The sequence below is a fragment of the Sciurus carolinensis genome, chromosome 1 (assembly GCF_902686445.1).
Source record: "Sciurus carolinensis chromosome 1, mSciCar1.2, whole genome shotgun sequence".
NCBI lineage: Eukaryota > Metazoa > Chordata > Mammalia > Rodentia > Sciuridae > Sciurus > Sciurus carolinensis.
In genome coordinates this window covers 186,777,895-186,900,980 of record NC_062213.1, presented here as the reverse complement: position 1 = coordinate 186,900,980, position 123,086 = coordinate 186,777,895, and the positions used below count along the sequence as shown (strand labels likewise).

The following is a 123,086-nucleotide window of genomic DNA, read 5'->3' as shown; positions in this document are numbered from 1 at the left end:
CTCCCAAGGAGCTTCACAGCCCAGGGACCCGACAGACAGGCTTCCAAGAGGAGGCCATTGAGTGGGTGGTGGCAGAGGTCTGTCCAGGACCCTCTGGTGAGCCCCTCATCCAGGTTGTACCCAGGAGGCAGTCAACAGGTTTGCCAGCAAAGTGACCTTCTTCAAGCCTCTTCCAAAGGCACCCTAAGTGAACATCCCAAGTCCACTTCATCACTCTTGCCGGTACCCGACTTCATGTGTTCAACTTGGTGGTCAGCATCACCAGGGGTTCCCGAGGGCACCCTCCAGGCTTCCCTATCCCATCTGACCTGTCACTGAGTTCTGTGGACTGTACTTTGTAACCTGTATTTATGAAATGCTAGGAGCCAGGCTCTCCACTGGGGATGGGGCAATGAAGCAGACACGGCCTCTGTCCTCACAGAGCACCGTCTCGTGAGGGATTGTCATTAAAGCAAGTAAATACCTAGGTGCATAACTACAATTCTAATAATTGCCTTAACAGATAACAAAGTAAAAGAGAGAATAAGAGAGGCACAATTTAGGCTCAGAGGCCAGGATGAGAGAAGAGCAGGAGGGAAGGAGCGGAGTAGAGTTCTGGAAGGCCTGTCTGGGGAGGCTGAGGGAGGAGGGTCAGGAATTCAAAGTCAGCCTCAGCAATTTAGCAAATCTCTAAGCAACTCAGTGAGACCCTGTCCCTAAATAAAATATAAAAAAGGGCTGGGGATGTGGCTCAGTGGTTGAGTGCCGCTGGGTTCAATCCCCAGTACCAAAAAAAAAAAAAAAAAAGAGTTCTGGTAGGACCAGGCTGGTGGTGTCCCTATAGTCCCAGCTATTCAGGAGGCTGAGGCAGGAGGATCACTTAACCAATTAGCTCAAGACCAGCTGGGCTCTGTCTCAAAAGTGAAACAAACCAAAAAGAGTGTTCTGGTAGTGTCTCCCTCTCTCCTTGGTATAAAGGATTGACTCCAAGGGCTCTTTAGCAATGAGCCACATCCCCAGTCCTTTCTCATTTTGAGACAGGGTCTTCCTAAGTTTCCCAGGCTGACCTCGAACTTGGGATCCTTCTGCCTCAGCCTCCTGAGTTGCTGGGACTACAGGCGTGCACCACTGCGCCCTGCCGTTATACCCTCCTGATTCAGAAGGCAGGATGGTATTGACTAGGTTAAGACCCATGTTCTGGTTCTGGACCAGAACAGTCCACATACCTGTTCAGCAATTTTTGCTGCTTACATAGTCAGCACTCGAATGCATCACTGTCTTCTCCCAGGACAGGGCAAATAATTGCAGGTGAAACAAAAGTGCAAGGCTCCTTTTTAAACAATTGAGACTTTCAAGTTGGCAAGACAGCAGGGCGTGAAAGCAAGCTTGGTGAAGCCCCTGTGCTTGTACCCATGAAGCCAGCCCGCCTTCTCCCGGGACTATTGAAATGCTCTCTTCAAGTCTCCCTCTTCCACCAGTTCCTCAGCATGCCACTTTGTATTTTGAAACTCACAGGAGCCAGGTGTGGTGGCGCATACCTGTAATCCCAGTGGCTTAGGAGGCTGAGGCAGGAGGATTGTGAGTTCAAACCCAGCCTCAGCAAAAGTGAGGTGCTAAGCAACTCAGTGAGCTTTTCTAAATAAAATACAAAATAGGGCTGGGGATGCAGCTCAGCGGTCAAGTGCCCCTGAGTTCAATCCCTGATACCGCCCCATGAAAAAGAAAGACCCTGTCATAAATGAAAAATAAAAAGGGCTGGGGATATGGCTCTGTGGCAAAGCACCTCTGACTTCAATCCCCAGTACCCACCCCAGAACAAAAAGAAACAAAATACACAGGACACTTTTCTGAGTTGAACACCCTACATGTGCTGAGCTTCCCACTTGGAATAATAAGCTGAGATAACAGTGGGAACTTTTCTCAGCCATGCTTGGTGAGTAACAGCTGTGACCAACCAGGTTCTGTGGTTAGCCAGGTTTCCAGAAGTCTGTGAAGTCCCGAAATAATATGCAAAACGTATGTGAGCAGATGTGCTTTTTCCGGGGAGAGGGTCCACAGCTTTCATCAGATTCTCCAAGGAGTCGGTTTCCCAGGAAAGAAAAACCAGCCCGCAGAGGCTTAGCCCAGATGTAACCATTCTTTAAAAGATCCTTAGGGCCTCTTCCAGAGCAAGTCTCTGCCAGTTCCTTCTGTGAGGCTAACAGTGCGATTCCGTAAGAGTAATAAGAGTAATAATTTATGGAGTGCTTACTCTGAGCCAGGCACTTGACACATATTATCTCATTTAATCCTGACAACAGTGGATTCTGCTGGGGCTCTGCCCCGGTGCCAGGCTCTCCACTGTAAAACATCCTGCTTGTGAAACCCCGTTAAGACCTGGCTGCCTCACTTGGAAGCCTGACTGTGGGGCCATGGATGGCCTGTCTGACGGCTGCCCAACTGACCTCTGCCCCAGTCATTCCCGCTTAGTCCACGTCCTGCTGGGACGAGTCCCCGCTCCTGCCGCCGTCTACACTGCCCTGCTCTGAGCGTTTCTTCTCTCTACCTGAACATACCTCCCATCCTCCCTGCTTCAGGGTCCCACAGACCTTGGGTCATTGTCACCTGCAAGTGCAGGGCTCTAGGGGGAAGGGATCCGTTGTCGGAACGGATGGGACCATCTCTGGCAAGAGGTCGGGGGGTTAGGGACTAGGGATGACATTAGGGGACTCGTGCCGTCACCACAAAGGATGACTACCCAGGGACGGGGCAGGGGTGTGGGGAAGATGGAGCAGGTTTGGGGATAAAGGACAGAGATGATTCAGAACATGCTCACACTTCCTGGGTGAAGGAGGGATCACGGTCAGCCCTGAGGGAGGCCTATTGGGTGTGACGCAGGGACATTAAGAAGTCCCAAGTCCCCTCCCTCCCCTACACCAAGTCGAGGCAGAGTCTGCAGCACCCCACTCTGTAGGCTTCTGGGAAAGTTCACTGGTAAGATCGCCGAATGTTAAAACGATAATTTCCCCTTCTTTCAAGTGGGAGGAGTGAACAGGCTCGCTAATTACAGCTGCTGGGACGTTCTCTGTCACCCGCTCTGCACACCAGCTGGGTGTCTTGACAATTCAATTCAGTTCTGACACTAACTGCCAGGACTCAGCGTAGCTCCCACAGGTTGGGACCGTCTCTACTTCAGATGCCAGGCCCTGGTCGCGGGCCGCCCACCCACACCTCTGACTGTCCGTCAGATGCCAGGCTGTCCGTCACAGGTTCCCACGACCCACCGCAACATCCTTGACTTGTTAGAGCGGCTCACAGGACCCTGAGAGGTTCACTTACTGTTTTATTGTAAAGGATGTTAAGTGACCAGGTGAAGAGCTACACTGGGCGAGGTCTGGCAGGGTCCCAAGTGCAGGGTTTCCGTGCTGTAGAGATGGGGTGTCCCACCCTCCCTGACGGATGCATTCACCACCTGGAAGCTCTCTGAACCTCATTGCTCAAAGATCCAGCTTCCCAACAACCCCAATCCTCCCCGGAGGGCTGCGTTTTTCTGGCGACTAGGCCTGTTTTGAAGCTATCTAGGGGTTGCCTGAAGTCCCCTCCTTAGCGTAAGCCCAGGTGTGATGGTGGGGGACTAATAGATATCAAGACACCACTGGCCTGGACTGGGTAAGACCCGGTGGTAGAGTGTGGCCCTGGGTTCCGTTCCTAGCATCCCAAGGCAAAAAAAGACACTTCTACCACACAGGGCACTCCAAGGGTTTTAGGTCTTCTGTGCCAGGAACCAGGAACAAAGACCAAACGTGTGGTATAATAATACCACCGTAGCTGACGTTCGCCGAGCCCTGTTCGCCAGGCGCTGTCCGGAGCCGTTTCTGTGCGTTCGCTCATTCACACTCCCAGCAACCCTGTGAGACGGCCGCTCCCACTATCATCTCCATTTTCCAGATGAGGAAACTGAGGCTAGAGGAAGTTACATCAGACCAGGGGCGTACCCAGAAGTGGCTGAATTGGGGTTTGAACCCAGGCAGAATGACTTCACCTCTGCTGTTCCTTTTCTGTTTAAGCAGTAGATCCTTTTCTTCAGAAGGAAGCATGCATTTCTAAACAGAAGGAAGTACAACTGGCTGTGTGGGAAAGAGGACCAGCAACTGTTCTCTCAGCAGGTCCCTGTCTCCTGTGAAGACCTCATGTCAGTCCAAGGTCTCTGAGGAGTAACCACTGGCCTAGGTGGTCTTCAAGATGCCACTTATTTACTTATCAAAGAGGGGGAGAGATAGAGAACATGAAGGACAGAGAGGGTGAGTCAGTCCTCTAAAGTCACACAGCACCTCAGAGGTAGAGCTGGAACTCAAGAGTGCTGGGTTCCTTCAGTGCGTTACTGTGCTGGGCATTGAGCTAGCGCCTTTGGAACCAAGCACGAATAGGACACGTGCTCTCAGGGAGCCTTGCGGTGAAGGAGGGTCAGCACGCAGCCACCACTGCTTGTTTCTGTTTCTTTTTGTTGAGATGGGGTCTTGCTGTGCTGGACTCAAGCCATCGGCTCACCCCAGCCTCCTGAGTAGCTGGCCTTGCACCCTGCTGCTTATTTTCTTAAATAAATAAAGAAGGAGCAGCTTCCTCTATTGCCCTCTCCTTGATGGCACCCGAGTTTGTGACCCTCAGGTCCCTTGGAGAAGCAGAACTTGCACACTGGTGGTTGCAAGCCACATATAGAATGGCAACATGTCTGTGAGGTACAGAAACAGGATGTTGGGAAGAAGGATTAACTTTGCGTGGGTATAGGTAGGGATGGAAAATTCCAGAGGAAGGATGATGGTTGAAATGCTGGGTGCCAGACAGATGTGAGACGGGCAGTGTGTACTGTGAGGTGCACTTCAGGAGCGTGGCCCCTTTTGCTTTAACTTCTGCCCAGTCCATGCCTTCACTTCCTATGGCTTCTCAGTGCCACCACCCCTCTCCAAACAGCTTCCTGCAAAATCCCAAGCCTGGAGCAAATCTGAAAAGGGGTGAGAAAAAGACTGGGTGCCTGTAATCCCAGCTACTGAGGCTGAGGCAGGAGGATCGAAAGTTGGAGGTCAGCCTGGGCAACTCAGTGAAACTCTCTCTCAAAATAAAAAATAAAAAGGGCTGGGGGTGTAGCTCAGTGGTAAGGCACCCCTGGGGTTAACGCCCAGCACTGGGGGAAAGAAAAGAATGGTTGGGAACAAAGAAGAGGATAAGATGGGCTGTATATGACTAGCCGGGTCAAGGTCAAGGCATCCTGAATAGCTCTGATGGCAGAAAAGTTGGTGGAAAACCTGCTCTTTCCACCCAGGGCTGTGGGCTCCAGTCTCCAGCATCCGTGCTGACAGCCGAGACAAATCTTCCTTCCACCAGGCCTTGGAGGCCACATGGGTTTTCAGTTCAAGTCTGCCCTGAGGCCAGCTGAGCTGGGGACATTGAGAGATGAGAAGAGGCCCTCTCCAATCGGCCTCATACTGCCATTGGGCCTTCATTATGCTACACTGGGTTTGTCCAGGGGCCAACAGGGGATAGGAAGACAGATGGAGTCCGCTCAGGCCTGGCCCCTCAGCAGGTTCCAAGTGCCCCAACGATATTCTCAATTCCTGGCTGGCTCCCTTGTCATTTTCCATAAGCCCTTTCCCAGGTGTCCCTTCTCAGCAAACAGGCCAGAGAATCCTGAGATTACCATCTTAGAGTCTGAAGAAAACGCCATCTTAAAATCATAAAACAGTAGAGCTGAAAGGACCCTGGAGGGTCTCCCCTGGAGTGAGCAGCCCCCAAATGTCAGCACACTGAACACTTAGATCTGCATCAGGGCCCCACACCAGCTCAGCAGAGCATCTCTGGGGGTGGGACCAGGTCCCGGGTGTTTTAATACACTCCCCAGGGATTCTGATGAGTGGTTCTAATCCTTTGAATCAGTACACCTCAGGAATTCCTATCAAATTGTCCCCTGGTTTCTGCTTGCACAACTCCAGAGAAGAGGGACTCCCTCCCACTCGCCCCGTGGACAGCTCCGATTCAGTCTTTTCTTTGTTGAAGATAAATCTGCTCTCTTATAATTCATTTGTTTTGGCTCTGCACTTTGAGGCATCAGTAAAAGCATTCTTTTACAAGGTGGCTTTAAAATTTTTTCTTTTAAAAATTATTTTCGCACTGGGTGTTCTACCACCAAGCTGCATCCCCAGCCCTTTTAATTTTGAGACAAGTTTTTGTTGTTACCCAGGATGGCTGTGTGGTTCGGATTACAGACCTGTACCACCATGCTTGGCCCAAGGTAGCATTTTGATGTTTGGAGACAACAATCCTATGGGTCTTCCCTGGTTCCCACATCTGTTCTCCACAGTGACTTCCTGAGAGGGCACCCAGGACCAAAATCATCTTCAGGTGTGATTGACCTCCAGCACAGAGTGCCACAAAACTTTTGGTGGCCTTCTTCCATGGGATGAAGCCAAGCTGCCAATCTGGCTTTCAAGACTCTTTGCATTTTGTCTCCAACAATTTCAAGGATCCTGCTCATCTTTACTCCCTCAGCATACTATTTTTTTAAAATATTTTTTTAGATATTGATAGACCTTTATTTTATTCATTTTATTTGTATGTGGTGCTGAGAATCGAACCCAGTGCCTCACACATGCTAGGTGAGCGCTCTATCACTGAGGCACAACCCCAGCCCTCCCTCAGCATACTATTACCACCAGGTATTGCATGACATTTTTGGACAAACCAGAGATCTGATGATGTGCTGTTGTCCACGTTATTTCCACTACCTGGACCGTCCTTACTCCCACTCCTAGCTCTGTCTCTTCTCCAGGTTCCATTCCTCCTGGAAGATTCATCTCAGGCATCATTTCCTCAGTAAAGTTTTCCCTAACCCTCCCTGGGTACTGCATCCTAGTTTATAGGCACCCTGACACCATCTTCTAGGTTGTACTTAAACTGTTTGTTTATATCTGGTTCTAAAACAAGTATGAGAAGATAGAAAGCACAGAGTGTCAATTTTACTTGACGCTCAGTCATTTAAAGCATTATTAATACAAGCACAGCTCTACTATGAAGCAGCGACAAACTCATACATGATGTACAGTCAACTTCGCTGGGAAAAAAAGGCTGGGGGACTGTACGATAGAGACAGAATAGCCAATGCATAAACTTAGTTGATTACGAGTGAAAAATAGCTATAAAAGAAATTTTCAATGCTGGGGAAAATTCGATATGATCATTAGATGGCATTGAGAACTTGCTGTTTTCATTTCTTTCCTTTTTTTTTTTTTGGTACCAGGAATTGAACCCAGGGGCACTTAACCACTGAGCTAAGTCCCCAGCCCTTTTTAAGTTTTTTATTTTGAAACAGGGTCTCACTAAGTTGCTGAGGCTGGCTTTGAATGTGCAGTCCCCTGCTTCAGCCTCCTGAGCCACTGGGATTACAGGCATTTGCCCCCACCCCTGGCCACTGTTTAGTTTTCTTAGGTGTATAAGGGTACTTTGGTATGAAGGAGAATATTCTTAGAAGATGCTTAATGGAGTGTTTAAAAGTATTTGGGAACTTAAAAAAAAGTATTGGGGAATAAAGAAATATGATGACTGCATACTTTCAATGGTTATTGACAGTTGTATATGTACATATAGGAGAGAGACAAGATTGAATTCCACTGGGTTACATTCCCAGCCCTTCTTATTTTTTGAGACAGGGTCTCACTAAATTGCTTAGGACATCCCCAAGTTACTGAGGCTGTCTCAAACTGTGATCCTCCTGCCTCAGCCTCTGGAGTTGCTGTGATTATAGGTGTGCACTACTGTGCCCAGCTAAGATGATTGAATCCAGGTGGAATAGATGTATATTCTGTCTGTAGATACTCAATATACTAATCTTTCACTCTTAAATTTTCAAAATAAAAAAAAGGAAGAGGACTGAGGATGTGATTTAGTGGTAGTGCACATGCTGAGTGTAAGGAAGTATCTGGATTTAGTTCCCAGCATGAACAAAAGAAAGAAGAAAGAAAGGAAGGAAGAAAGGAAGAAAAGAAGGTAGACAGACTCTGGATGAGCCAAAGCACTAGCTATATATGCCTGTGGCTTTGGAAACACTCCATCTCCTCTCAGTTTCCCCTCTGTAAAGTGATGTTGGATGGATGACCTGAAGATCTATCTACAAGGTCATTTCCAACCTATGCTGTTCTTAGGACTTTGTTTCCTCCTGGTGCTGGCAATCATCTGGAGCCTCAAGAATGCTAGGCAAGTGCTCTATTACTGAGCTGCACCTCCAGTCCTGTACTTGGGACTTTGAAGGAAAGACAGGGGCTTTTATTTATTTATATTTTTACAAAGTTCCAGTCCTACCAGGCAGAGATAACCATGGTGGCTCTCTGACTGAGGTCCCAAATTTAAGCTCAGAAATACTCTGAAATTCACAGAGCTTGTATGAGAGCCGGTGGTTTTCTTGAGACCCAAGGGATCAAGGACAAAGTTGACTGGCAAGGCTTCAGGCTGCCCTCCTGGCTGCAGTTGTAGCCACAGTCAGCACAAGTGTTCCCAACTTCCACTATATCTTTTTTTTTTTAAAAAGGAAGACTTAAAAACTGCGACTGCCTCTGATATTTTGATTTAATTTAGTGTGGGATAAGGCCTAAACATCTGGAATTTTTTTTTTTTTTTTTTTTTTTTGCGGTGCTGGGGATCGAACCCAGGGCCTGCTGCATGCAAGGCAAGCACTCTACCGACTGAGCTACCTCCCCAGCCCTAAACATCTGGATTTTAAAAGGTGATTCTAATATGTTTTCAAGGTTAGAGGTCATAAGGCCCACACTGTGGTGATGGGTTAAGATTCAGCTAGGTTGACATCCTGGTTTTGCCACTTAGCAGTTGGATGATCTCTTTGAACCTGTTGCTCCGTGTGTGAGAATCAAGTCAGATACAGTGCATATACAGCACTGGGCCAAAGAGAATGGCTGACAGTTAAAACAGTTAAGGATAATTATTGATCAAAAAGTAGAAGTCTGTGGCTCCCTAGGAAAGATTGAAATGTTCCGAGTCTGTAGAACCATGATTCTCAACCATGCAACAGAATTACCTGGAGGTCTTCTTAAAACACAGATTACCAACAGCTTTCTCCCACAAAGCATTTTTCTTTCCTTCTTCATTTTTTTTCTTCTTTTTTTGGAGTGGTGCTAGGGATCAAATCCAGGGCCTTGGGCAGGCTAGGCAAGCCCTCTTCCATTGAGCTACATCCCCAGTCCCACTTTCTGATTCAGTAGGTCTCAGTGGGGCTCTAGAATTTGTACTTTTAGCAAGTTCTCAGGTGTTGTTGCTATTGCTGGTCCAGAGTCACTGTCTAACTCAAGGTTTCTCCACAGCATCACAATATTTTGGAGCAGCTAATTCCTTGCGGATCCCTGGTCTCTATCTGTTAAGCCATCTGCAGTACCCCATTGTGTATATCCAGACATTGTCAAATGTCCCTTGGGGATAAACTGCCCTAAGTTAAAGAATGCAAGAGTCTAGGTTGGCTGCAGAGTCAAGTGAGGAAAAGAACTTGAAATCTAGAAGTTTAGTAGGGGTCACAGTTTAATGCAGTGGGTGGGCATCCACCTTGGACTCTTCCAGAGATCATTATGGTGGTGGGATAAAGACAACTGGCCAGAGGGTAGTCTTGGAACTCAGTTTAGGCTTTGTTTGGTCCCCTAGAAACAGGGGCTGTTGATCCTTCCCCTTGTCCTGGGATATTAGCTGTCAAACTCCCAAGTCTCCTGATTCCTGTTTCTTTGGTGCCAGGGATTGCACCCAGGACCTCACGCATGCTAAGCACATGCTCTACTTGGTACACCTCAGGGTACCTACCCAAATCTCGAGAAAGTAGCAATCCTGTCCTAACCCAAAAAAAGATCCAGCGGCCTTTTTCTAAGCCTCATTGCCTGCAGCCCTAAATTGCTCAGAGCACTTTCACCAGTTCCTGATCCCCCACCTTGAGATACTAAGCAGCAGACTCTAGGTCTGTCAGTGAGAAAGAAGCAAATACTTTAGTTTTGCTGTGAAGAAGTAACTCTGACAAGAGCCCTTACCTTTCTAGCTACTAACCAGAGTAATAACCAGATGATTCTTGTCTTTGAAGCCAGCAGTTCTGCCTGTGATCTAGTTACCGGGAATAGCAGCCCCCTGGTGCTGCAGGGAGCTACCGGACTCACCCTGGCACATGGCGACGATGCAGGTCTCCAGCATCTCTCACCTGAAAAGGGGTCAACCACCCTGCATGACCATGGGAAATAGGGGAGGGAAAATAGCACCCACCTGTGTTCTGATTGGTTAGTCTGTAAATAAGTTGCTTACGGGGTTAGGATCAGATGGGGTTGGGGTTACAGGGTAGGAGAAAAAAATAAATTACATCAGGGTGGCCAAAGAAAGGAAAAGATAACATGAAAATACACCTCCCTGACAATTCAGCCCACCAAAACCACCTAGCAAAGAAGAGAAAAAAACACAATTTTTTTTTTTTTTTCTCTTTTAAGTGCCAACAGTATTAAGCGCTAGAGACTGTGGAAGTCATAAAGGGAAATTAACTGAAAACCAGAGATGCCATTACTCATTCGGGAGCAATCTATCTTTCCCAATGTGAGAACACAATTTGCACCCTCTGGGGATGTTTTATACTCAAATCTTTTTTTCCCCAGGCTGGGACCTCTATTCTCTTCAAATCCTAAGTGGCACTGCTATTTCCTGCTAATGGCCCCACCCAGCCACTTCAAGGACTGCTGAGGCTGAGGTCAGAGGAGAGCCCTGGCAGTCAGCAGGGCTGTGACACCTCATGGATAGATGGGTTTCTAAAGTGCAGTGTCACAGCTGGGCACGGTGATACACATCTATAATCTGAGGAGATTTGGGGGCTGAGGCAGGAGGATCAGAGTTGAAAGCCAGCCTCAGCAATAGCAAGATGCTCAGCAACTCAGAGACCCTGTCTCTAAATAAAATACAAAATAGGGCTGGGGATGTGGCTCAGTGGTTGACAGTCTCCCAAAATTGAGTGGTTGAGTACCCCAAAATAAATAGTGTCAAGGTGGAAGACTGGTTTTATCACAAGCCAAGAAAAGCGAGAGGGGTGGAAGGGAACTGAACCAACTGAGGTATGTGGGATGGGCCCTGTAGTCCCAGTGACTCAGGAGGCAGGAGGATTACAAGTTCAAGGCCATTTTTGGCAGCTTAGTGAGACCCTTCTCAAAAAATACAGTAAGGGCTGGAGTATATGTCGGTGGTACAGCACCTCTAGGTTCAATGCTCAGTATCCACAAAATGAAAAAAAAAAAGAAATTGAGGCATGGGGACCTGGTACTTACAAAGGCTTAAGGAGTCACATGTGATAGCGTTGGGGGCATGAAGAACAGCTCCTCTGCATGTTTGGCCACATCTCTCCTGGTTAAAGGTATAACCATATATATAACTTTCTCAGGCCTCTATCTCACAGTACTTTTTATATTAAAGGTTCCAAATAAATAAGTCAATTTCACTTTGTTTAACCCAGTTTTTCTCAAATTTATCTGAGCATGACATCTTTATGCCTCAAAATATGTAACAACCTACGTGGGAATCGGTGTTCTGTGGAGTACACTTTAGGAAGTGCAGGATCCAGTCCCTGTTCAAGTTCTCCAGGGTTTGGCTCTTACTCAGTTCTGCACCCTCCCCGGTTGCTACTCCCATCTCTAACCACACTCAAGTCCTTTGGTTCCTGAAACTTACCATGCATTCAAGCTCATGCCTGCTGTTTCTTGGAATGTGCAAGATTTTTGTCCACCTGGCAAGCCCAACTCATTTTCCACATCCCGATTCAAGCATAATCACATAATCTGTGAAATTTCCTCATCTCTCCCAGGCACAATAAATTGCTTCCTCCTGTGTTTCCAGTGCACTTTATTCAAACTTCATTCACTGTATTAAAAGTAATTGGTTTGAGAGCTTTACCATCCTGCTGGTTCCTTCATTAATGAGTTAAATAAATCTCTGGCATGTGTTCACTTAAAAAAAAAAAGCTGATTCGAGACAGTCTTTTCTAAGAGTTTATGCGTTTCTCAAGAAGGCAAGGATGGTATCCTATTTATCTCTGTCCTCAGCAATGACTATCATGCCTGTCAAAAACAGGGGTTGGTGTTTGTTGAATGATTATGTCACAAACCCAGGGTAACATTGTCTCTTTAACTTAAAGACAGGATTCAAGTTTGTGAGAAAAGTATAAAATTAAATATGCTCAGAACAGGTTGGAGATGTGAAGACCTCTTAAACGTTCTAGTACCCAGAGCCAGATGGGATTCGTCAGGGCCTGTCTGGATGTGGGCACAGTTACTTGGAGACCCAGGGGAATAATAACCTGTCATAGTGATAGAAGACCAATAATAACATTTCTTTTATTTTATTTTTTGGTACCGGGAATTGAATCCAGGGGTGTTTAACCACTGAGCCACATTCCCAGTTCCTTTTTTGTATTTTATTTAGAGACAGGGTCTTACTAAGTTGCTAGGGCTGGTTTTGAACTTGTGATCCTCCTGCCTTAGCCTCCTAGTTGCTGGGATTACAGGCGTGAGCCACTGTGTCCAGCAATAACATTTCTTAATGTCCCTGTTGGTGTAAGAAAAAGCAAACAAGTAAAGAGAATCATAAAGTCTCAGACATGGTCATGACCAAGTTCCAAGTTCCAAAGCAGCATCCCAGTCAATGTCATTTTTACCAGAAGAGACCTCTGCTGGTCTGTTCACGTCAGGAGCCCCAAGCACAGACTGCTGCTCAGAAAAGTGCTCTGGGTAAAAGGAAGAGAAGAGTTAAGTACACAAGAGTCAGGTTCTTCTGGACCTTATTTATCACTTCTTCTAGTAGGAGGAAGATGTTTGTTACTGATAACTTATTTGTCATTTTCAAGGGCGTGAGGAAACCTAAAAACACAGAAGAGGGGGGAAAAGTCCCAAGTAAACAGCTTCTCTGAAGTCTCTACTTCCACACCCAAAGTACTGGGAATTGAACACAGGGGCACTCTACCACTGAGTTACATCCCTATCCCTTTTTATTTTTTATTTTGAGACAGGATCTTGCCAAGTTACTTAGGGGTCTTGCTAAGTTGCTGAAGCTGGTCTTGAACTTGTGATATGGCTGCCTCAGCCCTCTGGCAGCCCTGTAATCTTGCTGGGATTACAGGTGTGCACCATCATGTCTGGCTCTTCTTTGAGGTTTAAATGGATTGTATCCCCTGGCCACAACATACTCTGCTCTGATTTGTAGCAATCAAGCCTCAAAGAAAAGAGAGCAATAAATTCAATCCCATGGGTCTTGTAAAAAAGGCGTCTATTTGGCTTTTAATATAAAATGACTCAGAAACATAGAAAGAAAATATACAAGCCAGTTACTGAATTAAAAACAAAACAAAATAACCAAGCCCATCCAACAAATTTCAGCTGATATTCCCTGCCTTCTGCCCAGATTAGAAAACAGGGAACTGCAAACCAATGAATGTTTCTTTGAAGAAACCTTATTTAAAAAAAAAAAAAAAAAGGGGGGCGGGGAGGAGAAACCAGTCCCTGAAATCTGGCAGGTGGTATCACAGGCTACTGGGAGCTTGCCTCAATCACCCTGGCGCATGGAGTACAAGTGGTGTTTGGAATATGGACACCACCTCCTCGGTGTCTTGCTAGTAATGGTCATCTGAAGGGAGGAGGTCAGCCTGGGCACCATTTGACGCCAATTATGCAGTCTGAGGTCTCAAGGTCAAGCAGCCCTGGAGTCTTCCATTCCATAGCTTCACTGAATCTCTCCCATATACAGTCGCTTGTCACTGGATGCTGAAAGAACTGAGGTAAAAAGAACAGAGAAGATAACTGGAAATAATGAAGGTTCAAGGAGACTTGGTGCTCAAGGGCTCTTGTGTCAAGAGCCAATTTTGGTATATAAGAGCAATTGGATTTAGCTTGCATTCCCTTTCTAAACAGCATCTACAGGAAATTGTAGCCTGCCTTTTCAATCCAAGTCCTCTCAAAACCATGAGGAAGACTGTACTGTGGGAAATACATTATCAGGCTCTAAATCCTGATGTCTCTGTCAGTCAAACCCCAAGGAAAAGATTTTCCTAGTTACTTTAGGAGACAGGAATCAATGTCTGTGCCCATCATTTTGTAAATGTGCTTCTGTTTGTTAAGCTTTGGAGAAAGTTACATTTTCTCCTTAAAGTTAAATTGCAATTTGTATCTAAATATTCAGAAACATCCTTTTGTCTGTGATCCCAGTTACTTGGGAGGTTGAGGCAGGTGTATTGCTTGTGCTCAAGTTCAAGGCCAGTCTGGGCAACATAGCAAGACCTTATCTCAAAAAACCAAAAACAATAAAACCCTCATGATTCTGTTATCTGAAGCACAGATCTGAAGTAAATGTAAAAAACCATAAAAATAGACTAATCCACCTTCCCTTTGAGATAGAGAAGAAAATGGAACATTACTCCTACTCTTGTCACTTAGGATGGCAACTGTGAGACTGTCACTGATACCCATAAGGGCTGTTTATATGGAAATTCACATAAGACAGACACCCATTTCTGTATCTGTATTCCCAGGTCCACCCTTGAGAGGTTACCACAGGTCCCCTTTCCCAATAGTGAGGACAGACTTACTGATGGGCTCATCGGGATGGAAAGCCACTTCATTGATGGAGCCAGCATGGCCAGGCAGCTTATATAGAATTCTCCTGCTTGTGGTATCCCACACATACACAAACCTGCAAGTATCAGGAATAGCAAGGGGAAGGGTGAGCCTTCTAAGAAGTGGGTTAGGGCAAAGGCATGGTTCCTTAATGGAAATGGAAATTTTTATTTACCCATATTTACTGAATTGTGTTCTGGTTTTTAGAAGCCAAGAACGGAAGCTGAAGGTATAGCTCAGTGGTAGAGGACTTGACTAGAAACTAGGAACGAGATTTGAGTGAAGAAATGGACCCTGCTCTTGACAAACTTAGTAAATAGGAATAGCTAAAAATATAAGCATTATTAATATTTTTGGACACAAGCTTCAAGATTGGAGAAGAAATGATTTTTCCTGTGAACTCCACATAAAAACCTTCCTCAAAGAGCATCCAACATAATTAGGCTACAGTTAACTTTAAAATCATCTAGGAATGTTTTAAGGGAACCTGACTCATTGTAGGTTAGGAGATCAAGCATAATTTCCTACTTTTATACTTAAACCACTGTCCTATAGCATTGTATTCAAACCTGAGCCCAGAGAAGGGATAAGGAATTTCAACTATATAAACAATTCAAATATTCACTTGAGCCAAATCTTACATTGAACTGATGGGCAGAATATACTTAATTCTAGAATGGGAAGGGATCAATAAAAATTAGCTAAATTATTTAACAGATCAGAAAACTAGGGTACAGTGACTTTTCCAAGGTGACACAGTTCATTAGTGATAGAACTAAAATTAGAACTCTTAATATATTCCAGGATTCACCTCCCTTACCACCTTCAAACATTCTGGTAAAAATAAAAAAAAAGGTTTCTTTGACCCTTAACCTTGCCTGAGTCATTTTAGCTAAAGGGCAAAATAGTTACCACCTTCATATGGTTGGTGGTTTGAAGCAGTTATTAGCAGGACTTAAAAACATTTATTCATATATTTGTTTCCATCAACAATGGACTAGTATATAACTTGATTATAAAATGCCTAGTTCTTGGGCCTGAGGTGCAGCTCAGTGGTAGTGTATGTTTATTAGCATGTGTGAAATCATAGATTTCATCCTCTACACAAGAACAAACAAAAAAAGCAAGCCTAGTTCTGATGCAACAATTTTTGGTTTAAATACAAATAAATGCTAGGCTTGATGGCACATGCCTGTAATACCATGTCTCACGTGGCTAAGGCAGAAAGATTGTTAAGTTCAAGTCAGCCTCAGTGTACAAAACACAACAAACAAACAAAAAACAAAAAGCACATAAATAAGAGCAGCTTCTTTTTTTTTTTTTTGCGGTGCTGGGGATCGAACCCAGGGCCTTGTGCTTGCAAGACAAGCGCTCTACCAGCTGAGCTATCTCCCCAGCCCAGAGCTGCTTCTTTTTTAAAAAATATATTTTTAGTTGTAGATAGGCACAATACCTTTATCTTATTTATTTATTTTTATGTGGTGCTAAGGATTGGAACCAGTGTTTCACTCGTGCTAGGCAATCACTCTGCCACTGAGTCACAATCCCAGACCAATAAGAGCTTCTTAATTATTGAGCGCTCACAGACTCGGCTCCATAGCCATAGTAAAAGTTCCCGGCAAGATGGAAGAAACGGCAACCCCATCTGTCTAGACCCTGGCACTCCTGTTCGTGCTCGCTGTGCTGTCTTTTTTCCTGCCATGTTCAAATAACTGGTCTTCATTCATCATGGGAAGGGCACTGTGGTGGGGTGAAACAGTATGAGTGCTATTTCACCAGAAGACAGAAAGACCTGGGTTCAAGTCTCAGTGCAGCTACTTAGTAGCTAAGTACATTTAATAATTTAACTTCTCTGAGCTTCTTTCCTTTGTTATAATGAGGGAGGAAAAAATGTTTCAGTTTGTTGAGAAAAATGAGATAATATAATGCCAAGTGCTTGGCACACAGAATTAATGATGGCTACTGCTATTATGAGTACATTTACTATCAAAGTAGAGTCACATGAAGTCCATGGGCTGAATCAATCATTCCTGGACCAGTCTGGCCAGTCTTCCTGTGTCCTTACTAGGGATGTTAAGGGTTTCCGGTCTGAAGATGGGGACATGATTTCTAAGTAGAAAAGGGAAGTTTGGCAAACCCAGGCTCAGCTGAAAAGCAGTTTTCTGAGAAGGAAAGATAGATTCCTAGGCACATAAAAGACAGCAGAACCCCAGATCTCCAAGGGTTTACTTCAAGGCCTCATTCTTGATGGCTGCCAATTAGATGCTAAATTTAGAGGGATTCCTTGCCTTTCCTCACTGTAGCATGGCAACATTCGGTAGGAACCAGGTCCTTATGTAACAGAGCTGCTTGCTGACTTGGGGCTAATTGGCGAGGTGGCCTGTGAAATCTGGACAATCCCAGCAGGGAGAGAGGGGCAGGCTTTCCTCAGGCCAGAGTCAAGCTTCCACATGTAAAATTTAAAGGAACAGTGGGGAGGAAAAGAGAGAAGGAAGGACACTACAGATCAGAAAGGGTCAATGTCAGAAACAGGACCTTCTTGTCAGGGAAAAGGGTATATGCAAATATAATTTAAAAAGACCATGCCAAGTGCAGTGCTGTACTCCTGTAACCCCAGTGACGTGGGAGGCTGAGGCAGGAGGATCACAGGTTCAAGGCCAGCTTGGGCAACTTAGTGAGACCCTGTCTGTCCCCTTTAGATATTTTCCTCCTACCCTAAAAAATAAGACTAACCAATCTTTCCTCTGAATCTTAGTGGTACTGGGGATTGAACCCAGGGATTTATGTATCCTAGGCTATTGGTCTACCACTGAGCTACATCCCCACCACCCTATTCCAAAATTCAAAAAGACTAACATAGGAAAGACACTGGTGAAAATTATATAAAAATACTTTGAATGGTCTTTATTCTATCTATACTTAAGTCTGTTTACTCTATCTATACTTTAATCTGTTTCTTAAGGTCTTCTTTTGACCACTAAAAATCTTTTAGATTCCTTTTCTTTTTCTTTCTTTTTTTTGGGGGGGAGGGGATGGGGGTGCTGGGGATTGAACCCAGGGCATGGTGCTTACAAGGCAAGCACTCTACCAACTGAGCTATCTCTCCAGTCCCTTTTCAGGGCAGTTCTCTGTATCACCTGGACTAAAATCATCAATGTGTCACTATTTCATCTAAGCCTATTCCCCTCAAAAAAACTGATTACTTCTCCATTTTTTCTGGCATTCAACTTGTTAGGAAAACAAAAAAGTGGACTTTGGAATTTTTCAAGTATGTAAGTTAGTCACAAGTAGGTGTGGGGTGGATCATGGTAAAGCTTCACAGCAGTGCTAGAGTTTCAAGAAAAAAAAAAAAAACCTAAAGCATGCCAAAGGCTTTGGCAAGCTTCGGAAAGGGTTCCCATTTATAAATGATGCTAATTTCAGCAGGGTACAAAGGTGATGTTAAGTGAAAAAGAGTAAAGACATCTCCCAGTAAAAGTTAAAGCCTGAATCTGCCACCAGGAGGTCTCATTCTTTACCATCCCACATTGTAGCCTGCCAGGCTGGGCACCTTGGACATCCCTATTCAGCCTCTGATTCCCTCCCAAGTATAGGCCACTACAGACATACCAAATACAATAGCATCTCATGGAAGAATTTCCTCAGATGAGCCACATGATGAAACAGTTTAAATTCCCACTTAAGAAAGGCTCACTTGCTGGACATGGTGGTGAATGCCTGTAATCCTACCCACTTGAGAGCCTGAGGCAGGAGGATCCTAAGTTTGAGGCCAATCTCAGCAACTTGTCTCAAAAGTTGCCCCTGGCAGCTGTTACCTATAGTTGTTATGTAGGGTAGAATTTGACCACCATCTTTGAGTTGGGAATTCATTCATATAATATTCACAAGTTCTTAGAATAAAATAACTCAAGTGCTGACCAGCCCTTCCCTGGGTTCAGAGATGACTATGATTCATTCCCTGAGCTCTGGTGCAAATAATCTAGTAGGGTTGCCCCATGATGTTTGCTGATTGTGAGGTGTAAGAAATACTAATAAGGATTAGATGGATGAATTGTTAACTACAGCAAAGAATAATTAGTTCTGCCCAAAAGGTAAGAGAGAGAGAAGGCCAGGGAACATTTAAAGATATAACACAGTGGTGGTTACTAGAAGGATATGGGAACTTGGATAATGGAGAAGGGGGAATGAGAGAGAACCTGGAGTTGATGCAGGAGAATGAGAATACAGAGTTCCATGTGAGTGCAGCATTATGGGATGGTCAGGGAGAGGAGTACTCAATATGTATTAAAATAAACTTAAGCAGCAGAAGAATCTGATGAGAGACTGGGAAAATTATGAGTCTGAATTTTATTTTAATGGCAATGGGAATCCAACAGGATATCAAAGAAACACTTGATCTTCTAGGTCTAAAATGTATCCAGGGAAGAGAGAAATAATGTGTTCACTTAACATGTTTTTTAAATCCTTCATACTGCAAATGGCTTCATCTCTGAGTACGGCTATAACTCTGGCTGTTCTAGTCCATAACTGTATGTCATAACTTCTCATAAACATGGGAAGTCCTGCACAGCTACATCATCCTCTACCTCACACCCAGTAATCCTTACCTGTCGGCTGAGCCAGCTGCTATTTTGCTTCCATCAGGTGACCAAGAACATCTCAGGAGATTCTATAATGATGAATAAGCATGAATCTATTGAATGGCAACATACCAAACTTCTCTTTGCCATACCACAGAATCACTGGGAGATTTTAAGCCTCCTAACTAGATTTTAATTATTCTCCCCAGAAAGATGATCAGCAATTATCTTATGTTCTATGGACCAAAATACTTCACTATTTTAGACCACATAAACACAAACTAGAAAATGCTTAATAAGTTACAGTTAGATTAGACCTGGCAACAAAAATTTGTTCTGCTGACAAATGGAGGCCTTCTTTGCTCCATTCATCTTGATTCTCATTAAATTTTTTCCTCCTTGTTATCTATTTTTTATTTTTTTTGTTTAATCTTGAAGAAAAAGGAAAATAAAAACGAACCCAACAACTAAAAAGATCTGATATATAAAGCAAAACAATTGCAATGAGCTCTCAGAAGTAAAACATTAATCTCTATTAATCAATTGTTTGAGGGGAAATGCAGCTTCCAACAGAGCTGACCTGGGAACTTGAGGATTTAAGAAAAATTTCTGTCTCTCACAAATTGGGCCATGGTGCTCACTGAGAAGAGGGATGTATTTCCAGGGTTCTAACACCTGGTCACTGGGAAGGTGAAGGAAACAATTTGGATAACAATATGGGAGCCTGGGTTCCATATAGGGCATTGATCTGAAAGAGCTGAAATTCCTAAGGAATAAAAGAGAGACCAGGAGTGTCCTGTTGAGGATGGACTGATACTAGAAGCTCTCAGTTTGAGGGCTCGCTTCACTGCTATCAGGCAACATGCCTTCTCTGATATGCCTCTAAGTTTTCTTTCTGCTAAGAACAACTTTGATAAAGAACAGCCACTAGAATGCAGTCCGTTCTTAACAAAGCTACTCCTACTCTTCAGCCTTAGCATCACCTTAAATGTTTTTGGAATCAAAAGGACAGTAAAACCCCTTTGCTACGTAGCACTCACCTTTTCAAAGTTGTGCACATTTCCCTGAAATATCTTCACACACCTCTCTTTGGGGGCAAATGGCCGGACATCCCAGACCCGCACTGCAAAACAAATTCAATCCAATTAACCAACCAAACCAACCATAAGCCAGAGGCTTCCTGAGAACCCAGCTGAAATTGTATCTTGTCAATGACAAAAACTGTTTCCTGGATAGAGGCGGACTAACAGACACACTGCTACCTGGTAAGGCTCTTTTCTTTTTCTAGTGGGAATATAATGCATCAAAGTTCTATTAACTGGGGCTTAGGGCACAGAAAGCGAGGCGGGGTAGGAAGAAGAAATGGCGAATACACTGTTGAGTTGCAACAGAATGAAGGTGGTTGTAATAATGACTTCGGATGACTCCTCCGTCAACTGAGTCACATCTACCAAAACTTCTATGTAACAATCTAAATACCAATGACTACTGTAAAAACAAGTCTATAAAAACCAAAGTTAATATTCATCTTTTATAATTTTCCTCATATGGGCACATGAGAGTCTAAACTTGAACAAGGCCTAATGTAGCAAAAGAATACTGTTTAAAAAAAAATCAGAAAAGGTGAACTTTGTTCTCCAGCAACCGAGGTGCTAGGGATCTAATCTAGTGTCTCACACATGCTAGGCAAGCACTCTCCTATTGAGCCATATCCTCAGCTTCAGAAAATGTGAACTCTGAATTTAATTTTAGTTTTGTTGTATATATATATTTTTTGTATATATATATATATATTTTTGATGGTACTAGGGATTGAATCCAGAGATATTCCCCCATGAAACTACATCCCCAAACCTTTTCATTTTGCCCAGGCTGGTCTCAAGCTTTTGATTCTCAACCTCCTGAATAGCTAAGATTACAGGGTGTGTGCCACCATGCCTGTTTAAGTTTGTTTGTTGTTTCTTTCTTTTTTTTTTTTTTAAATAAATAAATTTACTTTAAGGATTGAGTAAAATGATATATGTGGAAAGATTCTAAAAAATTGGATGTGAATAAACAAATATAGAGAATTTATAATTTTATTATATAGTCAAACAAGAACTTCTTCTTACTGCTCTTTAACCATTTAGGGAACTTCATTGTTTCTCACTATAAAGAATGCTAGAATTAGTTAATGGTAAATTCACTGAAGTTGATACATGCATATAAATATACACTGTAAGTAGAAGCTACTGCTGGTTTAACAGAAGCTAATCTTAAAAAGGAATTTGAATGATGTCATTTTATTTGAGTGTGAAAAGGTAATACCATCACTTGGGAGTCAGACAAGTATAAAAAGGCAAAGCTATGCATTAAAATTTGCTATTGAAATGATAATGCAGTCAGGAAGGAAGGACATCCATTCATTCAACAAATATTTGAGTACCCATTAAATGCCAGGTACTATTTTTGTTATAAAATGCCAGTGAGTGCATTTTAGTTCCCGACAAGCCTGTGAATATGATATGAGTACCAGGAGCATTTCCAATATTAAGCATATAATCCTACAATTTGCCTTCCTTTTTGCTATGGTAAACCCATTCTCCCACCCTACAACTAAAAAATCCAAATCAAACAAACAAATAACAAAATAAGCAAAGAGATAGGGCAAGAGTTTGTGTAAGTCCAGAATGTTGAGGCTATTATTATTATTATTATTTGCAGTACTAGCGATGATTGAAAATGCTAGAAAAACGATCTACTAATGAGTTACATCTCCAGTACTTTTAATTTTGAGACAAGGTCTCACTAAATTGCTGAGGCTGGCCTCTACCTTGCTATTTTCCTGTCTGAGCCTTCAGAATAGGTGGGATTCCAGGTGCGCCACCATTCCCTGCTCACACTAGGGCTCTTGGAGTGGGGAGGAAAGATAAATGGCAGAATGAGCATACTGGCTTACTGATTGCCCAAACTTGTACTCTCTGCAAACATCTGAGAATTGTCCTAAATATCTGGATCACGACACTCTGATCTTTCTCATTAAATGAATCAGTTAAGAGTTCTCTTGTATTCTGCTTGGACACAGCATACCAGAGCAGAAATGGGCCTTAAAGATACAGACCCATTTCCTCTAATTTTATCCATGTAGAAGCTGATGTCCAGAAAGGAGAAATGTGTGTAAGTTATTTAAGAGCTACAAAGGCAGATCTGGAACTAGTGTCCTGGATTCTGGATCATCTAAAGCTTTTCCCACTACAGTGTTCTCACTGATTGGTAGACTCTTCAAGCCATCCTTGACTCTTTCCTTGAATTTTCATGTATCCCAGTACACATATTTTTTCTCTTTGCAGTGTTGGGCACTGATCTTAGAGCCTTGTACATACTAGGTGAGCATTCTACCACTGAGCTACCCTCCTCTCCACCCCTACACATTTTTAATATCCAATGCCTACTTCTTTAGGGTCTACAGAGATGGCACTAGGACAGCTTTCCAAAGTTACCTGTATTGTCCATTGCATTGGACAAGAGGTAAGAGCCTTCAGAACTTAAACTTAGGCCAGTCACAGAATCTGCATGGCCTCTCATGGTGTAGGTTAGCTTGTTTTGGCGCAGATCCCAGACCTGCAAAAACAAAAAAAGTACTCCCAGAAATCAAACTGAGAAACAGCAGAGAAAGAATTATTCAAGAGTCAATTGCTTGGAGAAATTGGTATCCCTTCTTAAATTGAGCTCTGAACCAAATATTACTTTAAGTACAAAATACAGGATTTTTGTCAAAGAGGGAAAAAACACTTGTCTTTTAAAAAAGACAGCCAGTTACTATATTTGACTTGATATAAATTAATGTCAAAGATTAAGATAAAGTTCAATGTAAGAAAATTTGCACAGAGGTCTTTTCAAAGCATAATAAAATGTATTAGGCATTAAAATAAAATAAATAGCATTTAAAATGCTTACACTGATTCTTAGTCACTAAAAAGATATTAGAACTACATAAAAATGAGTAAACATGTAATTTAAAAAGACACAATGAGTATATGTAAATTGTGTACAAGACAATATGCAAGAATATCGATTCTTAAATAGTTAATTTAAAAAAATATATATATGTAAACAATATGTATTCATACACACACATGCACTATATATAACCTAAATGTCAAAAAGGTAAGAGATGACATTAAATTATGATTCATGAGCACACTGAAGCATTATGAATTCTCACAAAGGAGATAGCATGATACAGTGTAAACAGATTTATGGTAAGAAAAAACTGGAGTTATATGTCACTGGGCCACTATCCCTTTCTGAAGCTGTTCTGGAAGACAGGGAAAACATCTACTTCTTATGGCTCTTATATAAGAATTATAAATAAGAATGCTTAGCATATGCCTGGCACTTGGCAGGCTCTCAATAATTGGCAGCTATTACTAACTGTTCCTAAGAATAACTCTGAAACTCAAATGTAAAAATATTTACATAATAAACTATTAAGCAAAGCAGGGAAAATACAAAACAGTATTTATAAAACAGTATTTATATTTACATAAACCGCAACTATGTAAAATAATTATTAACACTGATAGCAACAGTCTGGATGTCACATGGAAAAATAGTAATTTTGTGAAGGTCATTGGTATTTCCAAATTTTATTTAACGCTGCCATGTAATTTTTCTAAGTGAATAACATTTTTGCTGCCCTCTAAAGCAGGGTGCTTTTTCTCATCCAGAAGTGAGCCAGGCATGGTATGCCGGAGCAACACCCAGGCAGCCAACTCCACTGTCTACATCCACACCTCCTGCGTGTCTGGGGCCCAACACTTCATCTACCATCACTTTTTGTGTCAGGATGTTTGCTGCCTCAGTAATCAGGAGAGCTTGGAATAGCTGACACTATTAAAGCTTTGTCCTTCCTCTTCAGAAATCTTTACTTTAGTAACAAGTAGGAGAGAATGCGCTTTGCCACCAATCTCAGCAGTTTTGTGCTATTTCCAGATTTTCTTCTTTGAGGCCTATACCTTGTTTGTGTAGGGACAAAAAATATCTGGGATCTGCCACAAAAAGAATAGGGCACTAAATTAAGCAAAACATTTTGCAAATGTCCTAATCAGCTATTCAATGAACATCTGATCAGTGGCAATCACTATTGGAGGTTTAAAGGGACAGGGTTCCTGCTCTCAAGAAGCATTTAGTTTAGCAAGGAAAACAGATATGCAAACAAGTATTGAGAGACCTATACGAGGTACAGTAGCAGAAGGGGAAGAAGGTTTAACTCTCTTGTGGAACAGGGAAAGGGAAGCTTTCACAGAGAATGAAGCACCTGAGCAAGGTGTAGAAGAAGGAAGAGATTTTTTATTTTTTATTTTTTTGGTGTGGTATTAGGGATTAAACCCACACATGTTAGACAGACACTCTACCACTGAGCTACATCCCCAGCCCTTTTTGAATTTTGAAACAGGATCTCATTAAGTTTTCCAGGCCGTTCTCAAATTTGGGATCATCCTGTCTCAGCCTCCGGAGTAGCTGCGATGACAGGTATATGCCATTGTACCCCACTAGAAGAGACTTTTTTTCCCCCTTTGACAAAGTGGAAGTGTATTTTCAGGTAAAGGTGATGTGTGAAAGCAAAGAGCATGGCAAAATTGCTAGATTGTAGGGAATTAAGCACAGAGAAGAAACAGATGATGCTTGACAGGTACATAAGCAGAGGTGAACTCACAATAGGTTTTGGATGTCTGGCTTGGACTTCATCCCCTTCACTGGGGAGTCACAGAAGGGTTCAAAGTAGGGTAATGAGTTGGTCAGATTTGTACTCTGAAAAGATCTTTCTGGCCCAGATAATCAAAGAGATGAGACCAGAGGGTAAGAAATCAAAAAGCATTTATTTTATTCCTTTAAAAAAACAAAACTACCAACTAAACTCCCATGTGGTTCAGGTTTACATGAAACACTAAAGGACTGCCAGACAGACCTTCAAGTCCTCAAGCAGGGATATGTTTTGTTCTTTTCATTTTCCTCTGACTTTCAGATCCTATCACCAGGAACAAAGTCCCAAGAGAGAGCATGTTTGCTCACAAAAGGGACTCCTATTCCCCATGAGTTCTTTCTTTTTAAAAATAGGCAGTGCTGAGAAGTGTCCTGTTACACCTGGTGCCCCACAACCAGGATGGGGATCAAACCCAGGGCCTTGTGTATGCTAAGTACTGGTTCTACCACTGAGTTACAGCTTCAGCCCAAGAACCAAGTTCTTTAAGGAGTACCTCCTAATATGCTGAGGCAGTATAGGGACTTGTCAAGGAATTAAGTGCTAAAGACTGCCGAGTCCCTAAGTGCTTTAGGAACCTGTTAATTGACTAGAGGCAACAAGACAGATTGGAAAGATTATCAGCCCTCTGTGGATATAGCTGTGATCCTGGCTCTATCATTGACTGAGTGATTGACTATGCAATCTTGGCTAAATCATTTAACATCTTACGGCCTCACTTTAGTCATCTATAAAATTAGAGAGATGAACCAGATGTTTAAGGTCTCTTGCAGGTTTGACATTCCGCGTCTATTTCTGATTGGAAAGGAGCCTCTCTTTTGCATATTTAAAGAAATTTATGAGGCCTGAGGACAACTTAAGAGTGCTTCTGAGTCCAGGGGCAATTCTTCTCCCCTAAACGTGTAACAACAGAGTATTTAAGTAGGAAGAAAGCTATCTTCTAACTAAATTCTAATAAGGTCTTACAATTCTCCAGTATACCTTAATTAATTATACAGGAGAAAAAAATGAAGACAAATAATTATAGCAACCTAACTTTAAACACTATTAATTGCTGCTGCCATAAAACAAAATAGGGCTAGGGTTGTAGCTCAGTGGTGCAGCATATTCCTAGCATCTGTGAGGCACTTGGTTTGATCCTTAGCATTGCACAAAAGTAAACAAGTAAAGTCATACTGTCCATCTACAACTGGTTTTATAAAAAACCGAACCAAAACAAAAACAATAAGAACAAAAAACAATATATATTCAAAATTGGAAACATTCATATATTTGTTAACACAGTATTATGATCATCATCATCATCATCATTTTTTCTTGTGGTGCTTATGATCAAATCCAGGGCCTTATTAGGCAAGCAATGTACCACTGAGCTACACCTCAAGCTTCTGGCACCTTACTGTTCTTCAGGAACTCTATCCTAAGGAAACAAATACAGAAAAAGTTTCACAGAAATATGACCATAACAGTATAACTTGTGACAGTGATATGTATAAAACAGTCTAAAGGAATGTCCAGGACATTCTTACTAAATTGTAACTTACTAAAATTATAGAGTATACTAATAATAAAAATGATGATGGGCTGAGGATATGGTTTAGTAGTAGAACACAATCCCCAGCATGGTAAAACAACAAAAAAGATGGTAACGGCATGTGACATACATTAAATCCTTACTATGAGCTTGCCATATCTTTATTTAATTTATGTAACGCTTGTATGTGGTAATCTAATTACTCCCATTTAGAGGTGAGATATGGAGATTCAGAGAGGTTAAAGTCACTTCCTTAGCTGGCGTGTTTGCACACACCTCTAGTCCCAGTTATTCTGGAGGCCAAGAAGGCCTCCACTTCAAGAAGGCCAATCATTTCAGTCCAGGAAATCAAGACCAGTCTGGGTAACATGGAAAGACCCTGTCTGCAAAAACAACAACAACAATTTTTTTTTTTTTGGTGCTGGGGACTGAAACCAGGAGAGCTCAACCACTGAGCCACATCCCCAATCCCTTTATATATTTTTAAATTTAGAGACAGGGTCTTGCTGAGTTGCTTAGGGTCTTGCTAAGTTGCTGAGGCTGGTTTTGAACTCATGATCTTCCTGCCTCAGCCTCAGTTGCTGGGATTACAGGTGTCCCCACACCCAGCTACAAAATAACTTTAAGATCAGAGAGCTAGCGGTTAAGTGGCAGAATCAGAAAAATGATCCTACCATATTGCTCAGAAGAATATAAGAGAAAAATGATAGAGAGTAACTAGAGGAGGACAGATCTGAGTCAAGAGATGAAAACAAGAACAAGTCAGTCACAGTAGGATCTGAGGAGGGGAGGTTCCTGACAAAAGGATTAGTTATAGGATAATACATCTGAAAAGTAGCATATAAGATTTCATCTAAAGGAAATGACTGGGAGAAGTATAATGAAATGTAATAGAATATCAAGAGTGAACGAATTTGGATGATTATTTGACTTTATTTTTTCCTATTTTCCTTTTTGGTATCGGGATTGAAGCCAGGAGCACTGTACCACTGAGCTACATCCCCAGTCCTTTTTCATTTTGAGGCAGGGTCTCATTAAGTTGCCCAGGTTGACCTCAAACTTGCAATCCTTTCTTGGCCTCCAGGTGGCTGGGATTATAGGTATGTAACTGTGCCAGGCTATTTTTATTTTTACGTTTTGTAAGCTTTCTCCAATGAACAAATTATCATTTTTGTTGCTAAAAATATCTCAGTTATAATTAACCATTTTTCTTAATCTTTAGTTTTACTGCCAAAACTTTTAATATGTTAAATGTACATTTTAGGGCAAATTTTACATCTCTTTATTTGGAGGTGCATAACTGGGACCAGAGGTGTGTGCCATTGCACCTAGCTTTGGATAGCTAAATATCTTACAAAGTATACAAACTAGCCAAGTATGGTGGTACATGCCTGTAATTTCAGCAATTTGGGAACCTGAGGCAGGAGGATCACAAGTTCATGGCCAATCTTGGCAACTTAGCAAGATAGTCTCAATTTAAAAAAAAAATAAAATAAAAAGAACTGGGGATGAAGCTTAGTAGTAGAGTGCCCCTGGGTTCAATCCCCAGTACAAACAAGAAAAAGAAAAAGAATGCAGAGGTGGGGAGTGTAGCTCAGTGGCAGAGTGCCTGTCCTGTGCTTGATATGTAGTACCGCAAAACAAAAACACAAAAACCAAGCCTAGAGAAAGCAGCTTGTGAGGGCATTTGAGACAGAGGGATAAGAAAGACTGTAAAGAATCTACTGGATTTGGCAACAGAGAGATCACTGATGGTCTTAAAGAGAGTCATGCCCACAAAACAATGAAAGCAGAGGTCAGACTATTAGAGGTGATATGGAATTGAGAAATAAAAGGAAAGTAAGGAACTAAAGACAGTGAGTACATGAAAATCTTCAGGGGTCTTCTCTTAAGCGTTAAGTGTATGATTCTAGAACCAAATTCTGAGTTTGAACTAAGTTTCCATTACTTATTAGCAGTGGAACCTTAGGTTATATTATTGTGCCTCTTTTTTTGGTACTGGGGATTGAACTCAGGGCACTCCTCCAACACTAAGCCACATCCCCAGACCTATTTTGTATTTTATTTAGAGAAAGGGTCTCACTGAGTTTCTTAGTGCCTTGCTGTTGCTGAGTCTGGCTTTGAACTTGTGATCCTCCTGCCTCAGTTGCTGGTATTATAGGTATGCATCACCATGCCAAGCTTATCATGCCACTTTTAGTTCAGTTTTTTCACCTATAAAATGGTATTAATATGTTTGTTTCAAGAGACAGTTGTGAACCTTAAATGAATGAATGATGCAGAGTTTAAGAACATCAAGTAAGCTCTTTTTGAGTGCTAGATGATTATCCTGTTCCAAAATGTTTGGCTGTGAAGGGGAAGACACATAGGGTAACAGCAAGAAAGGGTGTGTGACTGAAGGATGATCCCATCTATCTTCCCTAGAAGAGACCTAAGCATGATGAAATGTTGATGAGAAGAAAGGAAAAACACAGAAGTTAAAAACAGGATCTGGGCAAATGTATGGCATGGGTTTCTTGAGGAGGAAAGAAGGGTTGAAACCCTTCCACTTTAAAGGACTACCTCTGGTAGGCAAGGACATTTCATCCACAGTAACTACAAAGGAGGTAAGGAGGGATGGGAATACAGTACAATCTCCAGGGAGGGACAACAGAGGAAGTTGGGTATTAACTAACATTGTTGTTAAATTCTTATGATAAAGCAGAATGTAAGGCCAAAGTCTCTGAGAGTCTCAAGAAAGCCAACACATAAAGGCAGACATGAACTGCGTAGCTCCGAAACAACATTGCACAACTGTTAGCACTAGTTACACTTCGGAATTCTTCCAGGTGCTCTAATAGATGAGGCTTGGTTAATAACTACCACAACCCTATGAGGCAGGTGCTGTTGTTTGTTATTATTACCACCTTTGCTGTTCTCAGACAACAGAGGCTTAAAGAAATAAAGTAAAGGAACTTGCTTGAAGTCACAAAACTAGAAAATGATGGAACCTGGATTAGAAACCAAGTCAATTACTTAAAGGCTTGGGTTCATGGTCTACTGTCTCCTTCTCCAAAATCATTACTTTCTCTTATTCTTAGAGAAGCTTAGGAAATTTCCTTTTCATAGTGTCAAAAAGAAACACACCAAGATGCAAGGGAATCACAAACTGATTCACAGCTATCTCATTAGAACAAGACAGTTAAAAAAAAAGATTTTAAATGTCTTCGGAAGGAATGAAATGCATTCTGTATTTTCCACATAGACCCTCAGCCAGGGACTTCACAGTCAAATTAAATGCCTTGTTCTTATACCAGAAACAATGTAACCTTTGATTTAGAAACTCAAAAAGGACAGGAGAGAAAGTTTCAAGTTACTACCTTCCTATTAGTTGGCATTGAGTGCCAAGGTACCACAGTCTCAGTTTGCAAAGACTTACTTCTGGGAGTGTGCGCAAGTGAAAGGGAATTATAAGATAAATATCATACATACCTTAATATCATTGTCTATTCCACCGGAGATAATCTGATCACTTGTGTCATTGAAGGTCACAGCTAACACCTGGTAAGTGTTCTGAAATGTCTGGATGGCTGCTTTCTTCCGGATGTCCCAAAGCTGAAGCATAAGAAAAGACGAATCTATCAGTAATGTCACTCTTATAAGTAATCACACAGCTGGGAGTGGTGGCGCAGACCTGTAATCCCAGCGGCTCCGGAGGCTGAGGCAGGAGGATTGTGAGTTCAAAGCCAGCCTCAGCAACTTAGTTAGATGTCTCTAAATAAAATACAAAAAAGGACTAGGGATGTGGTTCAGCAACTTAATGTCCCTGGGTTCAATCCCTGGTACCAAAAAAAAAAAAAAAAGTAATCACACAGGATACCCCTAAATTCGAGGACCTTGTGGACACTGGCACTTCTCTAACAGGGACACAGAGGTCATTTTCAAATCATAACAAAATGTATTAGGCATTAAGGAAAAAAAAAAAACAAAAAACCAAATGGAATCTAAAATGCTTACACTCATTCTTAATCACTAAAAAGAAATTATTAGAAAACTACATAAAAGTAAGTAATAAATCATTTCACTTATATTTTTGGAAACTTAGGATCCTCCTGTCTTAACATCCTTGAATGACTGTATGTACCCTGTTCAGACTCTTTTCTTTCTTTCTTTTTCTAGGTATTGGGGATTGAACCCAGGGATGCTTTAACACTGAGCCACAATCCCAGCCCTTTTTATTTTTTGAAACATGTTCTCACTAAGTTACTTAGGGCCTCACTAAGTTGCTGAAGTTGGCCTCAAACCTGCGATCCTCCTGCCTCAGCCTCAAGTTGCTGGGATTACAGGTTTGTGCCTGGTGGCTCTTTGAAGGGTGAGTTCAAAGGGTTTGCAGTTATTTTGCCTAACTTGAAATTCTTCTTGAAAACATTCAAAGGCAAATGCATTTGCCTTTGCTGCCTGGGCCAGGGAATAGGGCAAATGACAGACAAACCAAAAAGCTTGAGAGGAAAGGCTAGGGAAGGAGAATGTGGGAAATAAGAGCTTTGAAAAGCCCTCATATATTCCTGGGGATCTGAGAAGGCCCTAAGTTTTCTCCTCCAGCTGACCCTCAGGCTCTGTATAAGCAAACTGCCTGGCTGAGTTGAAGGCAGGCTCTGACACAGACATAGCCAATCTAGAAAGACTGGCAGAGTTTTTGTTGTTCTAAGTGATTAAGGAAACCCCTGTCAATCACTAGCGCATTGGAATGCTTATGGAGAAAGACTACAGTAGATACACAGGAGAAAGAGTACAGACCTTACAAAATTAGTTTTTTAAAAAATCACTAAACAAACAATAACTACAATAAGCAACAACAACAAACTGAGTAGAATCTAATTTCCATTACTGTCACTTTATATCTAGTTTTCATCCAAAAATTATGAGTACGCAATGCAATAGAATACATATAGAAGAAAATAAAAAGAAACAGTCTTTTCAACAAATGGTTCTAGGACAATTGGATAACTACATGGAAAAGAATAAACTAGGGGGGAGTGTGGCTCTGTGACAGAGGGCTTGCCTAGCAAGTTTGAGGAAGGGCTCATTCCCTAGCACCAAAGGAAAAAAGAAAAGAAAAAGGCAGCTAGACCCCTATTTCACATGATTTGCAAAATTTAACTCAACACAGATCTGAGTTTAAATGTAAGAGATCAAACTATAAAAATTCTTAAAAAATAACAGAATGAATCAAACAACATTACCCTATGTAAATTTATGATTACACAAATGGTATGCCTTTACGCCATGTACAAATAGAGAAACAACATGTATCCCATTTGTTTACAATTAAAAAAAAAAATTCTTGGAAGAAAACACAGCGGCCTTCATGACTTTGGATTTGGCAATGGATTCTTAGATGCAACATCAAAAGCACAGATGACAAATGCAAAAATAAACTGGACTTAAAAATAAACACATTCTAGGTAAGCACTCCACCTCTGAGCTACAACTCAGTCCCCCCAAAATGAACTCTAATTAACACAAAAATACAAACAGCCCAATCAGTAAATGAGCAGAGAACTTGAATAAACATTTCTTGAGCTAAAAAACTGTTTAATTACAATATCACTTTATACCCTCTAGGATATCTTAAAAACAACAACAAAAAAGCCCAGTAGGGCAAGGGGCATAGCTTAGTAGTGCAGTGCATGCTTAGATGTATAAGACCCTGGGTTACATACATCTCCAGGAACCACCCCTGCCAAAAAACATCAACAACAACAACAACAAAACAATAACCAGAATGTGGAGAAACTGGAACCCTCATATACTGCTGGTAGGAATAAAAATGGTGCTGCTGTTTTGGAAAAATCTATGTTTCTCAAAAAGTTAAACAAGAATTGTCACATGAGCCAGCAATCCCACTCCAAGGTATATATCCAATAGAAATGAAAACAGGTACTCAAACTAAAACTTATTCATTAATGTTCTTAGTGGCATTATTCATAATAATCAATAATTTTCCATAATACTGAATTAATCATAATAGTTAAAAAGTGGAAACAACCCAAATATTCACCAACTGACCAATGGATAAACAAAATGTGTGGAATATTCATATGATGTAATATTTAGTCATAAAAAAGAATCTAGCATCAACACATCTTACAACACACAGATCTGGAAAACAAGCTAAATGAAAAAAGCTGGACATGACAGGCCACGTATGACTTTATTTATGTGAAATGTCCACATTAGGCAAATCAAAGAGACAAAAAGCAGAGCAGCAATAGCCAGAAGGTAGCAGAAAAGAGGGGGTAACTGCTAGATGGGTTTGGGGATCCTTTTAGGAGTGATGAAATGTTCTGGTATTGGATTATATCAATGGTTGCATGACAATGAACTAAAAGTCACCAAACTGCACATTTTTTGTTTGTTTTTCGGTAGTATGGATCAAATCCAGGGTCCCACACCTGCTAGATAAATGTTCTACCACTGAGCCACATCCCCAGTCCTGTATACTTTTTAAGATGATTAAAATGATAAATTTTATGTTAGTTAAATTTTATCTCAAGTAAAAATATTACAGATGATTATCAGAAAATGTCACATGCAGAAAGGGCTGGTTCATAATACAGATACACAGGTGGAGGGGGGTGAATATTGGCTCACAATACAAAATGTATTCCTTAATGTGAGTTGGGATAAAAAGTGTTTCAAAGTTACTGTGTTTTGACTATCTAGTTAAACCCCAACTTTTATAGATAAGGAAACTAAAGCTTAAAGAAAACTGATTTGATAAAGAATACTAGGAACTCAACAGTAAAATGAAGACCAGAATAGTCAGATTTTACTATATGAATGTTGTATTAACCTCAAAGTATTGAAATGTATGGTTAATTTTTCACAATTATTAATAAATGCTTGTTCTTAAAAAATGAACACATATATTATTATTATTATTTGTGTGGTGCTAGGGATCAACTCTAGGGCCTTGTACATTCTATACAGGTGCTTTACTACCAAGCTATATCTTCAGCTCTTATATTCACTAAAAAAACTTTTTTGGGGGGGATTGAACTCGGGTGTGCTTTATCACTAAGCCACATCTTCAGCCCTTATTATTTTTTTATTTTGAGAAAAGCTCTCACTAAATTACTGAGGCTGGCCTTCAACTCGCAATCTGACTGCCTCAGCCACCTGAGACACTGGGATTACAGGTGTGCACTACCATGTTTGGCTACACTTTTTAATTGGTACTGGGGATTGACCCAAGGGGTGCTTTAACACTGAGCTACATCCCCTGTCCTTTTTATTGTTTATTTTGAGATGGGGTGTTGCTAAGCTACTGAGGCTGGCCATGAATTTATCTTTTTGCCTTAGCCTCCAAAGTTGTTGGGATTGCAGGTATGTGAAACCTTTCCTAGCTCCTACATTACTGTTATTATTTGGGGGAGTACTATGGATTGAACTCAGGGGCATTCAACCACTAAGTCACATTCCCAGTCCTATTTTGTATTTTATTTAGAGACAGGGTCTCACTGAGTTACTAAGTGCCTCGCTGTTGCTGAGGCTGGCTTTGACCTCATGATCCTCCTGCCTCAGCCTCCCGAGCTGCTGGGATTATAGGCATGTGTCACTGCGCGCAGCCTGGCCTACGAGAAAAGAAAAAGTCATTGAAAAGAAAGGAATCAACCATGGTATCTTAGAAAAGATCTAATGGTCTTAAATTCAATTTTGTGGTCAAAAAGTAGAGTTTGAGTAGGAGTGTGCCAATGCCAAGTTGTCTCTCCTTCTAATTCTCATGATTTAGGATGAAAAGCAGTTCCTATTTCATGGAAGCATGTTACTCAGATAAATGGTCCAAAAAGAGTGCTTCACTTCTTTCCAAAAAACATATTCCCACCCCAACTCCTCTAGCTCAAGAATCAAGTCCAAACTTCTTATTTGGAATTCAAGGCCTTGATAATTTGATTCCCACATATCTTCTGAGCCTTACTACCATCTTTGTTTCAATATATATTCTCTATGCAGATGAAAACAATCTGTCTGTGTCCTAAAAGTTATGGTAGTCACTTAAAGTGTGGTTAAAATAATTTAGTTTCAGATAATTATCACTTTTAATAGACTTTAAATCTTTTTGTTATTGGGGATTAAACTCTGGAGCACTTAATCACTGAGGCATATCCTTACCCCTTTTTAAAAATTTTTAAATTTTAAGACAGGGTCTGGCTAAGTTGCTGAAGATGGCTTTGAACGTGTAATTCTCCTGTTTAGGTCTCCTGAGTTGCTGGGACAACAGGTGTACATCATTGCACTTGGCTAGATTTTTAAGTTTTGAAATAATCAATGTTCAGAAAAGTAAAAAGAACACTGCGGGGGGGGGGGCTGAAATCATTTGAGAGTAAATTGAAGACTTAATTCCTAATTACTCCCTACCTAATCTCAATATAATAAAAAAATTAAACACTGATACATTATTACTATCTGATCCTCAATGCCATTCAAGTTTTACTACTTATCCCAATTATTTATTTTTGCATGCGAATTCAGTTTGGAATCGGGCTGAATTACTTGTCATGTTTTTTTTTTTTGTGTCCTTCAGATTTTCCTTGAGTTTTATGACCTATACACTTCTGAAAACCACAGAGCTGTCACATCCCTCAATTTGGGATTGCCTGATGTTTCCTCATGATTAGATTTAAGTTATGCACTTTTGGTAGGAATATCACAGAAACAAGGCAGCATCTTCATTGCATCCTATCAAATGGGTCACAATTTGGTCTCATTACTAATAATGATAAATTTGATCATTTGGTTGGATGTTCTTTTAATTTTTTTTTTTAGTTGTAGATGGACACAATACCTTTATTCTATTTATTTATTTTTATGTGATGCCAAGGATTGAACCCAGTACCTCACATGTGCTAGGCAAGCGTTCTACCCCTAGGCCACAAATCCAGCCCCTAGGATGTTCTTTTGGACAAACTTCTTTGTATGAGGTGGTCTAGGTTCCTCTTAAAGCACTTTTCTTGTCCCAGACCCGAAACAAGAGCCTTGGTTCCATTTGTTGGAAATGGTATTTAAAGACCAAGACCTAAACAGTAGGTATACTCATTGTTAATGGGCATACCTGCTGCTTCTAAGCTTTCTCAGTGGAGAGTTAGGCAATATATGTATACTTAGGTACACACATGCCTATACACTCAAACATTCACATGTATTTTTTCCTACAACTATCTGTTTATGTATTGAATGTTAAAAGTTCACACTCACACTTGCAATTCAAATCCAACACCGCATGATTCATTTTAGTTTTCTGCCTTTTTTTATCAGAAACTCCATTCTCTTGACGGTGAGAAATCTGCCTATTATGTTGAATGTATTTATTTATTTGATCAACTTCCCATATGTAATCAATCTTCCATATCCTCTTTGATGCTTTGCCTGCATGAGTATATTCCTTTCTTTGCTTGAACTGTGAATCCCATCCTAGGCGACCCTGTAATAGTCCCCTCCTCACCCAACCTGGGTCAGCCTCATCATTGCTCTGACTCTCTTCTCCAGGGATGTCATCCTCATTCTTTCAGTCTGACCTCCTACACTGAACTGCTTTCATGTGTGGACATCCTCAGCTCAGGCTCTGACAGCCAGACTCCACCTCTACCACCACCACCATGAATAGATGACACTTTCACCACATTAGGGCACTGAGCTAACTATCCTGTGTTATAGGGATGCCCTCCTTCCTGACTCCCTACAATGAACTGACCCTCATAGTATGGATATTCTCCTCACCTCACTTGGGTTACTTCTGCCCATTCCCACTTCCAATCAGAACACCTTCCTTGCTTTAGCCTACATAATGGCATTAGAACTGAACTGTTCAGGAAAGGAAACAATTTATATATGTATATTATATTTTACTTAACTTTCCCCCCCTTGCCACTATGGATTGAACTCAGGGTCTCAAATATGCTGAGCACATGCACAATCACTGAGCTATATTCCCAGCCCTCATGTAACAATTTTTTTTTTTCTTTTAAACCAGGGGAAAGAATGAACTTGCAAAAAATAAGTGCTGGGTATGCAGCTCAGTCATAGTGCTATCTGAAACCTTTGCTTTCTGTGAACTGTGACAAGTACAAAGCAACATGACTTTTCCCCCCTTAGATAAAATGATGTTATTTTATTCTTCTTTCTTTCTTTTTCTTTTTTTTGTGGTGCTGGGGATTAAACCCAAGGCCTTGTATATATGAGGCAAACACTCTACCAACTGAGCTATATATATCCCCAGCCCTGATGTTATTTTATTCTTATACTTACAAACCTAGTAAAAGAAAACAACAAAGACTTCCAACTTGATAAGCAGCTAAAAAGTAAATATAAAAAGTTGTTTGAGCTGCCAGAAATTTGAAGTTTTCTGAATCTGCAAAAGCAGAACTTATCAACCTCAAATGGAAGAGAATGGCAGCATTTAGAAAGAACCTAACTGAGATGTCTAAACTGGAAATAAAGCATGCCGGAAACAATGTCTCCCTCTTTCACAGCTACACTGAATTGGTCAAGAACTGATGTGCCTTTTCTCTGAAAGAAACAAAAGTGAAAACCATATTATCTGCAGTTAAATCATTACCATAGAATATGATTAGCTTTGACTTTAGTTTTAAAATTATGTGAATAAATATTTTGATTTCTTTAAAAATCCTCACACTTAAAACCATGTTGCTTTAAAAATTATTTTATTGCATGCTACCTGGACATAACCCATCTTCTCCTTATGCATTTAATACCTCAGAGTACGAAGAATCTAAATACCGGATTCTCCTCTGGTTTGTCTTCAGCTGTTTAAGAAAGGGTATGGAAGATATGTGCCTCCTGGAAACAAGTAAAAGCAATCACCTGGCCCATATCCCTGCCTACTATGTCAAGGAGGTGCCAGATCAACAAATTAACAACAGATACTTGTTACAGCTAACAGACATTCCACACTTTCATGAGGTGTTTTTTTTCCTTGGTTCTTGAGTCACTTCAAGAGTCTGTATAATAACAAGGGCATGACAATTTCATTTATATAAACCCTTTGCAGTTCCATTTTTGTAGGGGTATATATAGAAACAAACAACATGGCCTGCTTTAGAAGATGATTGCACAAGAAAGATGTAAGCTTTTCCCCCTGATGTTGGGGGAATGAGTGTTCAGGTTTTTATTTTTATAGAGTATACCATAAAATAATAAACCATTAAAAAAAAAGTTGTTTGATGATTCCTTAAATACAAATAATATATTAAAAATCAAAATAAGCAACTGTACTAAAAAAAGCAGTCATCTTTAGGTGATATGACATATTGTCCATTAAAAAACAATACCTTGATAAGTGGATGCTGATCCATAGTGGGGGATGGGTAGGGAAGAATGAAGGAACTTTGGATTGTACAAAGGGAAGTGAGGGGAGGGTTGGGGCAGGTGGGGATGGGAAGGACAGTAGATTGAGACAGACATTATCCTATAAACAAGTATAAGAAAAAATTAAAAAAAAAAATCATTGTCAAAAAAAAGAGGGTTGGGGATGTAGCTCAGGTGGTAGAGTGCTTGCCTCACAAACACTAAGGCCCTGGGTTCAATCCCCAGCACTGAAAAAAAAAAAAAAAAAAAAAAAGATAATTAAAAAAAAATAAAAATAGAAGTTGTTAAAAAAATTACCTTGAGTAATAGTTATAATGATTCCAATTCATGTTCAATTAAAAAAAAGGAAACTGAAACAAAGGAAGACAGGACAGACAGAAAATTTTTTCTAGTACTAGAAAAAAAAAAGCTAAAAAGGGACAGAAAGATAAATATGAGAATGAAGAGGGAAAAAAAAAATGAAAGAAACCGAGAGGAAAGGGAAAGCACAAAAACAAGTTCCTAGATATTTATCATAGAAGGTCCTCAATAATGTTTGTTAACAAAACTCATTAGGGCATTTCTATTTCTTCCTGTGTTTTACAATGCCAATTAGCAAATAGCCACTGTTAAGACTCTCCAACAGTCACTCTGTAATCTCAGTGTCTCAGGAGAGTGAGGCAGAAAGATCCCAAGTTCAAAGTGAGCCTGGACAATGTAGTGAGAATATCTCCAAATGAAAAGTAAAAAGCGTTGGGGATATAGTTCAGTGGTAAACAAACAAACAAACACATATTTATCCAACTCCAGTATGCCTAATTTAGGACTCTGAACTTAGAAACCAATCCTAAGCCACAGAGTTTCCTTTTAGCCAAACATCAAGGGTACACCAACTGTTTGCTCAGCATTTGAGGCCCTGGGTTCAAAAAAAAAAAAAGTAAAAATGCAACAATCAAAATCAAAAGGTTATTGTTGTTTTTAGGTGCACTCCTTCAAAGCTCCCTTGTTTAATCATTAAAATCCAACAGAGAGCCAAACAGTGCAGAGAAGAAGGGCACCCCCTGATGCTATGAAGCAGTGTGTCCTTGTGTACCTCTGACACAAGTTGATGTCTCTAGGTCTCATTTTCTTCACTTGTAAAATGATGATGCTGGATGAGTCAGTGGCTCCTAAAATGTCAGACCTACTGTAACAAATCACTTGAAGAACACCTTAAAAATTCTGATTCCCAATCCAGAGCCACTGAAACAGAATCTCTGGGTAGTTTAACAGGTTCTAATACACAGACAGGTTGGAAACTATTAAGATTAAATGACATTTAAATTCCTACCCTGGGCTACTAAAACCATTTACTGGGCTTTTTGTATATCTGTAATTTCACAATAATCTTGTAAGACATTTATATGACTGTCAGTGTTCTACAAATTAAGAAACTGAGGCTCAGAAAATTGAGCTGCTCAAAGCCACACAATTAACAGCTGAGCCAAGAATCAAATTCACGTGGTCCACTTTGTTCCAAGTAGTAATTTATTCTATGGTTCTAATATAATTCTGTAGAGTAATTAGGGTAATTAAAACAGTGCCTATTATTTTAAATGGGGAAAAATGTCAAGGATCTGTTTTGGAAACTGCTAAAACTGTTTTGCAGAGGAGGGTGAAGCCTAGGTGGGAAGGTGGGATAAGGTTCACACAGACCAAGAACACCTACCTTTACTGTACCATCATCACTGCCAGTGCAGACAAGCTGGGGGCCTCTCCTGGCTGGATAACAGGAATTCACAAAGGAAGTATGTCCCTTCAGCCTTTTAACCCTCTCTCCTGTTTCACTGTCCCACACGGCCACAGTTTTATCTGTGGATGCTGAGAAGAGCATACTAGGAGGTAAGAGGAAGAACACAAAAAAAGTAAGTGGAGACCAATAATAACAATCATTCTTTCCCACTTGCAAAAATGAGACAGATTCTTCCAGATCACTGACTATCGTTTTTGGTATGCCTTACACTACTTATGGAAATCATACTCATGTTCTATACTCAATGAAGTTTAAAAATATTTCTTTCTGAGTGCCCATGATACATTACATGCCCATTACAGCAGATCCCTCCTTTGGGATAGCTAACATGTTACAGATAAGACATCCTTTCACTTGGAAATGTTCGATTACTCCCTGCTGCAGTAGAGGTTAAGACAGAATGTAGCAATTCTTCATCTGAGTAATGCTAATCCTTTCTCTAAAAACTAAAGTTTTAATTTTGTCTATAAGGATAAATTCTAAGTTAAGCCTGATTTAAAAATCTGCTTTTACTTAAAATGCATACAATGCTATATACCAGTAGATGGAGCATCACAAGATACTAAGAAGTCAGAAATGTAAAATAAATCAACATTCACCTACCAAATTTTAATAACCAAATCCCTTTATTATCTACAGATATTCTAAAAGCATGAAGTTATAATGCTTATGATAATAGAGATTAAGTGAACACTGTTAGGGAAAAAAATCAGTATATAGGATCATACAAGATAGGCATGGTGGCACAGGCCTGTAATCCCAGCACCTCAGGAGGCTGAGGCAAGAGGATCACAAGTTCAAAGCCAGCCTCAGCAACTTAATAAGGCCCTGAGTGATACCTGTCTCAAAATAAAAACAATAAAAACAGGCTGGGGATGTGGCTCAGTGGTTTAAGTGCCTCTGGGTTCGATCTCTGGTACAGGGGGTGAGAGGGTGCTGTACATATCACTAACAATATACCAAAACTAAAAGTGTGTGTGTGTGACTGATCTTTTAACTCTGGGGTGCTTTACTGCTGAGCTACATTCCCAGCTCTTTTATGGAGTCAGGGTCTTTCTAGGGTGTCTAAGCTGGCCTCAAAATTGGGATCCTCCTCCTCAGCTTCCCAAGTAGCTGGGATTATACACCAACAAACCAAGCAAAAATAAAGTTTGGATAGGAAAATCTTTAGAAAAACATTAATAGTGACTATCTTTGAGCTGAGTGCAGTGGTGCATGCCTGTAATCCCAGCAGCTCAGGAGGCTGAGGCAGGAGGATCAAGAGTTCAAAGCCAACCTCAGCAAAAGTGAGGCACTAGGGAACTCAGCAAGACCATGTCTCTAAATAAAACACAAAATGGGGCTGGGAATGTGATTTGGTGGTTGAGTGCCCCTGAATTCAATCCCTGGTACCAAAAAAAAAAAAAAAAAAAAAAAAAAAAAGAAAAAAAAAAGAAAAAAGAAAAAAAAAAAAAGTGACTATCTTGGTATGGCAGGAACATGCACTTTAAAAAAAAAAATCTATCTGCTTTATTTGGTTTCTCAAAATTGTGTTTTATTACTTTCATAATGAAAGTAGCTAATTTCTACAGATAAAATTTTATTTTGTTTTACATCTGATAAAACAAATCGGTCTGAACTATTAATATGCTAGATGACAGTGTATTTATAATTGCATACATAGACAATAAACACCTCACTTGGAAATAAGGACAATCAAGTAGCTATCCAAAATGTAGCAGTTTTTGACAGAAAGGTTTCCTGAGAGAGGCTAACTCAAGGTCAGAAGGCAAAAAGATCTCATACTGAGGTATCAGTATGAGAAGCAGCTGTTACTCCATGATGCAGTATACCCACCTGCCATCTGTGTTATAATGCAGTTCCATCACTGCTCCACTGTGTCCTTTCAAAGTAGCATAGTTATCACAGTCACCATAGACATTCCACAACACTGTTAAGGAGAGAGGGCTTCTGTGAGTATTAATATGCAAAAGAAAGCACCTATGAAAGGTTACTCGTAGCTTGGCATGGTAGTACATACTTGCAATCCCAGCTTAGGAGGCTAAGGTCGGCTTCAGCAATTTAGTGAGATCTTGTCTCAAAATGAAAAAGGGCTGGGGATGTAGCTCAGGGGTAGAGTGCCCCTGGGTTCAATCCCCCAGTAACACACACAAAGAAAGAAAAAAGAAAAGAAAAAAATAAGTTGTGAAATAACCAGAAGTACAGATCTGAAATTATTCTCCCTTGAAACACTACTGATTCAAGAAAGTGGACCAACTTTCTTGACACTACAATAAAAATAATGGCGCTATTTTTATAATTGATAAGGTAAAAAGAAAAAAGATATAGTTCTTAAAAATTTTAAATTTTTTCCCTGTAATTTTAAAAACGTTGACACCTACTTATCTGTTCTGAGCCTGCAAAATGACAGACTTATAGAAAACCTAGGAATCTACAACTTGAAGGTCATGTGGCAATGACATTGTATTACATTTACTCATTCCACACTTAGTAGTAACTACTACATGTCAGGTGCTGGAATAAATGAAAGGACACAGTTCTTATCTTCAGGGAGAATGGTCAAGCAAAGGCGTGAAGAGATATTTATGGATTATCTACCTAGATAAAATATATATGTATATATGGATAGATACCTATAGATTTGAAAGTCATTTTTCTGTTAACAACAGTTTCTAGCTTGTCTAATGAAATTAAGCATATAAATACTGATAACTCAGAAGTTCTACAGAGATCTGTAAGTCTTCCAGATGCTTGGCTACTGGTAAGAATAAGGATCACAGGACTAAAACATCCAAATCAAAATTGGCAATAAAGACAAACAATCTACTCTGAGGCAATGTTGAAAGAAAAAACCCAAAGGACTCATTTTATCTCATAATCATTTAATTATGAGATAATGAAGAATGAAGCCACAAGAAAAAGTGAGATAATTCTGTTATGTTCTCTCTTGCTTTTTCTCAAGACTCCCCTCTTCATCTTTTTTTTTTTTTTTTAATTTGTTTAATTAGTTACCCATGACTCATCTTTTTTTTCCTTCTTCTTTTTTTGGTATTGGGGATTAAACCCAAGGGTGCTTTAATACTGAGCTACATCCCTAGTCCTTTAAATGTTTTATTTTGAGAAAGTCTTGCTAAGATGCTTAGGGTTTAAATTGTTGAGACAGGTCTTGAACTTTCAATCTCTTGCCTCAGCCTCCCTAGTTGCTGGGATTACATGCATGTGCCACTGTGCCTAGATGACTCCCTGCTTCAAAGTGATTTTTCCTCCCCTTCCTCACCATTTTTTTTGGCAGTGCTAGCGATTCAATCCCTAGCCTGTGTATGCTAGGCAAGTGCTCTATCACTGGGCTATTGTACCAGCCTGATTTTTCTACTTATTTTTCAAAAGTGGGTATTCCTCATTAATAGCTAAGAATCTGACAGCAGAACCCAATGATATACAGGTAGATTATCTGAGTAGGCAACTATTTTAGGATCCCCTCTTCCTTTGTATATGCTAAGATTCAGGGTATGGTTCAAGAAGAAGGTCTCATTCCTTTGAGAAAGGAAAGTTCTCTTTCCTCATAAACCTGTTAAACCCAGATTGCTGCCTTGCTAAATAAAACATCTGCCTTCATGAGGAATATCTTAAACCACAGTCAATTCACTTTTCTAACTAGAAGAATAGTTCCTTCTTTCTGTATTTACCACATGGACTCCAAATTCTACACCCAAGTGATCATTCAACATTTTTATGCCCTGATTTTGGCATGTTAGCCATGTAATTTAAGTTGCTAATTTAGACTGATAACTTCTGTGCCATCCAAAGTTTAAAAAAAAAAAAAAAAAACCACTATTTGGCAGAGAGCAATTATTCCAGATTCAAAAACTATGTCTTACATATCAGTCGGTCAAATCCTGCAGATGCTAAGGTGGATCCATTTGGGTGAAACTTGCAGCAGTACACTTCTCCTTCATGTCCTGAGAGCAGCATGATTGGGGCTTGAAGGGAGGAACATCTTGGAGGTCCCTAAACAAAAGAGAGGTATGAGGTAGTTAGCCACTGCATACAAGCAAAGGAAGCTGCAAAATTGCAGAGTAGGGAGTGAAGGGAAAAGATCAGGCAAATGATTAAGAGGATTTCATATAATTTAGAGAAACACAGCTCTGCTCACATAATTCATGCCCCTACTTTGATACCCACTTGAACATTCCAGTAGGAATAAGGATTTTGATTACTCTGAATGAAATGCAAAGTCACCTGAAAGTTTTCAGCAAAAAGTAATGTAATGTGATGTTCAGAAGGATGCCCCTGGCTGGTAGATTGATAATGGATTGTCCACACAAGGATAAAAACAGAAATGTAAGGCCCCTTTTGCAACAACGCCAGATGAGACAATAATGACTTAAGAGCTCAGTGGTTGACTCAGGCCTGTAATCCCATCTCAAGAGACTGAAGCAAGAGGATCTCAAGTTCAAGAACAGCCCAAAACTTAGTGAGGGTCCAACCAACAATTTGAAAAAATGAGGCTGGGAATGTGGCTCAGTGGTAAAGTGCCCCTGGATTCAATACTTTAGTGACAACAACAACAACAACAAAATGTGAGACCAGGAGGTAGTGATAGTGATGGAGTTGGATAAAGTGGCAGTAATTCTGTATATATCTAGATTTTTTTTTTTTTTTTTTTTCTTTTCTGAAACAGGGCCTTACTCTGTTGTTTAGACTGGCCCCAAACTCCTGGGTTCAAGCAGTTCCTCCTGCCTAAGCATCCCAAGTAGCTGGGATTACAAAGTACACAGGCCACCACCAGGCTTATGCTTATGGAGATCTTTGGACGACCATGCCAGTAGGATTTGCTGATAGGCTGATTGAGAAGTTGAGAGAAGAGGGGACATATACTTCCTCATCTGAGCCTATTAGTAAGAGAAGTGTGATCATCTCTGTTTTACAAGAAAGGAAGTTAGGAGTATGGAATCCAATTCAAAATCTATCCCTTATTTGATAAGGGTTTGTTTTCCCACCTCCAAATTGGTAAAGTAACAGTTTCTAACTCTTATGCCGTTACCAAGACTATATTAATATAGACTTCATATACGAAACATAGCACAAGCATCAATGAATGTTACTGTTCATTCAGATGCTGTTAATAACACTAGTGCAGCGAAGTAAACGGAAAAGCAACTTGCCCGAAATTCCAAAGCGAGCCAACATCATTTATATCCCTTTATATCCCTTCCTCTTTCCCTCACTGTTCAGCCGTCCATTCTACAAACTTCTCTGAATTTTTTTTTTTTTTTTTTTTTTTTTTTTTTTTATGTTGGATCCCCGCAATATTTAGGATGCAGAAGCCCGGACCCTGATTGTGAGCCTAAGGTTTTTAGATTAATTTCAATGCTACCTCACAGGGCGATCGAAAGGTTGAGAAAGTGCCTCAAACAGGGAAACATGTACGGAGCATCCACGTGATATTGGTTGCTTTTATTGCCTTTATCTGTGCCTTTATCTGTTTTAACTTCAGGTACATTCTCGCCCCGCAGTGCGGGATCATCAGGTACCAGCGTTAGGAGGTGAGGGAGATGAGCTGAGGGCCGAAGGCCGCCTGCCTCTTCACTTACCGCTTGCAGCAAAGCTCCCGGCGTCCCCTGCTGCTGCCCCGCTCCGGGTCCCGACCCCGCGGCTCCCAACAGTAACTCATGCCGCTGCCGCTTGACTGGGACCAGCGGCAACTCAGGGCCCTTACGCTTCTGCTGTTCTATCATGGCGGTACCCGCTGTCCTCAGCGCCGCCACTGACCGCGCCGACAACTTCGGGCGGCCTGCGATTGGCTCGGATTTAGTCCTTCCTCCAGAACTTCCGATTTGGGAAAGCCAATTGGCTTTCAATATTCCCCTCTTGCACCGCCCTCTGAATGCTCTCTTGTTATTGGTCCTATTTTTCTGACGTCACGAGAGCGCCATTCCAGGATTGGTGAGCGGAGCTGGCGTCCCTCCTAGGCGCGCTGTGTCTTGTGGGTGGGAAAGCTCTGACTGGGTTTGGCGTTTCGGGCAATACGGCGGCGGGGAGAGCAGGAGCTGACACTAAGTGAGTTTGAGGGAGAGTCGGGGTGGGTGGCTCCTCGAATCTGGAGGCAACGCCAGGCTTGTGCGGCCTGAGCCTGCCATTCTCAGCTGAAGGCCCTGAGAGCAAGGGGCGGGAAGCGGGCCCTGGAGTAGTCCCCTTGCAGGCAGGAGCATTCCATACAGAGCTTTGGGGTCTCTAGCGGCAGGACTGAGACCCTGCTGCTGCTGCCCGTTGATGTCTGCTGCCTTCGACGGGCGCCTACTATGTCCAGCCCTTTGCCTGGCGTTCCCAGCAAGAAAGGCCAGTCTCCCAGCCTACTGGGGGCCCCCCTCTGGCTGCGGAGGCCGACCCGCTTCTGCCACTGATTTTACAGGCATTTATTAGAGCCTAATGTACACCCCCGAGAGAGAAGCGACGAAGGAAACGTCCAAGTCCTTCTCCAGGGCACAGCCTTATTGAGCGAGATTCGTTCCCCAGAACCAGGTCTTTTCCTCAGTCAGCCTACTGCCATTTATTGTGCAGAGCGTTCGGGGATACATCGTGAGCCAAGCATGGTCCCGATCCTCAGGTGGTTAGAGTGTGTTGGAAAAACATGTTAAATAGTGAGCTCACTAATAAAGTCAAGTGCTACTCAAGAAAGATCCCTGATGCTCTTGGGATCTAAGTAAGCAGGAAGGCTTTTCTGAGGAAATGATGCCTGAGCTGATATCGATGGAAGAATTCTGATTACACGGAAGGAGGGGAGGGCAGAGCATTCCATACAGAGCGGCTTGGGCAGAGGTCCCATATCAGTTGCGAGGAGTATTAAAACAAAGAGCCAGTGTGGCTGGTATAAAGAGATTGAAGGGGAGTATGGTACATGATGAAGCTGGAGGTGGTAGAGATTAGGCCTTGCAAGAATTTGTAGCTTTTACTTTTAAAAGGAGAGAGTTTTCCCTCCTCTGGGCAGTGGAGCTTAATGGTGTGAACACGTTGGGGTGAAGGGAGCCCTAGTGGATACGGATAGATCACTTAGAATATGCAGTGATCCTGGTCAGAAATGTCAATAGAGACTGAGATGGTGATGGAAATGCAGAAAATTAGACAGATTGTAGAGTATATGGGGGATAAGTGGATAAAAGGATTTGGTGATGGATTGGATTCAGAGAATAAAGAGAAAAATAGCTTCTAGGTTTCTGACTTAGGCAGTTGAGTATATAATGGTAGTAATCACTGAGATAGGGAACACTAGAAGGTGACTAGTGATCTGTTTTGTTTTGCTTTAGGTACTGGGGATTGAACCCAGGGATGCTTTTCCTCCACCTGCTGAGCTTCCTCCCTCTAAGTTACTGAGACTGGCCTCGAACTTGGTATCCTCCTGCCTCAGCCTCCCAGGTTGCTGTGATTATGTGCCTCTGTGCCTGACTGACACCAGTTTTTTGTCCTTCATGGTTTTCTGGGGGAGGTCGTTGATGACATCGAGGAGGCAGTTTGAAATAAACCTTTGGTTCTCAGCATAGAGATTTGTGTTGGAAATATAAACTTGAGAATAATTTGCATATATGTGATAATTGAGCCATGGGTGTGGATAAAGTCAACTAAGAACTTTGAATTTTTTCAACATGGCAAAGAACAGATGAGTGAACCAACAGGAGAAATGGAAAAGGAAGAGATAGGAGGACTCAAAGAATGTCTCAGGAGCAAATGAATGGTCTGTGATAGAAATTCCTAGACAGTTTTTTTTATACATAAAATTATAAGGAGGAGGAGAGAATCTTGTAGCTGAAAGGGATGAGGTTATCAAGGATCGAATTAAGAGAGCAGTGGAGAAGTGGAATATATGAGAGAAATTGGATCACTGATAGTATAAGATTTCTGAGAACATGGTAGTGGGTGAGACCCAATATATAGTAGAGGGATCAGTTTGTGGAAGATGGACAGTTTCTTCATTTAACAGGTGGGAAGAAGGGAATGAAGGCTATAGATATAGGTTGTATGTTTGCTATTCATAAAGTGAGTTCCCTGTCTCATAGCTTTTATTTTCTCTGTAAAGGAGGAAGTGGAAACATATACTTAGAGAAGATCAGAGATTTGTGAATATTACAGATTTGAAAGTCGTTGTAGAGTGTGGGATAATGAACTTACTAAAGAAGTGAATTGCTGGGCAGAGTTAAGGGCCCATTTGAGGTTGGAAATCAAAATTTTCCAGCACATAAGGCTGTTTAGTGCATGCATGGAGAAACCTATGTACTATGGCAAGGACTGTGGATTTTCAATTCCAGCCTTTAGTGCCATTGTTTATTGAAAGAGCTGGAAAGCTAAAAACTATTTTCTAGACTCCCTTGCACTTAAGGTGGGAATTTAATTTGGAACTGAGTTAAATGCAGAGAGAAAAAGCGTTTGAGGCACCCAGTTTTGCTGACAGAGATGGCAGTGGCAGTGAGTTTCTCCAGTCAGCAGCTTCCTGGTTTGGTAACTTTCTGCAGTGATAGCCATAATCATCTTCTTTTTTTATTTGCTTTTTTTTTTAATGTATACATGACAATAGAGTGTATGTTTACATATTATACATACGCGGAGTGTAACTTCCCATTTCTATAGAGCATAATCTTAATCATGACAAAAGCATTGTTATTTTGTGGGTTAGGAATTGTTTTGGGAAATTTTGCCAAAGCCTATTTCTATAGTGCTTCCAATAATTTTGGTAATAAAACCTGTGGTAAATTGTTTTCTGCTTAACCTAGTGCTACAGTGGATACTGCTGTCTGCAACTATACCCCACTGGGGTAGGGATGTTGCCAGATAGGCAAGCTATAAAAACAGAGTTAGAGAGTTCAGGGTATTTATTGTCAAAGTGATGGGGCTATGGATTCTAAGATGGATTTGGAGAAAAGAAAAGAAAAAAGAAAGGGCTGATAGATTGGAAGAAAATAAAGGTGAATAGAACAGGGTTCTAATGTGATTGAAGAACAGTATTCTCTGTTTGAAGGCTTCCATTTATCCTAAAAGGCCTGCCTACTCAGTTGCCATATCTGAAATTTCCCTCCTTTTCCCAGGTTCTTTCTTCCTTGCTACTACTTCAGTACTTTATTGAATTACAATTCGTTATCATCCCTGTCAGACTAGGAACTGTTTGAGGACTGAAACTGTTTAAAAGGTGACTTAGGGCTGAGGATATAGCTCAGTTGGTAGAGTGCTTGCCTAGCATGAAAAAGGCCCTGGGTTCAATCCCCAGCACCACCAAAAAAGAAAAAGAAAAAAAAAAATGTGTCTCTTCATATAAAAGGTGACTTAGGGGACTGGGGTTTTGGCTTAGTGGTAGAGCACTTGTCTAGTATGTATGAGGCACTGGGTTTGATTCTCAGCACTACATATAAATAAATGAATAAAATAAAGGTCCATCCACATCTAAAAATATATATATTAAAAAAAAAACCAAAAGATTACTTAGTATATGTGACTCTTGGAATGGCCTAAAATGTCTCTTTCTAGCCATGTGATTTGGACTAGTTACTTCATTCCTATAAAACATGTAGATATTTTGTAGAGTTGTTTCAGGTGTTTAAATAGTTTTATAAAGCATGGAATGTTACATATAAACACTTAAATGTACTGAATTGATTAATTAATTAACAATAGGGTAAAATTAAATACTTGTATTTGTTTATTTTTGCTGGGAATCAAACCAAGGGCCTCACACATGCCAGGCAAGCTGTCTAGCACTAAGCTATACCCCCAGCCCCAGTAGTTTTAGTATTTTAGTAGACAGTTATATAGTTCAGTGTGTCTTACATGGTGCTGGGCCCTGGAGATTTGGAGAAGGAGGATATGATGATGTGCAAGACAAGAGTGTGCTTGCAAGAATTGGAAAATCTAGAAGGGAGGAAAGATGTTCATTAGTTCTGATGTGCCTCCCATATCTATCATTCATAGTATTTTTTTTAAATCATGAGCAAGTTACTTAACTTCTCTTTATGTGGTCCTGAGGATCAAACCCAGTGCCTCACATGTGCTAGGCAAGTGCTCTGCCTCTCAGCTACAACCCCCAGTCCTATGTCTTCACTTTTCAAAGTGGTAATGATAATTGCTTAGGAGGTGGTCAAAAAGAGAAATTAGGGCTGGGGATATAGCTCAGTTGGTAGAGTGCTTACCTCGCAAGCACAAGGCCCTGGTTTCAAATCCCCAGCACCGCAAAAAAAAAAAAAAAAAAAAAAAAAAAAAAGAGAGAAATTAACTGAGACAATTAAAGCTCTTAGATTAATATAGATTAATACATGGCAAATATGAAGCACTCATATATTAGCTATTATTATTAGAGAACTTTGAAGGTAACTTAGGAATAATTGACTGAAAGAGTAGTGTGTGTTAGTAGAGTAAGTACTAGTCCTGGATTCTAATGTCAGTGTTGTTAATTATGAGCAGTCTTTGTCAAGTCACTTCACTTGTCTTAGCCTGTTTCATTTATATAAAGCAATCAATTCAATGATCTTCATAATTCCTTTCAGCTTTTACATTTTATGAGCTTGCTTTTTATGTTTTATCCTAGCTTTTTACTCTTCTTCCTGTTTCCTACATCTGAACATTTTCTCAACAGTTGCACAAATGGAGTTGGCATAGTCACTCAAGAAATTTGGTGGGACAGAGGAAGGTTTAGCCACCAGTTCAGTGTTTGAAGGTCTCCCATTTGCTGACCCATCTAACATTCTATGGTACCTAGTTCCTTCTTCTATATCTTTCCCTACTTATAGGTGGCATAAAGTAAGGCCTGAATCTCTTATTCAAAAACACTTTGAGTACCTATACTATACCAGGACATGAAATTAAATAAGAAATAGTCCTTGATTTTTTGCTTGAATGAATGGATTCAGACCTTACTCATTCTAGACTCTCATGAATAATTTTCTTCTGATCACTCCTCATTGATTAATCTCATGATGGGACCTTGATAGTGTTAGAGCTGAACTCTATAAAATTTGGATGTGGACTGTAAATGCTGGAGGCAGTGTAGTATGGTGGATAAGAATGCAAGCTCTGAAGTCATTATTCTTCATAGCCAGTGTTTTTAATAAGTGAACTGTCCTCTCAATTCGAACAATGTATGCCAGTTTCCTTCTTAGGCTTCCATTCTATAGGAGTAACAAAGAGGAGGTCTTTAAATACTAGCTCTTTATACTTTTCTCACAGCAGAAATCTGTAAAGAACAACTTAAGTTCATTTCTATTGTACTTTCTATGACTTTGTGTGGAGAACAAATAATAAACTTAATATATTTGAGTTCATTTTAGATGTCCCAATTACTGGTGCTTCTGTTACCAGTAAGTTTAGGGTTCTTCTACTCAGTCTGAATAGAAATTACAAAAAGGCAGAATGCAGCTCTCTTAGCATTAGCAGCTCTAAGCTCTGGATGCCACTGGCTCTCAGCTCATGGTGTTAGCAGCTCTCCCAGCTGTTTTCAGTAACTCCTAGCAGCTCTCAGCAACTGGAGCTCATAGTGCCCAGCACCTCTTAAGCAGCTCTCAGCAGCTCTCTGCTACCAGCCATTCTTAGTGCTAGCTGTCCTTTCCAACTCTTAATGTAAACAGCTCAGTCTGCTCAATCAGAGATAGAAACCATGAATGGGCAAAATAAAACCATCTGAAAGAGTCATTATTTGGGTTGTGCTGCATTGTAAGGGAGAGCAGTGCATGGGATGGAGGTTCCCAGATGGACCCCATGCTGCTTATCTATCACATGGGTAGGCCCACATGTGCACAGACTTCTGTCTGTTGATTGCAGATTTCTGCACTCTCATGCCAGTCTGGGGAAGTATATTGGACTGGCCTGCTCTGGCTGTCATGAGTCATCAGCTCAAGGACTGGAATGGGTACATCTGAAATGGCTGCAGGGTGGGCAGAGACATCTGGAGTGGCTATGGCCAAAGTGAAGTCTCCTGGGGCAGTTACTGGGTATCCTGCACAGCTGCTCCTGAAGGTAGTGTCTCCTTGACAAATATGATTGATGTGATTGCTGCAGCAGCTGCAGAAGTTTCAGGTGACTGAGTGGCTACTGTGGATCAACTACCACTGCAGAAGCAGTGGAATTGATTCAGTCTAATTGATGCTCACATAGAAGCAGTGGCATGGACTCAGCTTGCCACAATAATTGCAGAAGTGGCAAGATGCTGATGTAGGTCCCTATCTTCCCTGACCCAATTGTAGTAACTGGGGTTAGTGTCTGTCATTCCAGGTGGCAAGGTTCAACCTTGATCCCCCTCTGTGCCTCCTCCTCATCTCACCAGCCTTGCACGACTGCCTAGCTGCATCCCAAGCAGTCCTGGTAGTGGATGCAATTGATCTGTGGACTTATGGTCAAGGCACAGCAACCAGCTGCCCATTTCTACTGGCCCTGTTTCAAAATAAAAATAAAAAAGGACTGGAAATGTAACTCATTGGTAGAGGGTTCAATCCTCAGTACCATCCAAAATATAATAAAAATCTATTTTTAGGTACTATCTCTGATCTACCAAATTGTAATATTTATTATAATTTGTTGTGATCTGTTTTCAGCACAATTCATAAATAGTTAAATTTGGTGTATCCAACAATGAATTATTATTTAGGCATTAGAAAAGTATGTGTGTGTGTATGAATTGCTGTAATATATTAGGCAAAGAGCCGGGGATGTAACTCAACAGAACACTTCCCTAGCAGTCATGAGGTCCTGGGTTCAGTCCTTAGCACCACAAAATAAAAGTTATAAATATATTATGTAAGAAAATGGCTGTTAATGATTAATGAGTCACTTAAAAACCCACTTCTTAGCCAGGCATGGTGGTGTAAATCTGTAATCCCAGCAACTTGGGAGGCCAAGGCAGGAGGATTACAAGTTTAAAGCCAGTCTCAGCAACTTAGCAAGATCTTGTCTCAAAATAAAAAATATATAAAAAGGGCTGGAGATGTGGCTCTGTAGTTAAGCATTCCTCGATTCAATCCCTGGTACCAAAAACAACAAGAACAAAACACTATGTAAGTGTAAAGCTAGCTTCAGCAACTTAGTGAGACCCTGTCTCAAAATAAAAATGACTGGGGTTGTAGCTCAATGGCAGAGTGCCTCTGTTTTCAATCTCCAGTACCACAAAAGTAAATAAATAAAATTAAATTACTGCTTCTGCATTAAAGAATATAAACCTTAAAGAGTATAAACCACATTGAATTATGGATGGTATTTTCTTCATTATTAATGTATTATCTTTACCTGAACTTTTAAAATGAGTAAATGTATTTTAATTTAATAATAATAATAAAAAAAAACTTTTTTTTTAAGAGACATATTTATTTAGAAAGCAGATATACATTCATGGAAGAATATGGGCCATCTTCAGAGGGAGAGACAGCAGTTTTTCTCTTTTTGATTTCACTTCATACTTAACTCCTAGCATAGTGGCTGGGAGTATAGTTCTGGGGTTTCCCAGAGTTTGACTGTACCATTTACTGGGTTTTATTGTTGGGAATTGAACCCAGGAGCTTTCTAACAGTTTGCTATATCCCCAGCGCTTTACAAAACTTAAAAACTTTTGTTTTTAGGGTCTTGCTTGACCAGGCTGGCCTTAAATGCAATCATTCTGCCTCACCCTCCCAGGTCACTGAGATTACAGACATTTGCCACCATACCTTCCTCTCCTTGCTGGCTTTTGGACATAGGCTTAGTAATGATTTCTGAAAGCCTTGCTTTTCTCATTGATATAATATAATATAATATAATATAATATAATATAATATAATATGATATAATATGATATAATATAATATAATAATAACAATAATAAAAGTAGAACCTTCCTATATCTTGAGAGTTTTGAGGATTAAATGGCATTACATGTTCACTGTTTAACACAGTGTCTTGTACATAGTAAGTGCTTGGTAAGTGTTGGCTCCTATTACTATTCTATTTTTCTGAGGTTCAGGAAAATGTACTCCCTTTCCTCCAAAAGCCTTCCCCTGGCAAAAGAGTAGCAACAATAGCAATAAATGAACAAACAACAAAACTAGTAGTCTAAAGGCCTTGGGAACTAGCATAATAAGATAAAGGGGCAAGCGTGGTGGTGTCCACCTGAAATCTCAGTGACTCAGGAGGCTGAGGTAGGAGGATCGAAAGTTTGAGGCCAGCCTCAGCAACTTAGCAAGACTCTGTCTCAAAATTTAAAAAAATAAAAAGGATTGGGTATATCGCTCAATGGTAGAGGACCCCTGAGTTCAATCCCCAGTACCAAAAACAAACAACAAAAAAACCCAGCCAACAACAAACAAAATAAGATTAAGTTTTCCAAAACTCCCCAAATTAGAATAGACAAAAGAGATTTGGACTAAAGTCCATGGTGTTAAATCTCATTTTATAGAGATAAACTGTGGACTGCATATTCATTTCTTTAATGTAGATGTCTTCCTAATTTTTGCTTATTCCTTTTTAACAGGACACTTGAGTTAGCTTTAGCAGAAGAGAAATGGAGGAGCCGTAGAACATTAAGGATGAATTCAGGAAGACCTGAGACCATGGAAAACTTGCCTGCTCTCTACACTATTTTCCAAGGAGAGGTATAGTCTTTTATTCTTTGTAAATCTCTTTTACAGGTTGCTAAGAATAGATTGAGTGAAAGCAGGGCTCGGATGTAGCTTAGTGGCAAAGCATTTGCCTTGCATTAGCGAAGCCCTAGGTTTGACTCCCCGGTTCCAAAAAAGACCAAAAAAAAGAACCCCACCAAAAAAAAATAAGATTAAAAAAAAAAGAGTGAAAGCAGCTGGCTTTGATGTTCCTATCTCTTTGAGACTTTCTCATGATCATTGTGGTTAAATGAGAAAGGCCAGTGGAGCATCTGACCACATATACTTCCTCTGAGCTGCAGACATCTAACTGCATATTTGACATCCTTATTTGGATTCATTATAACATCTCTAATTTATGTTTTAAATTGAATTTTTTCTTTCTTTAAATATTTTTTTGGTGTTGATAGACCTTTTTATTTTATTCATTTTATTTATATGTGGTTCTGAGAACCAAACCCAGTGCCGCACACATGCTAGGCAAGCGCTCTAGCTCAAACCCCTTGAATTTTTTTTTTTTTTAATATTTTAGTTGTAGGTGGACCCAATACCTTTACTTTATTTATTTTTATGTGGTGCTGAGAATCGAACCCAGTGCCTCACATGTGCTAGGCATGTGCTGTACCACTGAACTACACCCCAGCCCAAACCCCTTGCATTTTTAATTTTTAACACCAAATCTGTTTCTTTTCTAGTCTTTTTCATTTCAGCCAAAGAAACCACTCAAGTACTTAAGCTGGAAATCTGGATATTATCCTTGATTTCACTTCTCAATTTGATCTTGATTTCCCCTCCCTCTCCAGTCCATCCACAAGTCTTAATAATACTTCTTTAACCTCATTAGTTCAAGCTCTTTATATTGTCTGGCCCTTACAAGGATCCCTACTTTTATTGTAACCCCTCTTCAGTCTGTTCTTCACATTGCAGCCAGAATATCCTCTTAACCACTGAGCCACATCCCTAGCCCTTTTTTATTTTTTTTTTATTTTGAGATGGCATCTTGCTGAGTTGTATAGGGCCTCACTAAGTTGCTGAACTTGTAGTCCTCCTGCCTCAGCCTCCCCAGCTGCTGGGATTATAGGTGTGCATCACCACACCTGGCAATCACACTGTTTTGACAGTTTGTTTATTGGATATGACTTACTTTCTTTGAAATTCTTTTGAAATATTGCAGTCCAAGCTACAAGTACCATGAGGGAAAACAGACTCAGTAAGTGTCCTCCAAACTGACAACAGTGATGAACAAAACAGGCGAGAGAGTCAGTCTGTGATTACAGATTCAATAGAAATAATGAAATTATCATTATAAAAATGGTTAGATAATAAAAGTGTCATTGTTAGAGTGAACTATGATGTGGTTGAACCTCTTGGCAAAATTCAATGATGGAAAAAATAAATTAAAAAACATATAGCTAATGTGTTGGTTTCTAAATTTTCCACTTCTTTTAGAGGTAAAAAATGGTATTGGCTTTTGTTCCCTTGAATACTTAGTATGTGTATCATAAAAGCATGAATTATTTACTAGTTTGTGAACAAAGAAAGATCTCATAAATTTGTTGGATTTCAATAGAGATTTCTGCATAACATACCTAAAATGATGCAATGAGAAATTAGTAGGAGAAAGAAAATGTAATATTTCCAGACCTATTATGTCCAAGATAACAATCAGACTTGACATGAGAAATCATATTATTCTCAAATGCCAAGAACTTTATCAAAACAGGGCATGTCATGTGAAATCGACAAAGTATTACAAAAATGTAACATAACCCTTTGTTTGAAGTCTTGCTTCTTTTTACCAAAGTTAGTTACTGAACAGTTCATGAAAGTCACTTCTTTGTATATTGTTTAATGTATAAAAGGATATTTTTGTCAATGTCTTGTTTTATAGGTTGACATATTTATGTAAATGATAATTGTATTATCCCAGTGTCCTATTCATAGGATAATCTCTATTTTCATTCTTAATGATAATAAAGGATATGTAAGTTTTAGAGTATGACTTCCAACCTATTTTAATGCACGTTTCAGTTTTGTTGAAATATTCACAGAATTGAAAACTTGGAACTTAATTGGCAAGTTACATACTTATTTAATGTCATTCTCACAAGACACTTAAGCTCCACAGGAGCAGAGTTCTGTTTTGTTGTGTATCTCAATTTCAGGTAGCTGGGTAGACAACAGTAGGTGCTTCATGACTGAGTGAATGATCAACTTTTGAGGCATTGAATTTCTTTAGAAAACAGAGGCTTTGGAACTAGACAGACCTGGATTCTAATGCCAGCTCTTTTTTTTAATTTACTAATAATGTGGAATCCTTGAGGCTGTCACTTAATGTCTTTGAGCCTCAGTTTTCTCATTTGTTAACTGGAGATAACTACTTCCAAAGGATTACTGTGATGGTTAAATAAGATGTTATCTATAAAATTGACAGACATAGGCATTCATTAATGTTGTCTCCCTCTTCTTGAAAAAGATAAAGCCCCCAAATGGTTCTCAGTGTCTTAAAAATGTCTGAAGTATTTTAACTGTATTATTCTTCTGGCTTTCATTCTTTCTTTACAGTTGATAAAGTTTCACCTCCTAATAATGTGAGGTCTTTGAGGACAGACTTTGTGATTGTTAGTCAGTTATTGATAATTATTGCTCTTGACACCTGTTAAGTTGATCCCAAATGGCAATGTATCCGTCAAGCTGCAAAGATAATAAAATTCTAACAAATAGCAAACTACTCTGCTGTTCAGAGTCTCTGCTTTTATCTTTATGACTCATGGTATCCCCAAAGATGAGTGAGGCACCAGAACTCAGAAAAACAAAATGGTAGCACTGCAAGTGAAATTGACTTTTCTGATCCTGAAGCCCTCATTTATCATATGCTTCACAAAATAAAGGGTAGCATTCTCTGCCCTTCATAGACTAAGATTTCTTCTTTTTTTTTTTTTTAAATATTTTTTTAGATGTTGATAGATCTTTATTTTATTCTTTTATTTATATGTGGTGCTGAGAATCGAACCCAGTGCCTCACACATGCTAGGCAAGTGCTCTACCACTGAGCCACAACTCCAGCCCCAAGATTTCTTCTAAAGTGGCTCATGGCCTGCAGCTTTTTCTTCTATGAGATGGGGCTTGAATTATATAGACTGTCTATATTACCATCAAGGAAGATATATATTAGCATCTGGGGGAATGTTCAGTGAGGACTTGAGTTCTAACTTGGTATTTCAGAAGCGTGTTTTGAAAAAGAATGCTATAGAAATGACTTGGAATTAGGAAAAGAAAAATTTCCTGGTAAAGTGGAAGGAATTAACTTTTTTTCAGAATATTCATCCAGTGAAAATAAATGAGTACCTAATAGTTACATTAGGTTGGAAAAAAATTTTGAAAGCCTAACATGTAAGCACTCCAACACATTCTGTGTCATTGAATCTTTCCAAAATTAACTCCTTTTAATGGATAAGAAAACTTGTCAGAAGTCAATTGCCCAATGATGAATAAATGCCAAAGCTTGGATTCTAAATCTTTCCAGGTCTACATTTTGCTAAACTAAACAGAGGTTGTCCAATTATACATAAATATATGAAGAAACCAAAAAATTCTATCAGAATACTTTCACTGGATGTGGTGGTATGCACCTGTAATTCCATCCTCTTGGGAGTCTGGAGCAAGCGGATCCAAGATTGAGGCCAGCCTGGACAACTTAATGAGAGCCTGTTTCAATATAAATAAAAAGGACTGGGGATGTAGCCCAGTGGTTAATTAAGTGCCATTAACTTCAATCTCCAGGACAAAAAAATAAATTCTTTTGACTGAATTGAGGAATAGGAAGAAGGTAGATGGTAAATTTGTTTTGTTTTGTTTTGTTTTCGGTCGTTTGTTCATACAGTTCTATTATAACATTTATGATAGTCAGTATTGCAAGTTTTACTTGTTTATGTGTCCCTAGTAGATTGTGAGTCACTTGAGGGTAGAGGCCAGGATTCTTTGATTTTCTCACATATCTTGGTAAATATTTCATATTCTTTTCTTTAAATGGATTGGGCAACTATTTTTGTAGGGGGCAGCATTGGTACTAGGGACTGAGCCCAGGGGTACTTTACCACTGTGCCACATTCCCAGCCCTTTTTAATTTTAATTTAATTATTATTATTATTTTTTTTTTTTTTGGCGGTGCTGGGGATTGAACCCAGGGCCTTGTGCTTGCGAGGCAGGCACTCTACCAACTGAGCTATATCCCCAGCCCCTTAATTTTTATTTTGAGACTGTATTTTGCTAAGTTGTTTAGGGCCTCACTAAGTTGCTGAGGTTGACCTCGAACTTGTGATTCTCCTGCTTCAGCCTCCTGAGCCACTGGGATTATAGGTGTACGTCACTACGCCCAGCAACCAGGTATCTTTTTGTAAATTGTATTTATTTCACAGTACCTGGTATTGTATCTCGCATGTAGTAGATGGTCTATAAATACTGGAATAAAATTGTACCCAAACCTCATAAGACCAGTTGTCCTTGAAGAAATTGATGGTATAGCTCATATTCTAGCAGTTCTCTTCATGGGCTCCGCAGAGCTGCCAGGCCCAGTGATTGAATAGCTATGAAGTCAATATTCACCCTTTTCTCATCCTCTGAAACGTCATGTGCGAGTGTCTATTAAGCATGGTAGGGGGTGTAAGCATAGCAGTGGGAGTTGAAATTTGGCTCAGCCTAGCTTTAGTGGAAAAAATGGTGTGGGGAGATTGGTGTGGTAAGGTGGAAATAGCACTGGACCAAAAGTAAAAAAAAAATTCTGTTCTACCTGGTTGTGCTACTTCCTAACTTTGTGACTTTGAACAAGTAACTTTAGTCTCCCAAGTCTCAAACTCATCATTTACATTATGTGGAGAATGAGTTTCAAAGCCATTGCTACTCTAATCTGAAGATAGAAAATTCATTTTACCCAAGACTTGAATTCATTTGAGATAATTACTGAATTTTTTCCCCTGAGCCATTTGAGAAATTATTCTTGGGACACCGGAAGACTGTGTGATCATCAATGGCAGGTGCCATCCTGTTAATTTCAACTTTGACTGTACCCTAGGAGACACAGTGATGGAAACACCTGGTGCTGGAAATAGGCAAGAATACCTTTTCCTAACTGAACAGTTGAGTGCATTTATTCTGGAGCACATTAACCTTTCCTTTTGGGAGATGCCAAATTAAGGTCTGTTATTACCTCTAAAGACCATAATGTGACACTGGAGCTTCAGGATGGAAAAGTTAGATTGTTTTAATTTACAGCAGCAAGGTGATTTGGGCTTTGACTTCCAGATGCTGCTGTTAAGTTTGTTAGATAATTACGCTCTTTAATAATGTTGTTACACAATATGAGATAAGAAGCCTTTTTTCTGGAATCGTGGAGCAAAAGCCAGAGTACCTTTGTTTGATCCATAAAGAAGGGATCTGCTCTTATTTTAATTAAAAATTGAAAGACTTATTTTCTTTATCCAGGGAACTCTTTTCATACAAACAAATTGCTGTGTAAACTTGGGTAAGCACTTAATGTCTCACACTCATTTGAAAAATGACAGGATTGGACCAGGCAATCTCTAAAGTCCTTCTTAAAGACCTTCTTCTGGCACTACCTTACCTTGATTTAAGTATCTGCATAATTATACTGTTTTTTTGGGACTGCCTGGTCCTTGCTTTAGCATAACTTCCTCATTGGTGTAAAACAGAAGTTTAGAACTATTGGTTTATAAACCCATTCTTCATGTTGTGTCTTTTGGAGAGTTAGTTTGGGTGATCTGTCCCAATATCCCAATTAAAAAATGAGGGGAAGGAAAGTTTTTGCCTTTTTCTGTCTAACATGGAATGAGTAATAATGATGTTTGGTGAAGCAAGAGGCACTGAACGAGGAGTCGGGACTGAGATTTTGTCCCTAGCTTCTATCTAAGTTGTATACCTTTCTAGTAGTCAGTACTCTTTTTGTGCTTCAGTTTCTTGGACTATAAATTGTTAAAAAGCTATACTTTGAGTGTGTATTATGTGCCAGATAACAGTGCCAGGCATTTTATGTATATCATTTGTTATCTTTAGCTGCAAAGTGAGAGCAGATGGGAACTTAGACCCTGAAAGGCAATTATGTTCAATATCCCACAGGTAGGAAATGGCAGAGCTGAGATTAGAAGCCACATCTTTCACTCCAAAACCTGCGTTCTTTCTACACCTAGACTGTTCTGCCTCATCTGCAACATAGGAACCTACCATACTTATCTTCCTAGGAACAGATAGGATATCAAATGTCACATTGCTTTTGGTCATTAGAATAAAGGGAATGCAGGGGCTGGGGATAAAGCTCAGTTGGTAGAGTGCTTGCCTTGCAAGCACAAGGCCCTGGGTTCAACCCCCAGTACCCACCCCCAAAAAAAGAATAAAGGGAATGCATGTTCAGCTCTCTGGATTAAAAATCTCAGCTCTGCTAACTTGTTAACTTTGGACCTTGGGTAAACTATCTAATCTTTTTCTACATCATTTTGTCATCTGTCAAATGAAAATAGTACCAACTTCATACAGTGTTACGAAGATTTTGAATAGTATTTTGCATGTAGTGAGAATTCAGTATATGTTAGTGAATATTAGTCAGCAGGAATTGTCTTATTCAGATCCCTAGTTTTAGTTATGGTGAAGCTGAAACAGTGATTGCCCAAGATGAAACAACTAAAGATACCGAAAGAATAAAATACTGAGTTTTTACAAATAATGAATTTAATGGTAAATATAGCATGTAGTGACAACATTAATCCCAGTTCACACAAGTGAGTGGGGGATGGATTAGAAGATTGAAAGAGTGAAGAGAGAGAGAACCTGGGATAATAATTTATTTGGCAGGGGCCTTTCATCACTAACATTTATTGGTTACTTTATAAGTACCTAACTTCCCCATGTTAGGTCAGTGCTGTAAAAGTCTTAACAAATCATTTTCTCTCTGATTATATCTTTTCGGGTTTTGTCAGATGTCTCAGTATTGATTTTTTTTTTTTTTCTCTCTAATTGTCTCAGTAAAACCCAGGACTCAGATTTGGATCAAAATACAACAGACTGTATGGTCTGGTTTGAAATTGTTAAATTTGTTTTTACATTTTTTATTTGTTTTAATTAGTTATATGTGACAGTAGAATGGACTTTGATACATCATATATAATAATTTCTCATTCTTCTGGTTATACATGATGTAGAATCCCACCAGTCATATAGTTATCTTTGTACACGGGGGTAATAATGACTGATTCATTCTACTATCCTTCCTATTCTCATACTCCCTCCCCACCCTTCAATCCTCTCCACCTAATCTAAAGTAACTCTGTTCTTCCCTAGCCCCTCCCCATTGTGAATTAGCATCTGCATATCAGAGAAAACATTTGACTTTTGGTTTTTTGGAATTCGTTTATTTGCTTAGCATGATATTCTCCAGCTTCAGTGGAATATTACTCAGCCTTAAAAAAAGTTTTTATTTGTTTTTTTTAGTTATACATGACAGTAGACTGTATTTTGACATATCATATATACATGGAATATAACTTCCCCTTTTTGTGGTTGTACATGATGTGGAATTATATTGGTTGTCTATTCATATAGGAACATAGGAAAATTATGTCCAATTCATTCTACTGTCTTGGTTTGGAGTTTAAGAAAAAGGGATCTTGGGGCTGGGGTTGTGGCTCAGTGGTAGAGCGCTCACCTAGCACATGTGAGGCCCTGGGTATTACAATTCTTTGTATTGAGATTAGAGGCCTAAATCCCAGCTAATATAAAGTGTAACTTTATTACTTGGTTCCTGCTATCCCTTTTATTCGTAAAACTCCTTTGGTGGTTTCAACAGGTGTGGGATTTGGGCATCCTTCTATTACTATCATACAATGTGACCACATTCCAATCTCATCATTGTTTTTAATGTGTATGTATATACCTGTCAGCCTAAATTTCAAAAGAACTTAAAGAATGCTTGACAAAACATCATTTAGGGAGTTTTGTAGCAGTCAGAGACAAGTCAGTACCAAGCAGAAATTCGGGGAGAGTAGGATACTCTGGAAAAAAATTCTCATTTGTGTGACATTGATTTTTTTTTTTCCTTTATAGGTTGCCATGGTGACAGACTATGGAGCCTTTATCAAAATCCCAGGCTGTCGGAAGCAAGGTGGGAGTCTACAATTTGAAATTTAGCTCTCCCATTTCACTTTCTGTGCTGTAGCCCCCACCATATCATAATTATAGGTTTATATTTTTCAGACAGTATTTTTTTTTTTGCATTTATGTTTTATTTTGTTTTTAGCATAGAGGTATGAATACAGACAAGTGGTAACATTAATTTTTAGCATGTCCTTCTGTGTGTGTGTGTGTTGAGGTTTGAACCTAGAACCTCATGCATGCTAAAGCACATGCTCTACCACTGATCTATATACCTAAAACCCATTTATCAGGTTATTTATTTATTTATTTTTTAACATTTGTGGTTCTGGGGATTGAACTCAGGGACACTTTATGTAAACACTGAGCCATATCCCCTCTCCTTATTTTTTATTTTGAGATAGGGTCTTTATAAGTTGCTTAGGGCTTTGCTAACTTTGCTCTAGCTGGCAATCCTCCTGCCTCAGTTTCCTGAATTGCTGGGATTATAGTCGTGCACCACTGCACTGGGCTCATTGCAGGTCTTGGCTCAGAAAAAGGTTACTCTCTCACTTGGGAAGAAGGTTAGGGTATAGCTAATTGGATTTATTTCTGAAATCAACTCCTCCCTAGACTTCACTTATGGCCCTAATCACTTGACTTCTTTGGACATAAAAAATTATGTATGGCAAGTTACTTCTGTGAAGTTGGCATTTGAATTTTCTGGTATGGTTCATGAGATGGAAACAGTATGTATATATGTATGTATGTATGTATGTATTTAGGGGATTGAACCTAGGGTCTCACACATGCCAGTGTTTATGTTTTTAAGAGTTGGGTTCTGGCTGTCTTGCCCAGGCTGGTCTCAAATTCCTGAGCTCAAGTGATCCTCCTGCTTCAGCTTCCTGAGTAGATGGAGAAACAGGTGCATGCCACCACACCCAGCTTCCGATACATATATTAGCCAGACGTGGTGGCACACACCTGTAGGCCCAGTGGCTCATGAGGCTGAGACAGGAGGATCTTAAATTTGAAGTCAACCTCAGCAATTTAGCAAGGCCTTGTCTCAAATAAAAAATAAAAAATAAATAAGCACCCCTAGGTTCAATGCCCTGTACCAAAAGAAAAGAAAATTATAAACATAATACTTTAAATTTTCTTCACAATAGATAAGCATCTGTTGAACATTTTTGGAGAGTCCCTCTTGCATCTATAATCTTGTTTTTGAGAATACTTGTGTTAAGTATAAAAGTGGGATTCCACAGACAGGTGACCTGCCCTAGATAATGTCACAACTAAGACTAGAATCTAAACCTTAAGATTCCTAGCCTCATGGGCTTTCTGCTTTATCACACAATGTGCTAGTGAATCCAGAGACTCAACTTGCCAGCTCCTTTTGCTGAAATAAGTCCAAAAAAATTTTTTTTTAAATTTTAGTTGTAAATGGACACAATACCTTTATTTTATTTATTTATTTTTACATGGTGCTGAGAATTGAACGTAGTGCCTCACACATGCTAGGCAAGCACTCTACCACTGAACTACAACCCCAGCCCCTAAGTTAAAAATTTTAACAGAAAGATATAGAATAATATTTTATTATGTAAAAGTTAAAAAAAAAATAACTTCAAAAATCATAAGCAAAGTTGGGAAAATGAATTTGCAATACATGTGATAAAGGGCTAATAAAAAAAGGGGGAGTAGTAGGAAAAGGAACCAACAATAGGAAAATATAACTCACAGGAGAAAACTAAGTGATTTGGTCAATGTATTAAAAGGTGTTCATTCTTAGTATTGACAAAAAGTTACATAAACTAAGGTCCATTTGCATAACGGAATACTGCTCAGCAATAAAAAGGAGTATCAATACATGCAGCAACTTTGATCAATCTTCAGATAATTAAGCTAAGTGAAGAAAACTAATCCCAAAAGAGTTATACCCTTTATCATTCCATTTATGTAACATCCCTTTAAAAAATTATACTGAGGTATAATTCACATACTATACATTTTACCTACTTAAAGTATACATTTCATTGGTTTTGGGTATATTCACAGTTTTACAAAATCACCACAATGTAATTTAAGAATATTTTTATCTCCCCAGAAAGAAATTCTGTACCTCTCAGCAATCATCACATATTCTGTCTATTCCCCTAGCTTTAGGCAACCACCAATCTACTTTGTCTTTGTCTTTGTTTGCCTACCTATTCTGCTCATTTGTTATAAATGGAATCATAACAATATGTGGTCTTTTGTGAATAACTTCTTTCACTTAGCATGTTTTCAAGATTCATCTGTTTTGCAGCATGTACTGCATTACTCCCCACTCCCCACTAGTCCAGAGATCAAACCCAGGACTTGCATGCTAGGCAAATGCTTTACCATTAAGCTATATCCCCTACCCTTATTTTATTTTAAGATGGGTTCTCACTAAGTTGCCAAGTCTGGTCTTGAACTTGCAATCCTCATGCCTCAGCCTCCCAAGCAACTGGGGTTGCAGATTTGCACTACTGCACTGGCTACTTCATTTCTTTTTATTGCCATTCCAAATCAATTTATTATAATTTCATTAGTGGTGGGTATTTGACTCGTTTCTGCTTTTTTGCCACTATGAATAGTGATGAACACTTGTATATAGAATATATTTTTTTGATGTGTGTTTCATTTCTCTTGGGCATATATCTAGAGTGGAATCATAGGGTCATATGGTGTTTAACGTCAGTTTTGAAGAACTGCCAAGCTGTTTTCCAAACTGCATCATTTTACATTTTCACACTTTTAAAGCAAGTGTGCATATGCCCTCTTTTTTGAGGCAGGTACTGGGAATTGGCCCCCAAACTCTGTCACTGAGCCACACCTCCAGACCCTTTTTTTTATGTTGAGTCTTGCTAAGTTGCCCAGACTAGTCTTGAATTTGTGATCTTCCTTCTTCAGCCTCCCTACTCACTGGGATTAGAGGCATACACCACCATACCCGACATGCCTATGTATTTTTTTTAAAGTTATTGCATATGTTTGGAAGAATATTCAACAAATTCTTTTTTTTTTTTTTTTTCCTCTTGAAATAGGTTCTCTTGCTATTTAAATATTCCAGGCTGGCCTGGAACTTGTGATCCTCTTGTCTCAACTTACTGAGTAACTGGGATTATAGGCATGCACAACCATAGCCAGCTAACAAATTCTTAATAATAGTTGCCTTTGGGGAGCTGGGTTTACTAAGGGAGGGATGTACATGGAAGAGGGACTTTCGCTTTTTGCCATTTTTTAAAAATCTTTTTCTTTTGAAAAGTCCAACAGCTGATCTTTGGATAATAAAGCCTTCCTCTAGCCTTGGAGACCACTGTGCTGCAGATTGCATCTTTGCATTAGAAATGGCTTACCAGTGGTTTTCAAGCTGGCAGTCAGCAGTCTGTAATTAAGTTTCTCATTTTATATTGGCTAGGATTTAATGAGGTGTAACTCATCCCCACCTCTGCAGGACCTGCATCTCTTCCTGTCTGAAGACAGATTTTCTTGTTAGTGTACTTGCCATCACTGCCAGTGCCTGAAAGTGCCGTTTTTATTTAGACATTCATGTGACACTTTGGGGACTATCTGGGGATTAAAGGCTGCTACCTTTCAACAGTCAGTTTTCAACTTCCTTGTGTCTATCCTCTGTCAGGTAATGCCTCTGATTGTGGGTGACAGCTTACAAGTGAACCTGTCAGTCTGAAGCTGTGCTGAAACAAGCCTTGGAGAGGGCTTGTTTCACACAAGGTTCTAGTGATAAATGGGTTGTGGGTGTGTAGATCAGTGGTAGAACATGTGCTTAGCATGCCTGAGGTTCTAGGTTCAAACCCAGTACACATGCGCACACACACACACACACACAGGACTTGCTAAAAATTTTGTTACCACTTGTCTATATTCATACCTCTACGGTAAAAACAAAATAAAACATAAATGCAAAAAAAATGCTGTCTGAAAAGTGTAGAACCTATAATTAGAAATTTAGGCGTGGGCCAGGTATGTAGCACTTGTCTAGTATGCACAGGTCCTGGATTCAATTCCCAGCACTACAAATGGGTGGCAGGAGAGGAACTGGGAAGAAATCTAGATAAAAACTGCTTCCCTGTCACACAGTACGGCAAGCAAAGCATTTTTGTTTGCTTCTGTTTCATCCTGGAGCATATATTAGATAGAATTGGTAATGTTTCCACTATTTATAGGCGAATTCATCTTTTTCTTTTTGTAATTGAAAGGAGAATCTAGATGGTAAAGCCCACTATGTGCCTAGGCTGTATATTATGACATAGCCTTGCTTCTAGGGCCATGAAGAGCAAAATATGAGATTAAATCAAGCGTAAGATAAAATCATGCAGTCAAGAGAGAGTAAACACTAGAGGTATGAGGCTGGTGTTGGCATGACAGTGCATATGGTTTTGCAGAGAACTTTAAAAAGAAAACAAGTAGGAAGAATACATTCTAAAATACTGGTAAAAGGTATGGTTTGATAAATACATCAATCGTTAACAGTTGTATGGTGTCATTATCAAGTGCTGTGTTATGTACAGTACATAATTGCATGTACTGTACTTTTATAGGACTAACAGCACAGTAGGTTTACACCACCATCACCAAACATGTGTGTAATACATTTTTCTATGACATCACTATGCTTTAGGAATTTTCTGCTCCATTATAATCTTATGGGACCATCACTATATATGCAGTCCATCATTGACTAAAATGTTTTTATGTGGCACTTGACTATTTACATAGCATTTACATTGTATTAGGTATTATAAATAATCTAGAGATGATTTAAAGTACTGGGGAGGGAGCTGGCTCTGCCAAACTCAGAGGCAGAGCTTGTGGTTAACATGCACGTGTGTGCGCGCGCACACAAAATGTATTTGGGAGGATATGTATAAGTTCTTTGCAGATACTGTGCCTTTAAGACATGGCAGAATTTGGTATCTGAGGGGTTCCTGGAACCAATATTCTCACAAATACTGAGTGACGAAAACCAAGGGACAACTCTGTCAGCTTTGTGACCTTTAACAATTTATGTAACTCTAGACTATTTTCTCCTGTGAATCTGTGTCATAGAGTTGATATGAGAATTCAATGAATGGATGGATATGGTTTATCTAGAAGGGCTCTTAGCACCAAATGAAGGGGCCCTAAATATATACATAAATATTGGTGTCCTCTATTGTATCTATACACTTAATTCAGCTCTTGATGGTGTTTTTGTAACAACAAAATACTTCCCAAAAATTTAGACTGCCTCTGAGAATGACTCTGTGGCAAATCCCTCATACAGAGCTTGAGATTAGATAAAAGTAAAACTGGTAATTGCCTATAAATCTGTGACTGAAGATATGGAGCACTCTGACGAGATAATCTGGGTGTATTTCATGGTGAAGGAATTGGAGGGCTATGAGTATAACTCATGTTAGAGTGCTTGCCTAGCATCCATGAGACCCTGGGTTCCATTCCTAGCACCATGGAAAAAAATAAGGAGAAAAAGAAGGAGAGGATTGGAAAGGAATTGTAGTTTAGGAGACTGAAATATTAATTGACTGTATCATATTCTAAGGAGAGATTATGTGAATAGGAAGTGAATTGTCAGCCTAGAACATAGTACAAGAGAGAGACAGAGTCTGAGGCGTGATGATAGGATCTAAAGAGATAGATTCTTTCCCCCCACCCCCACCCCCAGTACTGGGGATTGAAGCCAGGGGCACTCTACCACCAAGCTACATCCCCAGCCATTTTTATTTTTTATTTTGAAACTGGGTCTTGCAAAGTTACAAAGGCTGGCCTCAAACTTGCAGTCCTCCTGCCTCAGCCCCCTGAGTCACTGGGTTTACAGAGATGTGGCATCACGCACCATCGACATGGAATTTTATTTATGTATAAATATATAAATATAGTTGTAGATGGACACAATACCTTTATTTTGTTTGTTTAGGTTTTTTTTTTTTTTAATGCGGTGCAGGGGATCAAACTCAGTGCCTCATGTATGCTAGGCAAGTGCTCTACCACTGAGTCGCAACCCCAGCACCGAGATGGATTTTTTTAATGAGGAAGTAATAGTTCATTAACCCTTCATGGAATGGAGATGTCTTTCAAAACATTTGTGTCCTTTTTGTTCTGATTCAGTTGAAGCAGAACTGGGAATGTGGCTCAGCAGCAGAGTGCTTGCCTAGCATGCGCAAGGCCCTGGGTTTGGTCCTCAGCACCACGTAAAGAAAAAAGAAATAAAATAAAGGCATGCATCCATTTACAATTACAGAAAAAATTTAAAAAAAAAAGTTTTCAGCTGGGCACAGTAGCCCATGCCTGTAATCCCAGTGACTTGGGTTGCTGAGGCAGGAGGATTGTGAGTTCAAAGCCCACCTCAGCAAAATAGACCACAAAAAGGGCTGGGGATGTGGCTCAGTGGTTAAGTGCCCCTGGGTTCAATCCCCTGTACCAAAAAAAGAAAAAAAAAGTTTTCATCTGTACTGAATATGTATATTTTTCTTGTCATTATTCCCTTAGCAACACAGTATAACAACTATTGACATAGCATTTACATTGTATTAGGTATTATAAGTAATATGGAGATGGTTCATGTATATTGGGTAAAGGTTATATACACAAACTATGCAATTTTGTTTGAGGGATTTGTGTATCTGTAGATTTGGTTATCCTAGAGGAAGGGTCTTGAAGCCAATCCCACCCAGAATCTGAGGAACAGCTGCCCAAGCATCTGCACATTGAAGATTCCTCCACTTGAATCTCTGCTTCATACTCCTCCTCTGAGCTACAGACTTACATATGCAACCGTTTAGATTGAAGGGTAGACCATGTCCCTTGCTTAACTCACTGTGTAAGCTAAGGTCTTTGGTAATAAGCCATTAATGTCTTGCACCCTTGTGTAACTTATTACTATACATTCCCTTTTGGTCTGTGTTCAAATGAAACAGTTTTCCCATCTCTTCCTTTATTTGATGTAGGGAAGCAAGCTGAAGAAAGCAATGCATGGCAATATAGTCTGAATGTTATTTGGCTGATATTATCAATATGAATGTATATCTTATTTACTTTTGTGGTGCCTGGGATCAATCTCAGGTCTGGAACTCTACCAAACTCAGGTCTGCTATACTGCCAAATTCAAGATTTTTTTTTTCCCCCAGTGCTGGGGATCGAACCCAGGGCCTTGAACGTCCTAGGCAGGCACTCTACCACTGTGCCACATCCCTGGCCCTGAAACATAGTTTTAAATAATTTCAGTCATAGTGCCTAGATCACTTAAAATTGACTTTTAAAGTATTTTTATGATTAGAAATAATGCATCCTTATTTTAGAAAAATAAGGGGGTAGCATCACATAAAAATAAAGACATGCTGTCCATCTACAACTATAAAAAATTTAAAGAAAATCCAACAAATATAAAAAAAAGAAAAAGAAGGGGGAAATGAAAGGAATCATTATACAGATTTACTACGCCACAAAGATACTGTTAACATTTTGCTGGTTTTTTGGTTTGGTTTGGTTTGGGTACTAGAGGTTGAACCCAGTGCCTCGTGCATGACAGGCAAGTGCTCTACCACTCAGCTACACCCCTCAAACCCCCTCTTTTTAAAAATTTTATTTTGAGGCAGATCTCATTAAGTTATATTCACACTGCCCTTGAACTTGAGATCCTCCTGTGTAGCTGGGATTACAGGCATGTGCCATGTTGCCTGGTGGTTGTATTTCTTTTTAGTCAAATATCTATATAAAATTTAATATTGAGATTAATATTACACTATTTAAAATTTGTAGCTTTTTATTCTTGATGAACCTTTAACATTCCTTATCTTTTAAAATATCTTTTGTAACATTTAATGGCATTAATCTGCCATTCAGATGCACCACATAATCATTTTAAACTGTTTCCAGTTTTTCATGGTTGATGCTTCTAGAAATGCCATCTTTATCTGAGAGAGATACCTGAATCAAAAGAATATCATGGCCAAGCGCAGTGGCCCATACCTGTAATCCCAGAGACTCTGGAGGCTGAGGGAGGAGGATAGAGAGTTCAAAGCCAACCTCAGCGACAGCGAGGCACTAAGCAACTCAGTGAGACTGTGTTGCTAAATAAAATACAAAATAGAGCTGGGGATGTGACTCAGTGGTTGAGTACCCCTGAGGTCAATCTCTGGTACCTCAACCCCCTGGGACCCCCCCCAAAAAAGAATAGCATAGGTTGGATCATAGCTCAGTGGTAAAGTGCTTGCCTAGTGCATGTGAGGCACTGGATTTGATCCTTAGCACCACATAAAAAAGGTATTGTGTCCATCTACAACTAAAAAATTTTTTTTTGTTTAAATGTACTTTGGGTTTAGGTAGAAGGACAAGTTATTGATGTCATTATCTCTTTGTGGTACTTTTAAGTAGGACTTCTGGTTTAAGGAAGAAAAATAATGTTCTCTCAAATGTATTAGGTTTAATATTTCCTTCACAACTTAAGTTAACAATAGATGAAAGAGGTGAATTTTAACCATGAGAGAACAGTTGCAGCCAAGAATATGTCAAGGTGAGAAGTTTCCCTTTTCTTCAAGGAATCTGAATTTCCTCTTCAAATTTTCCAATTAGGCAAGTCTGCTCATTATATCATCACAAGGGAAAAATAAAATCTGAGCTACATGAATTTTACACAATTTGGAGATTATATATGGATCTAAAACTAAATACATAGCTTCCATAATGTATATAAAACATTTTGGAGACAGAATTGTTATTCAGATAGGCCTTCAGAATCAGCTGATGTAGTACAGAAGACCCCATGATTGTAGATAGAGAAAACAGTGGTTTCTAATAAGATTTCCAAACAAAGGGCAGATAAAAGTGTGGGATAGGGTGGGGAATATAGGAAAATAAGTCTCCCAGGCAACCTTAGGGAGGCAGTTGTTTTGGTTATGATTCCTGGCTTATGAACTTACGGTCATTCATCATAATTATTTATTTTTATTTTCTCTAGAAATAATTTCTCTATTGTGAAAACAAATGAAAAAGTTAAACTGCTAAACCATACTCATCATTAGAATTTTGGGTCATTTCTTTCCAATTTTTAAATGTATTTTGACCCTAGGTTTCTGGTGCTGGGGATCAAACCTGAGACCTCAAGCTAGGTGCAGTGGCACACGCCTATAATGCCAGGTGCATGGGAGACTGAGGCAGGATCAAAGCCAGCCTCAGCAGCTTAGTGAGGCCCTAAGTAATTCAGCAAGACCCTGTCTCTAAATAAAACATAAAAAGGGCTGGGGATCTGGCTCAGTGGTTAAGTATCCCTGGGTTCAATCCCCAGTATCAAAAACAGAAAAAAAACAAAGACAAAAACTAAAAAACCCTGGGATCTCATGTACTTGGCAAGTGCTTTACCACTGAGCTACATCCCCAGCTCTATTTTAAGTTTTGTAATCATTCTATATAAGTGTGCCTTATATCACTGTTTTTATCATAGGAAAATGCTAGATGCCTATAGAACTTAAAACATAGTATTTACTAAGGAATATTTTTGTGTCATCTTTTGAATGGTTTTCAAGTGACTATTCCCTAATTAATTTATCCCTTACCCTTGTTTTGGATATTAGGTTGTTTCTAAATTTTCCTGTCTTAATACATTGAGCCTTGTCCTAGCAGATGGGTCACTTGAGCCCAGGAATTTGAGGCCAGCCTGGGCAATGGAGACTCTCAAAGAAAAAAAAAAAGTTAGTTTAGATTTCTGGAAGTGATGATAGTGAGATTAGTTATTAGACAGTACTCTTGAGGAGGGCAGAAGCATAGTTAAGAAACATTTTAGCGGGGGCTGGGGAGATAGCTTAGTCGGTAGAGTGCTTGGCCCTGGGTTTGATCCCCAGCACCCCCCCCAAAAAAAGAAACATTTTAGCCCATCTTACTGGGGACTTGCAGGATAGATCTAACTTCAGCCTTGACTGTTACCGGATGCTGTTTCCACCCTCTTTGTTTCTTGTTTACCAGTACCCTTCTTCACTTCCTTCTGGCAACTCTTGCCATCTGCTGGTAAAGATGAGCACTGGCAGTTTTTTTGTAGTTTATAATCTTAAAAATTTGAAGATGATTGTCTTAGCTGATTTTGTGTATTGATCCCCAAACCAGTTAATTACTGTGTCAGGACAGGGGACAGTGAAATACCTTGATTGACTAAGCCTGTGTCTTGTGCCCACAGTTGGGGGTTCAGTCAGCTTCAACCCAGTCACATGGACTGACCAGATTATTTTAGAATGTAGGGAGGGTGGCTCTCCCAAGGAAAGGACCTTGGATAGACAGAAAAGGATGTTTCCTATAAATGTTTCACTAAATGGTACTGTATATTATTTGATTTTAAATTATTTTTACTATATAATTTTTGTTTTTGTGTGTGGTGTTGGGCAACAAATTCACCTTATGCATGCTAGATAAGTGCTCTACCACTAAGCTACACCCCTGGACCTATCTTTCTTTTTTTTTTTTTTTTTTTGGTGGTGCTGGGGATTGAACCCAGGGCCTTATGCCATTTGACAGATTTACCATAGTTTGCTAGGCTGCTTTTTTAAATTATTGGTCATGTATGATTCTTATTTTTTTAACTTTTGTAGAAAATAATACTGCAAATGTTTTATGCCCATGGGTTTTTGCCTCTTGTTGATTTTTTTCTTTGGAAAAATTTTCAGCAGTAAAGATATGAATATCTTTATGTGTTTGCTTTCAAAGAATTTTACCAACTTGTATTTCTGCCAATATTTTTGCTGTTATTTTATCACATATTTACTAATATTGAGTAGTTGTTGTTTTGTTTGTTAATTTGTTTTGGTGCTGGAGATTAAACCCAGGGCATAGCCCGTCCATGCTCACTAAGCACCTTTTCTACCATTAAGCTGTACCCCTGGGCAAGCAGTATTCTAAAGAATCTTTGCTTGTTAATTAGGTATTAAATATGATCTCAAATTGTTTAATTTGTAGTTTTAAATGAATTTACATTTTTCAGTAACAATTCTCACTTTTCACTTGCATTCCTCTACTCCTGTCCTCTTACCCAGTCATTTAGAGTATACATATCAGACATGCCTTCTGCTGTGTTTTAATTTTCCTTCTTGTGCCCAGGTCTGGTCCATCGAACTCACATGTCCTCCTGTCGGGTGGACAAGCCTTCTGAGATAGTAGATGTCGGAGACAAAGTGTGGGTGAAACTGATTGGCCGAGAGGTAAGGTTCCGTGCAGCTTCACGTGGTTAGAAAGGGTTCAGAAAAACATATGTGTTCTTGAAATTTTATGATGGTGCACGTGAAAATATTGTTAATTGTGGCTGATAATATTATTTTTAAATCCTATCACAATTATCTGCCTTTAATTTAAATCTGGTTTTCTGTCCTGCAAATTCAGAAGGAATGAAGTGAACTCTGAGCGTGTTAAAATAAATGGATGTTTATAAAACTGTCTTCCCAGGTGCTGGAAAAGAAGAAAAAAGAAAGGGAGGGGGAAAAAAAAAAAACAAGAAAAGAGAAGGAAACTTAATTTATGGGTTAGGTCTTTATCACAAATAACAAAGAATACCTGCCAGATATTCTTCAATTGGACCATAATAAAGAGCAGAGAGAGTTTACAGTCGTTTTTCCTAACATCTGGCACCATCCAATACAGGAAAAGTGAGAATTATCTCACGCACCCTGTGAATAACAACTCACTTAAGGGCATGAGGGCTGTGGGTATAGGCAGACCACAGGTAACAAGGGAACATCTACACCTCCTGCTCTAATACCTGGGAATGGCAGGGGGGATGGGCCTGAAAAAGCTATTATTCAACAGTAATGCTTAATGTGTGTTAGATTTGTGAAACAAAGAGTGAAGCAGATATAAATGGTTCCCGCTACAGTAGACCTTATACAGAATATAAGTGAAAGGCACAATTTTTAAGAAGTAAACAAACTGGGTATGGTGGTGCACACCTGAAATCTCAACACTCAGGAGGCTGAGGCGGGAGGATCACAAGTTCCAAGCCAGCCTTAGCAACTTAGGAAGACCCTGTCTCAAAATAAGAAATATTTTGAGGATGGACTCAATGATAAAGCACCCCTGGGTTCAATCCTGGATATTCCCCCCAGAAAAACAGAGAAAGTAAAAGTACTCCAAGTATTGTATTGTGTTCAAACAATATTGAAGGTAGATTTAGATAAAGTTGTCAAGAAAAGGCTCTCTGAGGAAATGGTACATGAGCTGAAACCCAAAGGTTTCACACGAAGAGTTGGGGAAAGAACATTCCAGGCAGAGAAAATAGCTTTTGCAAAGTTGCTGAAGTAAAAAAGGACATTATGTGTGTTGCAAGAAGCAAAAGAATACCAATGTGACTAACAAGTGTCCTGCTTGAATAAGCCCTAAACCAAGTCCAAAAGGAATGTTCTAAAATCTGTTCTGGGTTTATGGGTCTCTGAACCAATCCGTATGCTGAACTTCTTTCAGCTCTTATTTTCTGTCTGGTTACCTCCCCAGGCCTTGGATTTCTGAGCAACCATTTCTTTTTTTTTTTTTTTTTTTTTTTTTTTTTTTGCGGTGCTGGGGATCGAACTCAGGGCCTTGTGCTTGAGAGGCAAGCACTCTACCAACTGAGCTATCTCCCCAGCCCCTGAGCAACCATTTCTGTCTTTCCCCCAGTGGGACAGGAATGGGATGAAGACCATTTCCTACAACTATTCTGTCATGGGTTCTCCTCTTGTGCTTCTTCGTACTTCTAGCACTGTGCCTTGTCCATTAGGGGAGCTTGGTGTTCGTTATGGTGGTTAAAGCTGTGATTCTTAGCTAATTTTAGATTGGCAGTCTAAAGTGTGTACTTACAGTTTTTACTATTTTTTTGTCTTTTTCAGATGAAAAATGATAGAATAAAAGTATCCCTCTCCATGAAAGTTGTCAACCAAGGGACTGGGAAAGACCTCGATCCCAACAACGTTATCATTGAGTAGGTAAAAGCTTTGGGAAGACTAGAATCCTACCTCCCAAAGCACAGAATGCTGTGGTAAATCAGTCTGAACTGGGAACTCTACCATTTATAGACTTCATGATGTCGATAAGTTATGCAAACTTTATGATCTTTGGTTTTTAGTGGTATGAAGTGTAAATAGGGAGCTGGGGTTGTGGCTCAGTGGTAGAAGAGCACTTGCCTAGCACAGGTGAGGCACTGGGTTCAATCCTCAGCACCACATAAAAATAAAATAAAGGTATTGTGTTCACCCATAAGTGAAGAATATATATATTTTAATTGGTTTTTAAAAATTTTTTTTGTGGTGCTGGGGCTTGAATTTAGGGCCTTGTGCTTGTAAGGTGAGCACTCTACCAACTGAGCTATCTCCCCAGCCCAAGAATATATATATTTTAAAAAGTGAAAACAGCACTTTATTGCATAGAATTCTAGGATGAAAAACTAACACAAATCTCATAGTGCAGGAGTACTCCATTTGTAATTTAGTTTCCTTCCTCTTTTTTATTTTGGAGGATTGAACCCAGGGGCACTTTACCACTGAGCTATATCCCTGGCCCTTTTTATATTTTATTTAAAGACAGAGTCTTACTTAGTTGCTTAGGACCTCGCTAAGTTGCTGAGGCTGACTTTGAACTTGTACTCTCCTGCCCAAGTCTCCAGAGCCATTGTAATTATAGGCGTGTACCACTGTGCCCTGCTGCTTCCTTCCTCTTAATCTCTTTCTGCTTTTCCCTTGGCCAGTGAGCATTCACAAAGTACTGTTACTTGCCTCTCTCCTAGTAATTTCTTCACTGGGGCCAAAGAAGTGCATTGACCAGGTGTAGGGTAATCTAGGAGCATGTTCATTGGGATTTAGACTCCTGCATCTTGTGAACACAGCACCTTACTTTCATTTACTCTTCTGACTTATATTTAGAAATGGAAAATTTTTCTATTAATCTAGGATAATGTCTGGTAATACGGGAAATTTGGTGTCTTAAATTCTTTCTAGAATCTCTAACTAAGAGTTTTTGGCCCCCTATATCCCTTGAGGCATCTTAGGGGATTTATTAATTATTTTCAGTGTTTCAGAAAGTCAACCAAAATAAAAATTTATCTTCAGGTTAACCATGATTGCTTTTGATGATAAAATATCACATTATTTCTCACATAATAATTAGTCCATGGTAGTTATGTCACTGACTAATAAAACATTAGGACAATTAATAAATGATATTTGGGGGATTATGGTTGCAAAAAAATTGAAAACCCTCATGTTTTTAGTTCTGAGCAAAATCACTTTGGATATGAAGTGATGGTTATTGAATACATAGTATGTGCCAGGCATTATGGAAGGCAATTTATGCACATTAGGGTTGTAACTCTCTTGCCTCTTTTTGCCCTTTGGTACTAGAGATTGCTATACCACTGTGCTACAACTCCAGCTGTGTGCATGTAACTCTCATAACCTGCATTTTATTTTATATTTCTGTTTTCAAGCTTGGAGCTTGATGATAAGTAACTAGCCTCTAGTTATATGACAAATTATAGTGGGTCAAGGACTTAAATCTAGGTCCTGATGTTAGTGCTAATGCTTTCTGCACCACAGAATTCTAGCTGTTACATGAGAATTTTTCGTATTTTTGTAGTTTAGTCTCTAAATATTGACGTTTGTAGTACAAATTATTGACAAAACACTTTCTAGTTTCACTAGGAATTTTTATTAACTCAAATATTCTTTAAGTCTGGCTTTTACTGATTGCATTGTAATAAATTACTTTTGCTCTAAAGAATCCTATGCTAAACAGACTCATTAAAAAGCAGTGCAGTTTTCCAAAGCAACCCTTAAAATGGTAACATATAAAACAAGTACTGTAAAAGAACTAACTCTGTTTCTCAGAAAAAGGTAAGGTAGGGGAAAGGCTTTCTGGTTTGGGGCCATAGGTGTCTTGTATGTGGGCTATTTCTAGTACTAACCAAGTTTCTGACATATTAGCTTTTGTTGTAAACAAATGTAAGTGCATCCAGGAAAGAAGCACAGCATAATAGAAGGATTCTAGGTTTTAAAGTTAGACTTGAATTAGAAAGAATCCTAGTTCTGTTCCAACGTAGTATATGATCTTGAGCACATTATTGCATCTCTATACACTGCTTCTTCACTATAAAATGAGGGTATGTCACATATCTCAGAAATGATGAAATTATTTTAGTAAAATCTTATTGGTCAGGAGCTATTTTAGTGTCTATAGTAAACACTTACACTAGATAATTATTTGTAGTTATTATTTTAAATGCCTTATTTTTCTTCTAATATCTGATATTTTCATATCTTTTCTTTTGAAAGAATGTATACAAACCATGAAAACAGGACCACATTTTGTCCTTTTTACCTCCTATAGTGCTTGATGTGTAGTATTTGTTTAGTTTACACATTTATTCAACCATCATAGGCAGCATGAGTGGTTTGCATAAAAGGTTCTAGGAATTAGCCGGAAAAGGAAGAGTTGATTTCAGGCCACGATGGAAGGATTTGATTGCCATTCCCCTCTCCTCCCCAGAATCAGACTAATGGTGACTAGAAGTGAGCATGAGGTGCTGGTTAAATTGTTTTTTTACTGAGTACTAGTTTTATGGATATATTCATATTGTGAAAATGAAGTAAGCTGTGTTCTTAGTACAAGAACATGCATATTATACTTTGATCAGAAGTTTATAATTTTTAAAAAGTGCTGTGGGAAAGAATAAACAAAGATTAATTCTAGCCGAGAACCTCAGGGAAGAAGACTTGATAGATAGGAGTCTTGAAATATTTGGGTGTTGTAGTGAAGTGGTATGTTCAGGTGGAACCACCTGAACAAAAGCAGTGAAATAGTCACATCGGGCCAGAACTTATTGTATAAGTAAAAATGAGGCTGGAAAAGTAATTAGAGACAGACTGAAAGGCCTTGAACGTCAAGGTGAGAAATATGGACTTGATTTTCTAGAAAGCCTAGATGGTCTTTTAAATTCAATAGTGACCTGGTAAGTATTATAGGATGGTTAGCATAGTGAGTAATTATATTTTCATTCTCTACACATTAGTGAGATGACACCTAGACTCATTCATAATTGTTAATTCAAAGCCTTGTCCTGAATGGAAAAAAAATGGCTATTTCACATCATTGCTTTCACTGCCTGTCTTATTCTGCCCCAACATGGTTTCTTCTCTCTCCTTTCTTTTGTCAAAAACAAAACAAGCCTTACCTTTAAGTATCTGTGGTGCATCTCTTAAGGGGACCAACAGTCAGTATCTTTTTCTTTTTTTTTTTTTTTATATATTTTTAGTTGTCAATAGATCTTTTACTTTTATTTATTTTTATGTGGTGCTGTGTATTGAACCCAGGGTCTCACACATGCCAGGCAAGCGCTGTACCACTGAGCCACAACTTCAACCCCTATCTTTTTCATTATAGGCAAGAAGAGAGGCGGAGGCGGTCCTTCCAGGATTACACTGGACAGAAGATCACCCTTGAGGCTGTGCTGAACACGACCTGCAAAAAGTGCGGCTGTAAAGGTAAGGGGAAGTCTCTGCCACTTCTGTATTTCTCCTTGTGGGGGAAGACCGTAGCCCATGGTTGTTTAACTCACCCTGTTTTTAGCCAACCTGTGGATATACCCGCGCATGCTGTTATTCCTGCCACACTTACATCAGAGGGTGTGGCTTGATTTTTTTCTGTTTACTTTTCTGAATGCTGGCCCTGCGAGATAACCTCACCTTGTACCCACCACTCCACAGCTGATGTCCTGTCTGGCTGGGCAAGGTCCCCATGAACTAAGCCAGGAGGAGCCAGAATGTTTGATTATGGTTATACTTTAAATTTTAAAGGACAATTATTGTTCTGCAAAAATTAAGTAATATGGAAATACATTCCTTAAGGATCCAAGTTACTCTTTCTTCCTCATCTTTATTTCTTTAAAGAGTTCTAAATACAATACCTTTAATACACAGAAGATAGAATACTCACTTCTAGCTGTATTTCCTCAGGTTTCTTCTAGTCTTACTCAAATATTAAAAAGCTCCTTCGGCCTGACTTCCCTTGTTGGAGCTATAATGAGAAGGACTGCCAGCTTCTCATTTTCAGAGTGACCTCATTTCGTCACCTTTTCTCCCCAGCCTTCCATCTAGCCTGCTCTGTTCATCTTTCTACAGCTGGTAGCAGATTTGTGCCCTGGTTGAAGTTGTAGGGAGTAAGCCTCCATTTATTACTAGCATAGAGGGAAGAATGGAAAAGTAAAATTGAGAGAAACAATACCTCCTCAGGGAAATTGTGGGTACATTCCAAATATTTGGAGAACTCTGTACTGTGTTCCTTTTCCAGGCACCACCAAGTTTCTGAATCCAGCAGTGCAAAGTAGTGTACACATAGCTTTTTAATTATCTCATGCAGTTACTCTGTGCCCCCAAAACAGAATTACCAGAAATTTAACAAAACTATCTGTGTAGGGCACAGCATCTGTTAATAGCCCCTCCAATAGCACCGATGACTCAGGGAGGGTGGAATCTCCTACTTTCAACTTGTATACCCCAGGCAGCACATAAAGTAGAAAAGAATAAGTAGAGGTGGAATTTGTCCCAGTCAGCAAAGATCTGGCCAAAGGTTGGTGGTTTTGGTGCAGTAAAAAGAGCACAGGGCAGGGAGGCATGGGAGCTGTAAGAAGTTTTAGCTCTGCAGCTATCTGTATGACCTTGAGCTACTTTTTAACTCTAGGCCCTCACAGTCTGCAAATTCAGGATGTTGGATTTGATGATTTCTAAGGCCCTTGCCAGGCCTGACAATCTGTGAATGTTCATTGCCTCTCGGTGACTGTGCCTGTCTCTCTGTGTGTTAACTTGGATGTGAGTGCCCACTTCCTGCCAGCTATCTTTCTTTAAGGCTTGGCCTGCCACTCAGCTCCCTCTGATAAGCATCCTGCTCTCTAGAGCAGCCTTGAATTGTCAGGAATAAGTTCCCAAACTGATCTTTAAAAATTAATAACCCTAAGGGAGGGCAACCCAAGCCTGCATCCTCATATCCTCTGCCTTTTCCAAAGCAGCACCAGTGTTTCCTGTGACTCTTAATGTTGACTACTCATCTGGCTCTGGTTTATTGAACAAAGCCATCTTGAGGTGACAGAAAATCTGGTCTGAACTGACTCAATAATATCTCCTGAAGCAGTGAGCTCCTTTTAATAACCTCTGGGGAAGATCCACCTGCTGAGAGGAGAGAGTCTTTCTCCCTCTCTACCTTTTCTGCTTTTCTTCTTCAGGCCACTTTGCAAAAGATTGCTTCATGCAGCCAGGTGGGACCAGATATTCTCTGATACCTGATGAGGAAGAGGAGAAAGAAGAGACAAAGTCAGCAGAATTTGAGAAACCTGATCCTTTGAGGAATTCTTCCCGGAAAAGAAAGAAGGTGAGTGTTTTCTTGCTTGTGTTTCTCTTATTTTTTCAAGTTTTAAAATGAAAATGTACTTTTTGCAGAAATTGTAGAAATACTAAAAACAAAGAAAATCAAGATATCCAGTAATCTTTCCACTCAGAAAGTTGCTTTCTAGTATTTCTAGTATTTTCTAATCTTTTATAGGTCATAATAAATAAATATATATATATACATGTATATATGTGTGTGTGTACATATAAACACATATACATGTAAATATAAAATTATGATCACACTAGGTATATTTTATACTCTTAATTTTTTCATTTTAGTTTTTAGTTGTAATTGTTCTTCTACCTCATTCTACCTCATGACTATATGATTATTTATTTGTTTTCTGATTATTGAATATTTTATATTACTTCAAACCTAAATTTTTGGCTACATCATATACTGTTTTCTAAGGTTAGATTCTGAAGTAAGATTACTGGGTTAAGATTTTAAGGCTTGATAACATTTTACAAAACTGCTTTCAGAAAGTACTTATCTATCCCCAGCAGTGTAAATATTATCTGTCTTCACCAAGTTCTGACTCTTTTCTACTGCTTGGAGCAGAGAGCAGTTTATAAAACAGACTGTATTGTAGTACAGAAAGAAACCTTGCATCAGTAGAATGCTACACAAAAACGAAAGAACTCTGCTATAGTTTGTTCAGAAAATGACATTCTATTGGGTAGGATTTTTCTTTCAGTACTTTGAATTGAATCCAGGGGCACTTTACCAAATCTCTTTTTGGGTACCAGGGATTGAGCCCAGGGGTGCTTAACCACTGAGCCACATCCCTATCCCTTCTTATTTTTTATTGTGAGACAGGGTTTTGCTAAGTTGCTTAAGGCCTCAACCTCCTGAGCTCTGGGATTATAGGCATGTGCTACCATACTCAGCCATCCCCAATCTTTTTATGTTTTATTTTGAGACAGGGCTCACTAAGTTGCTGAGGCTGACCTAGAACTTGGGATCCTCCTGCCTCAATCTCCTGAGTCACTGGGATTACAAGCATGTGCCGCCACATGGTGGCCCACAGCGCTTGTGTAGGATTTTTTTATGACCAATTATTGAATTTTGTTTCTAGATCTTTGGCACTCTTATTGAATGGTAATTTTGCACTAGGTATTGCAAACTCTAGTAATACAACGACTGTGGTGAAATTGTTGCCCTCGGTGGGCATTATCTACAAATTAAGTATTATCTTCATTTTACAGATGAGGAAGAGACCAATATACCATAGTAAGAATTAGTCGGTATATGAATGATAATTTATTGATCTATATTTTCTCTCCCTGGGTGATTCTATGCCTTCTAAGATTTAACTGCCTTGAGGACTTCCACATCTCTAACCAGTATCCTATAAGTTCCTCAGACTTTGGTTCAAGTCATTTAAACCTAGGTTTGAAGCCCTTCTGTGCTATTTACCGGCTGTGTAATTTTGGGCTGACTTCAGACCCTTCATTTGCAAAGTGGGATTGTTGTGATCTTTGATGGCACTGTTCCTTGCAGAGGACTAACCTAGCTCCCAGAAATAGATGTTACTAACAAGTATTTTCTAGTTAATGCTATCATGACTACCTTAATCTCTTCTTTACCTCCTCCTCACTGCCCCCTACCAAAATCATTTCTGTCCTTCAATATATTACCTATTTTAATGGCAGCAGTACCCTCCCAGTCTCCCAAGAAAGATACCAATATGCCATTTATTTTCCTCTCATTTTCATTCTACATTTAGACAGTCACCAAGTCCTGCCAGGGGCACATTTTAAACATCTCAAAATTTTGTTCCTCCCTCCTTCTCCCCCTACTACAGTATAGTTTATCCCCTTACATCTCTCACATTCAGACTATTGAAGTAGCCTGAGGAGTTTTAGAAAACACATTTGCCCCTATTTCTTAGGTACCAAGTTTGCAGGGCCTAGAATCAATCAGATTTTTTTTTAATACAGCACCTTCTTTAACTCACTGCCATTGTTCATTGTTGATTTTTCACCCACTGCTTTAACTCTGAACGTCAGAGTGCTCCATGGTAATTTGTCCTGTGGTGTGGTTTTAAACACTATCTGTATACTAATAACCTCCAAATTAAGAACGTCTATTCTTACTTTTATCCAAATTTGCCAATCTCTGACCTTTTCTCTGAAACTCTAAATTTAGATAACAGGCTGTCTATGTGACATCTCCATCTGGTTGTCTAGTTGACTTCAAGCTTGAAACACCCCAAAACTTAATTCTCCTACCCAAAGCTACCCTTTCCACATACATCCCTGTCTCAGTGATGGATCACATTCACCCCTTTTGATCAAGCCCAAATCTGTAGACTTTGGATATAGTATTTTAGTTTTTTTTTTTGTTGTTGTTGTTGTTTGTTTGTTTCTTTAATTATGATGCCAATGAATGTGACATAAAATTTACTACCTTAACCACTTTAAGTCTATAGTCAGTGTTAAATACATTCATGTTGTTCTGCAACCATCATCACCTGTTAATCACCTGTTCATCTGACGAACTCTCTTCATCTTGCAAAACTAAAACTCTGTTCCTATTCAGTAACTCCCCATCCTCCTTTCCATTGGCCCTTAGAAGCCCATTTTCCTCTGTCTCTATGAATTTAGCAGTCCAGGTGCCTCATGTTATACAGAGCTTTTCTTTTTGTGACTGGCTCATTTCACTTAGCGTATCCTCAGGGTTCATCCATACTATAGCATGTGTCAGAATTTCCTAACTTTTTAAGGCTAAATAGTATTTTCTTGTATGTCTATACCACATTTGGTGTATTCATCCATCAGTAGACTTTTGGGTTACTAATACCTTTTATCTATTGTGAATAATGCTACTGTGAGCAGGGGTTTCAAATATCTCTTTGAGGCTCTGTTTTCATTTCTTTGTGGCATATACCTAGAATGGAATTTCTGGATTATATATTAATTTCAATTTAATATTATGAGGAACTACTGTGCTATCTCCTGTTGTGTCATTTTATGTTTTCACCAGAAGTTTTAAAGAATACGTATTTGCTTCTGTTAAAATTTCTCTCCATCCTCACCAACACTTATTTTCTGGCATTGGTTTGTTAGTATTTTGGATAAGAGCACTTCTAAAAGGCATAAAATGTCATCTCATTTTAGTTTAGTGGGGTTTTATTTTTTTTGTTGTTTTTTTTGGCTGGGAGGGTACCAGCGATTGAACTCAGGAGTACTCAACTACTGAGCCACATCCACAGCTCTATTTTGTATTTTTTTTTAGAGACAGGGTCTCACTGAGTTGCTTAGCGTCTCACTGTTGCTGAGGCTGGCTTTGAACTCAAGATTCTCCTGCCTTAGCCTTCCGAGCTGCTGGGATTACAGGCGTGTGCCACCACGCCTGGCTCTCATTTTAGTTTTGATTTGGATTTCCCTAATGATTTGTGATGTTGAACATCTTTTCACGTTCTTACTGGCCATTTGTATATCTTCTTTGAAGAAATGTTCATTCAAAGGTTTTGCCCATTTTTGAATCACATTGTGTATTTTTTTGTTGTTGTATTCTAATTGTTGAGATTCTTCTTGTACTCTAAATAGTCTGTCAAATGTATGATTTGCAACTGAGTGGGGTGGCGCCTTCCTGTAATCTTATCTACTCCATGGTCTGAGGCAGGAGGATTGCAGTTAAACTCAAGGCCAGTCTGGCAATACAACAAGACCCTTGTCTCAAAAAGAAAAGAAAAAGATACATGATTTTCAAACATTTCCTCCCATTCCATAGTTTGCTTTTTAACTCTGTTAATAGGTGTCCTTTTCCCCCTACCTTCAGATTTATTTTTTAAAAATTGTGGTAAAGAACATATAACATAAAATTTACCATCTTAATTTTTTGGGGGGGCAGTCCTAGGAATGAAAACCATGGCCTCACACGTGCTGGGTGTACACTCCTACCACTGAGCTATACTCCCAGCCCCCATCTTAACTATTTTTTAAGTGTGTAGTTTAGTAGTGTAAAATATATTTACATGATGGCATTCCTTGCACATATAATTATAATTTGATGAAGTGCAAGTGACCTTTTTCTTTCACTGATTAAACCCAGGGATGCTTTACCACTGATCCACATCCTTAGTTCTTTAAATTATTTTATTTCGAGACAGGTTTTGCTAAGCTGCTGAGGGTCTTGCTAGATTGCTAAATCTGGCCTGGAATTTACAATCCTCCTGCCTCAGCATCCTGAGTTGCTAGGATTGTGGGCATGTGCCACTGTGCCCATCTGGTCCAAAAGTGTTTTTGCATGCAGGTATCCAGTTTTCTCAAGACCACCTATTAAGAAGACTCTCCTGAGCCATTGCATTACATTGAGCTCCACAGAGTCAGCGCCAGGGCAAGTGAGAGCCGGATGGGCGACTCTGTGCCCCGCTGAGGAAAAACAGCTAAGACGGGCAAAGGAGCTCCTAAGAAGCCGAGAGGCAAAATGCCATCACGTGCATTCTTTGTGCAAACTGCCGGGAGGAGCACAAGAAGGAGCACCCAGATGCTTCAGTTAACTTCACAGAGTCTTCTAAGAAGTGCTCAGAGAGATGGAAGACCATGTCTACTAAAGAGAAAGGAGAATTTGAAGACATGGCAAAGACGGACAAGGCCCGTTATGAAAGAGAAATGAAAACCTATATCCCTCCTAAAGGGGAGACAAAAAAGAAGTTCAAGGATCCCAGTGCATCCAAGAGGCCTCCGGTGACCTTCTTGTTCTGTTCTGAGTGTCACCCAAAAATCAAAGGAGAACATCCTGGCCTGTCCATTGGTGATGTTGCAAAGAAACAAGATATGGAGTCACTGCTGCAGATGAAGAGCAGCCTTAGGGAAAGAAGGCTGCTGAGCTGAAGGAAAAATATGAAAGGAATATTGCTGCCTACTGAGCTAAAGGAAAACCTGATGCAGCAAAAAAGGGAGTCGTCAAGGCTGAAAAAAGCAAGAAAAAGAAGGAAGAGGAGGAAGATGAAGATGAAGAGAAGAAAGAGAAAGATGAAGAAGAAGGATATGATGATAAATAAGTTGGTTCTATCACAGTTTTTTTTTTCTTGTCTATAAAGCATTTAACCCCTTGTACACAACTCACTCCTTTTAAAAAAAGACATTGAAATGTAAAAAAAAAAAAAAAAGGCTCTCCTTTCCCCACTGAATGATCTTGGCCCCCTCATTAAAAACCATTTGACCATATACATGAGGATTTTTCTGGGGTCTTTTTTCTATTCTGTGGGTCTCTGTGCCTATTCTTATGCCAGTACCCAATGTTTTGATTACTGTAGCTTAAGTAAGGAACTGAATCTTCCAACTTTGTTCCTCTTTTTCAAGATCATTTTGACTATAAAGAGTCCTTTGAGATCCATGTGAATTTTAGGCTGGATTTTTCTATTTCACACACAAACACAAAATCATTGAGATTTTGATAGGGGTTTCACTGGATCTGTAGATCATTTTGAGTAGGATGAACATATGGACATCCCTTTTTTGATTTTTAATTTTTTTTTTCTGTACTGGGGATTGAACCCAGGACCTTGTGCATGCTTGGTGAGTGCTCTGTCACTGAGCTACTTATCTATTCCCTGAATGGACATCTTAACCACATCAAATCTTCCATTTGGGCCTTTAAATTAATTAATTTTTTGTTTATTTCATTTTATTTTATTATGATGCTGGGGATCAAACACAGGGCCTTGCACATGGTAAGCACATGCTTTACCACTGAATTACACCCTTAGCCCTCATGTCTTTAATGTTGTTCAGTAATATTTTGTATTTTCAATATAAAGTCTTTCACCTCCAGCTGTTAGCTGTTGCCTATAATACAGACAGGACTAAAAAGAACATCTGCTTTGGGACCCAGCCCAAGTCATGTCCAGGTGCTACCACATGGGCCAGTCATCTCAGTCACCCTTGTTGAGGTTATAATTTCTTTTCCTGATAATTATGCCCATTTGATAAATTTGTTGATGAAGATTAAATGAGATATGTGTGCAAAATGCCCAGCCCCAGCATCTAGAAAATTAAGTACTGTATACATGCTTACTGCTGTTATTCCCCTTTCTCAGTCTTTGCTTTTATTCTTGTTTTTCTTTCACATTGGATTGTTGCTGTCCTGTTTCAGAACTACAGAGAAAATGCTGCAGTAACCAGTATGTGCTTTTTTCCTAAAGAGATTCTTAGAGACATTTCAGCAGTGGCTTCTTCCCAGTTCTTCCTGACTTGTCAGCTGTGCACTCACATACCCTTTATCACTTTTTTCTTTTTAGACAGGGTCTCACTAAATTCCCCAGTCTGTCTTCAAACTCACCATTTTCCTACCTCAGCCATCCAAATAGCTTGAGTTACAGACCTGTAACACCATGTTCAGCTCACCCTTTATTTTCTGTTCCCCTTTGTACTTGAATGCAGTCCAGGGACCAGAGGAAGCTTTCAGCCCTCTAGGTCTTCCCCTACTCAACTCCCAACATTCCTGCTGAACTTCAACTTCTGAAGTAACTGTTCTTTTGTTCTCTAGCTTAGGGGTGCCCGATGCAAAATATACCACTTGCTAGAGCCTGGGTTGTCTTTGTTCAGGCTGCAAAAGCACTTTTTTTTTCTTTTTTGGAGGGAGATGGGGGGAGTACTAGGGATTGAACTCAGAGCACTCAACCACTGAGCCACATCCCCAGCCCTATTTTGTATTTTATTTAAAGACCAGGTCTTACTGAGTTGCTTAGGGCCTTGCTAAGTTGCTGAGACTGGCTTTGAACCCGAGATCCTCCTGCCTCAGCCTCCCGAGCCTCTGGGATTACAGGCAAGCATCACTATGCCTGGCGCAAAAAACACTTTTGAATTAAGATTGAGGTCTAGGAGAAGACCATCTCCCCAGTCCTTCACTAGCTGGGTTCCAGCGTGCCAGTGTTATCTTGTGATTTGTTTGCTCTTTATTCTCAACTAGTGTCCTTGAGAAAGAGAGTAAAGTAAAAATACTATCAAACTGTGTTAGAAAAGAGTATTCTTGTTTAGCCTTGGTCAACTCATTTTACTTCCCTGAGTTGCAGTTTTTCCATCTATAAAATGAAAATAATAATTCATGACTTTTAGCTGAATATAGTGACATGGACCTATGATTCTAGCTACTTGTGAGGCTGAGGCAGGAAGAATTGCCAGTTAAAGGCCATCCTGGGTAAATAATGAGACACCATCTCAAAAAAAAAAAAAAAAAAAATCACTCATTTTGACCCTGACAGTTTATTATTATTATTATTATTATTATTATTAAGTGATGCAAAAACCTTGAAACTAGCTGTATGTAGTGGTGCACACCTAAAGACCAGGAGGCCATAGCAGGAGGATTGCAAGTTTGAGACCAGCCCCAGCAAATTAGGCCCTGTTTCAAAATACAAAATAAAAATGGCTGGGGATGTAGCTTAGTGGTAGAGTGCCCCTTGGTTCAATCCCAAGTACCACAAGAGGGGAAAAGAAAACAAAAACAAAATACTCAAAGCTGTGAGTGCTTTTAAATATTCTCATTTCCTTACCCAGGCTGGGTCAGGCTTGGAGGGAATTGGTCCCAGACTCTTGTTTACTTACTTACTTGCCCAGGACCCTGCCCTACCTAAGGAACAGACTCTGGTGAGACTCCCAAGCTCATAATATCCTGTGATGGACTTCTATGGTCTTGCCATACAGGAAGGTGCAACACCATAAGCCAAACCATCAGTTTGCTAAATCTCAGCTCCTCCCAGCCATGCTTGTTATAGCTTGGTACTGTGGGTCCAGGGAGCTTAGTACTCCACTGGAGATAATGAGAGTTTTGGTTTAATCTCTTTTCACAACTTTGACTCATCTGCTATAATTACTTGACCAAACTATAAGAACATCCTGGGAGTTCTCTGAAATAAGAGAAAAATGCTTTTGTGGACTGGGAGTATAGGTTGGTGGTAAAGCACTTGTGTAGCCTGTGCAAAGACCATGGGCTTGATTCTCAGCACTGAAAAAAAAAAAACACTTCTAGCTACCTACCTACCTCTGAGTAGTCATAACGTATCAAGCACTATAGTTAGAATTTATTTAATCCTCATAGCAGTCTTTGAAATAGATACTCTAATTTACGGAAAACAGAGGTTCAGGAAAGGTAGGTCCTTTGTTTTGAGTGACATAGTAAAGTAGCAGAGCTAAAATTTGAATTTAATTCTTAATCCAAAATCATTCTTCTGAGCATCATACCATGATGCCTCCCATGATTCTATAGGAAGAGAGTCCTTGTGCTACATAGGATAACTCAGGAGATTTCCATTCACATCATCCATATGCATATCCCAACCCTCCCTTTATGATGGGACAAGTGGCTTCCAACTTCACAAAGCCATAGGTAATTGTCTTATTAAATCACCACATCCATGTGACATAAGTACTATTCTTATCTGTTTTCCATTTGCAGAGGCTGAGCCTCAGTAAGTTGAGATGACTGACCAAGGTTACAGATTAGTAAATAGGACTCAGATCTAGGATTGTCTTAACACCTATTATTATTCTTTCCCCTGTGATTTTACAGCTAGCTTCTCCCATCTGGTAATCAGGCAAACTGGGCTCTCAAAATGTTGGTTGGAAGCCTGCAGGAGGAGCAGCAGCTTCACCCTTTTCTGCATTCTTTTTCCTCCCATGGTCTCTTTTAGAAACCTTAATAATGTGCTGGGAGCAGTAGCACACACCTGTAATCCCAGTGACTTGGGAGGCTGAGGCAGGAGGAGCGTGAGTTCAAAGCCAGCCTTAACAACTCAGGCCCTAAGCAACTCAGTGAGACCCTGTCTCTAAGTAAATTATAAAAAAGGGCTGGGGATCGCCTGCCTTTCACCTACCCATCACCCACCGCCCGAGGTTCACTTCCCGATCATCCGACAGCAGTCAGCATACTGACCACAGACCACCAGTGGAGCACCAGCTGCCTGCTGTTGCCTGGAAGTTCACTGTCACTGTACCTGCAGGTTTGGTTACACGTGGCTACCGCCATTTTGAGACAACAGCCAGGACTTGTAGGACCCCTGGCTGGACTGATTGCACCCCGCCTCCAGGACCTCTAGCTGACCACACCCACACCCTGTGCTGCAGCTCCCCGTTTGCCAACACATTTGGAAGGCAGAGTGGCCATCTTGGATAATCCTGGAAGCCATATCTTCCATCTTTAGGTGGGCAAATCCCATCCTGAGACGCCTGCTGGAGAGTAAAAGCTCATTGTCAGGTACCTCTCATACATCAGGCTACTGAAGATGGGGAGGTTTGAATACTATATGACTGTTACAGTATAGATTTTCTTTTTTCTCCTTATTGAAAAATTTTAAGTTTTTATTTCTTTACTTTTCTCACTTTCTTTTCCTTTTGTTTACCTGTTCCCTCAGAGTCTCTTTCTCCCTATTCGCATGCTGACAACCAACTTGTTTTGATTACACTCTCACTCTTTTTTGTGATCTAGAACTTCTGTATATTCTTTTCTTATCCCATTAATAGCTACATCCTACATCCCTCTGCATCCTCTTTGTCCTCCATTAGAAACTGCAGACCTTACTGCAAATCTATTTGTTATACTGAAGATAATTGAACTCATTCTGTTTATTATGATAATATTGTTAACATCCTCATAGGGGCTATTTGGTCTAGGATTGCATACTGTCTGAACTGGGCACTGCTAATATTGATCTCCCCCTTAAAGAAAAGGTTTTGGAAACCTATAGGGCCACTATAAGCCTATAGGGTGGAAACTGCAATACCCCAGATCTGCACTGCTAAAGGGGAAGATACATGAATAACATGAAAAAAACAAGAGAAGAAAATGATCCAAACAAACCTAGATTCTATATTCATAGAATCCAGTGACAGTATGGTAGATGAAATGTCAGAAAAGGACTTCAGATTATACTAATTAAAATGATTTGTGAAGCAAAGGATAAGAGAGCAAATTCGGGCAATGAATGATCATACCAATAAGCAGTTGAAAGAGAAACTGCAGGAAGCAAAAGATGATTTCAAGAAAGAGATTCTTCAAAAAAAAAAAAAAAAAAAACAAATGGAAATCCTTGAAATGAAGGAAACAATAAACCAAATAAAAAACTCAATGGAAAGCATCACCAACAGACTAGACCACTTGGAAGACATAACCTCAGACAATGAAGACAAAATATTTAATCTTGAAAATAAAGTTGCCCAAACAGAGAAGATGGTAAGAAATCATGAACAGATTCTCCAAGAACTATGGGACATCATGAAAAAGCCAAATTTAAGAATTATTGGGATCGAGGAAGGCACAGAGATACAAACCAAAGGAATGAACAACCTATTCAATGAAATAATATCAGAAAATTTCCCAAGCCTGAAGAATGAAATGGAAAATCAAATACAAGAGGCTTACGGAACACCAAATGCACAAAATCACAACAGTTCCACACCAAGGCACATTATAATGAAAATCCCTAACATACTAAATCAAGATAGGATTTTGAAAAAGGGTTGGGGATGTAGCTTAGTGGCTAAGTGCCCCTGGGTTCAATCTTCAATACAAAAAAAGAAAAGAAAAAGAAATTTTCATAAGGCAACATAGATATTTGAAATTCAAGGAAAAGGCATAGATAATGTTTAAAACTGCTTAAACTTCCCCATAGAAGCCTAGAATCTGCTTTCCATCTCTTGTATGGGTTTGTACTGATTACTCTGGCAACATGGTGTGTGTGGGAGGGTCTAGTTTTGGGAAATTCTGAGCTTTGTTCTTTATCAAAATATTCTTATGAGGTGGTTTTGAAAGTTATATATAATAAATATTCAAGGATAGCAGATAGAAGCTCATTGATGGCAGGGATTTTTTTTTTTTTTTTTCAACAGGGTCTAACAGAAACCAGACTGGAAGATGACTCTTAAATCTTTTCTTCTGTGACCTTAGATGAATCATTGTCTCTAGATAGATTAGTTAAGCTCTAAGGATCCCTTTCAGCTTTAGTATCCTGTACTTTTTTAAAAATGGAAGTAATAGAGCCAGGCATGGTGGCACATGTTATCTCTCTCTGCTACTTAGGAGGCTGAGGCTGAGGCTTCAGGATTACAAGTTAAAAGCCAGCCTGGGCAACTTAGCAAGACCCAAAATGAAAGGACTGGGGAATAACTCAGTGGTGGAGCACTTGCCTACCATGCATGAGGCCCTGGGTTCAACCCCCGCAGTACTGCAAAAAAAAAAAAAAAAAAAAAAAAAAATGGTGGTGGGGGGAGTGATAGATGCTTACTTTGTTTTTAAACCAAAAAAAGTAAAAAGTGAAAGAACTCTGTCCTCCCTCCATTGATTTCATTCCTGAAATCAATGATTTGATGGGTCTTTTCCAGTGTTTTTTGTGTATTAGATATATATAAGCATGTATTAATATGTACAAATAGCCTGATGGGGTGGCATAGGCCTGTAATCCCAGATACTCAGGAGGCTGAGGCAGAAGGATCACAAGTTTGAGACCAACCAAGGCAATTCAGTGAGATCCTTTCTCGAGATAAAAAGGGCTAGAGATATAGTTTAGCAGTAGAGTGACCCTGGGTTTAATCCCCAGTACCACAAAAAAAAATTAAAAAATAAACAAACATACAACTAAATACAGATATATGTACACTATACAGTACACACGTTTATACACATGTACTCATATGTTGTATACACCGGAATTTACAATAGATACTGTATTGTCTTGGTTCTTTCACTTGTTTTGGCTATTTTTTGTACTCAAAATATTTACTTTATTGCCTTATTTATTTTCTTATAACATTTATTAAATGGCTCCCTTCTAATTACAGCTATTATTTTTTTAAAGCAAATATACACATACAATGTTGAACTTTAAATTTTTCTTTTCAGGAAAAGAAGAAAAAGAAACATAGAGACAGGAAATCGTCTGACTCTGACAGCTCAGACTCTGAGAGTGATACGGGCAAGAAAGCAAAGCACACATCAAAAGATAGCAAGGCGGCGAAGAAGAAGAAAAAGAAGAAAAAGCATAAGAAGAAGCACAAGGAATGAGAGTAGAAAAGAGAGATGGGGGTGGTTGAGAGAATAAGGAACCAAGAGCTTTGTGCCTTGAAGCTCTGGCTCCTGAAAAGACTCAATAGTGAGAATATGGCCTCCCACCCCACTGAGTTCCATGGGAACGCAGCAAGCAGGTTTGGGAGTTCCAGGTCAAAAGCAGCTGCCTGAATGAGTTTCTGTCCTTACTGCTCCTAATCCCTTTGCAAGTGACCCTTGAGGCCCACCCATTCATTAACTTCCTTCATTCAGCAGGAGGTCTATTTACCCTCCCCAGCTGCCACTGCCAGAGCTCCTTTGTAGGAGTCCAGGCTAAAGCCACAGTACTGCTGTGGAGGTGAGTGCCTGGCTGTATTTGAACAATGACTGGCACCTTCCTGTTGGTCTTCTTGAACCAGGTGATGGGGTAGTCTGTGCTGCATATGGGGGAGCACAGAGAAACTGGGAGCAGGAGGGAGAACAAGGTGAGAAGTGGTGCTCACTTTTTCCATTCCCCAGTATGGTTCTATGCTAGAAGTGATAGCCAGTGACAACAGCCATAAAGCAGTTGTTTGCAGTTTGACTTATGTATGACATTCCAACAGACCACTGAACCAGACACCTGAAGCCAAGATCATTGCTCTCCTTTCTATTTACTACTGTATGAGTTGGCTAGTTCCACTTCAGGACTCTGCTTAAATTCCTGGCACTAAACGGAAATGTGTTTGGTTTTAAACCTACTGAAACTTATTATTCTTATAATCCTTCTTCTTGGGTAACTTAACAGATTTATAGTCACTGAACCTGCATTAGTTGACAGAAAAACATTTAATATGTTCCCTTAGACTTTGGAGAGAAGCCCAGCCAAGGGCTGGTTACAGAGCTAGAATCACTTGCAGGCCACAGCTTTCTTGAGGTCACTTATAAACCCTTCTGTAATGATCAGATGATCTCTTTCCCCAGAGTTGATTAGAGAACCAGTAAGACTTATAACCTTGAGTACTAGCTTGGTGTATAGATGAGAGCTCAGCGGTCATCTTGACCAGTGGTCATCTCCTCCCACAATAGCACTAGCCTAGATCCTGTGAACCTACACCCTGGGAAGGGAGTAACCACAGCATTCCACAAAGAGCCAGACCCAAAAGTACTCAATGCACGATGGGCCAGAGGTGACAGTTCAGTGGCCAACCCTCTAATGACTGGAATGGTAATTTGACCATTGACAGGGGCAATGTCAAGGCAAGGTGTAGGTGCCTCTATCATTATTAGTGTCCCTGAGACTGCCCATTATAGCTTCTCATCCAGTGTTTGATCTTAAGTGACCTTAAAGCAGTTATTTCTGCTGACTGACACATGGGGAAAGACTCCTAGAACCATGGCACCAAAGGCAACTGGGTCATCTTTGCTCTGCTTTATTAACCTCAGAGCACTCTTTGGATACAGTTTAAAAAACAAAACAAAACAAAACCACACATACACAATGGGAACTGGAACTGGATTCAGGCTGGTGCCATTTGACCTCAAAAGAATTCCCCAAAGTAGATTTATACAAAATGCCAGAGGAAAAAATGAGGCAATGTGGTGCTGAGTCCAGGGGTAGCCAGCTGGCAGAGGAGCAGTCAGTGACAGCGCTGGCAGGTCACGCCTCCTTCTCGTAAGTGCGAGTGCACACTGCACTGCCATGGGTGAGCGTCTGGAAGGAAAGACAGAGTCAGGGGAAGGCCTGAGCAGCACTCTCTACTCATCCTGATAATTGTCACCTGAGTACCTGCTCTGTGCCAGGCACTTTACATACATACATATATATATATATATATATATATATATATATATTTTTTTTTTTTCTGTTTGATATGTACCAAGTCTCTAAGGTAGGCACTGTAATTCTTACTTTAGAGATGAGGGGAAATGAGCCTTAAAAAAGGATATAATTTGTTTCTCTTTCCCTTATACCATTCAGCTTCCTTCATCCTTACGCCTAAGATGGTGCCTGGCACACAGTAGACAAATAGTTGAATAAAGGGCTGGGGTTGTGGCTCAGTGGTAGAGTATTTGCCTAGCACATGTGAGGCACTGGGTTCGATCCCCAGCACCACATAAAATTAAATAAACCAAATAAAGGTACTGTGTCCATCTGCAACTAAAAATACTTTAAAAATTAAAAAAAAAAAAAAGATTACTTTCAAAAAAAAAAAAAAATAGTTGAATAAAAATGGCCAGAGATACTTGAGGAATGGCTGTGCTAAGCTACCAACTCTGCATTCTTTCCCTGAGTTCCCCAAGTTGGGGCAAGGCCAGATCCCCACCATTCAATCTGGTATCATTAGAGCCAAGCCCATGGCCTCACAGTAATCTGAATGGTCAGTGAGGTCCGGTACTTTGTATCCTATCCCCACCAAAGCTGGGCACCTTGTTCTCAACTCTGAGTGTAAGAATGTAGTTAGCAATTATGCTCCCCAGGAAGGTCTTCAGTGAAGATGCCGATAAAAGAACTTGAGGCCCTACAGCATTAGAAGGTAGAGACCACAAGTGGCTACCATCTGTGCCCTGAATCTGGGGGAGAGTTCAGTGGAGGGTACATTCTCCAAGTGAAGCCCCCAAGCTTATCTAAATAGACAGATCTGCCAGCCTGTGTTTGGTCCTTCCTATCCAGGCAATAGGTAAAGGAAGCCAGACCTAGAACTAACACAGAGGGACTGGGGAAGAAAGGGTTGTGCTGTCCATCAGTGCCCCCACCCGTCACCAGGTTGCCCCTGCATGTGAGAGGGAAGGAAATGCTTTCATGGGAAATGGGAGCCTGTCCTGGAGAGCCTGGAGTCAGATTGGCCCTGCTTCTCACCTCCTCTTGGGCTGTGGCCCATCTGCTGTCTGCCTCCCTCCCCAGTGATGGTTTCTGCTGTGCATACCCGGTCTTTTTCAGACTTCCCAGCAGCACTGAAGGTAGGGGTTAGTATAACCCACTTTATAGTTGCACTTGGAGAAGGTGACTTGTCCAAGTCATGTAGCCTATAAACCGGGATTTGAATCCAGACCTTTGTGAGTCCAAAGCTATGACCCTGCTTCTGCCTCTCTTGTCCCAGCTTTGATGGCTCCCAGGGGAGGACCTTGGCCTTCTACAGGCTAGGCTATAAAAAGTATTAGTAAACAGTTTGCTAAGGCTCCAAACTTGCCCGTCTTACCAAGATGAGTTTCCCATCACTTAGCTCCCGCACGAGTGTAGTCTCCTGCCCGTCCCACTTCTGCACATGGACAAGTTTTCCTCCATCCAGCGTCACAGTGGACTGTGAAAAAAGGGTAGAGGCCTGAGCGGCGATCTGAGCCAGGACTGAGGAACAGGATAAGAAGAAAGAGAGAGAAAAGTACTTATCCTATACTCCACAGCCCTGCTTCCTCCAAGACAGAAGACGTACCTGTCCATATTCCTGATGGATGAGCTGAGGAGGAGTTCTGGGATCTCTTTCTGGTTGTGGCCATCACACAGTGTCTAAAAGACCCTTCGTGATGGGGAGTGTTAGAAAATTAGGTTTCCCTCTCCTCAGTCCACATCATGTGACCCCCCCCTTCAGCTGACAAGAGGGCAGCAACTACAAGGTCATTGGGCTGGGTGTCCTTGGAGTGTGCCTCAGCCCTGGCTCAGAGGCCCATTTAGTCCTCTGGGTGCTGCCAGCCTGCATCAGCTGGATCTCATTTGGCAGCTCTCCCAGGTCTGTCTCCTCTAGGAATTTGGGGGCTATAGTCCAGACTTAGGAACCTTGCTGAGCAAGGTGCAGCAGGGGACAGAGGTTGTATTTATGTTTTGGGGTTGCTATGTCTTGCTGTGCTTTCTGTAGCCCACCTTACTCCTCATTCTCATCCCTCTGAGTTTTCTGCCCATTCAGACCAAATTATTTTTGGCACTCACATCCCAGAGTTGTGTTTCACTAGGGTTCTTGCCCCTCAAGAACTGGCAAGCTTAGGGAGGTAGGAATATGTGGCAGGACAGCCACCTTCCAAGGTCAGCTTCTGTTTTAGGGTAACATCCCCGGCTCTGCTGCCAGCCTGCTGTGTGATTCTGCACTGGGGTTTAGCGCCTCTTCCTCTGCAAGGAAAACAGCCCCTACCCTGTTCTTCCTGGGAGTAGCTATGAGGAAACCAGTGGAAGAGCTGTGTTTTAGGGTGAAGATGCCGCTGTAGGGATACCCTTTAGAAGTCAGAGCCCCTTTTTCTCTCCCATGCCTGGTCCTGTGCTGGGAAGCCTGAGGCAAGCTGCCAAGAGAAAACCACCATGGGGTAATGGAGACCTGAGACTGGGGGCTAGTTGCTCCCTACCCCCACCCTGGAACAGGGAGTTACGACTCGGTGGGAAGACACCCAGGGCAATGTGAGTGTACGTCTCAGAACACCATTCTAACTGCCTGTCAGTTGGCTGCACTGGAAATAGTTCCAGGGTCACTGGCCAAGCCTGGGAATTACAGGTTGCAGAAGAGGAAACATCTGAATAGGTCTCAGTCTCTTGTTCCCAGCTGCCTACTTTGTGGGTGGAGGCCTGGATGACCTCACTCAGTGGAAGGCCCTGATATCTCCTGGGCACCAGTCCCAAAACACTTCAGGTCACAGCCATGGCTGCTTAACTCCTCCATCTATGGAAGAGGAAAGAAACCCAGAGCTTCTGCATACCTTGCACAAGGTCACCCAGCTGGAGCTGAAGGAGCACTGAGGTCAGAACATTCTGGCTCTGTGCTGCCCACTCCCAGAGGCAGCTGGTAGGTGCTTCCAAGAAGGGATGGCAAGTGGACGGAACTAATATGTATTTAGCACCTAGGACCTTCTAGCACCGAGCAAGCTTTATGAACCTGTGTCATGCAAGTTCCCTGTAAGAGCCTGCCCTTCAGGGTCTCAGCACCCTTCTTTTCCTATGCCCCCTTCCCTGACTTACCTTGACCTTCCTGTCATCTGCTGTAGTCTCATCAAACTCCACCCCCAGCTGAAAGCTGATCTCCGTGTTCTTAAAGGTGCTCTGTGTTTTTAGGATGATGGTGTCCCCATTCTTTTCGATGATTGTGGTAGGCTTGGTCATGCTGGCCACTTGCCTGGTAGCAAAGCCCACACCTGAGGGCCAGGGGAAGATGATGAGAATATGAGCTGCAGCCCAGAGGCACTGTACAAGCTCAAGGAACTTGAGAGGAACTGTACAAGCTGATTCTTAGACCAGGATCAGCCTAAATCTTTGGTGTTTTTTGGGAGCTGAGCAGGTACTGGGGATTGATTCCAGAAGGACTTTACTACTGAGGCACATCTCCAATCTTTATTTTTTATTTTGAGACAGGGCCTCACTAAATTACTAAATCTGATCTTGAACTTGTGATCCTCCCGCCTCAGCCTCCTAACTCACTGGGATTACAGTTGCTGCTGCACCTGGCTGCCATTATTATTTTTTTTAAATTCAGTCTTCCCCTTAGCTCTGTGGAGCAAATAAACTTGACCCCATTAGATGAGAAACATAAGGAACAGGCATGCCACAGGAAGTTAGTGACAGAACTGAGATTAGAATAAGGTATCAAATAGCCAGGCATGGTGACACACCTGTAATCCTAACTACATGGGAGGCTGAGGCGGGATGATCACAAGTTCAAGGCCAGCCTGGGTAACTTAGTGAGACTCTTGTCTCAAAAAATAAAAAAGGTTGGGAATGTAGCTCAGTACTTGAGTATCCCTGGGTTCAATCCCCAGTGCCAACAATAATAAATAAGGTATCAAGTATGTTGTGTGGTAAGTATTGCTTTACCTCATTCAGTCCTTCCTATCCCCTTGAAATGTTGATAACAGTTATACTGTTATCTCTATTTTACAGATGTAAACACCGATGGAGTTTAAGCTAAGGGTCACACACCTAAAGTTGAAGCCATAACTGACTACAGAGCTCATTTATCTGTTCATACCACCTCCCAAGGCAGAGCACCAGGTTACAGTCCAGGCTACCCAAGTATCTCAAACTCAGGTGAAATAGACTTTGGCTTAAGAATTTTCTACCCTTGGAAATTTTTACCTGAAACCTGAGAAACATTAGTGCTCTTATCCACCAAATGTGGGAACACAACCATTGCAAAGCCTCTCATTTAGGGGGCAGGTACAAATTTAGAAGACTGGGGAGAGGTCTAGGGTGGTAAACACAATGAGTTAAGAAACACTCGTCCCCTGACTCCTATGGGGACTCTCCTGGCCTATGCATGGCTTCCCTGGGTGCTGGGCAAAGTCTACCAGCAAATGAACACAACTTTCAGCCTAAGCCTCCGTGCCTTCAGGCTGTAGCTTCCCTGGAATCTGCCCTTTTGCTACTGAACTCTCATCATGACTGCCCTGCCCCACTGCCCCCAGCAGCCTCTACTGAGCTGTCCGTCCCCAAGGCAGCGGTGAGGCAGGAGGCAGCCCAAGATAGTGGTGTCTGGTCTAAATGTGCCTGAGTACACAGTGCTTACTGGAAGCTGTGTACATTGCGCATGTTCTATACAGGTTGTTTTACTTAATGCTTGGAAAAGCCCTAAGGGTAGGTTTCATTGTTCCAAGTTTACAAATGGGGCTCTGTGTGGTGTCTGATCTGAATTCAAACAAAGAGCAAGCAATAGCTAGACTCCCAGACTGTTCACTGTTCCCGCAGTGCCATTCTGTCCTCACATAATGCATGCATCAAGGCCACCAGTTGTGCCTGTGTTCGTTGGTACTAAGCTGGACCTCTTTGCCTCCTGAGAACCCTTGGTCTAGGGCACGAGGGGTAGGGACTGCCTCTGCAGTTATGCTGATGCCAGCCCACCCTACCTGCCCAGTGAGGGGCTTGGCCTTACTTCCTGGAATCAGGGTGAGTCAGACCAGTCATACTCCCTAGTGCAGAGGTGGGCCTTGTCACCGCACCAGAAGCTGTTTGCTCAGGACCTGCCAAGGGGTATGGAATGTTGAGGAAGGAAACCAGAGATAAATGAGGGACTGAGACACAAGAAACTAAGGAAAACTGCAAGGCATGATGGCGCACACCTGTAATCCCAGTGACTTGGGAGGCTGAAACAGGAGGATCACCAAATTCAAGGCCAGCCGCAGCAACTTAGACTCTGTCTCAAAAAATAGAAAAAGGGCTGAGGGTGTAGTTCAGTGGTACAGCACCCCTGGGTTCAATCCCTAGTACCACAAAAAAAGAAAGAAATGAAGCCAAAGCTAGCTCCTGAGAGCTAAGGTGTTGTTTTCTTCCTTTCCTTTTCTTTCTTTTCCTTCCCTTCTCTTCCTTTCCTCCCTCCCTTTCTCTTTGCCTTTCCCCTTCTCCCTTTCCCCTTCTTCTCTCCCTCCCTCCCTTCCTTTCTTCCTTCTCCCTTCTTCAGTGGGCCTCATTCTTTCTGAGAAAAGCAGGCTGAATAGTCTTAGGCCCTAACATAAGAAGTTGTCATGGGTTAAGAGCATAGCTCAGTGCTATGTGTTCTAACATGCTTAGTGTGTTTCAGGTCCTGGGTCAACCTTTAGCACCCCAAAAGACAAAACCTGCCCAAAGATGACAGGTCCTTAGGGAGACCTGGCCTCTGGCCCAAATTGGGCAGAATAAGGGAACAAGGGTAGTAAACTTGTTGCAGCTCAGTTTGGGTCATTTGGCCCAAACATCTGCTTTGAGAAGAGGAACTAAACCTGGGCAATTCAGATTCCCCAAGAGCTTGCTTCTCTTCCAAACAATGGTTGCCTTCCTGAAGTCACTAGGTATGTCCCCAGGATAGGGTAGGTGTAACTGAGAGCTAGGGTACACTTTGGGTACCTGTTCCAAAGAAGGACTAGGAGCAAAGATTGAGAGGGACCCCTACATACACCTGTTTACCTATCTGCTGCAACTAACCCTCCTTCCTTGGAAGCAAGGCATGGAACCCAGCTCAACCGTGAACATCATCCCAGGTTTCCCTGTCCCAACCTGGTGGACTAGAATAGAGCCCAGAATTTCAGAGAAAGGGCATCACCTTCTCCATCTAAGTTCAAACCAGCAGAGGAAGGGCTGAGGTCAGTCTTTCGGTAAGCAGTTCCTCCCATTCCTAGTGTCTACAGGGTAGTGGGAAGATCTCTGGGTTATGGATCTGTAAGTCCTGGGTTTTCTTACCAGCTCTGCTATGGAATTTCTACTCAATCTTGGCCTGTTTTCCTACGGTCCTTACCTGTAGGATTCTTTGAAACTATTCTTCCCCATTCTACAATCACACAGTTCTCCATACCCTCCTAGACCAGTGACCCTCCCCCTTGAGCAGGTCTTGACCTTGCTCTAGAACCCTCTGCTGCACCCTGGAAGTCCAAAGGCTTTCTCACACTGCTCCTTGTACTGAACAGGTGGCTGAGATAGGCTGTAGGGAAGCCCAGGTGGCGATGGGCCTCTTGTCCCACCCTACCACCAGGCTCACTTACAGTGACTAAGACCTGCTGACACACCACTGCAGGCCAATGCCAGATTGCTGAGAAATCACCTCCTGGGACAGTCTTTTCCCTAATGCAACATGGAGGGGAAGGGATTTTGGCTAACTGTGCCAGAGTCTCTGTCTCACTTCTTGCACATATCCTATTCACTGATTTTTCTCACTCAATCTCTTCCTAGGTTCCTTCCTACTTCTTTAGGTCACAGAACACTATCTGTCCCATTCCCTTTCTGGATTCAAACTCCTCCAGATTCTGTGCCCCACATACCCCTTTTTTTCTCCCCAGGCTCACCTTGGGCTTTTGATTAGTGCTCTTCTCTTATCCAAACCCTCCCCCTACCTCCAGATCATATACCCCTCTTCCTAGAAAGCGACTCCCTGCCTGACATCGGGAGACACAGCTGCCTCCTCCCTGCACCTCCTTACCTGGGTAGCCCTCTGCCAGGTTCGGACCATGAAAGCCCCATCCCAAAAGGCCTCCCACGCCCCAGCCCAGGCTGCCATCTCTGCGTCCCGCTATCCAACCTTATCCAGGAGGGATGGATGCGGGCAGGCGCACAAGAAACCAGACAAGCAGAGCGCTGTGCCGAGCTAGGTGAGCAGCAAGCCCCTTCCCACCCGGCATCCAGAGTTCGGCTGCCCGCTCACCAAGTGACTTCATGTAATCATCAAAATTCTTGCTGTCCACTAGTTTCCAGGTGCCCAGGAAGGCGTCCACCATGGTGAGGCTGGGCTAGGCTGAGAAAGAAGCTGTGAGAGATGAAAGACTTGCAGAGACTCTGGGACCGGCGGCTCCCGGACCGAGCTGCCGCTTTAAATAGCCCTTGCATCACATGATGAGCTGTGGCCCACGCCCCCCGGCTCCCGAAATAGGAAGCCCGGGGCGAGCGCTCGCTCACGGGGGCTGGGCGCCCATCCCCCACCCGCCCAGGGGGGAGGGGCCCGGCCGGTGGCGCCGGGCTCGCCTGCGTCAGCGCCGGTGCCCGGCCGCGGAGTCCCATGCCCGAGCTGGCAACATCTGCTCCTTCCCCTGGCTTGGGGCGCTCTCCGGAATCTGAGCAGGAAGCGACTGGGGCCCGGCCGCGAGCTAATGCGCACGCCACCGACACTACCACCTGCGTCCCTGCGGCCGAGATGAGACTAGAGGAGAGGGAAGCTCGCCCTTGGGTTGGTGACCCCCGCGGGGAAAGCTGTGGCTGACTCTGTGGCACGGGCGTCTTTGCCCTTAATTCATAGGTGAGAAGCCAGCTCAGGGGGGAACGGACAAGGTCATTGGAAATACGCGGTGCACTGAAGCCCAGATGGCAAGCCTAGCACCCTCCTCCCACTGCCCGGGGCGGGGGCTCGGGGCGTCATCAGGGGCACTGTCTGCTATGGAGCTGCCCCTGCGTCCTTCCCCGTGCCCACCCCGCACGTGCTCTCCCCTCCCTACGGAATGTCTCCGGCTGGCGCCTTTCCTCCCGCGGACCAGCTCCCCACCTTGCCCTGACCTCTGAGCTTGAGCTCATGTCGCTCAGGTCGTTCCCTTCACCCTCCTTCAGAAATTCTGTCAGGCCCAAGGACCCCTCCCTGACCTGGGCACCAGCCGGCTTGCCTTCTCCTAGAACTGGCACCTCCTTCAAAGAGCCCACTACGTGGTCGTTTTGGCACTTTACAGTTCACAAAGCACTTTTCGTAATGAAAAGACCCTCCTTGTATTGATGTTTGTTGCATTCTCAGGGCTCTAAGTACATTATCATGTTGAACTTTTTTTTAAACAAAGTCCTTGAATTAAATGTTGCCATTCCCTGGTTAGGAGTGAACAATGGGAGCTCAGCTCGGAGGAACCCGTTCATGAATCCAGCAGCTATTAAAACACTTGGTTTGTGCTGGGAACTGCTGTGGAGAGAGACAACGGGAAACAGGCCCATGGTTAGTCTTAAGGAACAGTCCCTCACCTAGCGTGGTGACTTGACAGGGAGGCCTGTGCTGAGCCTGACCTGGGGGCTCATGGACAAGAGAAGAGAGGTCTGGGAGAATTCCCAGCAGAAGGGCCCTGCACAGGCGGGGTGAACGCCAGCCTGCAGAAGGGTACTTGGTGGACAAGGGGGGTCCCTGAGACCCTTCCGACTCTGCCTCACACCTATAATGGGGCAGATCTTCCTCCCTGGGCCTGTTTCCCATGGGGAAATCTCTTCTTCCCTTCCCCTGGCTCTCCTGGGAAGAAGGCCCAGAGGAAGAGTCCTCTCCCAAGGTCTTGATTCCTTTGGACTACCCAGTTGCCAGAAGACTCAGAGGCCCATTTTGGCCAAAGCTACTGGGACAGGCCTCAGGGCTAGACATGGAGCCCTGGTGACCTCACTACCAGAGCAGGTGCCAGGGGAGGCGGGGGTAAGGATGGTTTCTGACTTCAAGGTCACACAGCCTTTAGACACAGGGCCTCCACTCTCAAGGACCGAGTGGCCTGAGACCCAGGTCCCCAAGCTGTGTCCCTTTGTGATCTTTATATTGCAGTGGTGGAGAGCTGCAGCTGGGTTGACAATTGCTGGTGGAAAGATGTGTGTCCCCATCCTAACTTCACTGGGTATTAGGCTGTGGCCTTCAGCAATGCACTGAAGTCACTTGTCGTTTCAGTTTTGTCTTTGAAGTAGAGGTACGTGGGGATCAAGTAGGAGAACACATTTAAATGCTAAGCATGGTTCCCTCAATAGACATTCACTGCCGCTGCCTGGTTTTAGTAGCTCCATGAATGATGCAGGACACCTGAGTCTGAAGCCTGCCCCGCCCCTGCTGGGTCTTCCAAGGCAGGTTTCTTTGCTTCCTGGTTCTTCTTTATCCTGAGTCAGGACTAGAAAAGGCTGCAGCTGTGAAGGACAGAAGAGGTTCAGCGTGGGTTTTGAGTCACTCTAGACAAACCCCAGATCAGCTACCCCTGCTCTAACTACTGTGCTCTCACAGTGTCACCACAGTTGACTCCTAAGTCACACCGCATCTTTCTTCTGCTGATTTTCATCCTCTTTCTGTGTGTGTGTGTGTGTGTGTGTGTGTGTGTGTGTGTGAGTGTGCGATGTTAGTTACTGGAAATTGGGTCTAGGGGTACACTGCCACTGAGTCATATCCCCAGCCCTCTCTACAGGGTCTGGGTAAGTTGCCTAGGTGGGCCTTGAAATCTGAATCCCCTGTTCAGCCTCCTGAGTTGATGGCTTTATAGGTGCAACTCCCACGCTGGAACCTTTCATCCTGCCTCCTAAGTATGTGCATCCTCTCCTCCTCACCCTGAGTACCTGCATCCTCCTTGCCCTCCCATGCTCACTACGGTTTTGGGAGGGGTGTGTGTGCATCCTGTCCTGCTCCTCTTGCTATTGGCAGATCCAGATGTGGCTATAGCATCTGGCGGGCAGCAGAACCAGTGCTTGCCAAGAGCAGCATCTCTTCAGGCCTCTCCCTACGCTGACGTCACCATTCTGTTTCCACAGCAACCACAGCCTGGGAGGATGGAGAAGAGGAGCGATGAGTAACCAGGAGTGACCAATGAGATGCGCCGGCACACCGGATGATCCATGGGGCCATGGGGAGGGGAAAGGGAGGCCTGCTCAGCATCTCCAGCTCTTTCCTGGACCCTCCCTTGCCATCTGGGTGCCTCCATTAAGGACTGTGCTGCTGGCCTGGGAAAGGTTTGGAGGTGGAGCCAAAGAAGCAGAGCTAGAGGGCCCACTGACGCGGGCATGTGGAGACCCTCCTTTTGCCCCTCCGGGATCTAAGTCAGTGGATGCTGACCATCTTCACCTTGCTCCTTGCCACCTCTAATACCTGCAACTGGGACTTTTTCTCTTTTTCTGGTAATGGTAGAGCTCTCAGTCTCTGCCTACCATGGAATCGTGGGGTTTTGATAACCCTTTGTTCCACACCCTCCGTGCTTCTCCCTTGGTACATGGAATATCAGAAGCATTCTGCTTAGAAAGAGGCCTCTTTCAAGCAGGGCACTGTGGTGGCACCCTCATCTAATCCCAGATACTCGGAGACTAAGGCAAGTTTGAGGCCAGCCTCCACAATTTAGAGGCCTGGGTTCTGAATCCCAGGCCTGTCAGTTACTAGCTAGAGAACTGCAGCGAGCACTGTCCCCTTCTGAATCTCCTTTCCCCTCAAATGCAGCAAGGTCCTCAATTTCTTGGGGTTGTCATAGGCTTAAAAGAGAGAATAAATGGAAAACCTAAAACGAATATTCAACAAATAGTAATTCCTTTTTCTCTCTCCCTTCCAGGTTTCCTCCCCAGGACAGTTGAATGAGCCAAGTCCTTTTGAGACCCTGAGTCAAAAGGAAGGTTCCAAGTGTTTGGTTAACTTTTTCTGAGGTCATGGAGTAGACATTAGATACTGCAGATAAGTTCCCTCCTCCCTCCCTTTCTGTCCCTTTAAATAACCTGTCCACCATACTACTCTTAATTGCACTCCCCCTGAGGCCAGGCCCTATGCTGGGCTTGGGGGATCTGGTAAACAGGAAAGCTGCGGCCCTGCCCCCGTCACAGTTTAGAGGGACTGCAGCCACAGGGGGTGGAGGCAAGTGTTCCTTCTGCCACTAGGAAATCTGCTTCCTTGTTCTCCAAATTCTGCCAGGTGAGAACTGGACTTCTGGATGCCTATTGTAACCTGTGTCTCAAAGGCAGCTTTCTTTGGGGACAGACCTGTTTCCAGGAAATCAGCCTCAGGAGTCGCTGTGGGGTGGGTCTGAGAGGACAAACGACGCCAGCACCCACAGGTGTACTCAACACTGGTTCGCTTCTGAGAAACAGCTGCCCCAGGCAGGCAGCCTGCTCCCTAGAAGGGGACAAAGGCCCTGCAGCCCCAGGGGGAGGGGCCGCTCAGGAGCTGGGAGGGGCCACCTTCCCGGAACCAGCGGTTTTATTTCTTTTTCCAGTGCTGGGGATTGAACCCAGGGCCTTGCCTGTGCTGGGCAAGCACTTACCACTGAGCTACCCCCAGCCCTAACCAGCTGCTCTGTCTGTTACTGACAGAATAAAGCCCAGCCTCTTTAGCCTGGTCTCACCTGTTCTGTTGACTTGTTACTGAAATCCTGTTTCAGAAAGAGCACCTGGCAGATAGTTGGGTTCTGAATAATGAAGAATGAGTGAGTGAGAGAAAGAGCGAGTGGGTGGGTGCATCTGGCTACCTCTCCAGCTTTAGGTTCTCTGGAGAGACTCAGCTGGGTTCCAGTCTTGCCTTTGTTACTTATATACCAGCTGGGTGACCTTGAGCAAGTCATGACCTCCCTGAGTGTCAGTTTATTCCTCTGTCAAAAACACCAGGATACTGGCCAAATTATATTGTTATCTTGTGTGCATGTCTGAATATGTGACAATTGACCCCAGCATTAGGTACAACTATGACACACCAATAAAACATATAGAAAGAAAAAAATAAAAACCAACACAGGGTCCCTGCCTAGCTGGCCTCCCAAGGACTCTGAGAAGACAAGCAAGCTTCCCTTTGTGCAGCCCCTGGTAACCCCTGCCTGTCTCTTTAGGCTCTCATGCTGCAGCCTTTGGACTCTTTTTTTTAAAGTGTTTATTCTTTCGTTCTGATCTTTGGTACCTTCCAGGGACGTATGCTTCCCTCTTACTGAGCTACATCCCAGCTCTTTTTATTTAGAAACAGGGTCTCAGTAAGTTGCTTAGGGTCTTGCTAAATTGCTGAGGCTGGCCTCAAACTTGCAATTCTCCTGCCTCAGCCTCCTGAGTCACTGGGACTACAACAGGCATGCGCCACCATACCTGGCCTGCCTACAGTTCTCTTCCTGCCTTGTCCCTTGTTAACTCTACACATTTTTCTACTGTTTGCTTAACTGTCCTGTCTCTGGGTGTCTCCGTCGCCCTGTCTGAACACTTACCCTGCTTCGATGTGGTCAGAGTATGTCTTTGCTGTTTCGCTGGAGGCCCTTCTAGGGTTAGACAGCTCTGCTGCTCTCCGCTGTGCACAGGGCCTAGCAAGTATTTGTCTGGTGGTGGATGAGCAGTCTCTCCAGAGCAAAGAAAGCCACTGTCCTCCTCATGGTTCTCTCTGAAAATTCTGCCCCCACCCCCAGCTCTCAGCTCTCCTCCTGCAAAGGATCCGCTCTCCTGACCTCTTTACTCCACCCAGGGCCAGGACACTGGGCCATTTCCAGTGTGTGGTGGGATCCCACATTCTCCCGGGTGAGAACTGGACTTCTGGGTGCTTGGTGTAGCCTGTATCTCAAAGGCAGCTTTCTTTGGGGACAGAGCTGTTTCCAGGAAGTAATGTAATCAGATCCCAGACTTGGAACTGACTAGTTTCCTCTTCCAGTGAAAATTTGCTTTGGCAAAAATCTAAATAACCTCTAATATTGGATGAAGTAAACTATAATTAGAAAGGTAGACCTAGTGCTACACCAGCAGCACCTCACGTGCCCCTGTGCCATGTGGCCTGGCCTCCACTCTCATCCCCCACAGTGACTCTGTCCCCCTCCTTGCACCAGACAGGTGGCACAGTGGTCACACCTCAGAGTGCATTCTGTTCAGGAACAGCTTGCCCAAGATTCTGGAAGGATGCAGGCTGTTCCAGGAGGCCCGGTGAGCCTTGTTGGTGAGGACAGGTGACTGCTGTGCGTCCCTGGGTGAGGCGAGGAGTGGACCTTGACTCAGGAGTCGGGGCCAGAATTGTTCCAGGAAGCAGGTGTGGAGCCGGGCTGCCGGCCTGGTGTGGGCTTTCCTGGGGTCTTGGGGGTCGTGTCGAGGTCCGTGGGGCAGCATGCTTGGGCTTCACAGTTAGCCAAGACACTAGGTGGCAAGGGGAAGGAGCTCACTTTAAGGACCAGGAGGGCTGAAGGGAGGCCAGGCCTGGACCACGGTAGCCGCTGGTCGATTTCCCCGGCCACCATGATGGCCGACTCTGACAGGCCAGTGCTGGGTTCAGCAGCCTCTGTCTCAATTCTTGTGATCCTGATAACGACCTCGTGGTCAGGACTTGTCCCCAGCTTACAGACGAGAAGAGGCTCTGGAGGCTGCGTGGCTGAGGGCAGCTCCCCCAGCTTCCCCGCGGGAGTCCTCACCCTGCCTGGCACTCTGGCCTCGGCAGGGCCCTCCTTTAGTGTTCCCTTGGTGGCCGGCAAGGCCAGGTGATCTCTTCAGTCCTCCACACACTGGTGCTCAGTGCTTCAGAAGGGACTCTCCGAATGGGGCAGAGGCCGATGTGGAGCCGACTGGAAAGAGGACACATTTTTCCAGTGTCCCTGCCTTCAACCCGCACCCTCATCAGTGGGTAGGCTGGCAGGCTCCCCTTTGCCCTACAAGTGGGGCCAAGGGAACAGGTGATGCTCAGTCCCAGCCCAAAATACTCACTGGTCACTGGGGTCACTGAGGTCTGAGAGCAGGACCGCCTGCCAGCAGTCAGGCAGGGCCCATCTACTTTGGCTAACAGACCCAGAGGACCAGGAGCCCAGGCAGCAGGGCCACTGCCTGCCCAATCCCCAGTCCCGTGACTGCACCAGCCTGTCCCGGGCCCACCTTCTCACGCAGTCCGTTTATCTGGCATCAGGCCTGGTCTGGGGCTATTTCTAGATGTTCTCCCTGTCTCCTTGGCCTGGGCCTCCAGCCAAGTCAGGCCATTCACACACTCATTTCTTTCTCTCTCTCTCTCTCTCTCTCTCTCTCTCTCTCTCTCTCTCTCTCTCTCTCTGTCTCTCTCAAGTGCTCATTGAACCTGACTGCCACTGGCTTGGTGCCATACTAGGTACAACAACCCACAGAAGACCTAGACTTGGTTTCCTCCCTCAGAGGGAGATGGGACAGGCGGACACCTCTAGGGGCTGTGACAGGACAGACAGCCTGGGCTAACAGGGCTGTGGACCCTGCACCTTGGAAGACCAGAGAAGCCGCTCACCCTGCCGGGAGGGTCAGGAGAGGCTCCACGCGGGAGGAGGTCTTGGCCTGTGTCTTGAAAGACACAAGGAGTCTGTCGCTAGGGGTGGAAGAAGAATTGGGAAGGCCGAGGGAGAAGGAATAGCTGAAGGAAGAGGTGCCTTTCTCCATGATTGGTCTGCGGGGAGGGCAGAGGATAAAAATGGCAAGTGAGGAGATCCAAAAGACAGCTAGGGCCAGACAGGGAGAGGTCTTCCATCACAGAGAAGCCTGGCCTTTTTTCTGAAGGCAAGCAAGAGTCATTGAGGCTGAGGCAGGAAAATCACAAGTTGAAGCCAGCCCCAGCAACTTAACAAGAGGTCTCAAAAGAAAAAGAACGGGTCTTCGCGCACACCTGTAATCCCAGCAGCTCAGGAGGCTGAGGCAGGAGGATTGTGAATTCAAAGTCAGCCTCAGCAACTTAGGCACTAAGCAGCTCAGTGAGGCCCTGTCTCTAAATAAAATACAAAAAAAAAAAAAAAATAGGTGGTGGGGCTGGGGATGTGATTCAGTGGTTAAGCATCTCTGGGTTGAATACATGGTACAAAAAAAAAAAAAAAAAAAGAAAAAGAAAAAGAGAGTCTGTAGTTCAGTAATAAAATGCTCACCTAGTATGTACGAGGCCCTGGGTTCCATCTCCAGAACTGCCAAAAATAAATAAATAAATAAAAATACATAAAATAAAAAAGAAGAAAGTCACTGGGGGCTTGGGCAGGGGAGATCACCTAGGCGTGGGGGCAGCCACGCCAGTCTGCACAGTCCCCGAGGCCTGGCCACGCCCACACCCGCATGCAGCCAGCAGGAAGGGAAAGAGACTTCCTAATTGAAGTCGCGACCTGGCAGCCGCGGACGTCTCTCCTCTCTTGGCCATAGTGGCCACACATTAAGGTCTCACACAAGAGAGACTGGGAACCTCCACATTCTGGATGGGTTTTGACTTTAGAAAAAGGAGAACATGGCTGTCAGGGGACTGGAGGTCTCTGACGCGTGGGTGGAAGTTCAGGTCCTGCCTGGGCCCCGGGCGCCTCACTGAGGGTGCAGTGAGCTAACTCAAGTGCCTGGAGGAGAGCCTGGGACAGTTTGGCCCAGAGCGGTTGGTTTTCTGTTTCTAAGGGAAGGGGGTTTCTGCCAGGTTCGGTGGTACGCACCTGTAATCCCAGTGACTCAGGAGGGTGGGCAGGAGGACGGCAAGTTCAAGGACAGCCTCAGCAATTTAGCAAGCCTCTGTCTCAAAGTCAAAACTAAAAAGGGCTGGGGATGTCACTTGGTGGTAATATGCCCCTGGGTTTAATCTCCAGGACAAAAAAAAAAAAAAAAAAAAAAATAGAAGGGGTTTTGGGATGGTGTTGTCAGTCTCCACGGACCCACACGGGGCCAGATGTCTGGGGAGGGCAGCCAGGTCGAGGAACTGTGTCCCTTAGCACCTTCCCTCAAACCCCATGGTTTAGCTGAAGTAAAAAAAGTTGGGAGCAGGGCAAAGGGATCCTGGGGGAGAGAGGAAGGCTGATTTGGGGGCTTCAAGAATGGGTAGCCTAAGAAATGATACCCTTGGATCCAGGAGCTTCAGAGGCGCCCAGCCTGGAGCCCCTTCCCCCATCCTGTTCACCAGACAGCAGATCTCCCAGGACCAGGACAGGTGTCGAGGGAGCCAAGGTGGCCACTTGTGAGTCAAGGTCACTGGAAGCAGAGTTCAGGCAGAGCTGCTTGTAACCTCAGGCCTCCAGCTGCTACTGCCCCTCTCTGGACCGTGGTCTTCCCGCCAGGTGGCTGGGAATCTCAGATGTCGGTACTGGCTCTGGAATCGGACCTCGGAGGGGTGTGTCGGCCACAGGTGGCAGTGTGCCCTCTCCTGGGAAGAAGCAGCATTGCAGCTGGGTCCTGAGCCCCACCTGCTCGTCCTGCCCCCTCCCGTCTTAGACCTAATCTGTTCCCCCAGGCTACTGTGGTCAAATAAGATGAGGATCACGTGAGAGGGAGAGAAGAGCCCAGGGTGAAGGAGGAGAGAGGAGAACAGCAGCCTCAGGGAAAAGACAGATAAGACCGGGACTCCTGGGTGTTGGTGGAGAGCTTAAGGTGAAGGGGAGGTGTCCAAGTAAGCTATGGGGGACCTACTCTCCGTCAGATGGGGCGCTTGCTGAGGCAGCCGCTCCACCTTACTCATTTCTGACCCTTCCAGGGCACAGCAAAGTCCCCACTGCAGAGATCTGCCTTCAGTCTGTGGATTGAACCCCAGATCCGTCCCTCCGCTGGGCCCTCAGGAATGGCCTCCCGGCCTCTGCTTAGGGGAAGAGCTGAGGGAAGGAAATGCTACCGGGAGGTAGGAGACTGGGTCCCAGGCAAGGTTCCCCTTGGACAAGCCACTTGCTCTCTGGAGCTGTCTCCCCATCTGAATATCTCCTGGGGTTGTGGTTTCAGAGCTATTTTTACATCAGAGAATCCTACCTTCAAATTCTTCAGTGGAAGTTTAGGAGATAAAACAAATAAAAGTCCTGCCCTCATGGAAGCTGATAAGGGACCTGGACCCTCCTTGTGTGGTCCTGAGGGCTTGAGTAGGCCGATCTAAAGACGGTGGAATCAATTGGTCATAGGGGCACAGGCCTGTAATCCCAGTGACTTGGGAGACTGGGGCAGGAGGATCACAAATTTGAGGCCAGCCTCAGCAATTTAGTGAGATCCTCAACAACTTAGTGAGATTCTCAAAAAGTAAAAAGGGCTAGGGGTGTGGCTCAGTGGTAAGGTGCCCTGAGTTCAGTTCCCAGTACCAAAAATACAAAAACAGGCCTGTCTCAAAAAAATAAGGTCTCAGGGGATGTAGCACAGTGGTCGAGCACCTGCCTACTATGCGCAAGGCCCTGGGTTTGACCCTGAGTACCAAGAGGGAAAAGAAAGTGACTGAACAGAGCTCTGATCTCTGCTCCTCCAGCAGGCCTCGATGCCCCCGCCAAGCAACCCAGCATGCTGGCTGGCCCTCTCCCCGCTCCCCGCCTCAGTATGTTCCTTTACAGCCTGGACGGAGAGGGAGGGTCCAGGCAGCTTGGGCAAAGAGCAAACAATACCCTTCTCGTGCTTGCGCGTCCATCCTTGGGGGCCAGCATCACTGCCTGCCCCACCCGCCCACTTATGAGACTGCCCTCGCCCTGGGTCCTGGGCTCAGGGAGGGATCCCAGGAAAGCCCTCACACTGCGGGGGCCTCTCGGTGCTTAGCAGGGATTGGAGTCCTGAGTAGGGGGACGGGAGGTGGGGAGGGGGCATGGGATTTGGAGTCAGGAGGCTCCTGGTACCACCTGGCTTAGTGATCTGGATCACCTGCTGTACCTCTCTGGGTCTCAGTTTCCCCATCTGTACAGTGAGGGATGAATGTGTTGATTTTCTCAAGCCCTTTGTCATTTGTGATTGGCAGAAGGACAGGGGTGGGGGACAGGGCAGAGACTGCTGGTTTCCTATGAGAGACAATCTTGCTCGTAGTTCAGAACCAGCAATGGTGGCTACAGCAGCCAAGGACTGGGGGAGGGTTGCCAGGGAGGTTCAACTGAATCTGGCTCTGCCACCGAGTTGGTGTGTGTTGTCCCCTCTCATGGCCACACTTAACCTATTCGTCTCATGGGACTGGATTCTCCCAGATCTAGGAGTCAGTGGCTACATCTGGAGTAGGATTGGTGCAGGGACCTGCAGCTGGCTTAGGGTCAGGACCAGGGTCCCACTGTGCAGAACCAGGAGTAGCTGTCAAAGACAGACCAAGAGTCAGGCAAGACACAGGTGCTGACGTGCTGAACCTGCGGAGTCATAATATACAATAAGCTGGATTCAGTGGTACTCCCCTGTAATCCCAGTGACTCTGGAGGCTGAGGCAGGAGGTTTGTGAGTTTATTAAGGCCAGCCTCAGCAACTTGGCAAGATCCTCATAAACAATAAGAGCGTGTCTCAAAATCAATAATAAAGAGGGCACTCATGGTAAAGCAGCCCTGGGTTCAACCCCACTACAAAAAAAAAAGTCATAATATCCAACTTTTTTGTTTTATAGGTGGGGAAACTGAGACCCAGGGGATACACCAGTTGTCCAGGGTCTCAGAATGGGTTGGGGACAGTCAGGACCAAAATCATGACTGTCGCCCTTCTGATGTGGGACATGAGGTTGCGCTGAAAGCAGAGGCTCCCCCTGTGTGTGGAGTGGGGAGCGGGGGTGGGGTGGGGGGGTGGGGCGTGCCTTGGAGTTCCCAGAATTCCTTCAGAGGCGAGTGCTGACGGTCCCCAAGTCCAGAGGAAGAAACTTCAGGCGCGCATAGGCACACACGAAGCCCACCCCCCTCCCAAGCACGTACATGTACCCCCTGTGCAGGGCCAGCTGCTGGACAGACAGACGGACAGACGGGCTGTTGCAACAGGACCCTGCTGGGCAGCTAGTCTGGTGTCACACCTGCCCCTAAACGCTGATAAAGGGAAGTTCTCAGAAACTTCAAGACAAAGCTGCAGGGGGTGGGGGGCGGGGAGGGATTAAGAAAGGTAACTGGTTAACAGTCGGAGGGAAAATCAACAAAGGACCTTGAAATCCTAAATCAAGATTGACTTAGAAGCTGGGGTTGGGGCTCAGCGGTAGAGCTAAGGTACTGGGTTTGATTCTCAACACTACATAAAATAAATGAATAAAAGTCCATCAACAACTAAAAAAGACATATATATATATATATATATATATAATTTTTTAAAAAAGGATTGGGGCTGGGGAGGTAGCTCAGCTGGTAGAGTGTTTGCCTCGCAAGCACAAGGCCCTGGGTTCAATCCCCAGTACCGCAAAAAAAAAAAAAAAAAAAAAAAAAGGATTGACTTATGTCCACCGTGGTGGCCACCGTGTGGCCACCAGGCCACAGCATGTGCTTGCGGGTAATCCTCCTGGACTGTTACTCCTGACCATGGCTTCTCCATGGGACCTGCTTTCCCTGCTTTGGTTTATCCTGTCCTCTGAGTCAAATGGTGTAGGAAATGGTGTTTTTCTTCCCCCAAACTTATAAAAAATGCTCTTGTTCTCCCCTGGGGGACATCTTTCCGACCGCTACCTAGCCCTGCCGCTGGCGGGGTGTGGAACGTGCCCCAGGATCTCCTCGGTTTTCTGACTGGCGTCGGGAGCGGCCCAATAACCTTGGATTTCAGAACAGTCCTCTTGTGTCCGAGGTCACTTGATGCTTTGGCTACATCCCCTGTCACTTAGAAACTTACGTGGGGTTTTTCTTTTCCCCAACCTTTTCCCTGACCTTCTCCCTGATCGTTTCCCTGATTTTCTTTTCCTAACTTCTCCTCCCTGATCTTCTTTTTCCTGATCTTCTTCCTGTTCTCGCCTCCCTAATCTCATTTTCTCTGAATCACCTCTTTAAAAACCTCCTGTTCCTGCTGATGGGCAGAACGCAGCCTTTGGGACAGGAGTTCTCTGCCTCTCCTTCGCTAGCGAAGCAATAAACCTTTTTCCTTTTTCTCAAAACCGTGTCCTCGTTTTTTGGATTGGCATCGGGGACAAGGACTGAGCTTTCAGCAACACTTTCTCAAAAGAGTTTTGGTTCATTACAGTCATGTCTGCAGGGATGCAAAGTCCCCCCAACACGATCCTGCCAGAGTGCACGCTCACCGCTCACCCAGAGCCCAACATTCACGCCCCAGCCCCCACTGGGGACACCAGCCCCTCCCCGCAGACGCACAGCAGCCTGGGGTGGCCTCTCACCCTTGAGAGCCTCCCAGTCAGGTGGGCACAGCGCCCTCACCCCTCCACCTCATCTGGGCCACCACATGCTCTTCCCTCCCCCTGCTGCAGCCTCCCTGTGGGCTGGGGTGGACGGTGGCACTCAGACGGTGGCGTCAGAACAGGGCCTGGCATGTGGTGGGTGTTCAACAGGTGCTAAGCATGGCATTTAACCCTCATGCCCTAGGAGGTAGAAACTCTTTCATCCTCATCTTACAGATAACTGAGGCACAGAAACGTTAAGTCGTTTGCCCAGGATCTCAGAAGTCCCCGTGTGACACAGAGCCGGGATGGGAGCCCAGGCCCTCCACGCCGGGTAGCGTGCTCTGTAAGTTGTCGATTCCAGGACCCCATAGTTCTAGGACCTGCCTCTGAAGAGCACAGGGTCTCTTGTGAAATGAAGAAAAAAAGCTGATTAGGATGCAGCATCGCCTGGTCGAGGATCCATGGATGACACCAGAGTCCCAGGTTGGCCACCAGACCCGAGAAGCAGAGGTGATTTTTTGTTTCTACAATCTCAGTATTTGAGCTGGGCAGGGTGGTGCACACCTGTAATCCCAGCAATCTGGAGGCTGAGGCAGGAGGATGGCAAGTTTGAGGCTAGTCTCAGCAATTTAATGGGACCCTGTCTCAACATAAAAAAAAAAAAAAAAGAAGAAGGGCTGGGGATGTGGCTCAGTGGTAGAGCAACCTTGGGTTCAATCCCTGGTACCATCATCATCATCGTCATAATAATAATGATAATAATAAAATAATAATAAACAATCTCAGTATTTGTAAGGTGGCGTGCAAGAGACATATTACTTTCTTCATCTTTACAAACAAAACTGTCAAATATGTAATGAAGCATTTTCCCTGACAACAGTGTTGTATTCAAATAGCAGACAGTCCACCTAGTGGCCTGTTACCCAGTCTAAGGACTTTCTCAGGGGCAGGAATTGACAGAAAACTCACCTACCAACAGCCTCACTCATGACCTAGTTTAATCACACTGACCTTGGAGCCTGCTCAGTCAGGCCCCAGCCTCCCTCCCAGAAAGTGGCTCCTCCCCACCAGGTGTGACCCCGGAGGCTAGGTCTGTATCTTGCAAGGCCCTGCCCCTCCAGTGTCCAGGAATGCCTACTGATCCACGTAGGCTAATCAGATCTCCAGGTCAAAAAATGAGGTGGTTTTGTCATTAAGTGCTCAACAGACATAGTGTGGCTGACCCTTGGCCTCTGCTCCTCTCTGTCCCCACTCTGTCCGAGACCCACCCCACTTATCACAGTCATTAGTTGCCTCTGTTCCTATGACACCCAGAGGAGCAGGGCTTGTTCCTTAGATTTTTCCGTCCTTATCACAATTTGTGTGTCCACTGTCCCACCAAAAGTAAGAATTTCATGAGGATTGACAGAAGGGAAAAACTGCTTGTTTAAAAAAAATGCAGTGTCTTTTATACCCCTGTCTGCTTCAGACCCTGCTCACCTGACACCTCCTGATACCTGGCCTTCCAACAGTAGTATGGCTGAGGTGTCCGCATTCCTGTCCAGACTCGTTCAGCCTAGAATGTGAATGTTTGTGCATTCATCAGTGCCCTGGACTAGGCTATAAGTTTTCAAGGACAGGGACTGTGTCTGTCTTGTATGCTATTGTGCGACCACATACATCATAGCTGGGCACTGAGCGGGTTCTCAATAAATGTGTCAAATTTAAAAAGTGGAATGCGTTCTCGTTCCTATTTGTTCTGGGACATGATTTTGACTGGGTCCTTCCTTCAAAAAACTCTTCTTGGGCCAGGCATCTTAGTGAGATCCTGCCTCAAAAATTAAAAAGGGCTGGGGATGCGGCTCAATGGTAAAGCACCCTGGGTTCAAAAGCAGAAGCAACTCTTCTTAAGGTCCATTTACCCCCCACCACTTTTTTTTTTTTTTTTCTTTTTTGTATTAGGGTTTGAACCCAGGGGCACTTTACCACCCGTCCTTTTTACCTTTTGTATTGAGACTGGATCTCTCTGAGTCCCTGAGGGTCACACTTAGTTGCTGAGGCTGACTTTGAACTTGTGATCCTCCTTTCTCAGCCTCCAGAGTCACTGTGATTACAGATATGTGCTTCCATGCTGGGCTTTATACCTCCTCTCAATCCCCCCAAATTTATATCTCTCCCTTGGATTCCTGAATGTCAGAACTAAAGGGGTCATCAAGTCATTTGATCCCATCAATTTGTGCAGATGGAAAAATTGAGGCCCAGTGAAAGGGCAGGTACTTGCTTAAGCTCACAAAGCTCATTAATGCCCTGAAAAAGGTCCTCACACAAGTACCCTACCACTGAGCCACACCCCTGGCCTCCTGACTCATTCTTAGAGATAGCGAAACTGAGACTCAGAGAAAGGAGAGATAGAATGAGTGGCAAAACCAGAGCCTGGCTATCCTCCTGGCCCACCAGACCTTCTCGGAACCTCCCCTTCCTTTTGGGGACCTGAAGCTCCTGGGTGTGTGTGTGTCTCCTCCACACACCCAGGGTTTTGGGTAAAGGCGGGAGGAGGATTACTCACAATTCTCTTCTGGGAGCTGATGGAGGCATGCACCAGATTGTCCACCAGGGGGCACTACAGAGCCCACCTAGGAGAGCGGACCCTGCTCACTCACTAAGCCCTCATTCACCTGCTCTTGGGCAGGTGGGGAAAACGGAGGTTCCAGGAAGAGAGGGACTTGCTGGAGATTACCCTGAGAACTAGAGGCAGAGCTGGCACTTAAGCTGGGCTTCCTGACACAGTTGGGTGCCCCTGCCCCACCTCTGGGAAAGGTTCTCCTTGCCTGTCAGCTCAGGAGCTCCTGGGCCAGGCTGTTCTGAATCAAAGACCTGGTGTTGCTAGCATGGCATTGCCCAAACCCGGGGACACAGGTCAGTCCACACCGCCTCATCTCTGCTCTGTTCCTCTCTGCTCTGCTCTTGGAGGTTTACATTGTCGAACTCTCCGCTGACCTTCTCTGTGTGCCAAGGAAGAGGGTGGGCTTGGGGTTAGATGGACCTGGTTCCAGTTCACACCAGCTACGCAACTTCAGACCTGGTTATGCAATCCATTTGTGCCTCAGTTTCTTTATCTGCAAAGCAGAGATAATAGTTCTCATCTCAGAGGGTTGTGGAGAGGATTAAATGAGATGGCATGTCAAGTCCTTTTGAACTTTTTATCATGACTGAAACCTGCACAGGAATCCCAGGAGAGAGGAAACGGCCTCCAGCTTACAGATGATGGACTGAGGCTCAGAGAAGCCTGGCAGCGAGCAGCAATGATGGAGCTTTCTACTTCTATTTGGGTGCCCAGTATGATTACCAGGCCATGACTGAGGGCATCAGGAAGAGAACTATCTTTTTCTTCAGTTCAGGTTTGTGTCTAAATTGGTGTGGGAAGTGAATTTATGTAGAACTAAGGCTTGGTGTGTCCCCAGGTCACCTGATGGTGTGTCTGCAGAGGTCACCTCAGTGACCCCTGTTGTAACTTTTGCTTTGAATGGCCTTTCTGAGACTGACATCTTGTCCTCCTTCTGGGTATAGCTGGAGGCTGTAAGGACTGTTCGACTGACTGCTAGGAATAGTGGCGCACACCTGTAAGCCCAGCAACTCAGGAGACTGAGGGAGGAGGATCGCAAGTTTAAGCAACTTAGTGAGACCCTGTCTCAAAATAAAAAGGGTTGGGGATGGAGCTGAGCTGTAGAGCCCTTACCTAGCATGACTGAGGCCCTGGCTTCAATGCCCAGCATTATTTTTAAAAAAAGTTGTTCAGGGCTGGGCTTGTGGCTCAGTGGTAGAGCGCTTGCCTCAGGTGTGAGGCACTGGGTTTGATTCTCAGCACCACATGTAAATAAATGAGTAAAATAAAGGTCATCGACAACTAAAAAAATTTTTTTTAAAAATTGGGAGTGGGAGGGGATAGGGATGGAAAGATAGTAGAATGAGACAGACAGTATTACCCTATGTATATTTATGATTACATGAATGGTGTGAATCTACATTGTGTACAACCATAGAAATGAAGTTATACCCCATCGTGTACAATGAATCAAAATGCAGTCTGTAAAAATAAGAAAAAATTTTAATTAAAAAAATGTACTCTGTAAAAATAAAAAAAAAGTAATAAAAAAAAATCCTGAATCTAAAAAAAAAAAGAAAGAAAGAAAAAAAGTTGTTCAGCTAAGTCAGGGTCACGCTGTGGCATGTAGTCATTCCCATCAATCCCTCCCGGGCTCTGGCCACCATCGACGGGGCCATCTCAAGGTTAGAAATGTCTCTGCACTTAACACACCACCGATCCACTCTTCCTTTGTCCCCACCCACGGAAGCCTCTGGCCTGCCTAAAGACCGTGTGCTTGAGTTGGGAGGGAGAGAGGAAAGAGGGGAAAAGGGCAGATGCCCAGCGGATTGGTTGTCTCAGTACCCGCTTCTGGAGTGCCTGTTAGGTACCAAGCACCGTCCAGGACCTGGGGCTACGCTGTGAGCAGGCAGACGCTGCCCCTCCCTCATGGGAAGCTTGTGGGTGACAGGTAATGGTCGGAATGCCTGCCCCGTGAGGAGGCCTACTGTGTGCCAGCCCTGTGCCAGCTCATTCCCACTTTCCAACAATGCAAGTGCTGCCATTGTCCTCATTTTCTGGGTGAGGAAATAGAGGCCCAGAGAGGCTCAGCGACCCGCCCACATAGGAGCTGCCTTCAGCTGCTTCTGATGTTTCTGCTCACCTTAAAGAAAAAAAAATGTACTTTTTAGGGTGCACAGTAACCTTTCACGTGATCCATCAGCTAAGAATGGGTTAACATTTTTTACAGTGCCGAGACTTTCACTGTTTATTTTTTGGCTGTGCTGGACTTTGAGCCCCGGGCTTCATGCATGTTAGGCAAGTGTGTGCACACCTCTCCTCCCGGGTAGCCTTTCAATCAAAACACAGCATCGCAGGTGGAGGTTGAAGGCCCCTGTTTGTTGTTGATGTTGCTTGTCACAGCTGGCGCAGGTGTTTTGGTGATGGTACTATGCTTTTTCGTTACCCGGAACACATCGATTTTCCACTATATTAATAGTATGTCATGTTTTTCACTGTTGAATACTTATGTGTGAATAAGTGCATAATAAGAAAACGGTTACCAAGTGTGGTGGCATAAAACTGTGATCCCAAGGACTTGGGAGGCCAAGGCAAGAGGATCTCAAGTTCAAGGCCAGCCTCAGCAACTTGGAAGAACATCTCAAAATAAAAAATAGTAATAATAATAATAATAAAAGGTCTGGGAATGTAGCTTAGTGGTAGTGTTCCTGGGTTCCATCCCCAGTACAGTGCAAGAAAGAAAAAGAAAATGATTGCTTGTCAGTGACATGTAAATTCAGAGTCAGGAATGATGGCCGTGATAAGCAACCGTGGATTTCCTCAGAGTGGTTGAAAGAGTGACACCTTTGCCTCTGATGGTTTGATGTACACAACTTTGTTTATGCATAAAATCACTAAAAAAATTGTATGAAAGAGACTTCAGTGTTGTAATCCCAGTACTTGGGAGGCTGAGGCAGGAGGATCACAAGTTCAATGCCAGCCTCAGCAATTTAGCAAGGCCCTAAGCAACTTATCAAGAACCTGCCTCAAAATAAAATATAAAAGGAGTTGGAGATGTGACTCAGTGGTGAAGTGTCCCTTAATTCAAGAGGTATCTAATCCTTGATACCAAAAAAAAAAAAAAAAAAAAGTCTTCAATGGGTTTGATCCCCAATACTGCAAAGCAAACCAAATCCTCCAGGCTATGTGTATAAGGTATACATGAAACATAAATGAATTTTGTATTTAGGGTTCCATCCCCAGGATATCTCATTTTGCATATGCAAATGTTCCAAAATCTGAAAAAAAAAATCTAAAATCTAAAACACTTCCGGTGCCAAGCATTTTGGATAAGGGATGCTCAATATATACAAGCCTCTAAAAGGGCTTGTAGCCTTCTGGGCATCCTTCCTTGTGCTGGACAGGGCCAAGCCCTGTGCCCATAAACTAAGAGGTCATTATCACTCCATCCCCATCAGCAGCGCGGGCACCACTGCAGAGTCTGCTCTCCCCTCTCTGGTTCCACTTGTCCTGGGAGTCTAAAGACTATCCAGTTTCTGGAATGGAGATTCTGGACCCAGAGAAGCCCTAATCAGCTGGCAGGGATTTGGGGCAAGAGGCACTGACTCCTGAGTCAGACCCAGTGGTAACAAAGGCACTTTGATTGGGGTCATTAAGATCACCAGGCTTTGATGGCCTGATCCTAAGCCAAGCTATCTTATTGGCCCCCTTGCCTTCCTGGTCTGAACTTGCACCAACTCCCCAATGACAGGAGAGGCCTTCTGAGGGCACTAATTAGTGCCTCCTCTTCTGGGTTCCAGGGCTTTCTCCCTACCCCCAGCCAGGGAAACAGGTCTTTCCAGAGACCAGCCATTGCCCCACCTCTCCCATGTTCTCCAGATAGATACCAGGGATCAACTAAGGCCAGTGTGACCCGTCACCCCGGAGCTCCCGGTGCTGCCCGTGATGGATTCTCATACTCAGGGAGCTTTGCACATGCTGGTGCCTCTACTTGGAATGCCATCTACATTACTCTGCGAGGTATAACAGACTCGCTCCTGTCTTTCCATTCCTTTTCCCCCTCTCTCTTTCTCTCTCTCTCTCTGGATCTCTTCTTTTTGTCCATGCATTCATTTCACGCATACATTTTGGGCGTTCATGTTCATTCATTTGTTATCTGGCATCTGCCAGGCACTGGAGGGACTCAGACACCCTTGAGGTCAGGTTCATTGCAGACTGTGTGACAGGCAGAAGGCACTCAAGCACACCTGCTACCTAAGTGTCAGGTGCTAACACATAATGAAAATGTGGCATTATCATGAGCCAGGTGTGGCAGTACACACCTGTGATCCCAGGGACTCCGGAGGCCGAGGCGGGAGGAATAGAAGTTCAAGGTCACCCTGGACCACTTGGACCCTGTCTCAAAATTTAAAATAATAATAACAAAAGGACAGGGGGTATAGCTCAGTGGTAACAAGCCCCTGGATTCAATCCTAGAGCTGAGAAAAAAGAAAAAGAAAGGAAAAGAAATGGTCACGAATCTCGGAGCAGTAGAACATCACACCAAGCAGGGCCCTTGGCGCCCGGAGCGCCCTCCGCAGAGTCGCGCGTCCAGGGAGCGTCCGCGTCCGCAGGCGATCCCGTCAGACCTGGGAGTGGGGGTAAACCTAGCGGGCATCGGCGAGGAGGTGGTGTCCGCAGCCACCAAAGCCAGAGGAGGGAGGCGGCAGGGTTATTCTTGCAACCTGCCTGTTTTCCAGACAATAGCGAGAAAAGGGACCAGAGCGTGGAGGTGAGAGCCAGCAGCCCCTGGGCCGGTTAGGAGTTAGCGGGTGAAAAAAGATGAAAAAAGTGCCTTTGCACTGGTTAAAAAAACCAAAACAAAGACCGTCAGAAGGCTGCGGCGAAAAGAGAAGCCTAAGAACGATGCAGACAAGAATGGCGAGGGACCTGGGGCAACGGGCGCCGGCCTGGCATCCTGGGAACCAAGTCAGCTTGGGAAACTCACAATAAAATTAGAATTTAAAAGGGCTCGGTTTGTAGCACAGTGGTAAAGTGCGCACCTAGCATGTGCAAAACACTGGGTTCCATCCTCAGCACCCCATAAAATGAAATAAATAAAATAAAGGTATCGTGTCCATCTGCAAGTAAAAAAATAGTTTAAAAAAAAAAAGCGTGCGAGGGGTGTAGCTCAGTGGTAGAGGATGCAAGAAGTCCTGGTTTCAACCCCCAGCTGTGCAAAAAAAAAAAAAAAAAAAAAAAAAAAAAAAAGGAGAGAGAGAGAGAGAGAGAGAAGTGAAACATAGATTCACCATCTGACTCTTTCATTCAGTCTCCAGTCGTGAACCTAGTGTTGGAATGTTCCCAGAAGCATTATTCATAACAGCCACAAAGTCGAAGTGTTCTAAATGCCTCGCACCTATGAATGGACAATAAAAAATGGTGGCCACCCAGACACCGGAATATCATTTGGCGATGAAAAAGAATGAAGTCCTGATAGGGGCAGCGACTCGGATGAACCTTGAAAACCTTGTTCAGGGAAAGAAGACAGTCACCAAGGACTCCATTTCACAAGATTCTACTTAAAAGAAGTACACAAAGCCCGGGGCTGTAAAGAGAAGTGACCGTGGAAGGGCCGGGGCTCCTCTTGGGTGAGGGGAGGCTCCGGGGTCCTGCCCCTCCAGAAGGCAGACTCTGAGGGGAAGAGCTCTTCTCTGTTTTGTTCACGGCTGTGCTGCGCCTGGTGCGCACAGGGGGCACCATGG

At 42.4% G+C, this 123,086-nt stretch overlaps 3 protein-coding genes and 1 long non-coding RNA gene across 9 annotated transcripts; 2 read left to right on the top strand and 2 right to left on the bottom strand.

Annotated features, from left to right (window-relative positions):
• Positions 1-13,259: 13,259 nt before the first annotated feature.
• Positions 13,260-45,394, bottom strand: Snrnp40 (small nuclear ribonucleoprotein U5 subunit 40). Its single transcript, XM_047527256.1, has 10 exons — positions 45,211-45,394; positions 43,495-43,624; positions 41,453-41,546; positions 39,533-39,698; positions 29,950-30,072; positions 22,681-22,801; positions 20,242-20,324; positions 19,229-19,290; positions 14,594-14,697; positions 13,260-13,781 (listed from the first exon to the last, which is right to left on the bottom strand). The coding sequence occupies exons 1-10, from the start codon at positions 45,352-45,354 to the stop codon at positions 13,732-13,734; spliced, it is 1,077 nt and encodes a 358-aa protein (XP_047383212.1). The 5' UTR covers positions 45,355-45,394; the 3' UTR covers positions 13,260-13,731.
• Positions 45,395-45,556: 162 nt separating this feature from the next.
• On the top strand, positions 45,557-94,550 carry Zcchc17 (zinc finger CCHC-type containing 17). 4 transcript variants are annotated; one of them, XM_047547262.1, is made up of 9 exons: positions 45,617-45,676; positions 46,921-47,004; positions 54,084-54,204; positions 62,320-62,377; positions 73,471-73,571; positions 75,225-75,316; positions 78,769-78,869; positions 80,603-80,748; positions 92,614-94,550. In XM_047547262.1, the coding sequence occupies exons 3-9, from the start codon at positions 54,139-54,141 to the stop codon at positions 92,773-92,775; spliced, it is 726 nt and encodes a 241-aa protein (XP_047403218.1). In that variant the 5' UTR covers positions 45,617-45,676; positions 46,921-47,004; positions 54,084-54,138; the 3' UTR covers positions 92,776-94,550. The 4 variants fall into 4 exon arrangements, with proteins under 4 accessions (XP_047403206.1, XP_047403226.1, XP_047403218.1 ...); XM_047547256.1 differs by having other exon boundaries at positions 45,631-45,676; positions 46,921-47,029; XM_047547250.1 differs by lacking the exon at positions 46,921-47,004 and having other exon boundaries at positions 45,557-45,676.
• On the bottom strand, positions 94,154-101,967 carry Fabp3 (fatty acid binding protein 3). The gene is made up of 4 exons (XM_047547278.1): positions 101,811-101,967; positions 97,673-97,845; positions 95,937-96,038; positions 94,154-94,450 (listed from the first exon to the last, which is right to left on the bottom strand). Exons 1-4 carry the CDS (start codon positions 101,881-101,883, stop codon positions 94,397-94,399), a joined length of 402 nt encoding a protein of 133 aa, XP_047403234.1. The 5' UTR covers positions 101,884-101,967; the 3' UTR covers positions 94,154-94,396.
• Positions 101,968-102,014: 47 nt separating this feature from the next.
• Positions 102,015-106,179, top strand: LOC124981108 (uncharacterized). 3 transcript variants are annotated; one of them, XR_007107922.1, is made up of 5 exons: positions 102,015-102,398; positions 102,958-103,073; positions 103,656-103,794; positions 104,618-105,172; positions 105,403-106,179. It is a non-coding gene; the product is annotated as an uncharacterized LOC124981108 (long non-coding RNA). The 3 variants fall into 3 exon arrangements; XR_007107921.1 differs by lacking the exon at positions 102,958-103,073 and having other exon boundaries at positions 102,018-102,398; XR_007107924.1 differs by lacking the exons at positions 102,958-103,073; positions 103,656-103,794 and having other exon boundaries at positions 102,018-102,398.
• Positions 106,180-123,086: the final 16,907 nt, after the last annotated feature.

Coding starts and splice junctions, on each gene's coding strand:
- Zcchc17 (XM_047547250.1), top strand. CDS start 54,139: ATGAATTCAGGAAGACCTGAGACCATGGAAAACTTGCCTGCTCTCTAC. Junction 62,378..73,470: donor CCCAGGCTGTCGGAAGCAAG/GTGGGAGTCTAC, acceptor TCTTGTGCCCAG/GTCTGGTCCATCGAACTCAC. Junction 73,572..75,224: donor TGAAACTGATTGGCCGAGAG/GTAAGGTTCCGT, acceptor TGTCTTTTTCAG/ATGAAAAATGATAGAATAAA.
- Snrnp40 (XM_047527256.1), bottom strand. CDS start 45,354: ATGATAGAACAGCAGAAGCGTAAGGGCCCTGAGTTGCCGCTGGTCCCA. Junction 19,291..20,241: donor ATGTGCACAACTTTGAAAAG/GTGAGTGCTACG, acceptor TCATCATTATAG/AATCTCCTGAGATGTTCTTG. Junction 13,782..14,593: donor CCATCCCGATGAGCCCATCA/GTAAGTCTGTCC, acceptor TTTTTACCTCAG/TTCTTTCAGCATCCAGTGAC.
- Fabp3 (XM_047547278.1), bottom strand. CDS start 101,883: ATGGTGGACGCCTTCCTGGGCACCTGGAAACTAGTGGACAGCAAGAAT. Junction 96,039..97,672: donor CAGATGACAGGAAGGTCAAG/GTAAGTCAGGGA, acceptor CTTTTTTCACAG/TCCACTGTGACGCTGGATGG. Junction 94,451..95,936: donor GTGATGGGAAACTCATCTTG/GTAAGACGGGCA, acceptor CTTTCCTTCCAG/ACGCTCACCCATGGCAGTGC.